The 107,500-nt window shown below is 42.8% G+C and overlaps 1 protein-coding gene across 1 annotated transcript; it reads right to left on the bottom strand.

The window, feature by feature from the left end:
• Nucleotides 1–16,059: 16,059 nt before the first annotated feature.
• Nucleotides 16,060–70,022, bottom strand: LOC121877416 (ADAMTS-like protein 4). Its single transcript, XM_042383174.1, has 16 exons — nt 69,972–70,022; nt 68,342–68,444; nt 67,595–67,728; nt 43,013–43,117; nt 39,261–39,465; nt 37,688–37,854; nt 36,705–36,891; nt 33,961–34,173; nt 31,255–31,384; nt 30,029–30,182; nt 27,321–27,491; nt 26,399–26,624; nt 25,840–26,030; nt 25,401–25,539; nt 21,133–21,498; nt 16,060–20,217 (listed from the first exon to the last, which is right to left on the bottom strand). Exons 3-16 carry the CDS (start codon nt 67,595–67,597, stop codon nt 20,108–20,110), a joined length of 2,367 nt encoding a protein of 788 aa, XP_042239108.1. The 5' UTR covers nt 67,598–67,728; nt 68,342–68,444; nt 69,972–70,022; the 3' UTR covers nt 16,060–20,107.
• Between the last annotated feature and the right edge of the window lie 37,478 nt (nt 70,023–107,500).

Below are 107,500 nucleotides of genomic sequence, written 5' to 3'. Positions count from 1 at the left end.
TCTGGGCACGGGACAACGCACACACAAACATACACTGTGAAACTGTTGGAAATGTGTGTGTCCAATTAAGACCTGTTTGACAGGAATATTTATCCATGCAAACACGTATTGTGTTATGTCATAATGTTTACACATTTGCATTTGTGTGACAGCATATGAGGGTTAAAATTGTCATGGACAATATGACCACAGTCCTGTTACCTGAGCCATGAGACGCTTCGATATGTGAAGACGAAGCTATACGATAGAGGGGGAGTGGAGGAGGAGGGGGTAAAGAGGAGGTCTTGCCAGGTGGAGACTAGAGACGAGAGGGATAAGTGTTCAGCTGCCGCTCTGCTATACTAATTGAGGTAAAATCCTTATATTAATAGATGGTAATGATATGTTATATATGTTAAACATACGACACTTTCACGGTTCCGTTCTTTTAATTCTACCGATTACTCTCTATAAATGGCTTGGTGTGTTTGCTCCAGTAGACTGTTGCCTTAGACTCGGGACTGTTTCATTACAACGTTGGCCAACCGCTTCACTGCTCATTGTTTCGAGTCTTCGTCTACTTCGAATATTTCATTGCCTATTATTCAGAATGGGATTGCGCTGGATATACAGGGTATAGAGGGATATATGAAGATATATACTACGTTAATGGTAGATACTGTCTGAGTTGAACTCTTAACGGTTTACAATATTATTCATGTGGATAGGAAGCAAATTTTCTAACGGATTGGAATGCACCTCGACCTGCACTACCGTCGTCTCTGCTGCTTAATTAATGTTTAGAAATCGAAGGGTCTCTAACCTTCATATCTTATCACACAACACTGAATGTGTAACCTGATTATGACTAACGATAATAACTGATTGACAATCATAATCCTGTCTGACCTGATTACATAAAAGACACAGTTCTGCCGTGTATGTGCGCGTTGTCACATCGGTATACACAGACTCGCCGTCCAGAAAGAAGTGGGGATTGGACTGGCTCACACACACTGACCCCCCACGAACTTTTATGAGTGACTGGACCTTCTTGACCAGTCTCGGAAAGTGAACAACTCGTGACGGTACTTGAAACGTTCCACAAACATTAGGATTCCTCAAGCTGTTAAATTTCCTTAATATATGCCCGAATCGGATATTCTTTTACCGTTTCTCATACAGTACATCAGAATACGAAGTAATGACCTTAATAAGTTCTCAGCCAGTTTCTTCAAGGCAGCAAAGACTAGATCACCTGTTTTAATACTCGGATATCGTACGCTTCACTGCCACCCTCACGACATGTTTTCCCATTTTGAGCTGTTCTTTGTCTAACCCATCTTCTTATCCTTCCTTATATTATTCTCATTTCAGTACATCTCTCTCGCTTATGCAACTCAATCTTCTACACAAATCATGGTTCATATCTTACTGTTTTGTATCCCACACCTCTTATACACATGACACACCTAACCCAACACCATCATTAACACAGTAAAAAAAAATCTAGTTCCACTGTTTGTCCAGGCACCATCGCCGAGCTTCACTGTCCATTTGTTCACTTTTATAACCTCCTCCAGTTTGGCAGTATCTCCTGTAAATATCTCCAGGGCTGTGATAACTCTTCCGTCGCGTGTCTGTACTGGAGCATCACAGGAGGGTTACTGGGTGTTGATACCTGGATCTAATAGTGATCGCCTTTATGGTTTGGTTCCAGGTCCAGAGAACAGTGACTATAAACAAGTTTTACACGAGCTTTATATGGCCGGAGGTAGTGTATCAAGAACTTCTGTCCAATATGAATTTTAATGCTTTAGATAAATAACTTAATTAATGAAGGAACATATAAAGCATGAGATACAAAATAAAAACAATATAAAACTCCTGAGTACACTCGTCACAGCATGGTGATAAACTACAAGAGAGGATAAGAAGCGTCTCACCTTCAACACACAGGCGATACACACTCATCACGAGAGATTACCTTATCCAGGGCAGCAACATGTTACTGCTTTCTTCTAACACAATCACAATGACTTGGTAATAGACTTGCTGAACTAATCCAAACCTCAAGTGACGGTCTCAGAGGACCTGTAGTTTTGTTAACTGAAAGTCAACTCTTTATCCCTCACTGAAAATGTTTTCTACACGCTAGACTCTATATAATAATACCTGATGGTGCTTGTTTTTATTATAGTATTAATTTACGAAATTTCTAATTGAAGTCATCAGACATCAACCAGGCGACAACTGATGATTATAGCGGCTACGAGCCATGATTTGGTGGGAAGAATTATAGACTGTGTTTAATGCTTTAATTAGAGGATTACTGAAGCGAAGTTAGAAAGATTCTGATAAATAGTTAAAAACATTGTTGGAACACTACAAAGTCTCCCTTCAGTTTATCTCCACGCGCGGTTGGCAATATCTGGCATCATCTACTTGTGGGTCAACTATATAAGGGCTATAGGGACTTTAATTTTCTTAGAAAATTCTTCATGCGGTAACATTTGTTCATGTTATTTTGAAATAAATTATAATACAAGCAACGTTCGCCATCTGTGTGAGAGTCAAGGGAATTTTAGCCACAACAGTACATAATATTTAGTATTAGACTCCAGGACAGAGCTCAGTAGTCATCAGTGTAGTGGACCTTCTCAGAGCACGACTTAAATAGTTACCCGGCCCTCTACCTTAACAGGACACAGTCACGATATATGTGGAAGATTTATATATTAGACGGTGGGAAGGGATGATTGTGGCGATGTGTTTTAGTGGTATAACTATCCTTTGGTGTTAACTGTGCCTCACCCCGCTCTTGTACAGTATTATATAAAGGTTTTCGTAAATTTGTTCGAAAATGTTAACTTTGTTCAAAACCTCAATATACTGTACCTCCTCACGCTGTTTGAGGATCTGGGGTCAAAAAGGTGTAATTTTGATAATCACTCTTAATAAATCTTGTTATAATTTCATTGGTTTTGCAACACTAATTACTCGCCACCTGAAAGATTTTTATTTTTTCGGTTAATTTAGATGTATTAAGTAGATAAATACGTTCATTTGTGAAAAAAAATAAATAAAAATTTCGACTGAATAAAAAAAAAATATTATTTGCTCAGTATCTCATTATAGGTCTTTATAAGCGTTGTCATATCCTTCTAACAGATGCCTCGCTGTATGACTACCAGACCTCCCAAGTATAAAGCTCTAACTTAATACTCGCAATACTGTATTAATTAAACAAAATGTATACTACGTCAAACCCATGTGAAAATATTAACGAAAAGTCTCAAGAACAAATTTTAACCTTTAGCCTGTTGAGACTACCATTAGAGGAAGAGATATCGTCAATTAATCGTACATATATACTTGTATTTTTTATCCCTAGTTACCTGAGGAGCAGAGAACTTGTCACGACCTGCTGGCTTTGTCGCTCCTGCTGTCGATATTATAATGTAATACTGCACTTCAACAACTAAAATCTTTAAATATGTTATAATGAAACAATATCCTGACACGTGGGCACACAAGACTGTGTGCGACCATCCCCTAGGCCACCTGCACCTCTCTACCAAATTTCATCTCTATCTTCAAAACTGTGGTAATGCATAAGGAACATACAGACACAATGTATTTTACATAGACAAATTGTTGCGCTTCACCGACCAAAGTTTGAACTTCGTGTTTAGGATAGTAAAAAAAACAAAAAAACACACAAGATCAAGGTCAGACGGATTTGTAGATTTGCTAAGTGTCACTTTGTGAACTAATATCAATTTTAATTGCCAACATAGACGAAAGGGGGAGTAAAATGAACGAGACCTTCTTTACATTTTCATCATTAGTCAGAAAATCAACTTTGTTATGGTACTATAATTTCATAAAAACCAACCAACACCTCATAGATCAGCACTAGTGCAATAGACCATAAAGATGCAATATTAAGGTATTTAAAAGGCTGAATTTAAGTGTTGGCTGTGAGTGGACAGACACTTAAGTCATGTTTCCTCGCCAGTTAGTGGATGAGGACACCTCCAGACTATTACGCTCTTGATATAAAAAGGGGAGAATAAATGGAAAGAGAAAAAATAAACCTTAAGAGCCAATTTAAGTTTCCACCCTTTGAGGACGATGGTTCATCCCTTTGAAGCCGCATTAACCTTTTGAAGACTGTGACTTTACCCTTTAGAAACGTTTTACCTCTTTGACGACGATGGTTTAACCCTTTCTTCCTCAAACAGCTAAGACGAGAGAAACGTTACGCAATACACGAAGGAAACTCCAAACTGCAGTATATGATAGATGGTGGTGATTTACATGAAGCAGTTCTTGTTCTAGGTCGAGCGTTTGTAGAGGTCAGGGCGGCCAGGGAGAGGGCAGGAGGAAGGAATTTACCCTCAGGCCCCCTATACGCTGACATCGAAGATGCGCGTGACTTTAATTCTAATATACTCGGTATACGTCGACATTACCATGGGTTTTCTTACAGTTTGGCTGTGAGTTTTCTATTTTGTCTACCTGCCAGTTCAACAGGACTGCTAACCATCCTCCCAGACCCACAGCCTATATGTACGGTGCAAGACCGCAATCCAATACATACAAGTCAGGCAGTCAAGCGTTGGTTTGAGGCGCACCCGCAGACTATTCTATTGGACTGGCCCCCAAAAGGAGCCGATTGTAATCCAATAGAAAATCTATGGGAGCATATGGTTGTTGCATGGGATGTTGAGGAGAAAACGAGTGAGGCAGTGAGGAGACACGCACATAATGTGTGGGAGGGAATAAGGAGGAGGCCAAACATCTGCAGCAATCTGGTAGCTTCCATGCCCACCAGATTGCATGAAGTTATAGCAGCAGATGGAGGTTGGACACGGTATTAACCTGTGGTCAAGAATTAAATCTCCTCCCACGACGGTGCCTTGTAGGGGGTGGCGGGGGAGTTAGCTCTCTGGTGTAACCTCGTTGGGCCACATAGACTTCGTTTCCTAACTCTCGGGAATTTGTCCAGGTATTTTACTATGTGGTTTTACGTCACTTCGCATAAATATGCTTACAAAATCTATGCAATAATATGCATAACTTTTGGGAATCTGTCCAGACATTAAATATATGTTATATACTACAATAATCACATAGATATGTTTACAATGTTTATGCATAATAAAAGTGAAAAATATTTTTGGGGTTTCAATTAACCAATAGTCATGCCTACAAAACAATCTTGATGCTCTAAGTACATGTATGTGTTAAATAACGATTAACTGATCCACATTATTTTGGTAAATAAAGAAATGAAAAGCAAGCACTTAGCCATATGGATATAGTTACACGGAAGAAGGGAAATAAGGATGAACCATGGTTTTGATGGAAACAATGTGCTCTGGGACGATGCTCACAATGACGAATGGGAGAAACCTCTTTATGAAACATCTTACCTACTAAGGATGAAGCTTAATGTTACAGAACACACACACACACAGTGTAACTTTGTGTGACGCGTTCTCTGACTTAGGGTGGCTTTGAGTAAACCATACACTTGATATAACAATTTATGTATCCCTCCTGTCTATGATTTACAACAATAACTGTAGGGTAAAAGTTACAACATTATACTAATAACACTGTCATGTATTGATACTATGACTAGTTACCAAGATACAGAGCACCATGAACATCACATGATAATGATAGTGAAGCCTGGAAGGGTTCATATCATAACTTGTGTGTTCGTGCGTATGTTGCCCCGTGAGAGTTACCGTGGGCCTCCATGTGCCCAGGTGGGATGGTCAAAGTATTACACAGTAAGTGTGTCAAATGAGGAGTGACTGATCCACATGTAATTTAAGGTTTTTGAAATATGTAGTTAAATTAAACACGATTTTTCATATAGTTATGCGAATGATGGGAAACATCGTGGTCTGACACACACACACACACACACACGTTGTGTGGACTCACTGGGAGGTTTGGAAGTGTTTATTTCCATTCATACCTTCGTAACTACAACCTATGGTATTTTTTCTTCGTGTTCATATATAATAAAGATAATGCAGAGTATAAAATGCCATATACAATATTTATCCATAACGTCATCTATACAGCCGTACTATGACTGTGTGTGTGCTCATGTGTGTGTTGCCTCGTGATAGTTAGAGTGGGCCCCCGTCCAGAAAGGACACTGTTCTAACCTACAGTACCGACCCAGGTGGGCTAGAGATTATGGTTCCGAGTGTACCTTGGTCTACCCTTGCGAGCCACTACCAGCGCCACCACCTCCGCTGTCGCCGCCCACGTCATCTCCCAGTGCCGCCAACGAACGAGGCCCCTCCAGTCCCTTACCCACGGCCTCAAAGGAGCCTCTGTCAGGTTCCTACGTCTCATGTACATCGCTATCATCAAAGCCGTCATAGATTATGCCTCTCCTGTCCTTGTAGTTGCCTCCCACCACGAGAAACAAAGCTTAGAGAAAATCCAAAACAGAGCGATGAGACCCATCCTCGGCTGCCCTATGACCACCAGAATAGAAATCATGCAGCGTGAACTGATCCTGCTTCCCGTCTGCGATCGAATTACTGCTCTCAATGCCATCCTTGGTGTTAAAACTTCTTCGCAGTGAGCAACCGACTCCCGTCGCGCTCACTGAACTTACATCTTAACACCCTCCTGCGCCGGCTTGTCCCCATTACCTTTCCCTTCCCCTCTCAACACTGGCCCGTCCACACTGCTGCTGACATCCTGCGTCATCACCTCTACACCCCCTCGACCTCTCTCCCTCCCGAGTACACTCATCTGCCTCTACCGCCGTGGACTTCCACGAGTGTTGATGTTGTCGTCCACACCTTCCCTGGTTGTAAATCCACCCAACTGCGGTATATGCTCAAACTTAACTGCCTTGAGCAGATTAATGATGTCGCCTCCTCTCTTAGGACCTCCCACCCCTCCTATCCTCGTCTACTGTGATGGGTCTGTTACCACGCTGGGCAGCGCTGGGGCAGCTGTGTGGATTCCTGAGCGCCAGGCCCGCAGGAAAATCAGGGTCCACGACTGGGCCTCCTCCACTGACACTGAAAGCATAGCCATCCTCACGGGCATTCATGAGGGGGCGATCTATGCTCGCACTGAACGCCGGAACCCCCTTATAATCAGTGACAGCACTTCTGCGCTAGCGAGGCTCAAATTACCCTCCCCCTCCTCCCCTGCCGCCCAACACACCCTAGCCGCCGTCGCCGGGCTAGAACAAACTGATGACATCCGTGTCAAGTTTATTTGGATCCCGTCACACACAGGAATAACTGCCTGTGACACTGTTGATCGGCTTGCCAAAGAAGCGACACAAGAAGACGACATTGAAGCCGCCTTCTCCCTGAATCATCTCAAATCTCGCATACACGCTTCACAACGAGAAGCATTCGACGAAAATTGGACACACCTGAAACAACGGGGTAGCGTCACACTACGCCACTATGACGCTGTAACCGGTGACGACAACCGCCACTACAAAGAGTATCAATCCCTGACTCGGTCTCAACAGATTATGTACATGAGACTGCGCCTAGGGCACAGGTACCTATGGGAGTACGTTGGCAACCCTGAGCCTGGCGTTTGTAAACTTTGTGGCCAACCTGACTCCCGCATCCTCCGTCACTACATCCTCACTTGCCCTATGACCTCCTCCTACAGGTCCCCAGCCGTTACCAACACCTCTTCCCTCCCTGACTAGATATCTCTCCTCCTAGTGACAGGCCTGGCACTTGACATTATTAGGGACCTGCCACGCTTTGCCATAAACAGATGAAATGTACCGGGAACTTTCCCCCCACACACTCATCATTCTGTCACTTTATGTAACTTGCTAACAAAACCTATGACCCTTCAGGCTTTTACGCCCTTAAAGCATGAGTCATAAAGGCAAGCATGAGCTACGCATGCTTCCCAGATGGGCACTGTAAACGCTTCTGCGCTCCACCTTGCACAGGATGTAAGGGGGTGCCCAATAAACTAGCCTCCCCGGGGCAATCTAAAAAAAAAATCTACCCTCAGGATAGCAACCTTACTTCCACCAGAAAGAGGATCAGTGAACCTGAGAATAAAGATTGAAATGTGGCCAGGAGTGCACAGGATGTAAGGGGGTGCCCAATAAACTAGCCCCCTCCGGGGCAATCTAAAAAAATCTAAAGTGCAGAGAGGAAGGGTAAGGAAGGAGGGAAAAGCGAGCGGTCAGTGTTAGGAGGCGGCGAGAGAGAGCCTGGTGCAGGTAGGCTACCCGAGTGGTATGTGGAGGAGGGTGATTCACTCCAGTAGTTTTCCTAGATCATCTGAATATTAGATATCCCAGCATATTTCACCATAACACTAACTTAACCCCTTGTGTACGGGCCCCCCTCTGAGCTCAATAAAATCGTTTGGCGTTAGCCAAATAAAATATTAAAAGTAGGGAAGGGGTTAGTGGAGATAGATAGTGTATTAACCTAATCCTCCTTCGGGGGCGTTAGGGTGTCTTAATTTCAGATGATCCGTTTTTCTCTCTGTTGACCAGGTGGCAGAAGTGTGACCAGGAGGGTGAAGTGTGACCGGGAGGGTGAAGTGTGGCCGGGAGGGTGAAGCATGACCTAGAGCGTGATGTATGACCTGAAGGTTGAAGTGAGACTTGGAAGGTGAAATGCTACCTGGAAGGTGAAATGGACCTGGAAGGTGAAATGCTACCTGGAAGGTGAAGTGAGACCTGGAAGGTGAAGTGAGACCTGGAAAGTGAAGTGAGACCTGGAAGGTGAAGTGAGACCTGGAAGGTGAAGTGAGACCTGGACGGTGAAGTGAGACCTGGAAGGTGAAGTGTGACCTGGAAGGTGAAGTGTGACCTGGAAGGTGAAGTGTGACCTGGAGGCTAAAGTGTGACCTGGAAGGTGAAGTGTGAATCTGGAGGGTGAAATATGACCTGGAGGCTGAAGTACAGTCAGGGCTGAGCGATATAAAAGTTAAATAGAAAGGAAGGGAAGATAGAGCGTGAGAGAAGAGAGAAGTTGTGTTCACAGAGAAAACTCGACCTCGAATATGCTTGCCCCGCTTACCGTGCTGACTGTAAAGGTTAACCTCATAATGAGCAGTGTTAACTAACCACTTTAAATAATGTTAGTGTTAAGTGTTAACCTCTTCCATAAGATCACACATACGAGCGGACATTTCTCGAACACTATTGGGCATAAACCTCTTGGGGGATATTATTGTATCACATCAAAATTGCAACTGACAAGGAGACTGGTGAAGTGGTAATCCTCCTACACTAATGTTGTGCCATTACTGACTTACACGTCATTCAAGAGTCACCGTTATAGCTGACTGACTGATTGTTATTAAAAACCGCTCTTCAATCTTTCATGTTATACATATACAAATTATAAATAATGTGCAGGTCATGATATACTTATTCTGAAATTCAGTCGCCTGGTAAACAACCAATGATGTCACAAGTTGCGTTTGGCAATAAGTAATCCAGATTTCATCTTCGCTCTTGCCAGTCAAATGCTTATCTAAAATCTGAATCACCCACTCCGTCCTCCATCACGTGCAACACACTCGCCACTGCTTCCATTCCGTCTATTCTATGCCCTTAGCAATCTGTCATCTAGTATGAAAACATCTAAGGTATCCCCACAACACACACCCTTAACTGTTTACTCTCTCAGCTCATACATATTCCCAGATCTGCTAAAGCTGAAGACACGCTCTCCCCTCCTGCCTCATATTGTCAGTTAACATTTACAAGGCAAATAGTTGGTCCAAATGCATCCATCCCTCTACAAAACCTCACAGTAGATGCCAACACTTATCTCCATCCTATCTAACCCCGTATAAACATAGCCCCTTCCCCTATCTTCCGTAAACAACTCTCCCTTTAGTTCCCGGCATGTCGTAACTCCTCTTCTCTGTACGGTTGGCACTATCACTGCACCATCACCTTCCCTGCCACACGCTCTCCCCCTCACTGTTCTGGCAGTAAGTGGGGAGACCTAAACTGTTATGTCTCCCATTCTCTCTCGCCAGATTTACCCTCGACTTTAAGAGAAGGGTGAAGTTATTATAAATGGTGTGTGCGCGCGCGAGCGAGTTTGTACACATTTATCAGGGTTAACAGTAAAAAAAGAGACAAGTCAACGAAACACAGTTCAGGAGTCAAGGTTCAGCGGAGTGACCTTAACCAGTTTATTAAAAGCCTTCAGGTTAAAGGCCAAGACGTGAGATTTTAACAATCGATATCTGTTTTATTTTATTTTGTTATTTAATTGTATATCTTTACTTCATTTATTCAATATCTCCTTAACGGAATTTTTTCCATGCACAGATGTCGAAACGAATTTATTATCGAGGAACAACAAAAATAGCTTCAAAGGTGTATTTTTGCTAATAATTGACGACGGTTTCGCACCTAAACCACCAACCTGATGACATTTCTCCAATAGAAGATAAAGGTTTCTTACCTCTTGAGACGGACAAAAAATACACAAGGAATACATTTTGTCTATTATAATTTTTACGATGTTTTCCGTCTTTAATCTGTGGCGCCGAGGTCCGTCCGCCGTATTCGTTTGATTCACAAGGACGTTTTCGTGACGGTTAGGTTATATTAGGTAAGGTAAGGCTGCCCAATCATATTCGCCCGCAGCGGGTGGAAACTAGTTCGGGCGTCAGATTAAAAATTCGCGAGCCCCTCAGGGAATGATAATTTTGCCTTATGCGAAAGTGAAGGACCACGTAAGTAGACCTATACAATTTTGAAAGGTTTTATATTAAACAATTTATACTAAACACATCTCTAATTTACCCCCAATTTCTCTATAGAACTATTAAAAACTATAATAATCGGTAAAATATAAATAAATATATATATATATATATATATATATATATATATATATATATATATATATATATATATATATATATATATATATATATATATATATATATACACACACACACACACACACGAGAATGCCTGCATATTGTTTACAACTCGTCAGCGGACTCACCCAGGGAGGCACCATCAACACGTAAGAAAAGGTGGCGAGTGGACATGCAGTAATTTATTATTTAACACTAGCAATGAATAAAGGGAGAATGTATCAAAATTAAACAAAAACCTGCTTTACGAATCATGACGGGAGCGTTTGCATACGTTTGACTCCTCAGTTGATAGCCCAAGTTTTAACAGTTCAATACGCATTCAGCCATAGAAAAATGGTAAGATTTTAGGTAATTTAATTCAAACGATGGTGATGGTAATCATCACGGGAAGAGAGTGCACGAATTGCATCATTCGTGTTACACCACACACACACACTACTGATGAACTCCACCACCACAAGCGTAGGTGGGTCAGTCATGAAGCATTTTATATGATCCAATAAGATTTACAGTGTATTCATTCTGTGCAGCAACATTTGTTTGTGTCACTACGTTTTTACAAGATATTCTCACATTTCGAAAACAATTACGGGATAGTGGGAATTTCGGTGAGCTCGTAGTTAAAAATTTACTAACCCAGTGGGCTAGAGGAATTTTTTTTAGATTCACGCAGACCTGTACGTCGGGCAGGTTAAGTTAGGTTCATTTTATGAACGATAAATTGTATTATGTAGCAGTATCAAGTGTTTCGGGAATGTTAGCAATTGCCAGGCGTTTCTGGTGGAATCCGTCACCAAGGTCCGGTGTAGCATTCCCAGACGTCCCCCATACTCAGAGGGCCCCTTGTATATAATGCCCATGTGCAAAAGGCTAGATTATTTTGCCAAAACTAATAACACCAGAAAAAAATAATGGAATTAAATCAAACTTTGCGGAGACACTAGTAACATGATACTGTACACGAAAATAGAAGTTAGGTGAGGTTAGGTAAGGTTAAGTAAGGTAAGGTTAGGTCAGGTCAGGTTCTGTTAGGTTTGTTCATTATCGCTTCCATTTTCATGTTCAGGATCATGATATTAATGTCTCCATAAATTTTAATTCAATTCCATTTTTTTTTTTGGTAACCATGTTGACGAAACAATAAAATAATCTCGACTTTTGCGCATTATATACAAGGGACGTCCGAGAACGCTACACATGGAATATCTGTTCATAAAACAAACGAGCCATTAAAAAAAAACCATCCTGTCTAGAAAATGAACCAAAAAACAGTCCTAAACGTAAAAAAAAAGACGCCGTGGTTGACTACAGAGCAAAACTGATATTGAGCAAAACATATTCCTTGTCCATTTTTGTCGGTCTCATTAAGTGAGAAACCAAATATTTTCCATGGAAGTGTCCAATAGTTGGTGGTTCAGGCGCACTATCGTTCTCAAGCATTACCGCATTATTTTTACCCACAAAAGATCTACAGTTCTACACAGTAAAAAAAAAAAACGGTCGATTTATGACAGTAGCCAGGTTTCGATTTTTCCATAAGAAATACGTTTTTACTTTGGTTCTTCTTGTGATTCGAACGAATCTGACTTTCGCTTCTGGTGCTAACCGACCTGACCTGACCTGACCTGACCTAACCTACCAGTAAATTTATAGAAAAACCCCGCTTTTTCTTTGGATATTAAAAATATGGTTTTCCAATAGTTTTTTTTTATGATTTTCGAACAAATTTGATATTCATTTCCGCCGGAGATAACTTTTTTTTTTTTTTAATAACAATCTTAAGGGAGGTTGTTGGAAAAATGGAGTTTTTTGCTGGGTAAATCACAGAAACAGGCGATTTCCAATGGAGAACAAGGCAAAAATCGTTCAAAACATAAAAACAAACATAGGAAAAAGCGTATAAAAAAGCAACAACAAAAACTAACCTCACCTAACCTTTGTTCATGCCCCCACATCTTACCTTAATCTGAAGAAGAATCAGGCCAAATGTGTTGTTTTCCACGCAGTGTACATTGATTATTACACTTTGGATAAGTAACGTTGTTCAGTAATACACCGTGTTTTCTAAAAAAATTAAATTACATCACTATTTTTCTGATGAAACTCGGCAATTTACGTAAAATAATCTATCACAATGTCAGCACAGCACTTCAACCTGTTCAGCCATATCTGGTAATGAAATCTTAGAAATGTCTAAACATTACAAAATACATAACAGCGAGAAAAAGACAGGTGCTTTACTATGAATTCACTACCTAACCTAACCCAACCTAACCGCAACCTGGCTATTATCCTGAATTGACCAAAAAAATGCTGTCAGATACACTTGCCATACATATCCTTCGATCATAAATTACTTGTTTGTAGGCAGGACATGAAAGGAAAAGGAAATAACGGGGTAAAAAAAAGCGAACACTGAACATAAAGCAGTAATTTCACGTCTCTACGCGCTTTGTGGACGAAGAAATAAATTATTTACCGTAATTATGGACCCGTCGGATCTCCCGTGGCGTTCACATCGTCTGCTATACAGGAGCGTCCGCGGTCTTTGTTTCCAGGTAAATTTATGTTTACTAATTACCATTAGTTTCTATCAGTGCTGTCAAAGTACGGTAACTGCTCACTCCTGTACAATGTAACCCGTGAATTAAGTCCCCAAACCCTTGTGTCCTATCGGTGAAATCGTTCAACGGAACAAAATTGTGTGTAACGTCTGATGTTCGGGAGGATTGATTTTTTATTTTGACTTTGCCGCTTGCAGCGGCTACTTTATTGTGCACCCCACACTCATCCTGTGAGCGGTAGCGCAAAAGGATTACAGAGTAGGGTTTACAAAGGGTCATAATAATTAACCCCGGTTGTCAGGATATTATGGCACCGAAAGTTACACAGTATTTCATTTACATTATTTGTTTAGTTCTATACATAAAGGGTAACTTATTCACAAATGCGTGAGTACAGGCGTGTGAGGCAGTATGTCTGGCCTCACACTTTGTTATTCACATTTACGTGGGAGGTATTCAAGCACATTGTGTATTTGGTTCTGTACATGAGAACTGATATAGTTACTGAGTGCAAAAAAGTGGATACAATCTTAATATGTCGGCTATCTTGCCATTAGAGATGAAGTGTTGTGCCATTTCACACACAGTGTGCTTGGACCTGTCCCTAAAAGGTTCTATCTTCACACAGTCGAGGACGTAGTGTTCAAGTGTGTGGCCATATGTATGGCCACACACTTTACATTTAGTTTTGTTTACATCTGCTTGAGGAACATACTGCCAGAGGTACTTATATCCTAACCTTAATCTAGCGGTTACAACATCTTGTAATCTAGTGATCTTGTTACTGTGTTCGGGAGGAGCACTTGGCGGAGGGGGGGGTGATTACTGACTACTCGCCAAATTATCATGTAAACAAAGCCTCTAACAACTTCAGCCGTTTATAATAATCACAAACAAGGAAACAATTACGGAACATTAACTTATGATAAACCAAGAACAACAATAAACATTAATATCGTCGTAAAACAGCAAAATTACTCACCAAATTTTCGTGGGAACAATGGACACAGACACACACCTGACACAGGTAAGTCGGTGACTGGTGAACAAATGAACAGACTGAGCTACGCATGCGCAGACACAGAGTAGTTCAGAGAGAGCTGGGGTACTAATTTTTCTCGAAAGGATAAAGTATTTTCTACAACAGCCATTTAAAGTAATAAAAAAGTTTGTCTTACCCATTCATTATACATTGGCCTACAAATACGTTCTATGTTCCATGTCTCTTTTGAATTATCTAAGTATAGGAATGTTTGAGATTAATGATCGTTACCATTGTCAGTGGGATTACTCCTTATTACTCAAATGACAATTCAGTTGAAGTTAATGAAATATTATTGTTATTTAATTAAGCAAAAATACGATATTCAAGTGCAGTGAGTGGTTGCAACTTGTTACTCCTCTTCATTTTGGGGGGAAAAAAACTTATGATAACACTCCTGAACTGCTCGACCCCGTCTCTTGGGGTCCCTGAGTGTGGACACGACGAGTGCTGTACTGTACTCAGGTTTTGTGGATACTAGATTTATTTTATTTTATTTTTTTTTTTTTTAGAGATTGCGACGCATTACCAAGAGAATGAGCATATGGCCTTGATTTTCTTTAATGTGTTAGTATATAAACTGTTGATACGTGTTCAAGATTTTACGGAACTTTAACTCGAGTGGAGGAAGTAACACGTTATATTCTCATAGTTTGTTGACGAATGTGATCATATTCCGAGAAAACAAAAAATACCCGAGTGACTTGAGTACATGCATGGAGCATTGTGATAGTTGTGGATTGTGAATATTTTACCGAGATTTTGTAATACTAGTCTCTATGTTGTCGAAATTATTATTACTTGTAATAAAAGGCGATAAAATTCAAGGTTTGGGGATAATTTGCTTGGGCTCCAAATGTTGTAGGAAAGACTTGGAATTGTATTTACTTTTTTGCCAAAGCTGCATTAAGATCGTTGTGGATATTTTCTCTGAATTTGGGGTTTTTATTATTGGGTTACATTTGTAATTTTCGAGGAATTGGGAAAACTTACCTTGACCACTTTCAAAAATTATCCCATCGCCATTTTTGTCGTTTTGAATCATCTTGAGATATTGGGTGATATGTCGATGATCTGTATTTACCTGCACCAATAAAGAAGTGTCTTACCTGTCGCTAATGTGTTGGTAGGCAGTTGCTGGTCTCTCCCCGTCGACACTTGCAGGAAGTAACTCAGCCCAATATAGCAACAGCCTCAGTCCAACTTTCTCGCTCCAAACTTCGGAAGTCAACATAACCGAGTTGTTTGCATAAAGTGAGTTTGTATGAATGTATTGTAAGACTAAACTTACTACAAATAAAAAAAAAACGAGAAAACGTAAAATGTGTATAGATGTTATCCTGTGGAAGAGGATGTAAGTACTCCAGGTCTTTATAGTAATATTTTGTGTATTTTCCACATTATCATAACTTACCAACGGATCTTCTCGTCCAAGTTTGTGAACGTACCGATTTTGTCCGTGTATGTGCCTTTGCTGTTACTGGGGATATAACAAACAACTTAATCTTGTTTCCAACAACATCAGTAGTTGTCCATTTCTTCTCTCTTGTGGGAGTAAAGAAACAAAAATTTGTATACACATTTATTATACAGCAATATTTACAGTAGTAGCCCATATAATTACTCTAAAATTCATCACATGTAATCCAGAAACAGAGAAGATAAAAACAAGAAAAGGCGAAAGAGAGCAAGATTATGAGGAGAACTGTGATATATCAAAATATATATCCACCGAATGCCGTTTTCCACCAGTGTAAGGCGGTGTACCCCAGGATGAGTGGCTGAAGAGTCTGAGGCCCTAGGTATCCGAGACCTATCGTTAACTCACACTCCAGCCAGCCTCTTAGTCTCTTAACCTGGGATATCGAGTTGGACAATAACCATGCTGCCAACCCCAATACCATGTTCCCCCCACAGGAGATATTTGATCATGAAACCAGCTGGAAGACAGTACAAGCACGAGACAAGACCAGGGCAGAAGGGCCCAGTAGAGGAGACCCTGAGTGGAAGGAGTACAAGTGGAAGACTGCCCAAGCACAGCAACATAGTCGAGTGTTAGTATCAACAGTGTAAACATGTACAAACTTTCTCCTTGATTCCAGTGCTGTCTTGGAGACGAAAATCATTCCCAAAGTATAAATATAATTTTTTCTTCTCTTTTGGAGACGCAGTGTGAAATGTATGTTCCTCGGCCACCGGTATGTTGAATTTTGCATCTAAACTGGACGGAAATTCAAACATCTGGCGACTGAGAAAAATCTTTAAGAGGTGGTTCAACACCTTGTATGTTTTCACGTTCACTTTTTGAAGGCTTCCATATATACTTCTTGTCTGGCTTCTCTTATGTACAATAAACAAGAGAGTCACCACAGGCAGTATGAGGAGAGGATGCCGGCGTCACCGTCACCTTACACTCAGTATGAGAGAGGATGCCGGCGTCACCGTCACCTTACACTCGGTATGAGGGTGAGTGCCGGCGTCACCATCACAACGGTCCAGCACAAACAAAAAACGTGACTCCTCGCGGGGCAATAAAGAAACAAACATCTTTGGTAAGTGAGCTCCCATGGGCGATCATCTGCCAGCTGCGACACAACACTGTAGCCCTTAACGACACACCCTCGTGGCTACAACTGTATCTTACAGCAGTGTTTTGAGTAATAAGATACAAACAAATCTAAAATTCTTGAAAAATTAATTCGTAAATGTATAATATAATGACAAGACATTGGTCACAGTACAGTTTATCTGGTAATGGCTTAATTCAGCTGAAAGTCTCTCCTACCGCACCAGGCAAAGTTAATTAATAGAAGTGTAAATAAATTAGCAAATTCTCCCAGACTGAGACTCAACACAGTTTGGAAAGTTATCTGAAAATACAGACGCCAGGAAAGGAAGAGTTGAGTTATAAGATTCTGTACATCACTGACAAGACAGCTGAGGTGTGTGTGTGCGACCACCCCTCCAGCAAGCGGTACTCCTAGGAACTATCAAACTCCCTACACACTGTTTAACCCTAATGGCCAGACCCTGACACAAGGGAGAGAGAGCCACACTGTACACTCACCACCTACTTCTGGAAATTTAAAATAACCTTAATCCATTCTGAGTAATTCAAATTAACTTTAATTTGAAAAAAATATATATATATATTATCCACCAACAACCCCTTCTCAAACTATTCATATATTTTTTTGCCCGTAGTCATTAAGGAACAAGTAATTTTTCCGTCTACGAAAAAAAACACTTAATACCGAGGTTTTGAGAAAGACAAAGACATACAGGTACATACCAATCTCTCTCTCAAGGTGTGGATGTGAGCGCCTCGCAACATCAGAGATTTCAGCAGTTTGCAAATAATTATCAGAAAAGAGTGTCAGGTCCAGCTAGAGATGTGTGTACGTCTTGTGGTTGAGGCAGGTGTGAGTGTCGCATTATAAGGTCACGTACTTCATCCTCACACTTATAAGTCACCTGTGAGTTACCTGTGAGTAAGCCTTTAACAAACTTCCTCTTGCAACTTTTTTACCTTCACACTAATATATATGTTTTTAAGTAGTCTTATTCTTGCATGTCTTACAAACTATTACATTGTTGTCTATATTCACCATGCCAAGCTACGTTTAAAATATATACACATAATATGTTCTTCTGTTACATACAACAGAGCAGAGTAAGGAGCCTTGGAAGTGACAGTCATGCTGTATTACCCTGCACGGTGTGTCTTGTCCAGAGCACACAACACACCCACTAGTGTTACCATCAGGGTGTGTGTCTTGTCCAGAGCACACAACACACCCACTAGTGTTACCATCAGGGTGTGTGTCTTGTCCAGAGCACACAACACACCCACTAGTGTTACCATCAGGGTGTGTGTCTTGTCCAGAGCACACAACACACCCACTAGTGTTACCATCAGGGTGTGTGTCTTGTCCAGAGCACACAACACACCCACTAGTGTTACCATCAGGGTGTGTGTCTTGTCCAGAGCACACAACACACCCACTAGTGTTACCATCAGGGTGTGTGTCTTGTCCAGAGCACACAACACACCCATTAGTGTTACCTCCATGGTGTGTCTTGTCTAGAGCACACAACACACCCACCACACAACACAACCTTGTCTGGTATGTGATATATCATTAAAACTAAATGTCAGTTCATATGATCCCAAGTAGACAAAGGTGGGACAATTTTTACTACACAGACAGATAAAAATTAATACGGAAAAGCTGTCGGCGAGAACGTGAACACAACACGTACTCCAGGTCATACGTGATTAATAAATAAACTCAAATTGTGGCATATTACACTGAGTTTTAGGTTATTTGAGGTCATTAGTTTCCCTACGGGTTGTTGAAGCCCACCTGGTGTTAGGTTACGTCCTAAACCTCATAATTATATCACATGAACAAAATTATCATCCAAAAAATCATTGATTATATTTAACTGACAATAATTTGAAGAATTCATTTACTTCATCTGAATTTTAAGTTAATGCAAGTTTACTTAAAGTTACTGTGATCAAGTAAGCAAATGGAAATCAATTGTTAGATTGAGATGAGGGTGACAGCCTGACACAGCAGCTGCACTCCAAATACGTAAACCTGACGGCCTTGACACACAATGGATCCAGATAAATTTTCTTAGTGAAAACACAAAAAATATATTTTTAGTTTTCATGAAATTTTAGATAAAAATAATGATATATGCGTTATATATGAATAATTATTACTATGAAATACACAGCTTTTCAGCGTGAAATTAAAATAACAGTCCTGGCAGTGCTTCAAGATGCAGAGAACGTGCGTGATATAAACTACAGTTGTGCCCCCTGGCACTGTGCCACCTCTGCTCCGTTCTCTATGACTACTGACTATAGCTGAACAATGTTACTCTGCTCTACAGTAATAGTGTAAGTATTTACATACTTTACGTAGAAAGTCTGTATTGGTTGTTAAGATGGGTGCTTTAACTTCCTCTTATGCTAAGCAAAACTTATATACAAGGATTCTTTCTTCAGTTCATGACTATCCATCATCATACTCCCATCTTTCTTATCATCAGTGTTATACACCTAAGTCTATATTTTATAACATGAAGGTTCAAGCAGGCTCGGATGACAAAATGAGAGTAGAAATGAAATGTCAGTCTGCTTGCACCAAACTGTGACGTCACAGTCCTTATCAAACAACCGCAGGGAAAACTTTACCAAACTCGGAGGCTGAGGTGAGGGTAGGACCAGACAGTGGCAGGGCGACAAGGAGTGACTACGTCTTGCTTATACGGGGCGAACATTACCTCCCCTACGCAAGTCATTTTATCGATCTCCGGTAATATTGTTCACTGTGAAAGCAAATTGGGGCTTGCTGACACCACAGTCTACCCTGTATATGATGGTCCCACCTCCTCGACCAGCGCACTGAGGACCAGTGTTCTCCTCTTCTTCAGTACAGTTCCTCCAGCACAGGTCGCTCGTCGTACCACTCACTCCCTCCCTCTCTCTTGAGGTATAATGACTTAAGAACTCACTGGTTCTTGGTGCAAGTGTCACAACAGAGTGGTCACTGGCACTTGGCAGTAACACTCACTCTCTCTTACGATAATGACTAAGAACTCACTGGTTCTTGGTACAAGTGTCACAACAGAGTTTGTTGTAGTACTTGAGGCGACACAGACGAGCCTTGTACACCAGGTGGCAATTCTTCATTCTGTCGATGCAGGAACCTGGAACAAGAGGGAGGTGGTTATCAGTGCAGTTCAGAGGGGAAGAAGAAATTATTCCAGGTATTTCAGTATTGTCATTAAGAGCGTCTGGTGACACTGAACCAAGGCTGAAGAAGACCCAGCTGACAGAAAGAACAAGGCTGTGCCAGAACACATCAAGTGGAAAGCCAGAACCCACACACAAAGCTTTATACACTTCCATAGTTATTACTCTTTAACCATTAACATTCAGGCCCCTCAACATTCACTGAAGAAAGATTTTTTAGTTAAATTTGATATTAAATTAAACAGACGTGTCCAACTTTTACAAAACACAAAAATCATATAAATCTTTACAAAACTGGTTCTAATTTACGCCCTATATGATCACTAAGGATGACAACATAAAATATTCCACTTTGTGTAACAATTGTATTCCTGTGAAAAGTAAACCATCGACTGTGTAAAAGTTTCCTTCAGTTCACCTGTACAACTTTTCATGTTATTAATGAATATAAGAAAAAAAACCAATGGAATGGATAAGAGTAATAAAGAGAATCAGACCCACAGTGTGCTAACAAGAGAGGAGCTCCGGCTACACTGCCACACAGCCTCCACACCTGTGCTAAGTCTTATTAAGGTGCAAGCGATCAAGCCTCTGGTGCCATAACCTCCCGATGCAGACCATCAAGCTAACTGACTCACTCACAAGATAAGCAAAATGATACAGTTTTATAAGATCCATATATTGCTAGCATAGTTAAGCTTCCTTCTGGTGCTGGTGAAGAGCATATTAACAGCCACTGTGTTAACAATGTATGCAGCTAAGCCTCTGTCTCTGATAGTTCCCAAGCAGTAAGCTAAAATATTGGAATAATTAATCTCAAAGAGTGACAAGCAGCGATATTATAAGCTTGCAGCAACTTCCAGGCCAACCTGTGGACAGCCCGGGTCGCCATGGCCGCCCAGGGGTGACAGGTCGCCGCCGCCTGATGCTTGGGGAAGGCGGAGACCTGTCGGAGGGCTGCTCGGTCTCCTCCTCCTCCTCCTCATCGCCCCCTCTGGAGGCCCAATCCCAATCGGTATCCCTATTTGTGCCCTCGTCATAGTCCTGAATATCATCAGGAGACCGGAAGTCTGGACTAGGAGCTTCCAGTGACTGGGGCGGGGGGCGCCAGCCGGCCTCAAGAGCCACATTACCTGAAGATTTGCGGTCGGGGGTGTCGCCAGGGGGGAGGCCGGAGGGCAGCTGTGGCAGGTCGTTTCTTGTGGAGGAGTTATTCACGCTCTCGTCAGCTTGTTCTGTGCAGTAAGGAAAACAATGGGTACAAGTAAATCATTAATTCAAACTATCATCTATGGTTAAATGCTACTTTAGCTTACCATAAATCATCCCTTATGAACACACAGTACACATACAGTATATAACTAAATGATATCATGACTAAGAAATATTACCTCACGATGTATTAATACCTCTCAGTTGCTAGTTCTCACGATCCACACACACACACACACACACACACACACACACACACACCTCAATAAATTCCAAATGAATGAATGAAACTTGACTCCACCTTGAGGGCAGGTGTGTGTGTGTGTGTGGCCGCACCTGGAACACCGCCAACACTCGTGTCACTATCTTAACTCTTAATATTATAAATTCTGGCAAGAAGACTTTTCTTTTAGTCTCAATCTCAAACTCAAATGGCAAGAGACTTGTGAGTTACTGAGGTGTTAACTTTTCATTCACTAACACCCGACCTTGAGAGATTTTTTTTTTTTAATCTTGTACAGCCAGCAGCAGCAGCAGCAGCCTGTATCATATAGTTGTAACCAGGTAAGAATACCTTTACTTGAGAACAATGAACAGGAAAAAATGCAGAGCAAAAAACGTTATATTTATATTACAACTGACTCGTCCTTGACCAAAATATATATGGATAATATACAAAATATAAAATTTTCTCAATTGTAAATAAAACCCCACACAAATGAACCATCATAATCAAACAAATCTGAAATAACAACTGAACATACACGCAAGTTGTAAACAGTATCAGGAAATGAGACCCAATATACTGTACAGTAAGTTAGAGCTGCCTCGACAACGGTCTAAACCAAGTGTAAACATTAGCTGACAGTGTTGCCAGAGACATCCAGGCGAGACTCATGTTCTCTCAACCTCGTCTCACCAACACCACTTCTCATCCTTATTGAAATACGGGTGAAAGACAGACAGACAAGATGATAAACGTTACGATATGCATAAAAAATATCAGGAATATAATAGGGGGGAATACAATATTACAAGATGGACAGAGAATGAGAAAATGGTCCTGGAAAAAGTGAAGAAGAAACGGAAGAGAGGAGACGAATGAAAAAGAACAACAAAAGCACCAAGAAGAATAAAATACCACAACAGCAATAATAATAAACATAACGACACTTCACTACGGGTACAGTCCCCAGGGGTAATACAACTAAGGGTACAGTCCCCAGGGGTGATACAACTAAGGGTACAGTCCCCAGGGGTGATACAACTAAGGGTACAGTCCCCGGGGTGATATAACTAAGGGTACAGTCCCCAGGGGTGATACAACTAAGGGTACAGTCCCCAGGGGTGATACAACTAAGGGTACAGTCCCCGGGGTGATATAACTAAGGGTACAGTCCCCAGGGGTGATACAACTAAGGGTACAGTCCCCAGGGGTGATTAACTAAGGGTACAGTACCCAGGGGTAATATAACTAAGGGTACAGTACCCAGGGGTAATATAACTAAGGGTACAGTACCCAGGGGTAATATAACTAAGGGTACAGTACCCAGGGGTAATATAACTAAGTCCCCAGGGGTGATACAACTAAGGGTACAGTCCCCGGGGTGATATAACTAAGGGTACAGTCCCCAGGGGTGATACAACTAAGGGTACAGTCCCCAGGGGTGATTAACTAAGGGTACAGTACCCAGGGGTAATATAACTAAGGGTACAGTACCCAGGGGTAATATAACTAAGGGTACAGTACCCAGGGGTAATATAACTAAGGGTACAGTACCCAGGGGTAATATAACTAAGGGTACAGTACCCAGGGGTGATATAACTAAGGGTACAGTCCCCAGGGGTGATTAACTAAGTACAGTCCCAGGGGTATGCAACTAAGTACAGTCCCCAGAAGTAATACAACTAAAGGGTACAGTCCCCAGGGGTAATACAACTAAGGTACAGTTCCCAGGGTGATACAACTAAGGTACAGTCCCCAGGGTGTCTAATAAGGGGTACAGTCCCAGGGATGATATAACTAAGGTACAGTCCCCAGGGTAATACAACTAAGAGGTACAGTCGCCAAAGAGACAATACGACTAAGGGGTACCAGTCCCAGAAATTTGATACAACTAAGGAGACAGCCCCACGGGTGATACAACTAAGGGTACAGTCCCAGAGATAATACAACTAAGGGTACAGTCCCCAGGGGTAATACACACCTAAATTTTGATCCCCAGGGGAGTGATGCAACTAAGGGTACAGTCCCAGGGTGATACAAATAAGGGTACAGTCCCCAGGGGTGATACAAATAAGGGTACCGTCCCCAGAGGTAATACAACTAAGGGTACAGTCCCCAAGGTGATACAACTAAGGGTACAGTCCCAGGAGGTAATACAATTAAGGGTACAGTTCCCAGGGGTAATACAACTAAGGATACAGTCCCCAGGGGTGATACAACTAAGGGTACAATCCCCAGGGGTAATACAACTAAGGGTACAGTCCCCAGGGCTGATACAGCTAAGGGTACAGTCCCCAGGGGTAAAACAACAAAGGGTGCAATCCCCAGGGGTAATACAACTAAGGGAAGAGTCCCCAGGGGTAATACAACTAAGGGTACAGTCCCCAAGGGTGATACAACTAAGGGTAGAGTCGCCAGGGGTGATACACCTAAGGGTACAGTCCCCAGGGGTGATACACCTAAGGGTACAGTCCCCAGGGGTGATACACCTAAGGGTACAGTCCCCAGGGGTGATACACCTAAGGGTACAGTCCCCAGGGGTGATACACCCATGGACACAGTCCCAGGTGATATACCCAAGGGCACAGTCCCCAGGGTGTTACACCTATGTGGCACAGTCCCAGGGTACACACCCATGGCACAGTCCCCAGTGATACACCCATGGGCACAGTCCCTCAGGGTGATATACACCCATGGGCACAGTCCCCAGGGGTGATACACCCAAGGGTGCCAGTCCCCCAGGGGTGACACCCATGGCACAACCCCAGGGTGATACACCCATGGCACAGTCCCCAGGGGTGATACACCTATGGGTACAGTCCCCAGGGTTACACCTGTTGGCACAGTCCCCAGGGTGATACACCCATAAGGTTGAGTCCCCAGGGTGATGTTAATCTAGGGTGACAGTCCCCAGGGTGATGGCACTGGCACAGTCCCCAGGGGTGACACACCCATGGCACAGTCCCCAGGGTGATACACCATGGCACATTCCCCAGGGGTGATACACCCAAGGGCACAGTCCCCAAGAGACACACCCAAGGGTACAGTCCCCAGGGGTGACATACACCTAAGGGTACAGTCCTCAGGGTGATACACCCAGGCACAGTCCCCAGGGGTGATACACCCATGGTACAGTCCCCAGGGTGACACACCCATGGCACAGTCCTGTGGGACACACCCATGGCACAGTCTCAGTATACACCCATGGGCACAGTCCCCAGGGGTGATACACTTGCTGGCACAGTCCCAGGTGATACACTCTATGGCACAGTCCCCAGGGTGATACACCTAAGGGCACAGTCCCCAGGGTGATGCACCTAAGGGCAGAAGTCCCCAGGGGTGACACACCTAAGGGCACAGTTCCCCAGGGTGATACACCTATGGCACAGTCCCCAGGGGTGACACATACACCCATGGGTATAGGGTACAGTCCCCAGGGGTGATACACCTAAGGGTACAGTCCCCAGGGGTGATACACCTAAGGGTACAGTCCCCAGGGGTGATACACCTAAGGGTACAGTTCCCCACCTAAGGGTACAGTGAGGGGTGATACACCTAAGGGTACAGTCCCCAGGGGTGATACACCTAAGGGTACAGTTCCCAGGGGTGATACACCTAAGGGTACAGTCCCCAGGGGCGATACACCTTAGGGTAGAGGCTTAGAGAATGTAAGAGTAAGACTGGGAGGAGCAGACTGACCCTGGTGGCAGGACTGGGTGTTGCAGGGCTGGCGGGTGTCAGGTTTGGAGGCAGCAGTACAGTCTAGTGCCGGCATCTGACGCTCATCCAGGCACTTCACCTCCCGCCGCTGGACGCCGCTGGCACAGGACGCCGAGCACTGACGGACACCACACGAAAATGATGTCAATCATACATACAAATTTTGTTTATTAGGATATGACTTCCAATCTTAAAAACAAAACAAAAATACAGAGCTGGGTAGAATAACAGAAGAGCGCCACCATTTTTTTTTGTCCAAGAGTTGATCCATCAATAAGGTGGCGAGAATCTCCTGTCACCTTACTGTAAACAAGGTTTTTATGGTATAATATGTTCAGGAACAATGGGTATTTAATTATCTTGTATCTGTCACCTGATAGGAGAATATCATTTTGTCAATAACCCATCAGTACCGTACCTGTGACCACTCAGACGTGTACCATTCGTGGCTGCAGGGACGGGTGCACGTCTCAGTCGAGTCTGGCCGTGGATCGCCCTTACACTGAGACACATCCGTAGTGACACGCCAACGGCCCCGGAACACCACGCACACCACGGACCTCGACCGTCGCCCCGGCCCACACTCGGCGTTACAATCACCCCACGGACCTGCCCACGACATTACTGGTAAGCTTCCACCACCTCCACTATATTCCAGACACAATTATTACGCCCTATACCCATGCAGCTTAGGTCATAACTAACATTTCCTCATGAAAAAAATATCCAGTGAGTAAATTTATCCTTAACAAGAAGAAAATTTAATGTCTAAAAATAATCTACATTGTGAAAACATGTTAAAATAGCCCCCAGAAGACGTTGGTTTAATTCCCTGGAGGTTATAATTTAAATTGTTGTTGTTGTAGAGATATAGATTAAACCATCATCCTTAAAAGGCTCGACAAATATATGTACATGAAGCTAGACGGTCTCTGGTCAAGATAGTGTAGGAGACGAGGCAGGTGAGGAGCACGTACCTGTGAACCACTTGCCGCCACAGCTACGGTCGGAGGTGCACGCCCTGGTGGTGGAGGGGCGCTGCTCGGGGTCACACGATGACTCTGTCACCTGGTTGTCGAGGGCGTCGCCGGAACAGTGCACACGACGCCGCTGCACACCGTCGCCACATTCCTCAGAGCAGCGGTCCTCCCACGCCGAGAAGAACCAGGTGTCGGTAGCACAGGATCCCATATCACACAGCTCCTGCAGGACCCATCATCACCAAGCTCACTATCACAGCTCCCTCGACGTTTGGTATAATATAAAGAACTCTGGGCTGGTTTTGATTTTCAATGTACTACATACATTAATCTCTCTCTCAGTCACTAAACTTTCTTACTAATTTCAAGTGGGTGTAAGAAAGTCAGGAAATTATGAAGGCACGTGTGATCACGAAACACCCATTCATTTTTTTTTGTAAATACTGATGATTATCCAGACAATCCAGGTAAGGTTAATTGATATGAAGGTGAAGGTAATAGTCAGGTGAGATATTAGGAAAAAATAGTGTGTGTGTGTGCGTGTGCGTGTGTGTGTGTGTGTGTGTGTGTGTGTGCGTGTGTCCCACCATTAGTCGGAGGTCGTGTGGGTGTTACGTCGTCTCTCAAGGGGATGAATGGATGACTGTGTCTGTTTATGCAACTGTGTGTGTATAAGAAACAGCCAACGTGTTTATGCAACTGTGTGTGTGTGTGTGTGTGTGTGTGTGTGTGTGTGTAATTTGTGCCTGAGTGTGAGTTTTTTATGTTTGTGTGTGTTTTAAATCGATGGTGAGTTTTCATCTCAGTGTGTGTTTTACAGTGCTTGTGTTTATGACTTTTTATGTGTCTGTGTTTTTCCTTGTTTGCGGATGTTTTCTTACGTGTGTGTGTGTGTGTGTGTGTTCCTGGGATCACTAACCTGGTTGCTGGGTTTGTCTCGGGCATCACACAGATGGTCTGGGACGGTGCCCATGGGAGTGATGCAGGTGACGGAGCGGTGACGGGTGCCGAGACCACACTGGGCGGAACACTGCCCCCACTCCCCCGTCTGCCATGTCGGGGCAGAGTCGCACGCCGCCAACTCACACACCTGCAACGAGAGTGAAGGAAAAGGTAATATCTTGCTTACCTGGAACCATGCGCTTATTGGTATCGTGCACACCTAAGTCTCTCTCTCTAGTAGATACACAGTTAAAGCAGTAGGTTTACTAGTGTATTATGTATATCTGAACCAGTACATATAATGGTAAACAGTGTACAGACGGATCAGTTTATCTATTAGTATATTTAGGAGTCAGAACTTAAATTAGTCTATACACCTGAACCAATTAATTCAGTGCTCTCTACACCGAGGTCACCTAATATACTTATTCTGTAAATATTATTATTATTATTATTATTATTATTGTTAGTAGAAGTAGTATTATCATCATCATTATTTTTGTTGATCATTCTTATTATTATTACTATTACTATTATTACTATATCTCCATGGGCTATTTTAAACAACCTGTCCTGGCGTTCACAATCATTTCTCTCCACAAATAACATGTGCCGCCGCTTCTCGTTAATATTCAGCCTTACGCGACTCTGTCAAAGGGGTGATTGATGCACCTCACCTGCAGAGACGTGCTAATTAATGTTGCACACCTGCAAGACACACTGATTGATCTGTATCTTTTGCAAAACGTGTTAATGGTACTAGCGGCCATCATCACCTGACGGAGCACCTTCAGCACCTCTCGTGTGTACAAAGGTTTCTCAGGCCATAATAATATTTCTTGGGGGGGTATCACCTGAGGATTAGTCTCCCCACCTGAACAGTAACCACCCTAACGGTAACCTAACCGAACCTATCAAAACCTAACCTAATATAACTTAACCCGAACCTAATACAAGTATAACTTAACCTATCCTAACCTACTATAACCTAATCTACCCTAACTAAACCTACTATAACCTAACATAATTTAACTTAACATCACTTAACATAATTTAACCTAACATAACCCAACCTAAACTAACCTAATCTAACCCAACATAACCTAACTTAATCAAACCTAATCTATCATAACCTAACTTAAACTAACTTAATCTAAACCAAAAACCCCAATCTAACCAAATACCCAAATTAGTGTTAAGGTGTTTAATCAACAGGTGAAATAAGCTGTGGTGTCTAATCTTCAGGTGATAATCTTCCTCTATAGCACAGACGACCCAGAATTATAGTGTTATAAGGCTGGAATTACCTTAACTCAACATTAGAATTACCTTAACTCGCTTCTGGATTACACTAACTCAAGAATTATTTATATTAGATTCAGGAATTATTTTCACTTAATATAAAGGTGTTGGCGTATTATCATCAGAATTATATTACTCATACTAAGAAGTGAATCGACTTAACAGAAAGATTATATTGACTTAACACCAGAATTACACTAACTTAACACCAGAATTATATTGAACTTAGCATCAGAATTATATTTACACCAGAATTATATTAAATTAACACCATAACTACGTATATGAACACCAGAATTATATTAACATTAAAATTATATCAACTTATCACCAGAATTATATTAACACCGGAAATATATCAACTTCAGCAATATATCAACACCAGCATTAGAATGAGTGTGTTTGTGTGTATGTTCTCTGGGCAAATAAGAATCATAAAAGAGACAGGGACCTACATATACGCATCAAGGTACTGAATAATTAAACGCACCTGTGATGACGTTAATTGGCAATATATCTTTCTTGATAAAGCCACTAAGTCAAATGGTCGTCAGATAAATTTCTCAGAAGCAGAACTGTGAACCTTTTACTGGAGTTTATTTACAGAGAAGAGAGGAAAAAATTAGGCATAAAGTAAAAGAAGATTTAGGGGGTCCCTCAAGGTGGTAAAAAAATATATTCACAGTACCTTGATGTTTCTTCGTAATAGAGGCATATTATAGCTATCATAGTACAGAATATATTAACAGTAATACCGTATAATAGTACAGTCATGTGTATATAAATCAGAGTAACTGTAATCTTCCTGTATCCTCCTCGCTTCACCTTCGTCGCTGTGTTTACGGGTTGACTGTATCTGTTCACCTGGGGAACTTAACCATGTTGTATATCATGAGTGTACTGTTCCTCCACACGGCTGTACTGTTTGTAATATTACTGCATCTTATGTTATTAAGTTCCCACAGTAAAATATACTGTATGTTCACAAAACTGTACTGTACCTTCACGACACACATGCACACACACACACACACACTCTACCAGATTCTTGTTTCAACTAAGCCTTACAATTGTTCTTCTCTTCCTCAGCACTGTCCTTACCTCTTCCTCCCCAGCACTGTCCCTACCTCTTCCTCCCCAGCACTGTCCCTACCTCTTTCTCCCCAGCACTGTCCTTTCCTCTTCCTCCTCCCCAGCACTGTCCTTACCTCTTCCTCCTCCTCCTCCTCCCCAGCACTGTCCCTACCTCTTCCTCCTCCTCCCCAGCATTGTCCCTACCTCTTCCTCCTCCTCCCCAACACTGTCCCTACCTCTTTCTCCCCAGCAATGTCCTTACCTACTCCTCCCCACAGCTCCCCCAACACAGTATCCTGGAGACCTCACCTGAGCCTTGGGGATGTCTGGGGTGGTGAGACAGGCTCCCTCTGGCTGCGCGACGGAGTGGTCAGGGGAGAGCCTCATCTTGCAGGTGAGGGCACGGGTCTGCACGCCCAGCCCACACGTCACGCTGCACGGCCCCCATTCCTCCGCCACCCACCTGTCACATCACACACACACACGACAACTTGTTAACATGGGCGTAGATTAACATGAGAGGGAGTTAACACAGGCGTACATTAACATAAAAATACAGTGATGTAGAAGTTAACACAAATGCACTTTACCATGAAAGGAATTCAACACAGATGAATGTTAACGTGGGAGAGAGTTAACACAGGCGGACAGTGATCAAAGGTTCTTCACATAATGATGATGAAGGTGGCAGTGATAAATAATAATGAAAATAATGATGGATGGTGACTGCAGTGTTAAATGTGGTGATGATAATGATGGTGACGATACAATAGTTGATAATAATGGTGACACAAAAGGGGAAGAGGTAATGGTGATTATAATAATAAAAGCAATAACAATAATGGTGACGGTAATGATGATGATGGTGATTACACTCATTGATAGTGTTACTGAGGGAGAGGAGAGCGATAGTGATGGTAACAAGAATGGCGATGAAGGTGATGATGATAATGATTTTGATGGTACTGATACATTAAGGCCAAAAGAGGATGGTGAAACAATTCTTGGTAATGATAATGAAGAGGACAGTGAGAGTGCCAACACTGTCATCAGTAACGATGATAGTGATGATGGTGCTATTATTATTATCAGCATTAGTGTTGATAATGAAAGTGGCGTCATCTTCATTGGCGATGATAGTGACACAATAATTACTACTGCTAGTGATAGTAATAAGGGCGAGAGTGCCACCTGCTGTATAACATTACCTGACATGTCTCACCTGTGATGTATACAATTATCAATTTACAATGTCCATGCCATTACTGAGTGAAGTCTCATTATTATTACTGCTCTCTCTCTCTCTCTCTCTCTCTCTCTCTCTCTCTCTCTCGTGACTGGACAGGGTTTCCCTCTCTCACACGCACTCACTTGGCTGGGCAGGGTATCTCTCTCACACTCGCTTGGTTGGGCAGGGTCTCTCACACGCACTTGGCTGGGCAGGGTATCTCTCTCACACTCACTTCGCTGGGTAGGGTATCTCTCTCACTCTCTCACACTCACGTGGCAGGGCAGGGTCTCTCTCGCACACTCACGTGGCAGGGCAGGGCCGTAGGTTGCAGCGGACGGTCTCCTCGGCTGGCCTGGGCAGGACCCTACAGTGGCTGCTGGGTACCTCGTTACCTCGCTTCCTCTTGACACACACCACCCGGGTCGTCTGTGAACCTGCCGGAGACCACGAGCACCACCGTGTTAGTGTGGGCGGTGTGTGGGCGGTGGGAAGAGTGAGTGGGCGGGGGGAGGAGTGTGAGGGCGGTAGGGGGAGGGTGGGAGGGTGGCGGGAGGGTGAAAGAGGTGTTTAGATGAAAAAGGTAAGGAAGGGTAAAGGGGAGAGAGAGAGAGAGAGAGAGATAAGGTGATAATAACCTATATAAATACTATAATACACATATCATAAAATAACCATCACCAATTATCAATAACAAAAAATAAAATAAAATAAAATAAGAAGAAAAAATAAAATACAAATTAAAACAAAATATTTGGCATACAAAAAACATTTCCAAACACAAAACAAAACCACAAAACCAAATCACAAACTTCCTTCTCCTTCCCACAGACTATCAACACACACACAAAAAATTACTCAAACAACAAAATAAATCCCTCGTTTAAACCTTCACACCTGAGATACAACAATAATTACCAATACCACACCTTGCCTCCATCCCACCACCTCCAAACACCTCTTAACTACAAAACTACTCCTCTTACCTACACGCCCGTAGCTCTACAAAAAAGACACTAACTATACTACAGTGTCATAAAGTCAACATAAATCATCCACACATGTTACATTATATCGATTAGCAGCTGTATCTATTATGGACGGACGCATAGATAGACGGACAAATAGATAGACGGACAAATAGACAGACGAATACACTGTCATTAATCCTCATAAACTTACGGTTCTGGGAGATTTAACAGTAAATCCCCCCCCCCCCCTCCATGCTCTCCCTTTGGATTATATGGTAATTACAAAAACCTAATTTCTTTGGATTTAATAATAATTAAAATACGTAACTCCAGCCTGAAGATGGTAGTGGTGGTGGTGGTGGTTGTTGATGGTGATGGTGGTGGTTGTTGATGGTGGTGGTGGTGGTGGTGGTTGGTAATAGTGGTTGTGGCGGTTGTTGATGGTAATGATGGTGGTGGTTGTTAATGATAATAGTGGTGGTGGTAGTGGTGGTGGTGGTGGTGGTGGGTACTGCTCCAACCTCTGGAAAAAGCTATCAGCGTCAATTTCATTCCCAAATTAGTGAAACACCCTCACTTAACCCCAGCAGAAAGATCACTTCTTGCACTACCACAGAGACTGGGAGGAATGGGATTGACCAATCCAGAAGAGATTGCTGCCACCGAACATCAAAACTCAGTTAAGCTCACGGCAGCCCTCACGGACCACATAATAGTTCAGAACGCAACAGGGGAGGTGGATACCAATGAAGTTAATAAGATTAGAAGGTCCATTACAACAGAACGACAGCACGGCTAAAGTGATAAGTTGCAGCAACTGTTGCTGCAAGTACCAGAGAATTTGAAGAAAAGAAGTAGCTATAACGCAGGAGGTGGGTGCCTCGAACTGGTTAACTACGTTACCGATAAGGGCAAATGGTTTCAGTCTCAATAAACAAGAATTTACAGATGCCAATGCTCTAAGGTACAGTAGGCCAGTAGAAGGTTTGCCATCCCAATGTGTGTGTGGCTCTTCCTATGACGTCGATCACGCCATGAAGTGCAAGAAAGGGGGCTTCATATGCATGAGGCATGACGAAGTAAGGGATCTCACAGCAAATATGTTGAAGGAAATCTGCCGTGATGTCAGGGTTGAACCGACCCTCCTTCCATTGGACGGTGAGATTTTCCAACATAGGACTTCAAACACATCCAACGAAGCCCGTGTTGACGTCAGTGCTCGAGGATTCTGGACGAGGGGACAGAGAGCCTTCATCGACATCAGGATTTTTGATCCCATGGCCACATGTCACCGTAACTTAGCTCTCGATGCTGCACACAGGAGGCACGAGAACGACAAGATAAGGGCATACGGGGAGAGAATCCAGAACGTTGATCAAGGCAGCTTCACTCCTCTAGTGGGATGGGATCAAGTGCAAGATGCTTCTACACCAGACTCGCGGAGGTGATATCCGAACAGAAACAGCAGTCCAGAAGTTATGTTACAGCCTGGCTGAGATGTCGACTGTCTTTCTATCTCCTTCGGTCGGCTTTGCTCTGCCTCAGGGGAACGAGAGCATCGGCCCCAAAGCCGACAACAGTTGCAGATATTGACTATGAGGCTGCAGTCACTGAATGCCGCATAGATCTGCGACTCAACTAACTCAACACAGCCAGGATAGCTACTTATGTATTAGGATATTTAATAATAAGGTAATAAAATGGTGGCGAAGGTATGGCTATTGGGGGAGACTGGAAGCCATATTAAAAAAAAAAAAGTAGTAGTAATGGTAGGTATGATAGTGGTAGTTGTGGTGTTAGTAGTAATAGATATGGTGATGATAGCAGTCAGTCGTAGTAGTAGTAGATGTGACGAGTTATTGTAGTTATGGTGGTAGTAGTAGAGGTTGTGGTAGTTATAATAGTCGGAGTAGTGGAAGTACTTGAGATAGTAGTAATGGTAATAGTGGTGCTTGTAGTAATAGCAAATGTAGTAGTAATAGTAAATGTAGCAGTAGTAGTAATAGTAAATGTAGTAGTAGTAGTAACATCAAAACACTCACCTCCTCCACAAGTCTCCGTACAGCTGCTAAATCCTACTACCTTCCACTCATACCTCGTCCTTCTCTTCTTCACGCCACCTGTACCCTTCCTCCCGTTCTTCTTCCCTCTCCTCTCCTTCCTCTTCTTCTTCCTTTCCTCCTCCTCCTCCTCTTTCCATCGCTGGGAGGAGAGGACAGAGTTGCCGTTGACGGAGCGGGCGTCATTCACAGGACCTGCGTGGATCATATCAACTGTTTTACTATGTATTATGCATCAGATAACACTCATGACTGTAGGTTAAGAGACAGTAAGTTAGGCTCCAGTATACAGCGACTCCCGTACATGTTCAGCACTTGATTTATACTCGAACTGAACAATAGTGGGTCTCTCTCTTCTATTTCTCTCTCTATATCTATAAAGAGAGAAAAAATGTGTGTGTGTGTGTGTGTGTGTGTGTGTGTGTGTGTGTATGTAGACTCGTATTGTTTTTGTTTTTTATACACAGGACTTGTTTGTTTGTTTGTTTGTTTGTTATATTTTTCTCATCTTTTATTCTGAACTGCGAAAAATCCCCAACATTATAAAACCTAATGAGCGAGACTTGAATAAAACAACATATATTTCAGGCATATTTGGTGACTGATGAAAAAGGCTGAGTAGTGAGCACCTCATTAGTAAGAAAAACTACAAGAGAACACCCGGTAAAAAAAGTGGTCGACGGGGCCTCTACTACAGGTGAGGAAGTTGTCTAATGAGGAGGCAGGTGAGTGAGGAACAGCTGCCTTTAGTGTGGCGTTTCTTTTTTTTACCCATGGCACCTCATTCTTCACACGGGTATAATGAGGAAGTGCGGGAGTGAGGAACGGGTGGCCTCCACGGCACCTCATTCCTCACACGGGTATAATGAGGAAGTGGGGGAGTGAGGAACGGGTGGCCTCCACGGCACCTCATTCCTCACACAGGTACAATGAGGAGGCAGGGGAGTGAGGTAACAGCTGGCCTCCACGGCACCTTACTCCTCACACAGGTGCAATAGTTTGATTATCTAGTAGAGAAAATAATTATAAATTATAACCTTTTTTTAATAATATTTAGAAAAAAATATATTACATTAAGGAGAGAGAATAGTCAGTCCCAAGACTAAATCAGGAGAACGTCTTGACCCGTCTATAACAACCTAGTCACTAAGATCGTTAAAGACTCGCGTCCCTCTGGAAAATATATATAAGAATAATATATCATAACTCCACTAACAAGGTTATTCCGTCCCAGGTCTACTGAGAATACTGCAAGGGGATGCTTCACCTGGGTGATGTACTCTGTTATCTTTACACCAAAGAGAAGAACTAGTGCGCCTTTACAATAATGCATACAAGAACCTTACGATATTTTACACCAGCTATAAAGTTGTCCCAGAGTTACTCATAACAGTTAACTACGTGTCGTAAAGGATCGTGTCTCATCTACGATACTCAAGGAAGAACGCTCTATTACGTCATGTTTGTACTACAAGAACAGGAAGAGAGAGGTGGAATATATTCTTGAGAGAGTATCGTGCACCAGCTGAGACACCTACACATACCTGGGTACCCCCAACGCTTCTCAGCTGCACCGCCAGGGGCCAGGTGGGGAAAGGTTGGTGACACGGCACTGAATGATAGATTAGAACTTGACAAGTGATTGGTAGAGATGGATGGTTTAGATTTACGGCCATTGGCTGGCAAAACAGATCCTACTATATGATTAGACGAGAAGGGTGAAGGAGAGTTATTCCTACTAACTGGGGAAGCCACAGCTGGTAGACGACTGTGAGTGAGGAATATTTCACCGTGTTTCTCAGAGATGATGTGATCACTTGTGTCTTTAATTTCTTTTGACTGTGTCTGCCCTCGTTTATTGGAGGAAATATGTGTTGAGTGGAGGGGTGTGCGAGGATGAGGGTAGATTTGGAAGCGGTGGTGAGGAGCGAGTGCAGTGTGTGGCGTGAAGCTGTCAGCACTGCGTGAAGAAGAACTAAGATTGTTTACGTGGTAAGAGGAAGAAGCAACGCTGTTTACGTGAGGATGGTTGAGCTTGGCGCTGATTCTGTGTGTGTCTCGTATATTAGAGGTAAACCTGACTGGGGAGGCCAGCTTGGGGTCGTGACTGTGTCCATGAGAGTGGCTGGAGGTGAGACTGCTGGTGGTGGGGACATGTTTACTTGTATAAGGAGAGTTAAAACCGAGTTTGTTCTTATAAGAACCATTAGAGCTACGGCTGGATGTGTAGGGTATCATTGAAGTGCGACTGCTTGTGTAAGGTGGGATAAGGCTGTGTTTACTTGTATAAAGAGAGTTACTGCTCTCGTAGGGTGCATCAATGTGAAGTTTGCCCGTGTAGTAGTGGTGTGAGGTGCCACTATCTGTGTGTGAGTGTTTTGAGCTACCACTAATTATGGAGAATGGATGTCGATCACGCCTGGAGGAGTGTGGTGAGGGGATTGTGTTTGAATTAGGAATTATGGATAATAAGCCGTCCATATTATGTTGTGAGTCAGGCCCTAACGCCCTCAGGGCAGTTGAGCCCTCAAGATTGACGTCAGGATTAATATTGCTCAGCCAAGAGTTGTGGGTAAGGTCTTGGGCGGACCTAGGTGCAGCATGTGTTAAGTGGTTCTGCCCGCTGGGACGATACTGGCGTATGGTGCCGCCATTGGACGAAGAACCCACGACCCCTGAGACAAAGCGGCTACCAAAGGTACCGACGGAGAAGAAAGGTGATGTACCCGAAGGAGGAGTCCTGGAAGCGGGTCCTCCAGGGACGTTGGGGTTGAGGGGGTTATCGGGTCGCCTGGGCCTCTGGGGGGAACCCGGTACCACGCCCCCAGACACATGCTTTGACGACGACGACGGTGATGACATGGGCAGCCGGTACTCGTACTTGATGCCCGGGTTGGTCGACTGGTAGAACAGCTGCCAGGGAGAGACAGACGGAGATTATTAATGCTAACCCGGGCCCTATTATGACGTCATAACCACCTGATGTGTAACACTCATCATAACTATCATCATCATCATCATCAATTACACTATCACACTATAGATACACCTACTCATGGAATACATAAATGACTTAAAGATTGAAAACAACTCATTAACACAGGTAAAACATGACGCTATTAGTCACATATAAACAGGAATTATTACCTAGCTGTTAAAAGACAAATGCAGATGTAACCGAAACAAAAATATCAAGACAAATAACATAAATAAATAAGAAAATCAAGATAACAAAAAAGAGAGAGACAATTACGAGAAAGAATCAACAACAAAGAAAAAAATAAAGGAGAGAAATTATCACCAAACGATTAAATGAAAGGAAATGAAGATAAAGTTGACACACAACAACAGAGATAATTAGGATACAAAAAACAGCACACGAAGACAATGCTTATATAATATGACAACCATATTGAGATAAAAAGATGACACTAATTACAGAGAGTAAATGACACCGGGAGAAGACATGACACTAGAACATGACACAGCGGCAAGATATGACACCACGACGAAAATGTATTACTATGACATGATGAGATAATAAGAGGAAGGAGGAGATAATAGAAAATAAATATATTACAAAACTAAGGGATTATTTTTTTTGGAGCGTGAAAGAAAGAAAGAAAGAAGAGAAAGAAAGAAAGAAAGAAAGAAAGAGTGAGAGAGCGAGAGAGGAAGGAGGGGGGGGGGTAGGGGGGGGGTTACTCACCATCACGTCTACAGGCTGGTCAAGAGGCCCCATAGCCGTCACCTTGTCTCCCTGGTAGCGCTCTGGCCTCAAGTAGGTGAAGGTGGTGCCCCCTGACAGGTAGTTCCCTGACGCATTGACCGCCCAGTTGCCGTTCACGAAGAATTCTCCGCCCTGGTGACGAAGTGCTGCAGGGGAACAACCAGGTGGGAGAGGGAGAGGTCAAAGACATGACCTCCGTTGGAATACAATCTCTTATAAAATACAAAAAAAATTGTATAGAATCTAAATCAATTTAATCCCTCAACTCTTTACGTACTCAATCCCTCAACCCACGACTCTTTAAGCTGCTCAATCCCTCAACCTATGGCTCTTTAGCTACTCAATCCCTCAACCCACGACTCTTTAAGCTGCTCAATCCCTCAACCTATGGCTCTTTATGCTACTCAATCCCTCAACCCATGACGCTTTAAGCTGCTCAATTCCTCAACCCATGACTCTTAAGTTGCTCAATCTCTCAACCTATGGCTCTTGCTGCTCAATCTCTCAACCCATGACTCTTTAGGGCTGCTCAATCTCTCAACCCATGACTCTTTGCTGCTCTCACCCCAACCCATAACTCTAAGCTACTCAATCCTCAACTCATGACTCTTAGGCTGCTCAGTCCTCAACCCATGACTCTTTAATCTACTCAATCCTCAACCCATGACTCTTAGGCTGCTCAATCTCTCAACCCATGACTCAGTACTAACCCTCAACCTATGGCTCTTTAACCTACTCAATCCATCAAATTCTTGCTACACAATCCCTCTTCCATGACTCTTAATCTACTCAATCTCTCAACCCACGACTCTTTAAGCTGCTCAATCTCTCAACCCATGACTCTTTAAGCTGCTCAATCTCTCAACCTATGGCTCGTTAAGCTGCTCAATCCCTCAACCCATGACTCTTTAAGCTGCTCAATCTCTCAACCCATGACTCGTCAAGCTACTCAATCCCTCAACCTATGGCTCTTTAACCTACTCAATCCATCAAATTCTTTAAGCTACACAGTCCCTCTTTCCATGACTCTTTAATCTACTCAATCTCTCAACCCACAACTCTTTAAGCTGTTCAATCTCTCAACCCATGACTCTTTTAAGCTGCTCAATCCCTCAATGCATGACTCTTTAAGCTGCTTAATCCCTCAACCCATAACTCTTTAAGGTATTCAATCCTTCAACCTATGGCTCTTTAACCTACTCAATCCCTCAACTATTTAAGCTACGCAATCCCTATTCCCATGACTCTTTAAGCTGCTCAATCCCTCAACCCATGAATCTTTAAGCTGCTCAATCCCTCAACCCATGAATCTTTAAGCTGCTCAATCCCTCAACCCATGAATCTTTAAGATATTCAATCCCTCAAACCCTGACTCCTTAAGCCATCCAATCTTTCAACCCATGACTCTTTAAGCTACTCAATCCCTCAACCCATGACTCTTTAAGGTATTCAATCCCTCAACCTACGACTCTTTAAGCTTCCCAATCCCTCAACCCATGACTCTTTAAGCTTGCCAATCCCTCTAAGACTCCCAACCAAACAGGGGTCAGACCGAGGTAGTTGGTGGAAGGCTTCACATGTTGGATGGTGATGTTGGCGGCTCCTCGGGGCAGAGTGGCGATCAGGTTATACCCATAAGGCATCTTGGCTCGGGAGAAGATGCCCGCGATCACCCTGCAGCTGCTGTTGTCCCCACCGCAGTGCCCACACGAGTCCAACCGCAGTCCAGACCCCAGCACACCGTCGCACCCTACCGACTGCGGCACGGAGAAACGAAAGGGGTGGGGAGGTTAGGGAGGTTATAGAGAATTTGTGATGTATTAATATAAACAGCTGGAATAATTTTGTATTCTGCAGCGTGACAAAGCATTAAAGACTATACATGTCCACACAGATACAGTATAAAGTGTACACACGTCCACACAGGCACAGTATTTAAGTGTACACACGTCCACACAGGCACGGCCAGAAAACTCATGTAATAAACCTGTATATGAAGATTATGCATAGAGACAAAGCATAAGCAAAATGTTTAAACACACACACACACACACACACACACACACACACACACACACACACACACACACACACGACGACGCCCAAACATTTGATAAGAACAAGACAAAGAAGAAATAATTATCTTCCATCCAATAATTTGCTAACTAAATATTCATTCTCATTTTAATTTACAACAAGTAATAGTCAGTTCTTCAATAATTTACAAAGTGATTTCCATTTTTATCGTCTTCATCTATAAAACAATTGTATCGTCTTTTCTATCATTTACACAATATATCTCAGCTTTTCGTTAACTTACAAAACATATTTTCATATTTCATTGAACACACTGCAACATAAAATACAACAACATTTTCATAAGGTCAAACTCCCAGACAACATAAAGGTGTGTATCTTGATAAAGTTCAAAGGTCACAGGTGAGGGCAGTGGTGCAGGGTTGGGTCAAGCCAGGCAACAGGTAGGTGGGTGGGCCCCGAGAACACCTGACGCGCACTACACCTAGGTATTGTCGTGGTGGTGATGGTGGGGATGATGGTGATGGTGGTGGTGGTGGTAGTGATGATGGTGATGGTGGTGGTGATAGTGATGGTGGTGATCCCTGTTTGCCTGGCTATCTCCGTCTCTCTTTCTCTTTTAATTCCATCTTTTTATCTCCCTCTTTCTCCTTCCATCAATCTCTTTTCAACTCGTGTGTGTGTGTGTGTGTGTGTGTGTGTGTGTGTGTGTGTGTGTGTGTGTGTGTGTGTGTGTGAAACTGTTACATAGTTAAATCAGAACAGCGGGTTTTAGGTTACGACACTACACCTCTCTTGGGTTACGAGTGTACACAGGCGTCAGGTCATGTTACACTGATATTGACCGTCGACTGGGAACGAGACAGGTCCTCATCGACACACTACGGTTAATTAAGAGCTACCCTGTTTCCCCTTATAACAGAGAACCGTTTATTAGATAGAGACCTTTTCCGTCTAAACAGTGAATAGATTGAGGCAGTGGCATTTCCCGTTTGTCTTTAAACAGTGAATTTATCCGTTTTAACAGTGAATCATATATGGAACAGAGAATCCTCATGGAGGTATCCGATCCAATACTTGCTAAGATTATTTTGAGAGATGTTTCCAGTAGATGTAACAATGACTGGAGATTTGAGAGTTTGAAATGAGTTTGGAGAATGAGTTTGTTTTATATTTGCTTAAAAGGCACATCTTGTTACCATAGTTAATGAGTCAGGTAAGAAGTGGCTGGTGTTAATGTTATTTTTTCTTAACATTACTATCAAAATATGTTGACATTTAAAGAATACAATGTTTAAGAAAGGGGAATTCGAGAGAGAGAGAGAGAGAGAGAGAGAGAGAGAGAGAGAGAGAGAGAGAGAGAGAGAGAGAGAGAGTGTGTGTGTGTGTGTATTATATGTACAAATAATCCTTAATTGACTCGTAATTTTTTTTTACATTAATAATAAGACAAGAGAATTACCATCATTTCCGTAGGCCAATTTAATACCCACAGAACCTACACAACATAAACTCAGAGGTTTACGCCCACACTACCCTAACCTAGTGAACCTAGACTAGATTAGCCTAACCTAACCCAACATAACCAAACCTAACATAACCAAAGGTAATCTAACCTAACGTAACCTTAACCCAACCCAACCTAACATAACCAAACCCGACCTAACAAAACCAAACTCAACCTTACATAACCAAACTCAACCTAACAAAACTCAACCTAACATAACCAAACCTAACCTAACCAACCCACCCTAACGTCATCTCAGTATTGTGTATAAATATTGATAAAAATACTTGAGACGATATCTAAACTCTTGGGATTATTTTTTTCTGAATATATGACTTAATAAATTATGTTTGCGAAAGGAAGCAATTTCCTTATACAAAGAAAGTCGTGACACACACACGCACATAAGAGTATACACATAGCCCTTACACACACACACACACACACACACACACACACACACACACACACACACACACACTTTGTATATGGAGAGGTATACCTATATACAAGTTAAAATAAAAAGGGCTTTTAAATCATTGTGCCTTTATCCCAGCCAACCAGGAGTTCACTTTGATCGTCAGCTACAATATTCAGCGCCATTCTGCTCCCGTCACCTGAAAATTGGTTTAGGGGCTGCAGGCAAGAAGCCATAGGGAGAGCGATGTATCGACTTCGTTTTAAAGATGTTCCCCCTCCTCCTGTGTACCATCCCCCGTTTTCTGTTGCTGGCTAAGGCGAGAGGTGTCGGCTGGGAGTAAACTGGTATTATTATATTATGCACTAATCTGATGGGCGCGTCCTATATGACACTCAACCATGAAGATATAATGATGTTGATGACAAGATGACGGTGAAGTTGATGACACTGTAGGAGGTCTAAGTACATCGTACGATCTTCAGTTACATGACAAAAGAGCTTGATGAGTATTCTGTGAGTATCCAATTTCACGAACTCAAACTAAATTGGACGTAACTGGGTGGTTGTACACGTCCTTATGTCTGATCACCAGTGATAGTGTACACGTCCTTATGTCTGACCACCAGTGATAGTGTACACGTCCTTATGTCTGACCACCAGTGATAGTGTACACGTCCTTATGTCTGATCACCAGTGATAGTGTACACGTCTTTATGTCTGACCACCAGTGATAGTGTACACGTCCTTATGTCTGACCACCAGTGATAGTGTACACGTCCTTATGTCTGACCACCAGTGATAGTGTACACGTCCTTATGTCTGATCACCAGTGATAGTGTACACGTCCTTATGTCTGACCACCAGTGATAGTGTACACGTCCTTATGTCTGACCACCAGTGATAGTGTACACGTCCTTATGTCTGACCACCAATGACAGTGTACACGTCCTCAGTACCCAATTAACCGTCGAGTATTCACCTCCACGTTAAAATAAGTGTGGCAGAGATAACATGCAGGTGTGTTGTAAATATTGTGGTCTGCGTTTGTGGACAACTTTCATCTTCACTCAACAGATGGCGTTGTCTGTGCATTAATCAATCCTCCCTGCACTTCTTATCTATTGTCTTATAATCTTCTCATCTTTCTCGAGTCAACCTTCGTATGCTTGAACATGTATGTGGGCATCATGTGAAGATTTGGCTAACCAGCTTATTTCACCTGATGATTAAACACCTTAACCTAATCAAACCTAACCTAAATAAATGAACCCCTTTAAGTAGTGCTAGGGTGTTTAATCATCAAGTGCATCAAAAACAAATAAATATGGAGCCCACAAACCCTCCTGTGGTACGCCGTCTGATGCACAAAGCCAGATGGTATTTTGTTTATCCGCGTCATTGTAGTATTTATACTCTCCCGGACTGGTCTCTGTCTTGACTGGATCTGAGAGCAAATCGTATATAAGTGCCGACTCTCTTAAGTGTGTTTAAAGATATTACTAAAGGTTTTTAAAAATTCGAATAAATATTTAGGATTCTTTAAGAAAAATCGTATCTCATCATCATATTTCTAACTATAACCGGTTCTTATTATATCAATCATCACTTGCCAAAAATCACAAAATATATTAATCTAAAAGTTGTATTTTATTTGTTTTCCTTGTTAATTACCTTACGCGTTCTTATTGTAATGACTCCAACTACTGAACGCATTGACCAATCACCTTAAAAATTCTACAGGGTGAACAAGAAGTAACTGATACACAGGCGAGTCTTTACAGTCTTGTGCAGGTGTCAGTTTGTTCTCACCCATTCTATATATTTTTGACAGTCACCAGTTACTTTTGGTTCAAGTCGATCAAGCTTCGAGGTAAACTAAAAAGTGAGTATTTTACCATCGACGTCAGCGTATACCTGTAGAGGATAATTAACGTTCCACCTCCCAAACAACGATATGATTTATTGCCTCCAAATTTTCAGAAGCAAGATTTAAGAGGAATACACCTGAAAAAATTATTATACGTCGTTGAGAAAATATGGGAGAAATAGGACTGAAATAATTATACCTTATAAGAATCAGTGTATGATGATAGATTGATTAAACCTTTGAGTACGAGGGTATATCAGGTTGATGGTTTAACTGTTTTAGCAATGATGGTTTAAGCTTTTGGAAATGATGGTTTAACTTTGAGGATGAAGGTTTAGTCCCTTGAATATGATGATTTAACCTTTTTGGGGGTGATGAAAGTTTAACCTTTAAGAGCGATATTTTCTCCCTTTGGAAACGATACTCAAATGGTCGTCCTCAAAGGGTTAGACAAATTAAAACTACATCAATGCATATGAGAGAGAGAGAGAGAGAGAGAGAGAGAGAGAGAGAGAGAGAGAGAGAGAGTTTAGCTGCCTATAATACCTCAAACGAGAAAATTTCTAGTGTGCGTGTTTCACCAGAGGGCCAGGTAATGATTGCGTCCCCGAAAATTATGATAAAATATATGATAACACAACCATGATAACATCCCGGCATCAAGGTCTACAACACCACATTTATCCTGATGAACTGTTTCACCCGGACCACAACGGAGGATTATTTCTTATCATCTTTTTGTTTTTACTTTTAGAAATTAATAAAAGGTATCTAGCCAACCAGTCAGCTGATCTTGTCGTGACGTCATCAACTCCCAACGTGGGGATTAGACTTGGGGAAGTATGTCGAGGAGCCACAAAAACTAGTGGCTCCACTTCCTTATTTATATTTTCTTTGTGTTGATGGTGCTATTATTATTATTATTATTATTATTATTATTATTATTATTATTATTATTATTATTATTATTATTATTATTATTATTATTATTATTATTATTATTATTATTATTATTATTATTATTATTATTATTATTATTATTAGTATTATTATTATTATTGATATCATTATTATTATTATTATTATTATTATCATTATTATTATTAGTATTATTGATATCGTTAGTATTATTATTATTATTATTATTATTATTATTATTATCATTATTATTATTATTATTATTATTATTATTATTATTATCATTATTATTATTATTATTATTATTATTATTATCATTATTATTATTATTATTATTATTATTATTATCATTATTATTATTATTATTATTATTATCATTATTATTATTATTATTATTATTATTATTATTATTATTATCATTATTATTATTATTATTATTATTATTATTATAGTAACTCGTATCTACTGTCTGCCTGTATTTAATTCAACAAAGTAATTAGTTTATGATTAGATACGTAGACAGAAATAATACTTTTTTTTTAACACAGGTGAAACAAGAATAAACCTTTTTATTCAACGCTACATAAATCAGAAATAAACTTTTTTCCTACGGCTAGAGAAATAATCCTATCAACGCTATTTCTACGCTAAACCATTCACTTCTACAAACAGTGACAGATCCTTCACTACACACGTCAGAGCTGAAGACAGGTAATGACAAGTTAGCACAGTACAGGTAGAGAGAGTAAATGGGATCAGGAAATTACCAGACAGGTGTTGTGTTGTTTCTCTGGTCAGGTGAGAGATATAGACATGTGAGGGAGAAGTGAGATACAGGTGAGGAAGATTTAGATTTTGAGGAACTTATATGTATTGTATTTCCATGATTTATATGCTACTGATTACGTGAAAAACGAACACGCACACACACACACACAGAGTCCACCACAAACCACATTAATCTTCCATGTTGGTCACCACAATTTACCAGGTCCAGACAGCGGAGAGGTTCATCCACATTCCAAAACATTCGAAAGACATAAACGCCAAGAGGTGAACGATACTGCCCAGGATAAAAGAAATACTATTTTACTCTTGAAACACAACTACTACAAAGGTGTAAAGATCAAACACCTTAAGAATCTAATCAGATTAAACATTGTTGTGGTCCGTCTGAAGATTAAACACATTGGCTTATTTCACCAGAAGATTAACCATTTTAATGCTATCCTAACCTAACCGATCCTAACCTATCCTAACCTAACCTAACCTAACCTAACCTAACCTAACCTAACTTCCCCAGGTTATGTTAGGGTGGTTCATCTTCAGGTGAGGTAAAGTGGGTTTCCTAATCTTCAGGTGATCCAATGTTGTATAAGACGGATCCTACAATAGTTCACTACTCTATGCTGGGTATTATCTGCACTATCCTGATGACATATTTGGGTGGTGTAAATGCACAGGTAGACAGACCAACAGGAGTGATTCAATATACCACCTTCCATTCACAGTAGGGGTATAAAATGGGAGAGACAGAAAATTTGCATTTAGTGTCTCCAACAGCACCGTAAGCTTCTCTCTATGTGCACCATCTGCCCAGCAAAATAATAATAACAACAACAACAACAACAACAACAAGCTTATGGTAATAATAATAATAATAATAATAATATTAATAATAATAATAATAATAATAATAATAATAATAATAATAATAATGATAATAATAATAATAATAATAATAATAATAATAATAATAATAATAATAATAATAATAATAATAACAATAATAATAATAATAATAATAATAATAATAATAATAATAATAATAATAATAATAATAATAATAATAATAATAATAATAATACCAGTCGGCCCAAAATCTGTTACACTTCCACAATCTCACAACTGCCGTCACTTCGCTGCGGGAGAGTGTACAGTCTCGTTGGCTTTCAATCTAAAACTTGTATTGAGTGAACTGAGAAAGAGTCACGACCTGTCTTGTCAGTGTTGCTGCTCCGTGTACTTGAAAGGAAATAACTTGTCAACAGTTTCACGACTCGAAAGATTTGCCTTATTTTCCTGAGTATCACATGAAGATTATCCCCCTTTCAGCTTATTTCACCTGATTATTAAACACCCTAACGCTAATCTAACCTAACCTAACCTAACCTAACCTAACCTAACCTAACCTAACCTAACCTAACCTAACCTAACCTAATCTAACCTAACGTTTTAAATCTAATCTCACCGAACCTAATTCACCCAAGGTAGCGTTAAGATATTTTGTCATTAGGTGAAATAAACTGAAGAAGGGGTTAATCTTCAGGTGGTTCTTCCCCACCATAACAAGCTTGGGCCCTTTTAAGAGTGAGGGGATAACCTGACCACACACACACACACACTCTCTCTCTCTCTCTCTCTCTCTCTCTCTCTCTCTCTCTCTCTCTCTCTCTCTCGAACAAAGTTTAACAATATTTGTATACAAGTAATTTTCTCTCAAACCAGGAATTCTTACGCTACCACTCTGATACCAACTCTAGCCTAATGGGCAGATCAGGGTAGATCAGGGCAGGGCAGGGCAGGGCAGGGCAGGGCAGGGCAGGGCAGGGCAGGGCAGGTTAGATTTAGGGTAAGATAGATTCGGTTAAATACCACTAGTTCAGGGTGTACCAGGGACAAACGTTGAGTTCGACAGGAGAAAAGTCGAGTACCTGACCTGGTTTATGGTTCAGGGCAGAGAAAGGCGGCGGTGAGGGTTCAGGGGACTTAAGGGGCGATGGGACCTAGTTTTTCAGGTCACAGGGAAAAGATGGGATGCTGGGAGCTAGTTATTTTTAGGACACAGGAACCAGTTTTTTCAGGGCACAGGAAAGAGACAGACTGACCTAAGGGTAGTTAAGGGCTGTTCAGGCGTGTGTGTTGATGGGCGAGTGAGTTAAAGGAAGTTGGGTTCGATTCACTCTCTCTCTCTCTCTCTCTCTCTCTCTCTCGTTCTTCCTGTCTTGCTTTTTCCTTTGTTCTTTCTCTTTCATTTTCTCCCCACTCACTCATTCTTTCTCTCGCTCTCTCTCTTGTTCTCTTGTTTATTTTCTGTTTTCTTTCGTTCTCTCTCTCTCTCTCTCTCTCTCTCTCTCTCTCTCTCTCTCTCTCTCTCTCTCTCTCACATTTTCTCTTGTTTTCTCTCCTCCTAACCTCTCTCTTTTCTTTCTTATTCGCTCTGTGTATGTATATGACCGTCTGTGTGCCTGTCTGTGTGCCTGTCTGGGTGTCTGTCTGTGTGCCTGTCTGTGTGCCTGTCTGGGTGTCTGTCTGGGTGTCTGTCTGTGTGCCTGTCTGGGTGTCTGTCTGTGTGTCTGTCTGTGTGTGTCTGTCTGTGTGTCTGTCTGTGTGCCTGTCTCTGCAGGTGTCTGTCTGGGTGTCTGTCTGTCTCTTCTTGTCAGGGTAACTGTCCTGAAAATGACCAAAAGATCCAGCCCTTTGAGAGAAGAGAGAGAGAGAAAGAAGAGAGAGAGAGAGAGAGAGAGAGATTTGATGTTTCGTCACATTTTCTCTTTAAACTGACTGACTGACTGATTTAAACACCGACTGGCTGGGTGACTAATTAACCAACTTACACACTGAATGACTAATTGATTGGTTGACTGATTGTCCAACTGACTTACATATTTACTGACTGATCGACTGAATAGCTGATGTACACACTGATAGACTGACTGACACACGTGGCATACATAACTTGTTGGGTTGTTGCTGAATAAAGTTTCTAGGAACACGAGCTTTGTAAACAGAGGGAGACATTTCAATCAACTAAACCTAATTAACTAATACAGGTGAGAGAACAGGTAACAAAATTGAAAATACCAAGTAAGAGAAATTGTGAGAGAGGGAGAGAAAGAGAGAGTGAGAGAGCAAGGGGATATTAAGTGCTGAGGAATGGGGAGGAGGAGGGGCAGGAGGAAGGTGGTAGGAGGAGGAGCAAGGGGGTTGGGGGGCAGGAAGGGAAAGTAGACGGGAAAAGAGGAGGGGAAAGCAGAGGGCAAGAGGAGCAAGAGGGATGTAGAGAATCAGTCTTGCCCTGAGTAATCCCCTTGCCCAGGGTAAGTTACTCCTCCATAGCTGGTAGGAACAAGACAAAGACCAGGCGGGGGTGGAGTGGTCTCTCTCTCTCTCTCTCTCTCTCTCTCTCTCTCTCTCTCTCTCTCTCTTAGTGATGTGCACATCGCATTAGGAATACGAATGTGGAATGAAGTGACACTAATTAGCAGTATTTATTGAGGTGTGCACAGCAGGACAGGGTGCACATGGTTAGGTGCTCTTGGTATACTATATAACATTACCTGATACTATAATATACAGTGCACGAGTTAACATTACCTGCACACCATAGTATCAGAGTGCACAGAACAAGGTGCACATAGTATTAGGGGAATATCGAATAACCTCTTCAGTTACAAGAGTGCACGATGATCATAAATTAAATCCGCATGATGATAGTGCACAGTGCACCAGAAAAACCCATTAGGAATTTAATTAACCTAATGTTTACTATACAGTTCACGACCATTAAGGCTAAATGTTTATAATTAATATTTATGTTATGATAATTACAGCAGGTATAATTAAGTACCGAGTTTGTACTGAGCGTAATGACTGTTATTAATATGGATGCCGCGTTGAATATATTTGAGGTATGATATTGAATTCACTTGACTGGTTTAGAAGTGTGTGTTATCTTTCCTCGTTGTTAAGTACTTCTTGCTCTTAACTACCATATTTTCATCCCTCGCCGGCCCCTGACGTCTTCACCAATTACTACTGTTTAATTACCTTCTAAACCTTTTATATCCCACCAAATATATAATTCTATACACTTGTTTCTTCCCCCATGTTATTATTTATTTATATACATATTAGGTAGGTGTTTATTTCGTTAAGTCATCAAATATGTCCATACTGGTTCAGCATATAAACAGTACATGGACAGTGTAGGTATATAAATATTGAAAAGAATTAAAAATTGCATTAAGTATTTATAAACAGTATTTGTCAAGTGATTAAAAGGGTCCTATACAATCCGTTATCTCTATCTGCTTAAAGTTATCCACTATTTATATGGGCGCACCAGTCGGCAACACTGGGGTCTATTGTTGCCTTTGTTTATCTTATCAAGGACATCACAAAACCTCAGCTCTGTTCACACTTAAGGGGGAAAAACTGCGTGAACATGCGAGATGGTGATTTACCACGGCAGGTCACATCTACGGCGGCAGCCCACAGAAGCGCTCTGGAGTGCCACCTTATCTCCCCACGGCACTGAGAAGGGAGAGAGCTGGGGGCAGGAGATTAGTCAAAGTGAGGCGAGATAAAAAAAAAAAAGTCTGCGTCACCACCAACGCGATGCACATCTAGAAACGCGATTGTTTACATTATCGTGGTCAGCGAAGCGGGGCGAAGCGTGGGACGGTGACTCACGAGGCGTCAGGTCCTGAGCACGACTCACCGTCTCGGCTTCTTCTTCTGTGTGTTATGAGGCTATGACGCGCCGTGAATGTCAACATTTCGGTCCTGCTGCTGTCTTCCTGCTACGAGATGCTGTAATGGAAGTACTCATCTGCAGGAGTGTTTTCCCTCACATACAACCTTCATCACTTCAGATCATCCAGCTTCAAGTATCTTCAGTATAAGACAACAACATTTTACTTATATCCCCGTGCTCGTAACTTGTATAAAAAACTTTGAGAATTTATCGATTAGGAATTTATAACAGCTGATATTGAAGGCTTCCAGGGAGGGCTTTCACAAGGTAATGCGTATAAATATAGATTACATTCCGATATTTGCTCAATTATGTCAACAAGTTATCTTAGAGTGCTGGCAGGAATACATTAAGCGAGTTTCGTTGATAACATTTGTGATCCACACCAGCGACCCTTAACTGAATATGATAACAACGTATTCAAGAGGTTAAAGCCATCATACTCAAGGGGTTATGTCAACATACTCAATGGGTAGAGTCATCATATTGAAGAGATTAAATCATCGTACTCAAGGAGTTAATGTCATCATACTGAAGGGATAAAGTCATCGTACTCAAAGGGTTAAATCATCGTACTGAAGGGGTTACTGTCACCTTCCCAGCCACACGTCGACGCCCAGGTGCTGTCCTCCAACTTAGGGTCACTAACTATGCTCTTAACCCCCCATAGTGTCACTAGGGCGAGGACAGCGAGCAACAGGGCGAGGGCAGCGAGCAACAGGGCGAGGGCAGCGAGCAACAGGGCGAGGGCAGCGAGCAACAGGGCGAGGGCAGCTAGCAACAGAGCGAGAATAGCGAGAAACAGGGCAAGGACAGCTAGCAACAGAGCGAGAATAGCGAGAAACAGGGCAAGGACAGCTAGCAACAGAGCGAGAATAGCGAGAAACAGGGCAAGGACAGCTAGCAACAGAGCGAGAATAGCGAGAAACAGGACAAGGACAGTGAGCAATAGAGCAAGAATAGCGAGCAACAGGGCAAGGACAGTGAGCAACAGAGCGAGAATAGCGAGCAACAGGGCAAGGACAGTGAGCAACAGGAAATCATTAACCTGATGAAGGGGACGAAAACGTACAGGTGTCCATGTTAGATCACCTGAAAATTAGACACCCCAACTTATTTCACTGTAATACTAACCTAAACTAACCTAAGCCCTCAGGTAGCATTAGGGTGGTTAATCATCAGGTGAAGAAGCCGGGCGTGTCTAATCTTCAGGTCATTCATAAAATTCTCAGTATATTTCATGGTATATATATATAAGGCGTTCAGAAACATATACAGTCATGGGAGTGTTTATCATTTACTTCAAAAGACATCACGACAACGTAAATAAACTCCCTAACAACCTGTATTAATGTATGTGTTTATCTTTTACGTTGCAGGGAGTCATTTACAAAACTTGTTTACTTAGAAGTTTATCGTCACAGGAGGTATGGGTGAGCAGGACGTAATGTCAATATTGCTGTTTTAATACATCACAATAATGGCCTGGCGTGGTGGTGATCTAGAGAGGTCAAAACTGTAAATATGACACCCAGGTGATTCAATAACCACCTCGGACCCTGACAACAGCTGCGAGGTACACCATACATCACCAAGAAACTAACAGGGTGGAGCAAACACAAATTATGTATCGGCAATGTAGAAAAGAATATAAATTACGACCAGGAGAGGGGGAGGAGAGGGTTGATGAAGGAAGGCAGTGTGGGAGGATTGTATATATATGCTGAACATAGTTGGGGTATCAGAGCTAAGGAACACACACACACACACACACACACACACACACACACACCACACACACACACACACGAGGGGTTGCTAAGAATCATCCATTGGCGAAAGTTTCTCATACCTGTGTTGGGTCGACTCAGGTGTGTGGTGAATGAAACCAAAACACAGGTACAGTATAGACTAAACAAGATGGGAAAATAGCGAAACAAGGAAGAGGGGAGATTGAGAAAGGAGTAATGGATAAGGAGAAGGAAAATATGTTGAATCGGTAATTACGTAATTAAACAACGAAAGAATAATTAGAATACTGGGGATAGATAGGGAATTAGTCAACACAAGAGAATGAGTTGACACAGAGGTAGCGAGGGAGTGTGTTGGTGAGGGAGTGTGTTGGTGAGGAGTTGTGTTGGTGAGAGTGTGTTGGTGAGGAGGTGTGTTGGGAGGTGAGGGTTGGGCTGTGTTGGTGGAAGGGGTGTGGTGAGTGTGTGTTGGTGAGGTGTAAGCTGGTGAGGTGTTTGGGAGGGGGTGAGGTTGTGAGTGTAGGAGTGTGTGGGAGACAATGGGAGGTGTGGTTGGTGAGGAGTGTGTTGGTGAGGGAGTGTGTTGGTGAGGGAGGTTGGTGAGGGTTGGTGAGGTGTGGGTGAGGGAGTGTGTTGGTGAGGGAGGTGTGGTGGTGAGTGTAGGAGTGTGGTTGGTGAGGGAGTGGTGTGTGTGTGAGGGAGTGTGTGGTGTGTTGTTGGTGAGGGAGTGTGTGTGGTGAGGGTGTGTGTTGGTGGGAGGGTGTGTTTGGTGAGGAGTGTGTGAGTGTGTTGGTGAGGGAGGGTGTGTGTGGGAGGTGTGTGTTGGTGAGGGTGTGTGTGTGGTTGTGTTGGTGGGAGGGTGTGGTAGTGAGTGTGTGGGAGGAGTGTGTTGGTGAGGTGTTGGTGAGGGTGTGTGTGGAGGGAGGTTGTGTTGGTGAGGGAGTGTTTGGTGAGGGGAGCAGTGTTGGGAGTGTGGTTGGTGAGGGGGTGTTGTTGAGGGGGTGTGTTGGTGAGGGGTGTGTTGGTGAGATGTGTTGGTGAGGGTGAGTGTGAGGGTGAGGTGAGGTGTGTTGGTGAGTGTGTTGGTGAGGGAGTGTGTGTGTTGGTGAGGGAGTTGTGTTGGTGAGGAGTGTGTTGGTGAGGTGTTGGTGAGGGTGTTGGTGTGGTGTTGGTGGTGGTGTGGGGTGAGGGAGTTGTGCTGTGTTGAGGGAGTTGTGGGTTGAGGTGTGTTGGTGAGGAGTTGTGTTGTTGTATTCATTCACTCTCCCTTCGACCCAAACACTCCCTCACTCTCACCCTCGGCTCACGGGTGCAATACACAGGTAATTTATCGCCCCTCTCTCATTTCCTATCTTTATCTTCGTCTACTTTTGTATTCCTCTTCTATTCATTTCATTTCCATTCTTGTTTTATTATTCATTCTCATTAATTTTGTTATTTCTTATTTTTTTTTAATTAGATACAAATGCTTTAATTACTGGATGTTAATTACGTTTTAGTTTCTTAAATTAATTATTGTCATATTTCTTCTTCTTCTCAATGCACATTCAGGTCGTATCATTACCTGTTTAATTCAGTGTGATTTTTTTTAAGTAAAACTGTAATATATTTTATGTGATCCATATTGTTTTGAGTTATGTTTATATACAATTTTCAATCCATTAATGTATCATCCAATCCACCAATCAATCTATTAATGTATCATTCAATCCACCAATCAATCTATTAATGTATCATCCAATCCACCAATCAATCTATTAATGTATCATCCATTAATGTATCATCCAATCCACAATCAATATCATCAACCAATCCACTCATCACTCACATCACTCAACAATCCCATCAAACTGATCCATCACTCAACCGATCCAACACTCAACCAATCAATCACCCAATCTACCCATCAACCAATCCATTAACCAAACGATCAGCCAATCTCAGTTTACACCCCAGGAAAGCGGTATCTCCTCGCTAGACACACCGGCCTGGGGAACCTTCCATCCATGATGAATGGCTCGTGTCCCGTGTAGTGCCTGTGTCCCGTGTGTCCCGTGTAGTGCCAGTCCCGTGTTCGTGTCCCGTGTAGTGCCTGTGTCCCGTGTCGTGTAGTGCCTGTGTCCTGTAGTGCTGCTCGTGTCCCGTGTAGTGCTCTGTGTCCGTGTAGTGCTCGTGTCCCATGCATCGCCGTGTCCTGTAGTGCCGTGTCCCGTGTAGTGCGTGTGTGTAGTGCCTGTGTCCCGTGTAGTGCTCGTGTCCCGTGTAGTGTAGTGCTCGTGTCCCATGCTCGTGTCCCGTGTAGTGCCTGTGTCCCGTGTAGTGCTGTGTGCCGTGTAGTGCTTGTGTGTCCGTGTAGTGCTCGTGTCCCGTGTAGTGCCGTGTCCGTGTAGTGCTCTGCCCTGTGTAGTGTGTAGTGCTCTTGTCCCGTGTAGTGCTCGTGTCCCGTGTAGTGCTCGTGTCCCGTGTAGTGCTCGTGTCCCGTGTAGTGCTCGCGTCCCGTGTAGTGCTCGCGTCCCGTGTAGTGCTCGTGTCCCGTGTAGTGCTCGTGTCCCGTGTAGTACCCATGTCCTCATATGACCAATAAACTCCCGAGTGTAAAACGTCTGAAAGTTCTGGGTCACAGACAGTAATAAATCCAGTCCTGAAATATCCCTATTACCGTATCTATATCATCATAAAGGTTCTTGTTTATTTAGTCAACTGGGAATAATTCTCCTGTTCTCTGCCAGCAAATCTTCCCTCACACAGCCACACCATCAGCAAACTCACAGTAAGCCGGACAACGTTTTCTCTCATCCACGTGCTAAAAATATTATATTCTGTTAAAATCCAACATTAATATTCCATTTAAAATAGACACGATATCCTCTAGGCTTATTCAAAAACCTTATTGAATGTGAATGTGGGTCACACATGCCTTATGGTCAGTTTAGGGGCAGTGTGGATACAACACACTGAATACTAATCCTTCGATACTCATTGAGGTAGTGTGGCCGATACAGCACTCGACCACCTTCACTTCTTTAACTGCAGATTTAGGGACCCATTCACAGTTGGGTGGGGACTGGGGGTGGCTAGGGCTCAAAACAACGATCATTAGGATAGGCAGCAAATGTCGTAACCTATCGATCACCCCCCCCCCCCCACGTAAGCACCAAATATGCGAATTTGAGAAAAGGGTTTTCCCATTTCCTATTTTCAATTCTCCGTCGATTGGTATGCTTCTTACACCAATAGTTTACTCGAAACCTGTTTATCTGTTTTTACTATACACAGCTACAGTTTTGAAGATAAACAACTGAAACCTCAGAAGTGTAAAGAAGGTGAAATTTCGGGGGGGAGTTGATCCAGGAGGGGAGAGAGTGCCAGGAGTCCATACAGTACTATAACATTATTTTCTTCCCCGTCCACACCCCTACGTAGTAAAACATCCGTACAAGCACTAAAGCTCACAGAAACATCCTCCTACCAACCCAATGATTTACAAACCCCAATATAATATAAAACATCCATAATATAACCCCAAACACCATTAAAACGGGCAACTAACCCCAAAACATGGAAAACAAGGAAATAAAATTAAAAATTATCGTACAAGATCAATAACATGAACGCCATCTGGTTCTCACTCCGTATTGACATGGAGGTACGTCTGTATCCCAGACAAATACATAGGTGTACCTCGATCTATAGACAGAGATATATATCGATCGATTTATTCAGCAAATTTACTATATAAGTTTATACTCTACTGCTTTAACAAGTACAATATATATTACATTTACCAGAAAGATAGAATTTGGGGGGATTATGTAAATAGCCCAAAGAAGGTTCACGAATGTCTAAATTGGAAGCGGGGATTCGGCCCACCCAACTAACAGTAGGCCCTTCTGTACACCACCACGGCTTTTAACATAGAACAAACTCGGGACATACCGGGTACCCCCAGCTAGGACACACACACACACACACTGTTACAAAATGTCACACACATATTGAAATATACCGAGCTCAATATCCACACCAATTTAGAGTTAAAAGTAATATTTTTCACTGTCCAAATGTACAAAGGCGAGTACCGACGGAATATTGGGAGCTGAAGTGTGACCGTGACTGAGAGATTACTGGCTTATGGCGGATCATCACCACCACCACCACCACCACCACACCCACCACCACACCCACCCTCCACTCATGACACACTCACCCTCCCCTCCCTCCACTCATGACACAACCACCCTCCCCGTCCTCCACCCATAACATACCCACCCTCCCTTCCCCTCCACTCTTAATACACCCTCCCTCCCTCCCTTCCCTCCACCCATAACACACAAGCGCCATCTATCAGCCAATAAACTGAACACACATCACATCATCAGTTTACAGTAAGCCTCTGTCATTCTAATTATATCCTCTCTCCCAATTCCATTTATCACTTACACAAATATTTTCTTTACAGGTGATGATCGTAATTGGAAGATGAAGAAGAGAGAGAAACTAAATTAATAAAAGACTTTGTTGTTTGTTTTAATAATTATCAACTCAGCTGGTCCGGCAGACATCAGTTCTTAAGACATTACAAGCAACATGAAAACATATGACTTTAATACATGTTTTTTTTTATTATAGTTCGCCAATAATTTCTTACTTTGGGGTAAATTCTACTCATAAACCTAACCTAACCTAATTTAACCTAACCTAAAACTTAACCCAACCTACTAAAAATTCATAATTAATTTGACTTATTCCGATTTACTACTACTACTACTACTACTACTACTACTACTACTACTATTACCACCAATTGACGAATGTACTGTTACGAGCCCCCCCCCCTCCAAAAGACACCCAAATGAGACGCTACATCACCATCTTTGGGTAGAGAAGCAGTAGGGAGTCTGAGGCGGCGTGAAGAGTGACTAGTGGTCCTGACTTCCACCTCCAACACCACTGGTACTTCTTTAACTTATTTTGTTTTTAGTCTTAGAGGGAAAGGTTGAAAAAAATCTTGTCTCTTGGGGTTATATTGGGTGAGTGTTTCAGTGAAGGTTGGGGGGTGGGAGGGTGTGGAAAGGAAGGGAAGGGGGTGTGGAAGAGGATGTGGGAAGAGGGGAAGGGGAGTGGGTGGGGAAGGGAAAGGGTATGGAAGGAGAAGGGGAGAGGGTGTGGAAGAGGAAGGGGAGAGGGTGTGGAAGTGGAAAGGGAGGAGAGGGGATGTGGAGGGGAAGAAACAGTGTGTGTGGAAGGGGAGGTCATACAAAGGCAGATCAGGTAAGGATTTAACTGGTCGTGTGTTCTCTCTCTCTCCACACACACACACACACACATACATACTGGAGTGCCGAATTGTGTGTCAAAGGGGTCGCGCCACACACACACACAGTCGGCGTGGGCGTGCGTGTGGCAGTTGATGCTTCACACTCATCCGTCAAGAGGCGGCGGCCTGCAAGTGTGATAACTGATAACCACCACGCCCTCCCTCACCCACGCCTGGTCACACGCCCTCCCTCAGTCACGCCTCGCCACACGCCCTCCCTCAGTCCATCTTGGCCCTCTCGCATGTACACGAGGCGTGGTGGCGGTGTACAAGCGGATGGTGGTGTACATGAGGATGGTGGCTGTGTACCAGTGGGTGGCGGTCATGTACATGTGGGTGGCGGTCATGTACATGTGGGTGGCGGTCATGTACATGTGGGTGGCGGTGTGTGCACATGTGGGGTGGCGGTGGTGTACATGTAGGTGGTCATGTACATGTGGGTGGTGGTCATGTACATTTGGAGGAGGCGGTGTACATGTGGGGTGGCGGTGGGAAATGTGGGTGGCACAAGTGTACATTTGAGTGGGAGGTGTACATGTGGGTGGTGGTGTACATGTGGGTGGCGGTGGTGTACATGTGGGTGGCGGTCATGTACATGTGGGTGGCGGTCATGTACATGTGGGTGGCGGTGGTGTACATGTGGCGTGCAGACTAGAGGCGCCATCCTCAGCTTCCCTCAAACCTTACCTGCTACACTATTCTGGCGCATGACACAAGGCGACCACCCACCCACACACCTACAGGACGCCCTCCCACCCTACCCCGCCTTCATGTGCAACCTGCCCCCTCCAACACACGCCTACACGCCCTCCTCCTTCCTCTCTCCTCAACTATATGTTCACAACTTCTCTGTTCTTACCCACTACTTTCCCTCACCCTCACCCACACTTTCCCTCACTCTCCCTCTCCCACGCTCTCCTCCACCCACACTCTCCTCCACCCACGCTCTCCTCCACCCACACTCTCCTCCACCCACGCTCTCCTCCACCCACGCCCTCCACCACGCCTCCTCCACCCACACTCTCCTCCACCTCCACACTCTCCTCCACCCACGCTCTCCCTCCACCCACGCTCTCCTCCACCCACACGCCTTCCTCCACCCACGCTCTCCTCCCACCCACACCCTCCACTCCACACCTCCCTCACCTCATCCCTCTTCATCCCTATCCTCTCACACATCCACTCCATCTGTAATCGCTCTTAAAATTAGAGAGAGAGAGAGAGAGAGAGAGAGAGAGAGAGAGAGAGAGGTTCAACAACAGTATCTACTCCACTACATTGTCTCCTGATTGGCGAGATGCACCCGACAACAGGATGGAACCCTAACACGCACGGCATGAGAACCTCCTCAAGGGACAATACACCGGAGTCCTGCAAGGCGAGCTACGCATACCACTTGGTCACCCTCACCTCCTTGGATGACCACCACTCAGCGTCACAATAAATGGACTAACCTCCTGAGGCACTACCCAGCAGAAGAAGCCGCTGCACAACAAAGATCGGCATTTTGTCTAATCTTGTGGGATATCATTAGTGACCTACACTAGTTTTTGCCAAGAGTATCGTGTGCCTTCGCGGATGACTGCACACTCCTCCCTACCGGCGTGACGTGGCGCGCAGGCTCGGTGGTCAGTGAAGCAGCCTGTTGGTTCATTGGCAACTTGAACACACTGTCATGGAGACAACGTTAAGAAACTGATGACCGCTGGAAAGGTTCAATTAATGGTATTATTAACTTTCCCAGAGGCTGCTGAAGGCCAATAAGAAAGTCATTATACTTCGAAGAAAAGAGATCTGTCAACCTGGAGGAGAATTTCAACGTTTAGGAGACACATTACCTGAGTGATGCTGACCCCCCCGCCGGTCTGAGCATCAGGTTTTACAGAGAACAATACAGTATCTCTCGTGGCCGCATCTCACACTTGGCAGGGGTTCACATGGACGTCCAGCAGATCCAGATGTCTCATGACCCTTGACAATCAACAAGACGTGGTGTGCGTCTGGTGGAAGGAGGTCATGACCCCTGAGACAACCCCGACACCCACCAACTTCCTTCACACTGGAACAGACAACAAGCATGGCGCTCCTTGCCAGTGATTCATGCAGGTGAAATGTCATACGTTTACACACCTGACGCTATTCCGACACACCTGACACCTGGCCAGGCACTCTGGAGGACGGTGACTCGTAAATGAGGTTCTCTTGTAGTTCCCTGAGGTTCCCCCAGCCACCACCAGGATATACCCGACTAGACAGTGACCAGCCCGGAATCTGTCGCATCCTGTACATGATGATGCATGAGGACGAGAGACGAGGTGCTCGGTAATGTCAGGTACGACAGTCATCACCAGTATTAGCGTGTAACATACGGCATAATGGAAGATGGGATTTGGGATCATTCGAAGATTAGCCTTCTCCCACAGCTTATTTCTCCTGATAATTAAACACCCAACCTGGAGGGGTTGGGTTGGGTTGGGTTGGGTTACGTTACGTTGTTTAATCATCAAGAGAAATTTTATCTCACTGTACCCGCCACACTGTATTATACTGACGGCTACAAAAATGTTCCGTATTACATCACTTCATCCGAGTATCTACATGGCCTAGGGTGTATGTTATCTTAAATGAGAGAGAGATGGGTGAGGGAATCTGTTTTAGCAAATCACCAATATCTCGGTGGGCAGAACAATGCAAGCCACTCCAACAGACATGCAGCGCCAGGCTGGTGGTGGGGGAGGGGGATTAAGAGAGGGTAGGGGGGAGGGGAGCCAAAACGGGTGAGAAGGGGTGAGGGGAGACACGGGTTGGGAGAAGGGAGGGCTGTTTGGGGGAAGGGAGGATGGGAGGGAGGGGGAAGGTGAAGTGGGTGAGGACAAATTCTAATACACTTCTTAAGCGTTCCAAATAACACCTTACGGGCCAGGCAGACCCCGAGATTCAGGAATGACCAGTTTTTTGGGGTCTCGGTCGAGTACATCATCCCGAGATGCGGCTGCTGGCGGGCCTCGGGTACGGCAGGATACCCGCAGGTACACACAAGGACTCGCCGCCCATATGACCCTCCCCGCAGCATCTTCTTGCCCCGACACCGTTAGAATCAAAGCCAAGTACAATTTTATTGGCGATTTTCTCTTAGTGTTTGTTATAAATGTTTTTTCCTGGCATGAGATTTATCAATGCGTGTGGGGACGGTGGCAGGGTGGGGAGTCGTGAGGTGTAATTTGTACTAGGAGGAGCGGCGTGCAGGAGGTGGGTCCAGCACACTCGCTTCTTGCCTCAGACCTCACAAGTCAAGCTAATTATTCCCATCATGGCTTTTACATCAGTGATTAATTATTCTTATTGCGAGTTCTTGTCAATTCATGACCCGACAATAAAGTCGAGTTTCGTGGTGCTGCAAATGCAGGTTTTAATTTCAGTTTTAAAAGCAACAGTGTTGTGGAGACGTTGTCTTTATCGCCTGGCGGGCACCTTCACCTGCCAGACGCACACAGAGGGCCACACCTGGTCATACTCCTGTCAGGTATAATGTAGGACCCACACTCATGCGGGCAGAATTACCCTTGTTACCTGTTGTCCCGCCCACTGACACTGTCTCTTGGGTTAGGTGTGGTGAGGTCTGGTGTGGTGCGGTGTGGTTAAGTCAGGTCAGGTGAAGTAAGGTTAGGTTACGTTAGATCAGGTTAGGTTAGTTTAGATTGGTGCTCCAGGTGTGGGATGGGGGCGGCTCATGGGACTGTTTCAGTCACCATGATGGGCAAGAACCAATCAATGCGCTTCCTACCCGCGGGCGCGTAGATTACCCCAAACTTGCCTCCTTCCCAATCACAGCGTAGCTTAAAGCCCAGGCACGAAGTCTGTTGATATCAAATTACTAGTCATAGGTAAGAACTCTGTTGATATCTAATTAATCAGATTTATCAATGGTATACAAATTATCAGTAGCAATGAAGGGAGACCACCAACTAACTACTCATAAGGGTGAGTACTGAGGGCTTGAGCTACGGGGTGCAGGGCGGGTAGGGTGCTGAGAGCGGGTCGAGGGCACCAGGGAGATATTTCAGTTTGTCATCAGTCACTCACTAGACTAGGGTAGATTATTATTATTATTATTATTATTATTATTATTATTATTATTATTATTATTATTATTATTATTATTATTATTATCCTGCTACCATCACCACCACCCACCAACGCAACCACAACTACCACCAAAACGACCACCACAACTACCATTACAAGACGACCATACAATTAACTATGATAGACAAAGAATGCTGTTCTCGTATTAACCAACCCAATATACGTGGATCCTAAACTCCTTAACGTGATCTGTGAATTTTAGTAGCAAGTCGCCCATGGTAAAAGAGAAGTATCCCTCACGAGCTACCAACATCCATCACTCAACAAAGGAAAGGCGTGTGTTGGTCTGGGAGTGGAAAATGACTGAACGTAACACACAGGGGAGGTTAGACGTAAAGTGGATGATATATACGACGTTTCTGGACCCTCTTGTGGCGAAAACGTACAAATACGTCTTTTACACATTTTAAGAGTAAATAACTGAATACAAATGTAACTAATTTGTAGAAAATAGTGTAAAAAAATTAAAATCATTACACAACACCACCACACAATTTCACCACACAACACTACCACACAACATCACCACACAACACCACCACACAACACTACCACACAACACCACCACACAACATTACCACACAACACTGCCACGCAACACTACCACACAACACCACCGCACAACACTACCACATAACACCACCACACAACACCACCACACAACACCACCACACAACACCACCACGCACCATTACCACACAATTTCACCACACAACACTACCACATAACACTACCACACAACACTACCACATAACACCACCACACAACACCACCACACAACACTACCACACAACACCACCACGCAACATTACCACACAATTTCACCCACACAACACTACCACACAACACCACCACACAACATTACCACAACACTGCCACGCAACACTACCACACACCACCACCACACACACCACCACACAACACCACCACACAATTTCACCACACAACACCACCACACAACACTACCACACAACACCACCACGCAACATTATCACACTGATTTCACCACACAACACTACCACATAACACTACCACACAACACTACCACACAACACCACCACCACCACCACACACCACCACAAAACACCACCACACAACACCACCACACAACACCACCACAACACCACCACACAACACTACACACAACACCACCACCACCACACCACCAACACCACCACACACCACCACCAACACTACCACACACCATCACAACACAACACCACCACACAACACCACCACACAACACTACCACACAACACCACCACACAACACCACCACGCAAAACTACCACACACCACCACCACCACCACACAACACCACCACGCAACACTACCACACACCACCACCACCACCACACAACACCACCACACAACACCACCACCACACAACACCACCACTCACCACCACCACACAACACCACCACACACCACCACACAACACCACCACACAACACCACCACACAACACCACCACGCATCACCACCACGCAACACTACCACACCACCACCACACAACACCACCACACACACTACCACCACACAATACTACCACACAACACCACCACACACACCACCACCACACCACCACACACAACACCACAACAACAACACCACCACGCAACACTACCACACACCACCACCACCACACAACACCACCACACAACACTACCACACACTACCACACAACACCACCACACAACATGACCGTGACCAATTTTGACTATTTCTCCTACCCTAGCGACACAGCTGTTACCATCTCGTGGTCATTATTTTTGTTGTCAGAAGTTGTGTAGTAAACGTCAGCTGTGATCAACCAGTGACGCGTGTACAGCTGTGTGGCTCAGCGGCCCATTGTTGTGCTGCCCTGGTCTAATTTAACCTAATCTAACCTAAACCATAACCTAACCTAACTTATAACCAAACCTAACCTAATGTAACTTAAACTAACTTAACCTCTTATCTACTTAAGCTAACCCAATCTAACTTAACCAATAACCTAACCAAACCTAACTTACCCTAACTTTACCTTTAACCTACTTAACCCAACCCAACCCAATCAAACCTAACCTAACCTAACCTAATTAAACTAACCTAATACATTATGCAGATATCTTAGCGCAGTCACATTCTCTTATATCTTAACCTTGCTTAAAGGTAACACCAGATTATCTTAATATAACATCGCGAATAATTTAATGTAAAGAAAACGTCTTTTATTCTCTTAACATTTATAACCCAAAACATAAACCGATTATTTAGCTGCTGTTTTAATTCTTATTTAAAAAAAATAACCTTAATATTGAACTAAAACTTACGTCATTGTATAAATTAACATTCAGTCACAAGTTTTTATTTATTTGAGCTTAAACAAACAAAAGGGAATAGATAACCTTAATAAAATCTTATAAAATCCGATTGACTTAATAAAAAAAATCGTATTACCTCAATAGAAATCTATACAAAATCCGATTACTTTAATAAACACACATATTAATCCGATGACTATTAAAACAAATACATTATGTTATTCCATTCCTTAAACTAACAAACAAATATATAAATAAATGAAGAAATTTTGCAAATGACATATAAATTATAACACTGAAACCCAACTGTAGGCGACGATACGACAAACAAAAACATAAACTACAGTCGAAAAATACAGTGTTCTTGCTATTCTGTATTTAATCTCCTACAATGTGATTATGTATTAAATAAATAGATAAATAAATAAATCTAAAATATCGAACGATTATTTTCAGTCAGATTGTTTACAAGAAATGATGAGCTGTGCAAAGTAAACGAGGAAGGACACCATGTCATGACTGGATAGGGACACCGTGTCATGACTGGATAGGGACACCGTGTCATGACTGGATAAGGACACCGTGTCATGACTGGATAAGGACACCGTGTCATGACTGGATAAGGACACCGTGTCATGACTGGATAAGGACACCGTGTCATGACTCGATAAGGACACCGTATCATGACTGGATAAGGACACCGTGTCATGACTCGATAAGGACACCGTGTCATGACTGGATAGGGACACCGTGTCATGACTGGATAAGGACACCGTGTCATGACTGGATAGGGACACCGTGTCATGACTGGATAAGGACACCGTGTCATGACTGGATAAGGACACCGTGTCATGACTGGATAAGGACACCGTGTCATGACTGGATAAGGACACCGTGTCATGACTCGATAAGGACACCGTATCATGACTGGATAAGGACACCGTGTCATGACTCGATAAGGACACCGTGTCATGACTGGATAGGGACACCGTGTCATGACTGGATAAGGACACCGTGTCATGACTGGATAGGGACACCGTGTCATAAGTAATCTAGCTTTATGACATGATGACTCACTTTTGCAGGCACAATACTTTGCGTGTGAGTTGTCATGAAGCAGCTCGAGGTCCATGACAGGTGAGGCGCATTCCTCTCATGACAGGGAGGTTAAGCTACCACCTGTATGATTCAATAACCCTATGGGAATTACTACTGTACCTGTAATTTCTACCTTAGCTATATACTTAAACTGGAATTTCTTAGTGTGAATATTTATGGCCTTAGTGGATGACGCGGTACAGTCGACCTCTGGCAAGACCAATGGCTGACACTGTTGGTTGGGAAATACTGTTCTGAAATATAGCTCCTGTGTTCTCGTATTTTATCACAAATAAATTAAAGAAGGACTATATAAAAACAAACCACAAGTCCTCAGGAGAACTTTGTTAATGTTTAAAAATTTGTGGAAATATTGTCAAGCTGTGTTAGTTACACCTGACAGCCATCCGGTACACCTGAACTGTTGTTTGAGGCGACATCTAGCCTGTCATATATCTTAATTAATGATTATCAGCTGCGTGTGTCATTAATTCCGCTCAGGTAGATATCACACCTGTGTCGCGAGTATGCGGGGTGTATCAGCGCCATGTCTCCCAGTTTAAGGCTTCGTTTGTCATTCTATTCTGATTCAAAAACTGTGTTAATCTCGAACTCAAAACTGTGACCAGGAACACACGACTCCACATCTCAACAGAGCAACCTTAAGGAACTCGTTTTATTATAATATTTTAATGTAACGCAGGTGAGGTTTCAAAGGACACCTGCTGAGATTGGCATGACAACTGCACGAGGATTTGATTATACTGACACATCAAATGGAAGGAATTCATAACCTCTGTGAGTCTGCCTTCATAAAGAAACTATGAAGGGAATATTTGCACAGCTCAGGCAGGTATGTGAACGGGGAGTACAGTAAACGACTTGTGAGAGAAGATAACCTGTTGAACGACGGGAGGACGTGGTGTGGGACCAAGAACTCATTATTCCCTTGAGGTTGATGGTTTAACCCCTTTAAGATTTGAGGATTATAGCTTACAATATTGCCTTTGGAGGGTTAAAGCTTAAACAACCTTCATCAAAGGGTTATACCTTAGCTTAAACCATCGTCCTCAAAGGGTTATAACAAACCATCGTCCTCAAAAGGGTTAATACCTCAGCTTAAACCATCGTCCTCAAAGAGTTATAACAAACCATCGTCCTCAAAAGGGTTATATCAGCTTAAACCATCGTCCTCAAAAGGGTTAATACCTCAGCTTAAACCATCGTCCTCAAAGTTTTAAAAGTTAACCGATCGTCCTCAAAAAGTTACAGACTACACCACACGTCTTCAAAGGAGTAGAATCGTCGCATTAATGAATACGTATTCAGACGTTATGGCCAGCGGGTCGTACGACAGAAGACGGAGTCGCTCAAGAAGACATATGGTTGCATGGTTGGTGGCACAAAGAGGAGAGGCAGACCGTGTGAGAGATGAATGAAGGGTGTGAATGAATGAGTGTGTGTGTGTGTGTGTGTGTGTGTGTGTGTGTGTGTGTGTGTGTGTGCGCACGCGCGCGGATATTTCAGAAGGTGTTGGCCGGAGGAGTGATTGAAGACGGTGTGGTGGCGGAAGGTGTCTTGCGAGACGGAGAAGAAGATAAATGACTAGTGGAGATCCTCTTACCTGAGACGTCCAGTTTCTGTACACAAATAACAACCAGTAAATGACTTAATATAAACAGTTTATTATTTTAACGCGAAACTATCAAGTCGAAGATTAATTTCATTCTTTTAGAATATAATTATGAGACCAAATATATGCATTTAACATATTTTAATGTTTTTAAATATAATTAAAGATCAAATTGATGTATGTTAATAAACTTGATACGTACCGTAACGTAATCTAACCTAACCTGGGCCAGAAAGGGACCATTGGCGATGACCATTTTCGTGGCACCTTACGCAAGCATAGGATAACACGTCTCGTTGTGGAGCAGTGACAGGTAAGGTAACGGTACTAACCAACAGGTAAAGTAGCGTTATTAACCAACAGGTAAAGTAGCGTTATTAACCAACAGGTAAAGTAGCGTTATTAACCAACAGGTAAAGTAGCGTTATTAACCAACAGGTAAAGTAGCGTTATTAACCAACAGGTAAAGTAGCGTTATTAACCAACAGGTAAAGGTAGCGTTACTAACCAACAGGTGACATTACTAATTAACAGGTAAGGTAGCGTTAATAGCCAACAGATAAAGTTACTAATTAACAGTTAAGGCAGCGTTACTAACCAAAGGCCAGCAACACTAATTATCAAGTAACACAACATCAGTCTCACCGTCACAGAGGAAGAACAGAGCCACACCTGTCTCGTCTACACCGGGTGCCCTCCGAGACGACCTGGACACAATCTCAACACGGCCGTGGGAGTGTGTACAAACATACTGCTTCTGTGTACATTGTCTCTCTCTCTCTCTCTCTCTCTCTCTCTCTTTACCTTCTCTCTCCCTTTCACCCCTCTCTTTCTCCCTCTAATCGTCTCAATTTCTCTCTTTCATTCTTTAATCTTCTCTCTTTAATCCTCTCTATCTTTCTAATCCTCGCCACCTCTAACCTGTACTGTCTCTCTCTCTTAGGGTAATTTTCCACTAATAAAGAACATCGTTGAAGGTTTCTTAAAGACATTCTCCTTCGCCAACATTCTACTACAGAAGGAAATAACTCCTTCATTGGTCTTCAGTTGAGGTTCGAATCGGCTTCATGGGGTTCTGAGAGTAGTTTAACCCACTGAACCACGAAACAACACTGATTCACATTTGGATGGTTCAGTTTCAGATTCGAATTACTATATACACCTGCCGCATCTACACCTGCCACCTTCAGTGCCTCAGGTGTGGTATTCAATTTACAACTGCAACCTCCAGGATTTCAGGTGCAGTATTCATTAAACACCTGTCACTTCCAGTACCTTTGGTGTAGTACTCATTATACACCTGCAACCCCTACATTTGCCACCTCCAGTACGTCAAGTGTGTACTCACCATACACCTGCCGGCGACGCAGATGTGGTTGGAGTCCAAAGAGCCACAGCGGGTGCCATCAATCACAGTCTGGTTGAGTGTGGCATAGAAGCTGAGGCCCACAGCACGGCAGTTGAGGGCACAGGAGTCAGGTGCTGTGGGGAGAGTGAGGGTAGAATAAGTCCTAAAGTTAAAGTAACATTACAGGTGTACATACTGGCATAGTAACATTACAGGTGTACATACTGTCATAGTAACATTACAGGTGTACATACTGTCATAGTATCATTACAGGTGTACATACTGTCATAGTAACATTACAGGTGTACATACTGTCATAGTAACATTACAGATGTACATACTGTCATAGTAACATTACAGGTGTACATACTGTCATAGTAACATTACAGGTGTACATACTGTCATAGTAACATTACAGGTGTACATACAGTCATAGTAACATTACAGGTGTACATACTGTCATAGTAACATTACAGGTGTACATACAGTCATAGTAACATTACAGATGTACATACTGTCATAGTATCATTACAGGTGTACATACTGTCATAGTAACATTACAGGTGTACATACTGTCATAGTAACATTACAGGTGTACATACTGTCATAGTAACATTACAAGTGTACATACTGTCATAGTAACATTACAGGTGTACATACTGTCATAGTAACATTACAGGTGTACATACTGTCATAGTAACATTACAGGTGTACATACTGTCATAGTAACATTACAGGTGTACATACTGTCATAGTACGGCTCCCAGGTGTAGAAGCGACGGTTGAAGGGCGTCTTGTTGAAGGAGGCACACTGCTCCCTCCTGAAGTCTGAATACCCGACTCCACACACCTGCAACACCAACCCCAAAACACATGTCAATACACTTTACACATCTGCAACACCATCAACACTTAAGTTTATAGCAACACTTACGTAAATACATTCTACACCAACACTCTCAACATCTACACCACCTTTACATCCACCATAACACTCCCAATACACCCAACACCATCACATCTACACCAATACACTACACCTCATCCTCTCCTTAACCAACACATTACAATTCTCTTTCAACACCTACACTACCACTACACCTGCACCACAAAAACACCTACACCATAGCAACAACTACACCACCACTATACCTACACCACCACTATACCTACACCACCACTATGCCTACACCACCACTACACCTCCTTCTCATCATAACCAACACTACACCTCCTCACCATAAACAACACTACACCTACACCACCACCACCACTCACACCCACACCACCACCACACCACCACCCACCCACACCACCACACACCACCACCACACCCACACCACACTCCACCTACACACCACTACACCACCACCACACCCACACCACCACTACACCCACACCACTACACCACCACTCCACCTACACCACTACTACACCACCACTACACCTACACCACCACTACACCTACACCACCACTAAACCTCCTCACCCTGACCAACATAACCTCCATTACGCATTCATGTGTAGTGTCTAGCGGCTGGAGACAAGACGCAATATTTACGCCCCAGATATTCAAATGTACTTGAGTCTCAGCGACAATTAGAAGCCACTAGGGGGTCGCAGGGCCAGTGATGTGTTAAGATAAGTCAGGATGTAATCTTTCCGTCGCGGGATGTGCTGGACATGAGTTACACACACGCCAGGGTTCGATCACCAGTCACACAGGATCAAGATGAGGGCGACACGCATCCCTGTGTTATCAGCTGTGATGTTTGTGTCGTGTGACAGGTACGAGGACAACCGGTTGTTGAGCTGGATTCTCTACCACCTGACCTAACCTAACCTAACTTAACCTGACCTAACGTAATGTAACGTAACCTCAACTAAATTAACCTAACCTAACCTTATCTTATCTAACCTAAACAAACCTAACCTATCCTATCCTACCCTTACCTAACCTAAGCCACCTAATTCAACCAACGTTTACCTAACCTGATTAAACCTACGTTTACCTAATCCCAACCCATGCCACAAAAGGCAAATTTAGACTGCATTCCACCTAAATGTACCAAACTTATCTGGAGAAAAGGTTAGGACGCCCCTGCCTCTCACACTGACTCTGCCCTGCCCATACTACACCCTCCCCGCCCCCCGCCCACACCAGACCCCCCTGCTCCCCCTGCCCACATAGAACCCTTGTCTCATTCACACCCAGAGACCCTCCTTGCTACTGCCACACTAGAACCCTCCTCCTGCCCCCTGGGCCCACACTAGGACCCCTGCCCCTGCCCACACTAGAACTCCCTTGCCCTGCCCACACTACAACCCCCCCTCCCTGCCATATTTGCTCACATCACAGACCTCCCCAGAGCCGTACCTGGGTGTTGCACAGCTGGAACCGTTTGTAGAGTCCGACACAGCGACTTCCGCCTCAGCGACTTCCGCCTCGCTCCCTGGAGGAGGACCTTCTTCTGGTCCTAACGCGCCCACGCCTGAGGGAGAGAGACAGTTGGTGAGGGAGGGAGACAACTGGTGAGGGAGGGAGGGAGGAGGAAGGGAGACACAGGTGGTGAGGTAGGTAGGGAGGAAGGGGGGAGGGAGACCTAGCTAGTGAGATGGTAATGGAGAGGAAACAGCTGCTGAGATGGTGAGGGACGAGATGAATGTGGTGAGGTGTGTGTGTGTGTGTGTGTGTGTGTGTGTGTGTGTGTGTGTGTGTGTGTGTGTGTGTGTGTGTGTGTGTGTGTGTGTGTGTGTGTATTAGCATATTCTGATCATTCAATAATTTTAACACAAGTCATCTCACATCATATTTCTGGGCACCAGCATAAAAACAAAGACACAAACAAGTAAAAACACCAGACAATGCCAAACAAACACAGCATTGAAATAATCACCATCAAACAGCCTGTATTATCACATCATTGGAGCATATTAATCACATAAATAAAACACCAGACATACACCAAACATCACTTGTATATAATCACATCATAAGTATACACGTACAGCTCTTCAGTACATATCGTGTAAGCTTCACTCTCGGCCGCAATTAATACACAGAAGCTAGTGATTATATTTTCTATTAGTCAATTAACACTCAGTCTTTTCATGAGTGTAGCCGCAGCCCGACGGTAAAAACACCCCTAATATCACTCCCACTCGGCGGCTGGTATGCTAATCCTCCACCAATCAGCACACAGTTTCTTTTCAGCCAGCCAATGAGTAAAAATTTCTCTCTCATTATACCGCCAATCACCGCAGCTCCGAGGAGTGTTGCCTGAGGTATTCCTGCTACCCCAACACACCGACCTGGCTCACGGGTTTAGTCTGAGTTTACCAGCCAGGAAATTTACTTAACTTTTGTAAATTTGGGATAAAATTCATTTGTGAAATAAAATAGTTAATTATCAACGAAAATCACAGATCATATGAATAATAGGCACCCCAGATTAATTCACGTGGTGATTAAATAGCCGAACTTAACCTAATCTAACCTATTGTAACCTAACCTAATGTAACCATGTGAAGATTAGACACCCTAGCTTATTTAACCTTCCAGTATGATTAACGACCTTAATGCTATCTCACGGATTGGTTTAGTTTAGTTGAGGTTAATTTAGAAGGTCAGTTTAAGTAAGGTTAGGCTACGTTAGGTTACGGTACTTTAAGTAATGTTAGATTAGTTTAGGTTAGGTTAGGTCAGTTTAAGGTTTAGCTCGGTTAGGTTAAGTTAGTTTAGGTTAGGTCAGTTTAGGTTAGGTTAGGTGGTTTAATCATCAAGTAAAATAAGTTGGGGTGCCTAATCTTCACATCATCTCCCCCACTAACTCACTCACACTATTCATCACGCAGGTATTCATGAGCGAGACGAGGAAGCCAACGTGATGACACCAGCCTCACCAACCAGCCAGACAAGTAAGTTCCCTCCCTTGACCATTATATAGTCTTCTGTTGTCTGTCTCTCTTTAGGGCATAAAACACCTTTGTAATTGTCGCTCTCATCCTCCCCTCACCCCATTTATTCCTCAGCTTCTCACTTCCCCCAGTCTCCTTACCCCCCCCCCCCTGTTTTTCATCTCCTTCCATGTTCTTGATCTCTACCCTAGCTCCCCACACTCTCCCTCTCCTCAGTTTCTTGCTCACCCCTCCCAGTTCCTCACTCCCAGTTCCTCACTTGCACCCCAGTTCTCACCTTGCACCCCTGTTCTCACTTGCACCCAGTTCCCCACTGCACCCCAGTTCCCCACTTGCACCCCAGTCCTCACTCTGCACCCCAGTTCCCTGATTTGCACCCCAGTCCCCACTCACCCCAGTTCCTCACTTGCACCCCAGTTCCCCACTTAAACCCCCAGTTCCCACTTGTACCCCAGTTCCTCACCCCCCAGTTCCCACGGCACCCCAGTCTCATTGCACCCCCAGTTCTCCCCACTTGCACCCCAGTTCCCCACTTCCCCACCCCAGCGTTCCTCACCTCTGCACCCAGTTCCTCACTTGCACCTTAGCCTCACTTTTCATTCCTCGCCCCTCACCTGCACCCCAGTTACTCACCTCTCCTCACCTCCCCTTCACCCCCAACCCCTCAAACAATGGGTCCCCAACAAACCATTAATTACCCCCCTTTACGATGATATATAAACCCCTTATATAACTCTTAGATCATTGTATTTATTTCCATTAAACTTGACTTGATGGTAATAAGTCTTAACAGGAACAATACACAACAGGTTAAGTAATTAATGACCCTCCAGTGTTCAATAATCCTCTTAATAACCCACTAATTACCTTTATACCTTGTTAGCTGGTCAGGCTCCTATAAATAGATATCTCCTTCATTTAGGCCATTCTTCACCTGCCACCTGGAGCTCTACTGATTTAAGTTCCCTCCAGTGCTCCTCTGTCCGACACGAAGAATAGTATTACCTGAAGATTAGGCTCCCCAGTATTGTTATTTTACCTGGTGATTGAATACCTTGACGCTAACCTAACCTAACCCAAGCAAACTTAATCTAACCTAACCTTTGGGTACATACTGAACAGGAGAGAGAGAGAGAGAGAGAGAGAGAGAGAGACCCTCATTACCGTCTGTGAGTGTCTCGGTAACTCATCCCTCCCCTCAAGATACTGGAGGTAATCACAAACTTTTCAAGGTTAACAAGAATAAAGGAAAAACCAAAGATAAAATAATGGTTCTGGTAGTCAATCAATGCCTGGGTGTTCATCAAGCTGTCATTTAAACACACAAGTTCTTTCCTCACGTGATATATTGGTGCTTTATAATGGCTTCAAGTCAAATGGACCCCAGTCTTAATAGGCCCCAAGGTGACAAAAGTTGATAGTTGGTCCCTGGTGAAACACGAAACAAACGAATCTGGGGTGAAACATGAAACAAACGAATCTTCTGGGATGAAACACAAAACAAACGATTCATCTGAGGTGAAACACAAAACAAACGAATCATCTGGGATGAAACATGAAACAAACGAATCATCTGAGGTGAAACACAAAACAAACGAATCATCTGGGGTGAAACACAAAACAAACGGATCATCTGGGGGTGAAACATGAAACAAACGAATCATTTGGGGTGAAACACAAAAGAAACGAATTATCTGGAGTGAAACACAAAACAAACGAATCATCTGGGGTGAAACATGAAACAAACGAATCACCTGGGAGAGAGAACCTGAACTTCGACCTTCCAGAGTAAATAACAGGGAATATAAACACTTGCTAAATGGAGAGTGAAAATTAATCTCGCTGGATGTAAATATGTTAAGAGAGCAAACAAGGCTTACAAAGGTGTGTCTTCTAATTTCGCGAAGACAATTGGAATAAACAAATGAAAGTGAAAGTAAATGAAATAAAGACAAAAACAATGAACAAAATTAAATACAGAAAAAAAACATGAAAAAATTTGAAGAAAAAATTAAAAGAAATGACGCACCAAAAACGTTAAAAAAAACGATGAAATAAAGACAAAAACATGAAAATTTTAAGAAAAAGTGAAAAAATTAAATAAAGACAAGAAAAGATATGACAAAAGTAATCTTAATTTTATACCTGGAACACAACAAACAGGTAATTCTCAGGTGTACTGTAAACACTAATTAGCGAAATCCTTTGAAAAGAATGAAAGAAAGAAATAAGATGAAAAAATAATTCTCAGGAGTTATCACCAGAAAATTAGTTCCAGCTTATTTCACCTGATAATTAGTCCCCCAGCTTATTTCACCTGATAATTAGACCTCCAGCTTATTTCACCTGATGCCCCCAGCTTATTTCACCTCATGATTGAATACCCTAATGCTACTGGGAGGTTAGGTTAGGTTAGCACTAGGGTGATTTACGTTAAGGTGAAATAAGCCGAGTGGTTAATCTACAGGTAATCCTTCAGTACATGTAAATGCGAGTAAGATAAAAAAGGTCTTTAAAAGTCTACCTTAATGTAATGTTTACTGACCTCACTTGCATTAAAAATTACCCCCAGATACTTCAGAGTGTGCGCGCGCGTGTGTGTGTGTGTGTGTGTGTGTGTGTGAGTGTGTGTGAGTGTGTGTGTAAAATAGTTACCTCAGTATACACACTTACCTTACCAATTTACGAGGAGGTAATGTGTATATAAATTTTTTGAGGCACCTTGTATATTAGACAACACTATCCAGACAAGTTAGGTGTCAGGGGGTCCACATACAGGCTCTCACTGTGACACCACCACCCATTGACCTACGTGTTGTCAAGGGAACGCCCAGGTGAACAGATCTGACCACAACACCTGTCCCATCTCTCACTTCGACGTATATTTCAGTGTCTCAAAACATCTCTTCATTCATCTACGAGTGTCCAACGTCAGGTTAATACACTACCTCTACTAATAGACTACCTCCACTAATAGACTATCTCCACTAATAGACTACCTCCACTAATAGACTATCTCCACTAATAGACTATCTCCACTAATAGACTATCTCCACTAATAGACTATCTCCACTAATAGACTATCTCCACTAATAGACTTTCTCCACTAATAGACTATCTCCACTAATAGACTATCTCCACTAATAGACTATCTCCACTAATAGACTATCTCCACTAATAGACTATCTCCACTAATAGACTATCTCCACTAATAGACTATCTCCACTAATAGACTATCTCCACTAATAGACTATCTCCACTAATAGACTATCTCCACTAAAAGACTATCTCCACTAATAGACTATCTCCACTAATAGACTATCTCCACTAATAGACTATCTCCACTAAAAGACTATCTCCACTAATAGACTATCTCCACTAATAGACTATCTCCACTAATAGACTATCTCCACTAAAAGACTATCTCCACTAATAGACTATCTCCACTAATAGACTATACTAATATTGATGATTAACTAATGATATATAATAAAAATAAAAGACATTTACTTTATCAAAATCAGCAAATATAATAATATATTAGTTTGATGTTATAAAATATTTAAGATTTTTGCTTTTATTTTATTAGAGAGAAGATGTCATGGTGGCCTTCAGACATGCTTGAGAGACGCTCGCCAGCCTGCCGTGTCGTCCAGGAACTAAAGTGACGCACATGAACACCTCCTTAATAATGGCGCAAGTCTCCGTCGTCATTACTTTAGTTTTATTTATAAGTACACAGATAAAATAATGTTGATGTAATGTTTAGAATGAGATCAACATTTGAAAATTGGTCACCAGAGAGGATGTGTGTGTGTGTGTGTGTGTGTGTGTGTGTGTGTGTGTGTGTGTGCGTGTCCAATAGTTAACTCAGTGAGCTTAGTAAACAGCAAACGACAGAATTACATACAGTATATCGTTTAGGTTTGAGAGATTCTCGCTTGGCCATGCAGATGATTCGATTAGTTCCGGTTTGTTTTGTCCTACCCAACAAAACTGTACAGGAGGAGGAGCTGTCCTGAAGGTCACAGTAGGACGTGTCGAGCAGGATGTAGTGAAGCAGGTTGGAGGGTCAGACCAGGCGTGTGGATCAGGTTGTTGGCACACAGGGGAGCAGTGGCCCCGGGGGAGCTGCAGTCTGTGAACACCCAGCTTTGAGAAGCTATCTGAAGAGCAGACTGGGGGAAAAGTGAGGGGGTGAGGTGAGGGGGTGAGGTGAGGGGGTAAGATAAGGGGGGTGAGGTGAGAGGGAGGCGTGAGGGAGTGGGGAGAGTGAGAGGGAAGAGTGAGGGAGAGGAGTGAAGGAGAGGAATGAGGGAGAGAAGTGAGGGGGAGGAGGGAGAGGGCGTAGCTATGTCAGCTCACGCTCCAAGATTTCACACTTGCTTGACACAATGTGACCGTGGCTAGATCCACCCAATGTTGCCCAGCCCGGTGTATGTGCCACCTAGTGTATGTGTCACCTAGTGTATGTGTCACCTAGTGTATGTGTCACCTAGTGTATGTGTCACCCAGAGTATGTCACACCCAATGTTACTAGCCCTATAGCGTGCATGTATTGTCGTAAAGAGTGTTTGTCAGTAGCCAGCTGGGGACCTACGAGGGTAGTGAAAAACATAATCACCGAGCCAGCTAATCCATCAACACTAACATCATCATCAAGTGTTGTGTAGCCGCTGAAGGTCTAATACGTGGCCACTCCCAACCACGTTCGGTATTCATATAAAAACCGGAATTCACTCAAGGTGCAAACTTCTCTAACAAAAAACTAAACAATCCCCCATTCCTTAAATAGTTGTTGCAAGGTTACCATCCACATTCTTGTACAAATTAACGTGGTATTGAAGACTTGCAAGGTTTCATCTCTTCTAATAACCCATTTATATTATCACAATCTGACATCTGTTGTGGCAGTTAGGTGGTTAGGTGGCAGAGGGGCACAGGTCAAGGCCACTCATGGTACTCTAACTGCAACATTCGCCCCAGCTTGAGCTAACACCTAAAGCTGCTGGAAAAGACGAGATAAAATTGTACGACTGTCAATAAATAAATAAATAAAAACATCAATTAACTTTATTCTGACTATTGCCGAGAACAAACAGTACCACCATACCACTTACATGACCATGGAGTGTGTCTGTCTAGGGTCTGATGCTATATTCGCCGAGATAAAGAAGAAGTAGCTCATAAGAACCCCCCCCCCCCCAAACAACAGTTCCCGCCACCTTCCCAGACAGAGGTCAGGTGGGAGGCGAGTCGCTCGAAAGTGTTGAGGTAACTTACACAAAATGAAGAGTTTAAAATAATAATAATAATAATCGACCTTTGTTGATTTAACCCTTTGAATACGATGGCATCTTACTCAAGGGGTTTAAGTTTCTTACTCGCTGGGCAATTTCATTGTACCTAGGAAAGTTTGGTAATGATCAAAGGGGTTAATAATGCACACCTGTAGTGCTCTCTCTCTCTCTCTCTCTCTCTCTCTCTCTCTCTCTCTCTCTCTCTCTTCTCTATTCATATGCACAAATTCTAATTAGCAGTCGCACACATTTACAACATGCACACATCACACACATATAAAAGCACCAAAACGCGCGCGGCACCGGCTGCAACTCTATTAATAAACCTTTTATTATTATTATTATCATTATTATTATTATTATTATTATTATTATTATTATTTTACGCACGCACGCGCGCGTGCGCGAACAAGAACTGACAAAATCAAGTTCATATACAAAAGCAAAGAAAAATATTTTTCGGTATAGACAACGCCAATATATTCACCTTAAAAAAAATCACTACTTTAGGACAAATATTAACAACATAAAATATCAGGATTAGATCTATATTAACCGTAGAAAATATAGATCCTTAACATACTCCAATACCGTACTTATGACATATATTTTCCCACGCTATAATTCCGTGTACAAAATATGATTCCTACAGTGAGGTATATTATGTCTTCATCTATATAGCTCGCCTTGTACAATTCTCAGGACTAGATTCGAACCCTCATCTAGGAGAAGTTATCGGCCATTTCGGAACCAATAAGCCAATTGGATCCACGTCAGGGGCTGATTAGGTATGCAAATATCCAGCCTTCCGTTACCCTGGCGTAGCAAGTGGCACCTCCCTCACCTTCCAGCCTCACCGCTCCATAAGACGCGGCTAAGGTGTAGTGGTGGTGTAGACTACATCAATTATAGTGGGTGTTCTCTCTCTCTCTCTTTCTCTCTCTCTCTCTCTCTCTCTCTCTCTCTCTCTCTGGCTGTCTACGTCTGTCTTTTTTGTCTCCGTCTTTCTCTTTCCCTGTCTGTCTGTCTGATTATCTTACTCTATCCACCTCTCTTTATATCTCTGTCTACCTCACTCTGCCCACATCTGTCAATTTTTCTCTGAAGGCAAATGTTTCCTGAAGTCTAGAGCACAAACACTGATTAAACTGAAGCGTCTTATAGGATTAAACACAGAGGTCATATAGGAAAGAATCAAAGAGTTATATATAGAGGCCCTATAGATTTGATATATAGGTCTTATAGCGCTTAGGTATAGAGATCCTATTAGGTTAGACTTTAATAGGATGAAAGAGAGAGAGAGAGAGAGAGAGAGAGAGAGAGAGAGAGAGAGAGAGAGAGAGAGAGAGAGAGAGAGAGAGAGAGAGAGAGAGAGAGAGAGAGAGGTAAGGAATCAAAGGCTATAAAAATAAAAACACAGCGGAGAAATAGAAGAGGGTAATAACAATAGGTTGTCTAGGAGGAAGGAAGGAGTATTGTTCCTTAAATCAATTCCAGGCTTCGTTTCGTTATGACCAAACCCTCAAGCCTTGTTTAGAGTGGGAGGTAAGGAAGGAGACCCAGTGTTGGTTAGTGGCGCTAGTTGCCATGATAAGGTCGAGATCATGACAGTCGAGTGATACCTCTCTCTCTCTCTGAAATTAACTTGACACCAACAAACAAACACACACACACACACACACTCACCTCCTCTTAACTTCACCTCTACAACAACAACAAACACATCCTCCTTCGCTTAACTTCACCTCTACAACAACAACAACAACACATCCTCCTTCGCTTGAATAAACTATAAAAACACCAAAACACAACAACAAGGCACTGATACAGGTCCTCTCCTCCATGACCACGTGACGTCTAATCCAGCTTCGGGGTGGGGGGCGGGGTGGGGGGCGGGGGAAGGGTATGAGGGATTCTTCTAGGACGGTGGTGAACAAGGGGAAGAAGTGACCGAAAGTATGGTTGAGATGTCCCTAGACTTTCTTTGGGTCGAAATTAACCGATTCATTAGTTGTAGGCTAAATGGACCCTATACCTAACAGACCCCAGTCTAATCTAACCACTGGTACCGGGGAGTAGAGACAAACTGGGGAGGCAGGGAGGGAGGGAGGGATGATCAGGGACGTTGGAAACATCTAAAACCGCACGCCAGGCAGCCAATACCTCACGCAAGGTCCATTATCTGCCCCCACCTTCAACCACCCCACTACACCCGCCAATCAGCCTCCATTCATGAGGTCCTCCTCCTGCTCATTAATGGGCACGGGGAGGCACTACAATGAGGCCCAGGGCTCCTCCACCTCCACAAAGGCACCGAAGGATTGCTAAGTCATCCCGGTAGCGCGTGGCAGAAGGACGGGGGTAAAAATGGCCAGGACTGACAGGTAAATTGTATTAATAACACAGAGCCGCAGGTTAGCTCGGTCAGGTGTACCATTACGGAGCAAGAAAAATATTCAAGTGGTGGGGTCATGTTGTGGTAGTCGGTCAACTCTACACACGTCAAGGAGGCTAATGACTGGTGCCGTCCTTATTTTTACTGAGGTTAAGAGTTGAGTTGAGCTTCCTCTGGTGTCTGAGGTCTGATTTTACTCTCAGTTGAGGTTAGTGGGTACAGGGAAAACAATTATACCATCCCAAAGCCAGAGACGATTATTATTCACTTTATTAGGGTCTGAGACGCGCATTTACGCATTTTAAGTTATATTAGCGACCATTGTTGACAGAATGGGGCAATGACTACACTCATTTTGCTAATATTACAAAGGCTCCATTAGAGGATCCTTTAGTTAAAAATTCCTCCTTCGATTTCCCCCAAGGATGTAACAACACACCAGGTGGACCGCCACCTCGCTGCCTCTCTCAGTTAACACAGCCTGGTAGCACAACATGTGGGTGTACACAGAGGCTACAGGACACGCTCTTCTTCCCACCGACCTAAACAATATATAGCTCAGGGGGCATTGTAAAGCACCTAAGGTATAACAAGCCACCATTAATTACTTACACACGGCAGCTCATCTTACCTGAGGGAGGTATGTCAGTCAACCCAGGTCAACTGTTAATGGTTGGCAGAGACGTATCCAGGCATAAAGAGTTAAAGGGAGTCCTGGAGCGGTGACCTGATGCATTCTTAACATCTCTGGTCATGTGAGGTCAATAACATAGTCCTGCGTCCGTCACTTCCAGACTCCCAGTAATAATTCCCCCATGATCCCTGAAGTTAGCATTTCCCTCTAACTGGTATTAAAGGGAAAATATTTTGTTACGATAAAGTCTCAATGTAATTATTCTATGCTACTCTGAACGATATTTCTTCACCTTAGATTACTTAAGTCAATAAGTTAGATACGTTCTTCTATTTTCAGTTATGAGGGAAAACATTTCTGTAGTCCCTCACAGTAATATAGATGACCTGACGATGACCCCACCGTCTGGTTATTTCCGTTCACAACAGGTCACGTTCTGGGGTCACGCTGAACACTGACTGCACTGAATAAAACATTGGGTGATTGGCCGCCGTTAGAATTGAGAGAGAGAGAGAGAGAGAGAGAGAGAGAGAGAGAGAGAGAGAGAGAGAGAGAGAGAGAGAGAGAGAGAGAGTGTGTGTGTGTGTGTGTGTGTGTGTGTGTGTGTGTGTGTTTGCGTGTAATGTGTATATACTGTTTCTAAATATACAGCATGTATGTGTTTATGTGAGCGAGTGAGTAAGTGTTGCCAATCCCTCGGTGTTCAAGGATCACTACCTCAACACAATAACACTCGTATTACTTGACTGATGACCCACATACACACACGAATTCCCCGAGACTCTGAACCGTGACTTGCATAGTACCTGAGCTTGGGTTCAGTAAGTAGGTATCCAGATTAGGACGTTAACAAATTAGGTATATATAACTCACCTGGTGTTCAGAAGACGATAATAATAGTAATTATAATTTATTATTATTATTATTATTATCATTATCATCTCGGGAGAATCTGGCACATGCATAAATAATGACAACTGAGACTGACTTATGAACAAGAACCCGAATCCTCAAGGACCTCACATAGAATTTGAAACCAATAATACCCGAACCCAACCAGACCACTTATACTGCAGCATATAGACGAGCAGCAAAGATGGTGACGAAATTATACCCTAAAACTCTACTACAATTACGAACCCTTGAGATTACTGAACCCAAGGATTCGTTCAATCAACTAATGAACCCAGGGACTCATTCCACTAACCAATGAACCCAAGGACTCGTTGAATCAACTAATGAACCCAGGGACTCGTTCCACCAATCAATGAACCCAGGGACTCGTTCCACCAACCACTGAACCCAAGGACTCGTTCCACTAACTAATGAACCCAGGGACTCATTCCATCAACCAATCAGCTTTCATCTAGCACAAAGAAACATCTGGCAACTTAAAGGGGATGAAGGGTAAGATAACAGCTGAAAATAAAGAGTGGCGGACAACTCACCTGGGGGTCATTAATACCCTAATTAAGGTACAATAATTAATTATATATAAATGGCGTGTAGCAAAGACTTAACTGGGAAAACACGAGTGTACGATAACTGCCTGATAAGTGTGTGTGTGTGTGTGTAAGAATCGCTCGTCAAGACCTCTCTTTCGCTTAAGAAATAGATGATATATCTTTCACCCACAAGACAGTGGCATTCATCTATCTCTCTCTCTCTCTCTCTCTCTCTCTCTTTCAGCCACAAGACAGTGGCACTCACCTGGGGTTCATGAGACACTCCCTGGACTGGATGGACACGCCGCTGCCACAGGACCTTGAACAGGGTGTCCAGGCTGACCATTCGCCCCATGTCCCGCCCCGACCTCCCTCCTGCTGCTGTAGGCGTTCCAGTACCATCCTGTGAACCTGCAACGTGAATACAACATTTATGAACATGATGCAAGATAGAAGTTGAATCAGAGGTTAAATATCAGCTAATACGTAATAATTTAACATAATGTACGAGAAATTAGTTAGAAATGTTAAAATAAGTGCCCCTCCACCACCAGCCTGTGAACACGTAACATGATGAAACACTGATCAACATGCAAGCACGATAAGCGTTGCATTACATATGGAATAAACCATAGTTAACACACAAAGTTAACATAGGTGAGGAAGTTACGAACATCCTTGAAGTAGTTTAATCAGATTAACATACATTACAATTTACGAGCAGACCGCCGTAAAACTCGAAGAAACAATACCGATTATGTAGCTCCTCCGACACCTTGTTGGGTACCGTCCACACATCGAGGTTTATCATGATCCATTTACTGCACTTTTTGACATCCACAAAATAACCGCCGCCGACAACCGCGGCATTTACAACAAGACAAATATTGACAGATGTCCACCAGTATATTACACCATGGAAATTGTGTCGGTGGCCCTCAAAGTGCTACAGACACAAAGGCCGCCGCCGACAACAGCTTATGATGTCTGCAACAGAAAATTATTAACAGATGTTCACCAATGAAGTACCCCAAGCGCCCGTTGTACAGTTTAAAGCAAGGGACCGGATATCCTGACAGCAGTGTTAGTAAAGTACTAAAATCACTGATCATATTTCATGCTCGTAGTCGTAGACAAGGACGTCATATACATTAGCCCATCAGGAGCATCACCTCCAGTAGAAAACCAGACAAACCTACTCCTGACAGACCGTAACAATACACTGAAGTACCCCGAATATGGTACAGTCTACCCTCCTTACTACTCTCCAACATCTCCTCCCTCGCCAACAAATTTGATGAGCTCGTCACCCTAGTCAGGTCAGTTACTGCCAAGGTATAAAGATATACAACTTTATACCTTTTACTGCCAACATCGTTGCCTCTGTGAGGCGTAGCAAATTGTTCCTGAAACTTACCACATTGAGGGATTATCAACTATTTCATCACCTTCGTACAAATGGACGTGGAGGCCGGGGCGTTGCTCTCTTCTGTCAGGATGAACTACATCCATTACGTCTGGAAGTTTTAGTCAGAGCTTATGTGCAGGCATTATGGGTACGTGTTCAACACGGCTCCCACAAAGCAAAACCTTGAATTCCCCCAAACTAACGTGAAAAATTCCCGAGAATGAATAATATTTCTCTAAAAAATATATATTTTATTTTAATTTAATTATTATTATTATTATTATTATTATTATTATTATTATTATTATTATTATTATATTTTTGCATAAACCTTTATGCATAAAAAGCATAAAAACTCTCTATCTCTCTCTCTCTCTTTGATACACGCACTAGCAGGCAGTAAATTAGTAAATTACTTGTAATGGAGAACTGTACTGGTTTAGAAAAAATGGCTCAAATGAAGTCTTAAACCTTTATTATTAAACATACATTCTTTTGTAATAAGTATATATTTCACTAACCACTGTTAAACTTAGTGGAAATGTAGTCTTTGGAATAATAAGCTTAGGTCCTGTCATCAATGTTAACCTAGTTTCTATTTTTTATATATTTATTAAACAAGAATGAAAATGCAGTCTTTGAGTGTAGATCATTTCACTCACCACTGTTAAACTCAATGGAATTATTTATATTTTTTCTTATGGAAAATAATATAGTTCTTTGGAATAATAAACATGGTTCTTTTCATAATAATCATATTTCTCGCAATTTCCCCCCAAAATTGCCATTTCCCTAGATTTTCCCTAAATCCACTCAAATTTGACCACGCTACCAACTTTCCTCACTTTACAATTCTATTTTTGTAAATTCTTACTGTACCTTTACAGGTAGTAGGCAGCTACCAAACAGGGAGGTACTACCGCCTGGGAAGATATTGGAAGCATAATGTGTTGTCTAATGGTAGACTCCGCTGCCATATGGCATCACGAAAATTGTGACCAAGTCCCAGGTTGCTGATCTGACTTTCTGCCTCATTTACACACAATTGCAGGGTCTCAATTGTTTCTTATTTTGACAACACAACACACATACTGTATAGCGTTTCTCACTATTTATCTTCTTTTTTTTATGGACTTTTCTTATTATTAGATGTTTAATTAATATATTTTAAACTTTTTACTAATCTTCATTATTATTATTACTATTTATTATTATTATATTTTCGCCAATCCTGAAAAAAAGAAGAATGAGAAATTTCCCTCATTACATAACGCCACGAAAGAGAGGCACAGTCCCAAACGCCGCGAGAGAGATTCGCGGTCACAACACCCCCGAAAGAGGTACACGTTCCCATCGCTACGATATTGGTGTGCATGCGGTCGCAACGTTACAAAAAGGGAGAACAGTCACAATGGTACTAAAGAGATAACGCTCGTAACAATACAAAAAATATATATTTTTATCATACTACTGTATATCACAAACGTGGCCTGTGAGCCTCAGGCACCATACAGTACAAAAGCTTTTATACTTTGTGGTGACTAACTATAAGTATGACTGAACCAGATGGACAGCACACTCACTGAGGCCAATTCAAAATTTGACCGTTCAGAAAAAAAATGAAGTTGGAATTTCTAAATATAGTAAAACTCTAGCTCATATCATTACTGTAGTGATGAGGGAGTGATGATGGATGGTGTTATATGTAGTGCTGATGGGTGGTGTTATATGTAGTGATGATGGATGGTGTGAAGTATAGTGATGATGGATGGTGTATATATGGATGGTGTTATATGTAGTGATGATGGATGGTGTAGTATGATGGATGGTGCCATTCAGTTAACTGGTGTGGACCCATTCAAAACGACATAACCCTTGAATTCCCTAAACTAATGTGAAAATTTCCCGAGAATCAATAATATCCCCCCCCCCCACCCCAATAAAAAATATCTCTTAATTTAATTATTATCATTATGCATTATATTAGTTATTTTTATAAACCTTTATGCATAAACTCTCTCTCTCTCTCTCTCTCTCTCTCTCTCTCTCTCTCTCTCTCTCTCTCTCTCTCTCTCTCTCTCTCTCTCTCTCTCTCTCTCTCTCTCTCTCTCTCTCTCTCTGATACATGCACTAGCAGGCAGTAAAGGACATTTTAAGGACATTGACATCATTAGCATCATTAACTTCCCAAAGCTTGGACAAAACCGATGCCTCTCATCAGGTGTAGCACACACTATCAGTGTTTTGGTCTCCCTGCTCCCACTACCAGCCACATGCAGAGCCCTTACATCAAGACCTACAGGCCGATTACTGACTCTGCAATGCGTCTCTTCGGACAGTGGATAGTTCACCATCCCTGGACTGAAGTACTTGTGGATGATGTAGACACCAGATAGAGAGAGAGAGAGAGCGTGTGTGTGTGTGTATTTACGTATACAATAGTTCTTTAAAGTTAAGCAATAAGAAACACGCAGCTAATAAGGTCAAGTTTATCAGGGAACGTGGGAGGGAGCTCTTATTTAACTCTTTGTGAAATAAGATTGGATTTAAGTAAAGGTTTCCACGACTCTTTGTTTATACACAACATGATCCAATTTTGTTTGATGTTACTTCTCGTCTTATGGAGTGAGAGAGAACCAAGGGAGGGAGGGTTGCGTGTGACTGGATACGTGCATGTGTGTTTGCGTGGATAAGTGTTAACGACTGAGTGCGTATGCGTGTGTGCTTGGAGATATAATGTCTAAAACCAACATTAAAATTCCTGGGACAATACGATTAGTCAACAGATGTGGCACTCGGCTGCGGTGGCGATGGGGTCTGTAGTGGTGGTGGTGGTGGCGGGTGTAGTGGTGGCGGTGGCGGCTGGAACAAAGCGACTCAGAGTGGAGAGACGGAGTCAACACAAGCGGCAGTAAGAACAATGGGCGGTGTAGGCCGTGAGGAAGGCCATTTCTGTAAACTCATCCCTCATCCATTATTCACACCCAAATAAGCTGTAGGTCCAGTGGGTCACAAGGGGGTAGGGTGTAGTGGGTTACAAGGGGTAGGGTGTAGTGGGTCACAAGGGGTAGGTGTAGTGGGTCACAAGGGGGTAGTGGGGTGTAGGGTCACAAGGTAAGGTGTAGTGGTCAGCAAGGGGTAGGTGGTAAGTGTAGGGGTCACAGGGGTAGTGGGTCAAGCAGTGTGTGTGTGGGTCAAAGTGGGTCACAAGGGGTAGGTGTAGTGGGTCACAAGGGGTAGGGTGTAGTGGGTCACAAGGGGTAGGGTGTAGTGGGTCACAAGGGTAGGGTGTAGTGGGTCACAAGGGGTAGGGTGTAGTGGGTCACAAGGGTAGGTGTAGGGTCAATAAAAGGTATTTAAAATAAATGATTTTTTTCTATTTTTTCTAGCCAAAATTGTGACTTTTGTGATGTTTTTTTTTTCACTATCCTCCACAAACCACACCTCACTATCTATATAGGGGTAAGGCACGCACACACACACACACATGACACACACTCTCACACACATACACACACACACATTTAATTCCAATCATCAAATCTCTCACGATCAGTCATGCAAACCCTCGACCAATGTGAACCCGTAAATACGAACCCAAACCCTGTACAACATCAGCGGCCCCGGATCCCAAGACCACGAACGTTTCTAATAACAGTAAGAGTCCAGGTAGAAATCAAACTCCATTCCACCTGTCAACTTTGTGTCGTAGCTTAAGTGAGTAAGTTAGATACGTTCCCACATCTTGAGAATGGTGGGCGGGGAGGAGGGGTGATGCGTAGGAGGGTGTGTGGGAGGAGGGTGTGAGGGTGTGGAGGGTGTGAGGGTGGGGGTATGGGAGGAGGTGGAGTGGTGGTGCGGGGTGGGGGTGTGGGAGGTGGAGGTGGAGGTGGGGTAAGGGGAGGAGGTGGAGTGGTGGTGTGAGGGGTGGGGGTATGGTAGGAGGTGGAGTGGTGGTGTGAGGGTGGGGGTATGGTAGTAGGTGGAGTGGTGGTGTGAGGGTGGGGGTATGGTAGGAGGTGTGGTGCGGGTGTGGGGGAAGGAATTTTACCGTAAGACCTCAAGATTCCATACCCTGCCCAGCACTACTAATGATGGCATGTTTACCTTAGACAGTGTTGGGTGAGGTGCAACAGTTATAATATGATGCTGGTATTAGGGATATTTAACCTAAGTTTAAAAGACACATTAACACTGCTATCAAAACAAGAATTGGGATTGTAACACACACACACACACACACACACACACACACACACACACACACTCCGACCTTTCCTCCCTCACACCCAATAACTAAACTTTTTCTTCACCTTTGTATATAATTTACTCTGATTTACAAACACTTATTTACATGATATAAATGTTTTATTACTATGCAATATTATTTTTTACAGGGTTTTTCTTTTACACCAAATAACTTAAACTTCTTGTGGATTTATATAGGTTTTTCCTTTTATTTTCAAACATTATTTACGTGATATAAGTATTATATTACTCTGAATTACTCTTATTTACTAACATTTTCTAACACCAATCCTGTAATACACGATTGAGGCAACATTTCAACACAGATTATCAGATCAATGCAACTAAAGTGCGAACATATAATTAATTAACACTATGTAATTTGCATAATACATTTTTTTAACAGACAGGTAAAAAAATCACTATTCATGAATCAGCTGTTTTATCTTATATACACTTTTAGAGAATAAAAACTAGAGCAGGATCATCGTGAGGGAGAGAAATTTAACATTAAATATTAAAATCCAAAAGTCTTGACCCAGGTGATGCAATTTATATATACTGTAACTAGCTGGGGTCCCCGCCTTTGCCCAGGTTTATTCTGGAGTCTACACGAAGTAAAATTACTCAGAATGAGGCAAACAGTCATCCTTTAGAATTAGAGAGGCAACTCGCAGTCTTTGTCCGACCTTGGCTAATATTTAGTGTGTATACAAAAATAAACATGGCAAATTTTCAGCTCTCTTAAAAACTGTGGGGTGCACAGTGTGGGGGTGTGCACAGTGTGGGGGGGTGTGCACAGTGTGGGGGGGTTCACAGTGTGGGGGGGCCGCTATCTATCACAATTCTGACGTATTTTTAATGATGTGGTTCCATCTTTGAGAGTGGGGAGCCGACCGCTGGGGGCCTACCACTGGGTGCCGACCCCCCATAAAATACCACCTTCATGACACTTCTGGGGTGCTTGCTCATCTCCATACTTACTTTTAGCTCTCTACAAAACCGCAGTCGTGTTTAGCGAACCGACAATGAAACAAATAAACAGACACCGTGCTCTCTCTCTCTCTCTCTCTCTCTCTCTCTCTCTCTCTCTCTCTCTCTCTCCCCTTATCTTCTTCTCCTCTCCATGAAGGACGAATATAATGTAATCTGTAAGTGAATAAATGAGTATGTGAGTAAGTTAATGGGTGAGTAAACGAGTGAGTAAACGGGCGGGTGAGTGGGTGGCTGAGTAAGAGAATGGGTGAGTGAGTGAGTCATTCTGCCTGTGTTCACTAGACTCATGAGGTAGGAGGGCGGCATTGTACCCACGTCATTGTTCACGCCCACCACCTGTTCACTCATACGAACCTCCTCCTCCCACACACACACACACACCCTGACGCCTCACCTCGCACCCGTGTGTCTGTCCTCCAGCGACTGTCATCACTACCTCACCCGTAACTCCTCACTAAAACAAACAACCACAAACTAATTTTCACCCCCCCCCCCCAAAAAAAACATCCGGAAATAACTGAACATCAACGTTATCCTAAAAAAAAATCAACATCAACTCATAACTTTCATTTCAATCCGTCCATTTTATAATAGACAGAAGGACAGAAATGGATGTTATATACAGTACAACCCTTCAATATGTTATCAGGTATTATATCAGTTTGTAAATCATTATACTTCGTCCTGGTTATTATTGTAATGTGATAATGTAGGAAAAATTTCGTTCACAATGCTATCAAACTTTGAAGCCTTTATCCTAAATACACGTAAATAACATCAACAACTGCTACCGTAAATACACATAAGTAACATCAATACATGCTACCGTAAATACACATAAGTAACATCAATACATGCTACCGTAAATACACATAAGTAACATCAATAACTGCAACCGTAAATATAAAATATATACTTACGGTCGCTGAAAATTTTCGGACATTACCCAGACATTTAAATTCCCAATAATACCATTTGAGTTATAGAGACATAAATTCAGCGCCTATAATAACAAAACATTTATCACACAGACGGGATAAACTCGTATAAATCACAGGTTCAAAGGATCAAGTTCCCTATGTTGACAAATGAATCAATAATAACAATGATTATCAGTGTTTTGGTCGGAGGGGGTGAGGGGGGGCCCTTGTGTGCTGGCGGGGGTGAGGGGGGGAGGGGGGAGGGGGAAGGTTCAGGGTATAGGGAGAGCCAACGCATGCGCTGTACTGTTGGAGCAAGTTCGTAAATTAATAAAAAGAGTAAGTCCTGGTAGCAACGGGTGGGCTGAGATTTATAGAGATACATTGACAAGATAGGGGCACAATGTTGCCTCTGTGTGTGTGTGTGTGTGTGTGTGGAAGACCTGGAGGGTGTGGGGGGAGGGGGTGATACTGAAGCAGGGTTGGGATGTTATATATAAAAACAAACAGCGTAAAGAAAACTTGAATAAACCAGATAAAACACAAGAGAATGACACAAGCAGCGATAAAAAAGAACGAGTGACCTTAAACTAGCAGTAATTAAAATCACAATTGGAAAAGTTACGACCCGTGACCTTTAATAACTGTCCATGACAAAAAATCTAACCTGGAAATGAAGCCTTGTTATGTACACGAAATATTGAGCATTTTGTGCAGTAAGTCACCCAAGAAAAGTTCACAGGTCAAATACGGTGATGAAAGGTAACGACTTTATTTTTTATTTTAAAGTAATCATATTTATATTGTGGAATACATTATAAACTGTATATATACGTATACAATGACAATGCAGAATAATTTTATAAGCCCATAGGTAATTTTATTAAAAAAATAAACAAAAATATATTGAATCAGACGTTGTCATGAAAATAAGAAAATATATAAAAATTATATCAATAAAATAATGAAAAATGGTATTGCATAAAAAATTTGTATCACTTAAAGAATGAACATCCCAATTTATTTCACCTGATGATTAAACACCCTAATGATACCTGGGGAGAGTTAGTCTAGTTTAGTTTAGGTTAGGTTAGGTTAGGTGATCCGATCAATGGTTTAAGGTCTCAAACACAACACTAACAACAACAAAAATATATTCTCCACCCAATGTCGAAATCCTTTTGCAAATCCACACGATGACATGTTGCAGGTATTTCTTAGTTACAGGCGAGATTTTCTGTATTTCTGACATCGATTGATTTTATGAACCCCTTAACAGGCAACACAGGTGGGATTAGTTAACGTTCGTCCTAATTGAGGCTTCTGGTCTTAATATTTAAAATCGTACTGAGGGAGAGAGAGAGAGAGAGAGAGACCCCGTGTGTGTGTGTGTAATAATAATAATAATAATAATAATAATAATAATAATAATAATAATAATGATAATTAACGGTTTATTGAAAAAATTCTGCAACCCGAAGGCTGAAAGTATACATTGGACATAAATGACTTATTACATACATTGGTGGTTTAACAAAAGCCTTCATTAGAGAAAGGTAAAGGAACATACAGTGAACATACAGGTTAATGTAGGTGTTGAACAGCAAACACGTAGTGTAGTAACTCCCTCCCAGATGGTGTTAGGAGGAACTCACGTGGTGTAGTAGTTCCCTCAGATGGTGTTATGAGGGACCTGGCGTGGTGTACTAATTCCCTCGCAGATGGTGTTATGAGGGACATCACGTGGTGTAGTAATTCCCTCACAGATGGTGTGATGAGGGACTTGACGCGGTGTAGTAATTCCCTCACATATGGTGTTATGAGGGACTTGTGGTGTAGTAATTCCCTCACAGATGGTGTTATATGAGTGTATATGAGTGAGGTTTGGTCTTAGGCCTTCCTATCGTAGACGGATTAACACATCGCTGGTTGTTGTTGGGTCTCACGGGCCGTTATCACTGGGTACCTGGGACCTCACTGTGTGAAGGTTAACTTGGGTACGACTGTTACTGTTGAGTTGTTCTCACTGACTTAAGCACTGTTCACCTCTGTTAAACACTGGTTCCGTTCCTTTCCTAAATGAAATTGTAACTTCTGGCGAGAACTTGTTGATATTCCGGTGGGGAGGAGGGTTCAGGGGAGGGGGTTGGTATGGGTCAACTTAACAGTTGACCTGGCTGCTCCGAGAGGAGCGCCAGGTACGTCTTGACCCTTCGGTGATCAAGGATGTGTGTGTGTGTGTGTGTGTGTGTGTGTGCACCAAGAGAACGTGGTGACCCCTTAAGATTATAGTCTCACTCAGCCAATACCGATTCTGTGTGACTGTGTACTGTGACAGCATCAGTACCGGTGAATCCCTCCTGACTCGACCCAACAGTTCCCTCTACCCCTATCCTAACCTATCCTCCTCCTCCTCTTCCTCCTCTCTCACGATATTCAGAATGACTCGCCATCAACTATTTACAGAGGTTCTCCCCCGGACCTCGCTAAACTAGCTCTTGACCTATCCTGACCTCTCTTACTCTCTTTTCTCTATATTTCCTCACCAATCTTGACCTCACAAGACCCCTCCTGATAATACACGTACGCCAACACTCCCTCCCTTCATCCCCTCCCTCAGTAGACCTAGAAACCATGATGGCTGACGTACAGTAGGTCTGGTGGTGGCGGTAGTAGTGATGGTGGTAATGGTAGTGGTGGTAGTTAATGGTTGTGGTGGTGGTGGTGGTAGGTGGTGGTGGTGGTAGGTAGTGGCGGTGGCAGTGGTAGGTGGTGGTGGTGGTAGTTAGTGGTATTGGTGGTGGTATTGGTAGTGGTAGTGGTAATGGTGGTAGTGGTGATGGTAGTGATGGTGGTAGTAGGCCTCGCCACCTGACCCTGCCACAGGTGGTTCCTCTCCCTCCCTGTCACGCAGCCGATGGGGAGAAAGTTACACTAATATATGTGAGTTTCCTACATGACTGAACTAACACACATAAGCACGCACACACACAAACACACACACGAACACAAACACACACATGAATATATAGAAACTCTTACATATGGAACGAAGATTTGAATGTTAAATAAGTGAGAGAGAGAGAGTTGGTGAGGACAGGCAGGTGTGGGGATGGCAGGTAGGTGTGTGGGTGGCAGGTAGTTGTGGAGTGACAGTGTTGGAGAGGGTAGCAGGTGTGGGGGAGGGGAGCAGGTGTAGGCCAGAGTATTGGTTGAAAAGTTTAAAAGATAAAACATATTTCCGTAAAATATTTGTGAAGAGGAGTCACACACACACTTATATGGACACCATCGCAAAAAAAACAACGATATAAACGCCCCGTGGAGAACTTTGTTTACAAACACCCAACAAGAGGAGAGCCCGGCTGCCCCCCGCCGCCAGACACGGGGCTACACTATCATATCTACAGGTATAACTTATTAAATGATAACCTCCTCATATTTTCTTACCTACATAAAACAAAGTAAAATTTGTTTATATATGACCAAAGTCCTGGTGGTTAAGTGCTTATACACTTATACAAAGAGGAAATATTACTTTAAGTGAAGGGGGCTTGAACAGACAGTTTGGCAGGTCATCTTGCATGAAGTTATCACCAGTGGACCCAAGTAATCCTTGACTGGATCCCACGAGGTAAGAAAATACCCAAGAAATGACCGACAATCAGACGAATGAATAAAATTTGGAGTTTTGGAGACGTTCAACAGAGAGAGAGAGAGAGAGGGGAGGGGGGGTGGTTGAATAGGTGTTGTATAGTTCCCCTCGACCGTCTGTGGATCTATACGGGATTACTGGTTAAATATTCACCACTCACTATCTTCGGTGCGACGCTATAGTGTGTTGGTATTACTGAGTGCTTAGTGAACTAGTTAACTGTACACCAACATGGACTCAGTGAATATATATGACTTAATTATTTTTAGTATTATAATTTTATTACTATCATTACTCTTGATAATAATAATAATAATCACTCGTATTAACACTTCACTAAAACAACGGAACACAGCGACAGGAAGATAGGCATCGTAGTGAGACAAACTGACACCATTATAGCCCTGACTTCCACAACGCCACTAAATATTGGCTCCCCGTGTGTGTGTGTGTGTGTGTGTGTGTGTGTGTGTGTGTGTGTGTGTGTGTGTGTGTACCGGCCATACATCACCACAGCGTGACTTTAAGAGACCTCAGGGGCAGGGAGGGAGGGGTGTGGGACGTCTTGCTCAGCCACATCCTGGGTCTTTGTCAAGTGTGTGTCAGGGCGTCTGTCAGGAGTTACCAATGATCATTCTCTCCCGGGGACACAATACAACAATGGTGCGGGTGACGACCATTAGAGGCGCCGCTCCGCTACGCCACGTTAACTCTTACATCCAGCGCCTTTATGTCCGACCTGAGATAATGGTTCTCGTGTATTAACTCATGTAATATTATGTTATTAAGGGCTAAACGTATGTAAAGTGTAATGTATGTTAGGTTTATATGTATGAATTTATGTATACACTCCTATACCTACATGCTTAAGTCTTTTAGGTATCTATGTATGTGCATTTATATATACAAACACATAACATATATATACATACAATAGTGTACACATACGTATCTCTAGTATGAATGTTTACACGCGTATGGTAGTCTCTCTCTCACACACACACACACACACACACACACACACACACACACAAGACCCACCATGGTGTGAGTTTGGGAGCAACTCACACACTCACGAGGAGAGATAGTGAGAGATAGAGACTGAAAGAAAGAAAGAGCCTGAACATTTTCTTTGGAAGACTGTAGTATTACGGACAATCAGACGTACAGACAGAGATGAATATACAGATGGATGAATGGATGGATGGAAAGGTGAATATTTGGATGGATGAATGGATGTGTGGAAGGATGAATCAGTGGGTGGATGGGAGTCAATAAATGTGTATTACGAGTAAAAGTAAATATTAACTTTTTGTTATTATTCTTCACAAACAATAATAATAATAATAATAATAATAATAATAATAATAATAATAATAATAATAATAAAACAAAACTTCAAACTGAGAACTCTACATCACCTGAAGATTACACACCCCAGCTTATTGCACCTGAACATTAACCACCTCAACGGTAACCTCACTTAACCTAACCCCCCAGGTAGCGTTAGGGAGGTTAATCTTCAGGTGAAAGAAGATGGGGTGACTAATCTTCAGGTGGTCCAAACATGAATAACTCGTAGGCCAGAGGTCCCCCGCGTGATGGTCGCCTCACCCTCCTCCCCCGTGTGATGGTCGCCTCACCCTCCTCCCCCGTGTGATGGCCGCCTCACCCTCCTCCCCCGTGTGATGGTCGCCTCACCTCCCCTCCCGTGTGATGGTCGCCTCACCCCTCCACCCCCGTGTGATGGTCGCCTCACCCTCCTCCCCGTGTGATGGTCGCCTCACCCTCCTCCCCGTGTGATGGTCGCCTCCCTCCCCTCCCGTGTGATGGTCGCCTCACCCTCCTCCCCCCGTGTGATGGTCGTCCTCAGTGTGATGGTCGCCTCACCCTCCTCCCCGTGTGATGGTCGCCTCACCCTCCTCCCCTAGTGATGGTCGCCTCACCCTCCTCCCCGTGTGATGGTCGCCTCACCCTCCTCCCCGTGGGATGGTCGCCTCACTCTTCTCCCCCGTGTGATGGCCGCCTCACCCTCCTCCCCCGTGTAGCCGAGTAACTTGTTTATTCAGAGGAGATCATAAACCCATGGGGTCACGGCCCATCTACCTCCATAAAAAGAGCGCCACTGCAGGCATACCGCGGGTAAACATTCGCCAGGCGCTAGTGACTCCTTTTTCCGGTGCTGTATTTTATGGCATGAATTTTAGTGTGTTTTTGTGGGTTCAAAAGTACGCCAGGCGTGTACGATGGCTCGTGCCAGCGATGTTTTTATGGTACATGTGTTAGACAGCGTGCCTTTTGCGGTCACAAGAGGGACGGCAGGCGCTCTTGAGTGCTCGTGCCAGCACTGTTTTTTATAGCTGGGGCCTGAATCTCACACCTTGCTCAACACGTCACCACGCCCGCACCTCAACACTCGACGTCTGGGAGGCAAATGGACGGACGAATAAAACCCTCCGTGAAAATTGTCAGTTTGCATAAATCAGTCCTGATAAAGTTATATTGAGGTGTGGGAGGCGTCGTGGCCCTTATGAGGCGACCCTGAGGTGAACCTGAACATGGTGTTGAACGAAACAAATGGAAACAACTCTGAAAAAAAGGAAGAAAGGGGATCACCTGAAGATTAGTCACCCCAACTAATATTACCTGAGGATTATACACCCTAACGCTACCTGGGGAGTTAAGTTAGATTTGGTAACCGTTCAGGTGGTTAATCAACAGGAGAAAAAAATTGGGGAATCTAATCTTCAGGAAGCATGTTATTTTTGTTTCCTTTCTACTTTTCACTCCCTAATAAACACCAGACTGAGACACGTTATCCTAAGCATCTCGTTATCCAGCTTTACTGCTAATCCCGGCGCTCAGGTGAATGACCAATGGTTATGTGGTATTATCCTGATGTTCTTTGTATGTAGCTATAACTTAACATCTTCAGCACCTCACCTCTTCGGCACTTCACCTCTCCACCACTTCGCCTCCACACCACACCACATCACCTCTCCACCACATTACTTCTCCACCACCTCACCTCTCCACCACATCACCTCTCCACCACATTACTTCTCCACCACATCACCTCTCCACCACATCACGTCTCCACTACATCACGTCTCCACCAGCTAACACTATATACACTTTAGCCAAAATAAAATCCACCATGGCAGATAACTCCTACTATATACAACGTAAAGGAACTACATAAAGATTAACCACCCTAACCTAACCTAACCCCCACCCAGACAATCAAAGTCTTGGGATCAGTTTTTGCATAAATTCATACAGTTCAATTTTCCCTCTGACTGGTAATGTGAGGCCAAAAGACGTAGATGGTGGTCCTAATGGATTCCAAGTGGCGCTGAAACTCTAAGTATTAAGGTTGTTGCTTTAGGGCTGGGTAGGAGGGATATGTATCTGTTAATCTAAATACAAAGTCGTTTATCCACTCCTAACAACCACAAAAACCCTTTAGTTCAAAAACCCTTATTAACCCCCCCCCCCAAAAAAAAAAAAACCCTTAACCTCTTGTGTACAGTAACCCCTCTGAGCTGAATAAAATCGTCTGCCGTTAGCCAAATAAAATATTAAAGTGGCGTTCGTGTAGTGAAGGAGTTAGTGGAGATAGTCTATTAGGTATAAAACGGGTAATATACATATTTAACTCATTATCCAAACAGCAGTCATTACTACAAGAGTTTTAGCAGGTAATTACCCCAGCAGCAGTCATCAGTACAATAGTGTGAACAAGACTCTTCTCTCTCTCTCTCTCTCTGCCCCCTTCAGCGACTACTACAGAGAGATACCACGAGATGCTATAAAGATTCCACCCAGAAACAAGACCCTGATAACTTGGCTGAGTTTATGTCCAATAACTCAGATTGAGAGGCTAAAGACGTCTTGTTCTGCCGCGGTTATTCTCCATTGACGAGTGTGTGTTGAGGAAGATGTTAATCGTGATGGTATGGTTCTGTGGTCAAGTGCCGGGGAAAATAGGTAAGGTTATGCTTCCCTTGATCATGTTAGGGAAAAAATGGGTAAGGTTACGTGTGGTTATGCTTCCCTTGATCATGTTAGGAAAAAAATGGGTAAGGTCACGTGGTTATGCTTCCCTTGATCATGTTAGGAAAAAAATTATGTGGTTTTGCTTCCCTTAATCAAGTTCGAAAACATATATATAAATTCAAAAGGGTTCTTATATTTTCCCACGTGAAAGTTTATCCTAACCTAACCTAACCTAACCTAACCTAACCTAACCTAACCTAACCTAACCTAACCTAACCTAACCTAACCTAATCTAACCCAACCTAGCCTCCATTGTCGTAACATTAACCTCATTTAAAATTAAAAAATCACAATAAATAATCAAATAAAACACTCCCACAGTCTCTCTAAAACAAACATTTCAACATCACATCACATAATAATAATGTTATTCTTTAAGGGATTTAATTCCCCCTAATAGCAACACGTAAACCGTATGACTTAATCCCACTTAATTAGCAGCTTTGAATCCTATATTAGGTACACAGATAATAAAAGCTGTCAATTCTCTATGATGCTGCAGCTCAAAGTTTGTTTTCAATAATGACATTGTGAGAGAGGTAAAGGTGGTTATATTTTATTATTTTATGAGTATATGTGTGTGTGCAAAGGGTTTCGTAATTAGTAACATAACTAATGTGTGTGTGTGTGTGTGTGTAAATTAGATCTCGTCTGGTAATGTCAACACTTAGTCAATAAATCATTCCTCTCATTTTCTTTCGCCAGTCTACAAGGTAAGTAAACTTCAAGGCCAACTGAAGAATAATTCCGCCCTCAGGAACGAACAGACAATTCACTGTGTCATAAAACCACAGCACCACAACACTTAATTTACCTCAACTTATCTTCCCTCCCCCCCAAAAAAACAATGTACAACTAAACCAATGTACATAACAAGTACTGTACATCTATATATTCATTCCTAAGTTCTGTAAGAGTAATAATTCCTACCATGGAGGAACGAGAACGACAAGATAAGGGAATACGGGGAGAGAATTCAGAACGTTAATCAAGGCAGCTTCACTCCTCTAGTGTTCACAACCTCTGGTGGGATGGGACCAAGTGCAAGATGCTTCTACGCCAGACTCGCGGAGGTGATATCCAAACAGAAGCAGCAGCCCAGAAGTTATGTTACAGCCTGGATGAGATGTCGACTGTCCTTCTCTCTCCTTCGGTCGGCTTTGCTCTGCTTCAGGGGAACGAGAGCATCGGCCCCCAAAGCCGACAACAGTTGCAGATATTGACTATGAGGCTAGAGTCACTGAATGCCGCATAGATCTGCGGCTCAACTAACTCAACACAGCTAGGATAGCTACTTATGTATTAGGATATTTAATATTAAGGTAATAAAATGGTGGCGAAGGTATGGCTATTGGGGGAGGCTGGAGGCCAAATGAATGATTCCTACCATGGCAAGACTTCTCAGACTCGTTCCAGTTCGGAGACTCACCCTAGGAACCTGAGGACTCGTTCTCGTAGTTCGAAATCTCAGGCTTTTTGTACGTGAATATACTACATTTTTTAAGACAACTCATAATATTTAATTTCAACTGGACGAGACGCTAACCCCGCTCCTCACACAACACCTCCACTTACGTAACAAGACTTGAGGAGAATGTTGTCAAGTTCCTTCTATATTACATCACAAGATAAATATTCTTGAACATATACAGGGTGTGTCAGAAAAATATATACGCTGCCTTACAGATTTTCGTGGAGATCACGTGAATGTATGTACAGTTTCTATTATAACAGTTTGTATTATAACAGTCCTCTCTGGAAAATGAGTAAGGCAGAGTGTATACATTTTTCTGAGACACCCTGTACACAAACTGGTGTCATGAAGGCAGGTGCGTCAGATTCACAACATGTCTCGAGCGTTCAGATCAAGTTAGCGGTAATAACATACAAATTGCAGAAATTTTAATTACTATCGTAAAAAATTCTCCAGTAATTTCCAATCCGCTCCTCGTCAAAACAGTATAAAGCTATAATCTCAACACTCTTCAATAAGCATAAACATATGCAAAAACTGTGTGACCTTTTTCAAAATTTCAATCGCATCTAAAAAAAAATGCAAATCTCTTTACTGTTTCAATCACACGAGTGAAAGTCAGGACTTCAATTATCGTTGATTCAATATACGTAACATGTAACAAAGGTAATTGAGTTGCAATAATATTGACTAGAATCTTGACATCCACTTATGTAACACCGCCTGGGGGGAGGGTAAAGTCCTGACAACAATAACAGGTGTGTGATCGATGACTGCCGGGAGATGAGGCGAGAGCGGTGAGAGGCGTGTGCTTCTCCTAATCCCTATCTATACAGTATTGCCTTCTTGAGATCCTCCAGTTTGTTGTACCAGATTAAGTAATAAGGGAAGAAAATAAGTATATCAGGACACAACAACACCATTTGACCCCGTGTAGAAAACAAATGGGTTAATAAACGATAATTGTGAAGGCGTCGTCACCACTACTCTCTACCAATACATTAAACTGCACTTTACTTTCATCCTATTAGTGTGCTGATTTACGACACGAATTTATACACACACCAATATTTTATTTTATAATATCTAATACATGAATGCAATGGCTAAGAACTGAAAAAAGAAGTGAACTAACCTTAAAACTTGTTGACAATTACGAGACAGTAATTTACAATACATAAAAAAAAACTCCAGGTGAACATTTGAGTCACCCAACGAAGACCATAACGAATAGACTTCACAAACTGTTCATAAGGATAAAATATATAAAATTTGGTTTTAATACTTCCTATAAAACTTAAGTTAATGTATGAACACTTACAGACAGACAGACAGAACGTTCAATCACAGTACTTTCCCTCCCTCTCAGAACTTTTTCATCAGTGAGGGGGCTAATAATTAAGACAGTGAACAGGTAAGCCGCTCCCGCCCAGGTGGATGAAGTAATAAGGTGGCATTACCTGTGTTCAGTCCGGCTAACTCTCTCATAATCCCACAGGGTCCAACTATAAGCCTTCCCCTGGACGTTGCGGACAGTAGGGACTTATGAGCAGACGTACGGGGGGAGAAGATATTGAGAGACGGACGGAGAGAGAAACTGAAATGTGGAGGGAGGGACGAACAGAGGGAAGAACTGAGAGACGGGAGGAGAGAGGAACTAAGAGGCAGACGGAGGGAGGAACTGAGGGGCGAACGGGGGGAGGACGGACTAAGGGGCGGATGGAGAGACAGGCATACACACCACGACATCAATAGGCATACTTGGTAGACTCCTCAGGTTAGGATGTAAGTACCTCTGGCAGTATGTCCCTCAAGTAGATGTAAACAACAAAGTGTGCACCCAAACATATGACCTCACACTGCAGTGCCAATCACGCAGGTGTGAATAAGTGAACCTTTATGTACAGAACTAAATAAACAATATATTGGAAATACTCTGTAACATTCAGCGCCACAATATCCTAACCACTAGAGTCTGTTATATATACCCCTTGTGGCCTCTACTCTGTAATCCTTTTGTGCTACAGCTCACAGGGTGAATATCAGGTGCACAATAAACTAGTTGCTGTACCTGATAAAAAAATCAATCACAACACCAACAGGTATATAACACACCATAACACCAACAGGTATATAACACACCACAACACCAACAGGTATATAACACACCATAACACCAACAGGTATATAACACACCACAACACCAACAGGTATACGCCACAACACATATTATATAACACACCATAACACCAACAATTATGTAACCACCCACCAACACCAACAATGATGCTATATAATAGCACCAAACACCAACAGGTATATAACACCGCAACACCAACAGGTATATAACGCACCGTAACACCAACAGGTAACGCCAACAATATAACCATAACACCACCATAACACCAACTGAATTATATAACACCATATATAACACCGTAACACCAACAGGTATATAACACACCATAACACCAACAGGTATATAACATACCATAACACCAACAATTATGTAACACACCACACCAACAGGTCATATAACCAACAACACCAACAGACATATAACACATATAACACCAACAGATTATATAACACACCACAACACCAACAATTATATATACACCATAACACCAACAGGTATATAACACACCTAATAACACCAACAGGGTATATAACACACCACAACACCAACAGGTATATAACACACCATAACACCAACAGGTATATAACACACCACAACACCAACAGGTATACTAACACACCACAACACCAACAGGTATATAACACACCACAACACCAACAGGTATATAACACACCACAACACCAACAGGTATATAACACACCACAACACCAACAGGTATACTAACACACCACAACACCAACAGGTAACACTGGATCAGCACAACATCCAAGGGAGGCGAACCAGTAAACACCGAGTAAAAGTTCAGTTCATATCGTCCGAAACTCCGAGGCTGGGGAAGGAAAATTCTTAAGAGGGCGACGAAAAAATGAATCGCAGTTCGGGCACAATTTATTGCATACTCACGAAGATATTTTACTGCCCCTCACATTTCATTGTAAAATGTTTCACCAATTTCTCCAGAAAATCGATTCGCCTCGTTGAAAATCGTTTACTGACTGGAAATGAAAATTAGGGTTATATTCTTGAGGGATTATGTCTGTGCGTGTGTAAAGGGTTAGTTTACATTACTAAAATTTAGGTTGAAAATATAAGATTTATTTTATAATCAACAACATTATCTTGAAGGCTGGTGATTCCTGGTTATGGTGTACTAAAAATAATATTCACGAGATTCCTTTTCAGTAGAGACTATCTCAAAATTCCTTCATCTCTGGTATGTTCGTGATATAAAATGGCCAGACGTGAAAAGGTAGAGTACCCCCCCCCCCCCTCCGGCGTCTAGACAAATTGCTCACAAAAACGGGAGTATCCAAGACGAGGCTGATGTACACGACACAAGCGAAGATCTAAATATTATTGCATTTACCAAGTACTGCTGGTAAAACGTACTGAACTGCACGTGCATAATCATATTTGCGAAAAGAATCAGTAAAAGGGTTTTTAAATAATCATACGCTAAAGAAAAGAAAATGAAATACAAGAGAATCGGTGGACGGGAACAAGTACTCCCCATCTCCGAAACTGAAATGAACGTACAGTATAAGCGTCAAAGCGACCCAAGTTTAAACAGAAAACGACAACGGCAAGATACGCTTCACTCTACAGGTACATACAAATTACATATACACATATGTATAACTCAACACAATGTAGAATGTTCTGTTAACTTTTAGATGGGAATTTTGCAGCAGTAAACACGGTCCAGTAAAATGATACTGGCACATGACGACTCGGCGCCATCTGTTGACCTGCCAACACCGTGTCGAAAAAGATTAGCCGACAATAAACATATCAAGACCAGCAAAATGGAACTGTTGAAAAGAACATTCCAACTCGTGTGGATATTTCCTAAATTATATGTTTGGTTATCCCTTCAATATCGCCCCGAATATTGAGGCACGATGTGAGCAATTTGGGTAAAATCTGGTGATGTTTGTTGACGCTGGGCTAAAGGTCTCAGTTTGGGTCTTCACCGCCGTGCCAAATTGATTCCTTCTCACTCGCTCTCCTCGTGAGCTGGCCAGTTTCAACCCTTTTTTTTTCTAGTAACACTTGACCATCTTTCGACTCCGTGACTTCATTAAACATTAAACACGTGACAGGTTTATTGATTTATTTTGTACGCACACCGCCCAGGTTTATCACGCGAGTGTTCTGGTGTTAAGGGAGGTGGTGGTGATATTAACCTGGGGGATGTTTGTGTAAAGAAAAATATTACTTTATAGATAAAAATCATCTATTAAAAACTAAGAAATTATTATTATTATTATTATTATTATTATTATTATTATTATTATTATTATTATTATTATTATTATTTATTTCCTGATAACCTATATATGAAAAAAAAATTGAATCGTAAAACGCAAACTAATAACAATTACTCACACAAAGCTTGACATGACGAGGCAGCAGAAAAGACGTTACGAAAAACGGTGATCAAACAGGTCGGCCCTTCTGTTAGTCTGCTTGGTCCTCTCTCGTTACTTATTCTAATTAAACTCACCGGTTATATCACTCACTAGCCTGATCACTCATCATTCCCGTTACTCATAAGCATAGTCACTCATAAGTCAGGTCACTCATAAGCATGGTCACTCACAAGTCTAGTCACTCATTGCCGTCATCACTTAGGGTATTCAACATTTTACCACCCTCGTCACTCACCCTTTACGTCACTCATCGCCAAGTTAAGTCGTTTATACTTCAATGATCTTCCAAAGCTCCCACCAGAACACACACACACACACACACACACACACACGGACTAATATATATTGACACACTTGACCTCTGACCTCTTGTTCATGTGTTCAGCAGGTGGCGACAAGGATAATATTACCATACTGACACAACTCCCTAACACTACTTCTGTCACTTACTTATTCTGACATTTTCTTGCCAGTTGCTATTACTTATTGGCAGTTAATTGTACTTACTGTCATTTAGTTGTACTTACTGTCAGTTAATTGTACTTTTATTGTCAGTTACATGTAATTACTGTCAGTTATTGCTACTTACTGTCAGTTACTTATACTTACTGTTAGTTGCTGTTACTTATTATTAGTTGCTTAATTCTGAACATGTTATCATCCAAATACAACTACAGTATACTTTCTCGTGTCAGTAAAATACACCTACTGCATCATTAAGTCACTAAAATACAACTACTGTATCACAAGATCATCAAAATACAAGTACTGTATCTTCTAGTACTAAAATACAACAGCAGTATACAGTACCTTCTTGTGTCAGTAAAATACACGAGGGGGAGTCAGTTACCTGGCAGGTTCACAAGGGGAGGATTAACTCACCTGGGTGTGCCTCTGTCTCCTGAAGTAATGGCTGAGGTAACGGGGTCATTATGTGTTCCCGAAAGACACCTGGTTCAGTCTCTCTCTCTCTCTCTCTCTCTCTCTCTCTCTCTCTCTCTCTCTCTCTCTCTCTTTCCACTTTACAGATCTCTGTTATCATTAACACTTCCTCCGGCTCCCAAGTTTATCATTCTTATTCCTATCTCACCTATCTAACATATCTTAACGCCCAATCGCCTTTCAACTTCCCATTAACCAACTTCTTCATTTCCACATCAATTGTCCTTTCACTTAATTTTCGTGAGTATCTTTTTCACTTAAACCTTTCTTTATTCACTTATGTTAATTCTAATTATTTTTTTTTATCCTTTTCTCTACTGTCACAACCCTTTTCTATGTTCCTTCTTTCTCCCATTTACATTAATCCTTTCTTCTTTAAATCACAAAACACTTTCCAAGTTGTTTATTCCTTATTTCTTCAACCTTTTCCTTCATATTTCAAGTAACATCTTTCTTATTCTCATTATCATCTCACTTTAATCTTTCCTCATTATTCTGTCGTAATCTTCTCTCTCTCTTTTTTTCTAATTATTCATAATCTCCTTTCATCTTGACCACTTTCTTCCCCCATCTCTTTACTCTTAATTATCTCTGTTCCCTCCTTTTAACCCTCTCTATGGTAGAGTCTGTGAGTGTAACTTTCTCGGATTATCTCTCACGGTATTTACAGTCACGAAGAGAAGTTGGAGACTCATTTGTTGGAAGGCGTCTCTGAACTGTTAAGAGTGGGGCTCAAATTTGCTGGTATGAGGATCTGCGTTGCTGGAATGAAGCGTCAAATTGATGGAATGAGTTTTCAAACTTGTGGAACGAGGCTCCGAAATTCGGAATTAGGCTTCAAATTGCTAGAATAAGGCTAAAAAAACAGCTGGAAGGAGCCTCCGCGCTGCTGAATCAAAGCTTCGAACTATTGGAACGAATCTCCAGACTGCTTTAACAAATCTCCGGAATGATTGTACAAACCTCTGAACTGGTGGAACAAATATTTCAATTTCCGAACCTTCGAACTGATGAACCGAACCCCCACTGATGGCACTGTAGGTTTGATACAGTTTCGAACAGGAGTATTCAATAATTATTCTCCCATCTACCTATTATTCTCCCCGGTCTCTGACACACTGTTTGTTTTGAGAGAGAGGGGGCATTCGTGTGTGTGTGTGCTTATCATCCAGTCGCCCCCAACACCCCCAAACAACCACCCATACATCCACAGGACGCCTCCAGCAACCACCTCCATCAACCACCTATCCCATTTCAACCTGACACCACCACAGCAACCATTCCGACTCACTTTAACCACCAAAATCAACCAAAATCTAACCAAACCATCATTCGGCCACCACAGCAGCCACCAGCCACCACAGCAGCCATCAGTCACCATAACAGTCACCACACCAGTCATCAGCCACCACAACAGCCATCAGCCACCACAGCAGCCATGGTGGTGGGAGCCTGTGAGTCCCTCGCCCTAGTTGGCTCATGAAAAAAGTCGCATGCAATATGGAGACAATTTGTTGAGTTGTTGGACCAGCGCCGGCCACTGTTTTTTCTCAACCTTGCCCTCCTCACTTCCTCTTTCTTTCTTTTTTTTCCTTTCATCTACCCGTGCTCTCCTTTCTCTCTTCTCTCTCTCCTTTTTATTGAATTTCTCTCTCCCATTCACTGGCTATCTCTCTTTTTTTTCTTCTCCCTATCCCTCCCCATCCCAGGAGAGAAGACCCCTGGAGTGTATGTTTTCCGTCCGTGAGGCCGCCCGGGACTTTTGAATCACGATAACTGGAACAAGTGGAGTTGGATTTTGATTAAAGTCGATGTGTGGACGTATCACAACAAGGTCTCAGGTGAGGTCGATTGTGAGTAGTTTAAGTTGTGGTTGTGTGGAGCTATGGCCTCTTGGACATCATTGTGGCGCGGTGGGTGGGTTGAAGGTGGCGCGGTGGGGGGGGGGGGGGATGGGTGGGTACGGTGGGTGTTTGTGGTGTGGTGGTGATATATTCATCGTAAATAATATCGTGTTTCTTTATTTTCTAGTTGTTTTTTTTTCTTTTCCCTCTTATTCTTTCTCCTTCTCTCTTATACTTCTCTTTTCACTGTTCCTCATACGGTTTTCTTTCTCTCTATCCGTAATCTTTTCTTTATCAGTGACTTTCGCACTTCCTCCGATTCTCATATCTCCCTTTTCTCTTTTCTTATTCCTCTCTTCATCGATAAATTTCTCTTTTTCTCAAATAACATAATTTTCTATAATTTTTCTCTCTCGTTGTTCACTACTTCTCATCCCACCTTTACAATATTGTCCTTTCTTACCAAATTCACTCACTTTCTCTTTCTAACACTCCTCTACCTTCTCTCTCTCTTTTCTCGTCCTTCCTCATTTTCTCTCACTCAATCTCAATCTACACACGCACGTACTCTCTCTCTCTCTCTCTCTTCGTCGCAGTCATTCCATTTTTCCCTCAAGATTCTCTACCATTGAATTCAGTCACACTGGAGCACACGTACAATCAGCCATGTCATTGTAAGGTTCCTACAGCGAGCAGACGAGGGACGAGCCCACCCCCTGAGGGCTAGTGAGGGCTATTGAGTACTGGTGAACTGCCGAGGGCTGATGAAGGATGGTGGGATAAAGTAAGGAATGGTGAGGGTTGCTGAGAACTGCTGGAGAGGTCTGGTGAGGGCTCGTGAGATAGATAATTGATGAGGGCTGGTGAATACGGGTGAGGGCTGGTGAGGGCTGGTGAATATGGGTGAGGGCTGGTGAAGGTATATGAGAGCCAGAGAGCGTTGGTGAGGGCTGGTGAGAGTATATGAGAGGTGAGGGTTGGTGAGGGCTGGTGAGGGCTCTTTTCCCATCTAGTGCTATAAGCTACAGGGGTACTCATTCTCCCAACTAGTGTTAAGTCCACTCCTCCCAGCTGGTGCAAGAGGTTGAGTGACAGCTGGGTAGGACATTATCACAGACAGAGAGATAGACAGACAGAGAGAGAGACAGACAGAGAGACAGACAGAGAGACAGACAGAGACAGACAGACAGACAGAGAAACAGACAGACAGATCTAATTCTAACCCCACTCCATTCTCCACTCTCACGTCGCCTCTCCCTTTCCCCACTCACTCTCACCTCTCCCTCTCACGTTCCCTCTCCCTTTGTTCCCTCTTACCATCCCCATCTAGAGGGACGTGTTTACTTTCTCTGTTCATCCTACGTATTTTCTTGTGTGTGTGTGTGTGTGTGTGTGTGTGTGTGTGTGTGTGTGTGTGTGTGTGTGTGCGCGCGCTTCTTGCTTTTTTAAGCTTCTTATTTGTATTTGTGTTTTAAGAAACTAAGAGGAAGAAAAGTGTGTGAAATAACTTATTACATTGACAACAGCGGACAGCCTTGACAACAGCTTAGTGCCCCGACAACAGCTTACTGCCCTGACAACTGCTTACTGCCCTGACAACTGCTTACTGCCCTGACAGCTCCTTAGTGCCCTGACAACTGCTTAGTGCCCTGACAACTCCTTAGTGCCCTGACAACTGCTTAGTGCCCTGACAACTGCTTAGTGCCCTGACAACTGCTTAGTGCCCTGACAACTGCTTAGTGCCCTGACAACTCCTTAGTGCCCTGACAACTGCCTAGTGCCCTGACAACTGCTTAGTGCCCTGACAACAGCTGACTGGTGACAACAACTGAGTGCCTTGACAACAGCTGACTGCTTTAACAACAGCTAACGTCACGCCTGCATGTTGATATCATTATTAATGTTATTATTATCATTACCATTAGTAGCGTTATTATGTGTTATTGTTGTTATTATTAATTCTGTCTGAAGTGTATGTTATTCTTTTCTTTATCGTCTGTTATTACTGTTATTATCATTCTTGGTGTTTTTATCTCTCTCTCTCTCTCTCGTTATTTTCTATTTCTTTCCTTTCCTTTCATTTCCCTTCCTTTCTA

This window comes from Homarus americanus, unplaced genomic scaffold (assembly GCF_018991925.1).
Source record: "Homarus americanus isolate GMGI-L3 unplaced genomic scaffold, GMGI_Hamer_2.0 scaffold367, whole genome shotgun sequence".
Lineage (NCBI taxonomy): Eukaryota > Metazoa > Arthropoda > Malacostraca > Decapoda > Nephropidae > Homarus > Homarus americanus.
Note: the sequence above shows the minus strand (reverse complement) of the source record. Positions and strands in the feature narration are given on the sequence as shown.

Coding starts and splice junctions, on each gene's coding strand:
- LOC121877416 (XM_042383174.1), bottom strand. Junction 31,385..33,960: donor TACGGAGACTTGTGGAGGAG/GTGAGTGTTTTG, acceptor GGTCTCCGGCAG/GTTCACAGACGACCCGGGTG. Junction 20,218..21,132: donor GCGACCCGGGCTGTCCACAG/GTTGGCCTGGAA, acceptor CTCTTGTTCCAG/GTTCCTGCATCGACAGAATG.